General features: G+C 41.7%; 8 protein-coding genes across 8 annotated transcripts; 3 read left to right on the forward strand and 5 right to left on the reverse strand.

The window, feature by feature from the left end:
- Positions 1 to 17,917: 17,917 nt before the first annotated feature.
- On the forward strand, positions 17,918 to 25,548 carry LOC311189520 (opsin-5-like; the record flags this gene model as incomplete). The annotated part of the gene is made up of 4 exons (XM_084261183.1): positions 17,918 to 17,990; positions 22,644 to 22,937; positions 23,716 to 24,047; positions 25,204 to 25,548. The coding sequence occupies 4 exons, from the start codon at positions 17,918 to 17,920 to the stop codon at positions 25,546 to 25,548; spliced, it is 1,044 nt and encodes a 347-aa protein (XP_084117309.1).
- A 5,658-nt stretch (positions 25,549 to 31,206) lies between these two features.
- On the reverse strand, positions 31,207 to 55,894 carry MMUT (methylmalonyl-CoA mutase; the record flags this gene model as incomplete). Its single annotated transcript, XM_084261912.1, has 12 exons — positions 31,207 to 33,362; positions 34,567 to 34,734; positions 34,851 to 34,998; positions 38,455 to 38,586; positions 43,552 to 43,667; positions 44,300 to 44,415; positions 45,413 to 45,524; positions 47,178 to 47,426; positions 49,628 to 49,799; positions 51,175 to 51,332; positions 52,720 to 53,087; positions 55,516 to 55,894. 12 exons carry the CDS (start codon positions 55,892 to 55,894, stop codon positions 33,234 to 33,236), a joined length of 2,247 nt encoding a protein of 748 aa, XP_084118038.1. The 3' UTR covers positions 31,207 to 33,233.
- Positions 55,895 to 58,557: 2,663 nt separating this feature from the next.
- CENPQ (centromere protein Q) lies at positions 58,558 to 62,961 on the forward strand (the record flags this gene model as incomplete). Its single annotated transcript, XM_084261389.1, has 8 exons — positions 58,558 to 58,710; positions 59,438 to 59,492; positions 60,200 to 60,314; positions 60,568 to 60,636; positions 61,628 to 61,757; positions 62,027 to 62,146; positions 62,403 to 62,480; positions 62,833 to 62,961. The coding sequence occupies 8 exons, from the start codon at positions 58,558 to 58,560 to the stop codon at positions 62,959 to 62,961; spliced, it is 849 nt and encodes a 282-aa protein (XP_084117515.1).
- Positions 62,962 to 69,006: 6,045 nt separating this feature from the next.
- Positions 69,007 to 73,436, forward strand: GLYATL3 (glycine-N-acyltransferase like 3; the record flags this gene model as incomplete). Its single annotated transcript, XM_084261303.1, has 5 exons — positions 69,007 to 69,084; positions 69,530 to 69,637; positions 71,151 to 71,277; positions 71,593 to 71,719; positions 73,010 to 73,436. 5 exons carry the CDS (start codon positions 69,007 to 69,009, stop codon positions 73,434 to 73,436), a joined length of 867 nt encoding a protein of 288 aa, XP_084117429.1.
- A 1,612-nt stretch (positions 73,437 to 75,048) lies between these two features.
- LOC311189307 (cytochrome P450 2K6-like) lies at positions 75,049 to 83,098 on the reverse strand. The gene is made up of 8 exons (XM_084260942.1): positions 82,989 to 83,098; positions 81,645 to 81,794; positions 81,196 to 81,356; positions 79,441 to 79,614; positions 78,675 to 78,816; positions 77,426 to 77,610; positions 77,082 to 77,223; positions 75,049 to 75,348 (listed from the first exon to the last, which is right to left on the reverse strand). The coding sequence occupies exons 2-8, from the start codon at positions 81,757 to 81,759 to the stop codon at positions 75,161 to 75,163; spliced, it is 1,107 nt and encodes a 368-aa protein (XP_084117068.1). The 5' UTR covers positions 81,760 to 81,794; positions 82,989 to 83,098; the 3' UTR covers positions 75,049 to 75,160.
- Positions 83,099 to 87,853: 4,755 nt separating this feature from the next.
- Positions 87,854 to 95,453, reverse strand: LOC311189306 (cytochrome P450 2K4-like; the record flags this gene model as incomplete). The annotated part of the gene is made up of 9 exons (XM_084260941.1): positions 87,854 to 88,114; positions 88,298 to 88,439; positions 89,679 to 89,863; positions 90,034 to 90,175; positions 91,215 to 91,388; positions 92,021 to 92,181; positions 92,406 to 92,555; positions 93,869 to 94,031; positions 95,268 to 95,453. The coding sequence occupies 9 exons, from the start codon at positions 95,451 to 95,453 to the stop codon at positions 87,927 to 87,929; spliced, it is 1,491 nt and encodes a 496-aa protein (XP_084117067.1). The 3' UTR covers positions 87,854 to 87,926.
- Positions 95,454 to 101,223: 5,770 nt separating this feature from the next.
- RHAG (Rh associated glycoprotein) lies at positions 101,224 to 117,093 on the reverse strand (the record flags this gene model as incomplete). The annotated part of the gene is made up of 10 exons (XM_084262209.1): positions 101,224 to 101,304; positions 103,025 to 103,098; positions 103,703 to 103,788; positions 104,418 to 104,539; positions 105,320 to 105,457; positions 106,343 to 106,509; positions 107,276 to 107,423; positions 107,627 to 107,777; positions 109,580 to 109,763; positions 116,958 to 117,093. The coding sequence occupies 10 exons, from the start codon at positions 117,091 to 117,093 to the stop codon at positions 101,230 to 101,232; spliced, it is 1,281 nt and encodes a 426-aa protein (XP_084118335.1). The 3' UTR covers positions 101,224 to 101,229.
- Positions 117,094 to 133,365: 16,272 nt separating this feature from the next.
- On the reverse strand, positions 133,366 to 140,881 carry CRISP2 (cysteine rich secretory protein 2; the record flags this gene model as incomplete). The annotated part of the gene is made up of 7 exons (XM_084261568.1): positions 133,366 to 133,493; positions 134,168 to 134,256; positions 135,235 to 135,329; positions 135,898 to 136,043; positions 136,583 to 136,673; positions 138,998 to 139,153; positions 140,822 to 140,881. 7 exons carry the CDS (start codon positions 140,879 to 140,881, stop codon positions 133,366 to 133,368), a joined length of 765 nt encoding a protein of 254 aa, XP_084117694.1.
- Between the last annotated feature and the right edge of the window lie 3,298 nt (positions 140,882 to 144,179).

Below are 144,179 nucleotides of genomic sequence, written 5' to 3' on the forward strand. Positions count from 1 at the left end.
ACAATACAAAGTTCCTGTATTTAGGTTTGATGTACCCCCAATGGATTTAAAATAATTTAAAATAAAACATCCCACCAGATAAAATAATCCACACCTGATTTGTTTCTGGAAAAAATTCTTCAAAGGTGTAAGAATTGATGACCAACCTGAAAACATTATAAAAAGAACCTGATGGCTAAGGTCATCACTCCAAATGGAGAGTGTTCTCTTTGGGTTTATCTTGTTATTTCATTGTTAAGCTGTTCCTTGACGTGGCTTTTGCATGTGCTTTTTTGCTAATTGGAGACCTTTTGGTGTGATTTGGTCACGTCCTATTGTGACTTTCTCTTGCCCTCCAAAACTGGGTGTCTAGATCTTAGTTGCCATTTGGAAATTATCCATCCATATCTCTGTCTCTGCCAGGCTACACCAACAAATTAAACGGTGACAGATGCCTGCACAAGGCAGTAGAACTCAATCCATCTATGTTGTCAAAAAGATAGTGGCCTGGTTTGGATTCAGGCAAACTAAACCTCTCCTGAGCAATTTCCAGGGGCAGTTTAGGAGTTAGCATGGACCAGGGACAATTTCCCAGAACAGAGAAACAAACAGAGGGAATGAAGATTAATTTCCTTACTGAATCAGGTGAAGACCTCTAGCAGCAATGAAGTAATCTGGATCAGAATTGCTACAAAACCAGAGTAAAACTAGGACAGTCAGAACTGGATCCACCTTTTTCTCTCCTTTTTTGCCAATTTTTGTGCAAGGGGGTTCTAGGCTAGCTTAGATGACTCCCACCTAAATATACCTCCATATCTTCCTGAGAAGATTCTACCTGCAAACTTAGTCTGGTAACCACTAAAGTCCTCAGTGAGAGAGGCTGAACAGGGACGTGCAAGACAAGAAATCTCTGTGCTGAGAAAAGGATATTTCATCTGACTAAAAAAGAATCTTTATCTGACTATACTGCATCTTTAACTTTTTTTTTTCTCTTTTTCCCAAGAGATTTCTTTAAAATTCCCTCCAAAACCCAAACTCTGTGCTAATCAGATATGGCTTATGGAATTATAGTCAGCTCGGTTACTTTTCTGCAGTTGGGAGGAGTGTCTCACTTGAAAACAAAATGGATAAAGGTTTATTCAGCTTTTTTTTTTTAACTTAATTATGTATTCTGTAGCTGCTACATAATCAGGGCAAAAATCAGCCGGATTATTCACACTGACAAGATTGAAAATGAAAAATTACAGAAAAGGAGAAGCCAGAGCTTTTCATGGTTGCAATCTTTTCCCCAGCTAAACATGTCAGTTCCCTCCTGGTCTATTTTTGTATTTTCCTTCCAGCTTCGATTATTCCACTCTAAAAGAGCTTAGGTTCTACTTTTAATAATGGAAAAACACACAGGGCATTTTATATGATACAAAAATTCTCCCCAGAATTTATTTTCCCCTGCATGTTGTGGAGTACCAGGACTGACCTCCAGAAAATTCCATTAATGTAAGTATAAAATACTCCTTTTTCATCGTTTTGTCTTGCATAAGTGACAGTAACAGAGCACGTTAGATGTGATTGAGGCTTTCACCGAGTGGTATGGACTTCTCATCAGAGTAGGATGATTACTAGGGTGACTTATCAGTCAAAAGGCATTATATGTGCATCGGCAATGTTATAATTAAGCACAGATGAGACCCACAAGCAAGCACTGCTCTGAAAAATACAGATCACATAATGCTGAATTGAAGGAGCTTTCCGAGGAAGGGGGCTAAGGGGAGACTTATTTGGCACGCGTGATTTCTCTGAACTCTCCCAAGCCACTGTGGTGCTTTTCCAACCTGTGATGTGCTGTAGGAAGGCACTGCATTCCCTGCAGACAAAGCCAGCACCAGGAGGTTTTCCCAGAGGGCTGTTTGCTGCACCTGCATTTAGCACATGCTCCAGGACTGACATCCAGTGCATATTCCAGAACTGACAGACTTCTCCCTACCATCAAGGACAGTGTGACCAGCAAGTTGAGGGAGGTAATGCTTGCCCTCTACTCTGCTCTTATGAGACACCCACCTGGACCAGCTCTGGGGGCCACAGTACATGGAGCCATTGGAGTGAGTTCAGAGGAGGCCACGAAGATGATCAGAGGGCTGGAGCACCTCTGCTATGAAAACAGGCTGAAAGAGTTGGGCTTGTTCAGCCTGGAGAAGAGAAGGCTCTGGGGTGACCTAATTGCTGCCTATGGATACTTAAAGGGGGCCTACAGGCAAGTGGGAGAGGGACTGTTCACCAGGGAGTGCAGTGACAGGACAAGGGCCAGTGGCTTCAAGCTGAAAGAGGTCAGGGTTAGGTTAGATATTAGGAAGAAATTCTTTACTGTGAGGGTGGGGAGGCCCTGGCACAGGGTGCCCAGAGAAGCTGAGGCTGCACCTGCATCCGTGGCAAGGTTCGAGGCCAGGCTGGGTGGGGCTTTGGACACCCTGGGCTGGTGGAGGATGTCCCTGCCCATGGCAGGGGGTTGAGACTGGATGGGCTTTGGGGTCCCTTCCAACACAAAGCATTCTATGATTCTAAGCATTCTAAAATTACCTGGAACAGCTGTAGTGCACTCAAACCAGACCATATTTCTATTTGAAAAGCTTCTCATCAAAGAGAGATCTCATTTTATAGGTGGGAAAAAACCACAGAGGACTCTTGCCTAAACAAGAAACTGGAACACAGTCCTGGTGTCCCAGGTGCTCAGTGCTCCATCAATGGGGACACAAAAAGCAGTTAATGCTGGTTTTTGCACTGATGGCTCTGCAGCCCATGCTATCCTCTTGCACCAGTTCATTTGCCTGATATTGAAGTGTTTCAGAACTTTGTGCAAAAGAGAGAAATCCTACTTGCTGCCACTCATTAAAAAGAGCTCGATCTGCTCTTTCAAAGGTCAAAGTATAGTTTCTGAGCATATTCTGAGAGCAAAACTCATATTCAGCCTCCCTGCAAATCCAAATCATGCTCAATTTTAAGAAATCTGCATTCATACTTCATCTGTGTTTCTTTGTAGAATTTTTGAGAATAGAAGTCCAGTTCTTGTCCCAGAGGGAGCTGCTAACAGTTGAGCTTCCCTAGCAGACGATACAAGCTCCTACATCTCAGATAAGTCTGTTAACTTCACAAAGCTCTCTGAGATTTCGAAATACAGCTATTATGGAAATAGCCATTGTTATTCTTGTTTTTAATAGCTGCTGACAATCGTGAATATTTTGAGGAGAAGTGCCAAGTTAGAAGCTGTGTTTCTGAATAGAACTTTACAAATACACAAGGGCTCTATTATGTTTTGGGTAATTTTGTGAGAAGCTTTACGCTGGTGTGTCTGGACTCTCATCTGAGAAACAACTGGTGGAAGGGGATCAGGCTGACACAACAAAGACTGGCAGTCATACTTAACATGTCCCCTTGTCGATGGTTTTGGTTGTGCTAAAGTTGTACACTTCATCTTTGCTGGGCCTTATCAAATTCACTTGAGCTGTCTGTAACTCAGCATTTCCATTTCAGGGCAAATGTCAGAGCTTCATACTGTATTTTCATTCTCAGTGAGAACAAAACCACAAATATAAAACCTTTCCTGCCCATTTATAAAAGCATTGCTCTAAAACCCTATATATTTGTAGATGTACGTACACAGGAAACATCAAAGCTTATTTTTAACTCTTTATATTAGTTTATTAGCTCCTGGCATAACAACTGTAGTGCTCCTGGACGTGACACATCTCGTCACACTGAGTCCTGTCAGGATATGGTCCAGATAAGTATGTTATTACTGAGCAAGCAAGGGGGCAGCTTCCAATACTGTAGATGGGATAAATCTACAGTTACCTATTTCATTTTATGTATCTTCTTTCTGTAGAGACTACATTGGAGTTGGTGCACAAATTCCTGTTTTGGAGAGGGATTTCCTACAACCAACTGAGTATAGAGAGTGGTCCAGGTCAATTTAAGATAGATCCCTATATTTAGGCAGGTGAATCACTTTCCAGTCTCTATTGCCTGTATTAACTGGCCCTCTGGTGACTAGGATGGGAGTCTAGAGTCTATTGTAGACACGTACGCTTAGGTTTTAATTTTGCCCTATACTCTTCAGCAGTGGGATGAGACCTTTCTGAGACCAAAGTAATAGCAATAATTTGAAGTATTTTGTCTATTTAATATGACAATCTTCAGAATATACCTGAGACAATTTTGGACACATCATCCAGAGCATGTAAGCAGAGCAGTGCACATCAAAGGTTAACATGTCACTGAAAAATCTCAGTGTATTTTTAAGCTGTTAATATAAAATCCTAATGAGGCAATGTCCTGTAGTTAAAGCAAGACAATCAAAAAATGACTGGAATTACCTGAACCTGTTTTCACTAGGGTCTTGTGTTGACTTAGCCATTTGGTTTTGCAATCATATGAAAACATAACATTTTTGAACTTTGTCTAATGAAGATGCTTGGAGTGAAATTCCTCCAACCACATGTCAATGTCTGAATCTGAGAAAATCACCCCAGGCTCCCTTTATTGTCAATGGGAAGAAACAAGCATTTAGAGTGTGAGTCATCTGACCTATTTTAGATGTCCATTTTGGAGTGATGAGTTGCAGATGAAACGCTGACTTCTCCCCACTGAGTACCAGAGGAGCAGAGGGTGATTAGTTTAAATGTGGATGTCTAATGGGCTTAGATGAACTCCTTCCATCCCCAATTCAGAGTACAATGAGGGTATGCTTTGCCTTATCAGCACCAAATAGCTTTATCACCCAACAAACACTGATATGGGATCTGGCCCAAGGCTAATCTGTATGGAGATGAGAATAGCCACTGGTACTGGAGCTGGATTTCCACTTGAGAATGATTCACAGCCCACTGAGGTCAGTGGGAATATTTCCACTGGTTTCAGTGGGCTTTGCAAACCCTGGGGCTTTCAGCATACATTAGTTTAGCAGTTGGGTGCCACAATTTAAGATAACATCATTCTTCTGTTTTCTGTTATTAATGTTTTGCCAAAGGCCACCACTCGCACAGCAGAGCTAGCAGAACAAAGTGAGTCATAGGCTAATTTGTGGGCTTCACTCAGTCCTAAAGGCTGTGTAAATACTATCCTGATAGCATATGTTAGCCCAGCAATCCCTTCCCTTAGTACCTGAGTCTCCTCTCCTTAGGTGGTTCTAGTCCACAGGCTTCATTATCACAGCAAACAGTACTTACTCCATGTGTTCATCTATTCCAAGGCTACCACTCATCTGTAGTTTATAAAAAAGCAGCCTCTCCATCCAAGGAGTGTTATTGTCTTCTTCAAAGTCTCCCAGCAGTCCAGCCAGCTGGCTCACCAGAGGCAGGAGCAACATAGGGAGTCTTTTTTAATACAATTACTTAGGTTCTCGTTATGATATGCGAAGGGCAGGCCAACTCCAGCTGAAGGGAGATGGAATGATGTTCCATATGAAAGGGTGCATGTCTCAGTGCTGTCAGGTGTGCCAGGACTGTAACCACAATATGAACCCGTTGTTAATTGTTTCTCTGATGTAGAGTCTCTATCCTTCCATCATTTGACCAGCTTGAATTTTACATCTCAATAGCAAGTCTGGTGGATTAAACTACCCATGGCGATGAGGGCACTAAAAGCACCTTTGGTAAGAATTCAAAGTAGACAAAACTTTTGGGATCAAGCTGCATATTCTTCCTCTCTGCCAAACATATTGTTTGCATGAGAGAGAACTGGTAAGAGGAAATACATTATTCAACTCTGTTACTGAAGCCTGAATCTTCATTAATCAAGAGTGAGTAATATGAAAGGACATTGTAGCTTTTGGGGCAAGTGAAGACTTTGGAGAGAAAATGTGAGAGTTTAAGGATTTGACTTATTTTTTGTGGCATTGTGGGTGCTTTTGCAATAGTTATACTTTTACTCACCCCACTGCTCCAATCATCCTTTTCAATTTCTGGGAAAGACTATGCTTTTGTGCTTGCTGAATGCCTTGGAGGACATGCTGTTGTGGCCTTACTAACAGGTACCAGCACTTTTCTGCAACAAGAAAGTATAAAACTCATGTTCCCGCTGTTGTTCAGGACAGTGTAATCTGACTTTTGTAGGAAAACTCAGGTCATTCAAATGCTAATAACATAATTTGTCCTTACTGTGTTTCTACAGGAAGAAACTGTTCATTTAAAGCCTTTGGAAAATGATCTTGAAGTTGGATGGGTAAAATTCTTTTTCATTTTAAAGAGTAAGCAGGATTCATGGCTCTACATGGGCTGAGGAATTTCAGATTTTAGTAGTAATGGAAACAAGAATATATGCAAAGTTTAACTCAAGATTTAAGACACCATCCTTTGCTTCTTGTGTTGCCTGTCAGGACAGGATCCAGCTCAACCAAGTCTAGATCCCTCAAACCAGTTGGCTTATTTAAGAAACCTCTTTGGGCTCAGTGTAATGTCAAAAGGCACTTCCAAATGGCAACCAATCTAATTCAGATAAAGTGATGTATTTCTTCACCAAGAGTGCCTGTCTTTAACTATTGACTCTAGAAGCCTGGACGACCAGTTTAAGCTAGATCTGAAATGCTTAAATGGTTATATTTAGCTGAAATAATTTCTGTTCTAATGTTTGGATGATAAAATCCATTTAAGTACATGTGACAGATTTTAATATATTCAGTTGCAAGCTAATAAATAAATTTTGCTTCTAAAGTTAGGGTTATAAAATCTGTTTAAATACGTGTGACAGACAAATATTTTAATATATTCATTTACAGGCAAAACCAGATTAATATCATCCTGTCAACTCCACACATTAAAGTGGTCACAAGTCAGTATCATGGAAACGATGAGTGAAAAAAAGCATTGTAATTATAGCTCTTTACTTACCTCATGTTTTTTGTGCCTGTTGTGTTCATGCTGTCAAGAGTTTTTCTAAATAACCATAATGGATAGAGATGGCCTAGAATTTTCCCTTCTGCATGAATACAGAGATTCTCTCCTAATGAGGAAATGGAGCCTACAAACAATCAAACAAACATGTTTGCAACACAGATTGAATAGAAAATGCTCATGGGGAGGGGTTTTCCAAGTGACAAGCATCTCTGCTTCCAGATAAGCCAAAGTCTTTGCCCCCGTGTGCTGATGTGAGCTCAGCAAGCCCCAGACAAGCCCCATTCACCTCCAAGCTCTGTGCTTATGCAAGGAACAGGGCAGGTGGTGTAGCACAACTCAAATCTACTGCCTGAACCTTTTTCCCTCCCAACACAGGAGGGAAGCTGCCCACCAGGAATGGTCCCTGGCTCACTGGTGTCCTTTGGGCCCTGTCCAAGCATTGCCTGAGGGAATAGCAGATTAGCACAGGCCAGAACCCTGACACAGGCCCTGTGCTAGCCACTTAAAGGACATTAAAAAGAATAAAGCTTTATTAACACCTATAGTTTAATTGGGGGGGGGGGGGGGGGGCATTTAGGCACAGAAAGATTCAATTACTTGCCGAAAGGAGACAGAAGACTGTGGTGAGGCAAGGAATTGAACCCAGCACTCCCCAGGGCCCTCACCACAGGACTGGATTTTGGGTTTGGGTTTTGGAGGGTTTTGTTTGTTGGGTTGTTTTTTTTCCCAAAGCAAGGTTCCTCTCTGTTTTTTCAGAGTAATTGAGTGCAGAAAGTACTCACAATTGCTGTTGCTGTTTTTAAGCGTGGTCTACTGCAGAATAATCTGAACCAGTGTCTTAAAAGTGATACAGTTATTTTCTCTGATGTACAGCAGATTGTTTAAGCAGCAGAGGTACCTAGAGACGCAGAAAGCTGCAGTGATTCATAGCTTTTCTGAGGCCTTTTGTCATCTTACTCGTTTTTCACTGTTAGAGTGGCCCTTGGAAGGTAATCAGAGGGATAACTCAATATTAGCAAAGCATAGCTGAGCACTGGCCAAGCATGGAGGAAATATCTGAATGTTTCTCTGTGCAAAACCAGGGAAAATCCACTCATTTACCTCCTGATCCCACTTTGGTTTCCTGTCAAGATTCAAGAGCAATGGACAGTGCACCTGACAGCAAGTTAATAACACTTACCTGATCTCTCATATCTCTGTGAAGGGCAGTTCACACCACTGTGAAAAGGGAATGAAGCACCAGGAAGTAAACCCTAAAGCACCTTCACATGCAGAGGTGTTGGATAAACCCTAAAGCACCTTCACATGCAGAGGTGTTGGATATGCTTTCAGAAAGCAACATGTAGGTGCAGTTCAGCCAGCTTGGAAAACTCAAGCAGTTAAGCTGCTGGTGCCTAATATCTAATAATATTGAGACAGTGCTACTGTAGTTTCTCATCTTTGCCTCACAGTCCTACTCTGTGCCATATCTACAGCCAACTTGAAGCTTGGAAGTTTTGTTTAGTGAGGGCTAAACACTAATTGGTTTAAAGGGTCAAAAGGCTGTGGAAAGGAAGTCAAGACAGAACAGCTATGACTTTTCTCACATAAATATAATTTGAAGGCTGAAAGAGAGATCTAAGCAGGGTTTTGCAAGTTTGATAGTGACAGAGGATTTTGACATGAGGCTTCTGGTGCCATCCCTTCTGCTTCGGATTCTTAAACTCACTCAGACAAGCAATATCTTTCACATGAAGTTAGGATCCAGAGGGACCTAGACAGGCTGGAGAAATGGGCCTGGGTGAACCTCATGAGGTTCAACAAAGCCAAGTGCAGGGTCCTGCATTTGGATCAGGACAACCCCTTTTATCCGTAAAGGTTAGGAGATGATGTGCTGGAAAGCAGCCCTGAGGAAAAGGACTTGGGGGTACTCATGGATGTAGCTGAACATGAGCCACCAATGTGCATCTGCAGCCCGGAATGCCAACCACATCTTGGGCTGTATCACCAGAACTGTGGCCAGCAGATCGAGAGAAGGGATTCTGCGCCTCTGCTCTGCTCTGGGGAGACCTCACCTGCAGTGCTGGGTCCAGCTCTGGAGCCCTCAGCACAAGGAGGACATGGACCTGTTGGAGCATGTCCAGAGGAGGCCACAAAAATGATCAAAGGGCTGGAGTGCCTCTGCTATGAAGGCAGGCTGAGAGAGTTGGGCTTGTTCAGCTTGAAGCAGAGAAGGCTCTGGGAGAACCTTATAGTGGCCTTCCAGTACCTGAAAGGTGCCTATAAGAAAGCTGGGGAAGAACTGTTCACGAGGGCATGGACGATAGGACAAGGGGTAGTGGTTTTAAACTCGAAAAGGGAAAATTTAAGTTGGATATTTGGAAAAAATTCTTCACTCTGAGGGTGGTGGATCAGTGGCACAGATTGCCCAGAGAGTTGGTGGAGACCCCATCCCTGGAGACATTCAAGGTCAGGCTTGATGGTGCTCTGAGTGACCTGATCTAGTGAAGATGTCCCTGCTTATTGCAGGGGGGTTGGATTAGATGACCTTTAAAGGTCCCTTCCAGCTTAACATATTCTGTGATTCTATGATTCTCTGAGGTTGCCTTAGCAGTGTTGCAATAGTGGTTGCCAGGCAGGCAGCTATACTTAATGCTGTCCTTAACAGGTTTGTTTTCTAAGTACTGTTGGTGCCACCGCTGCAAAAAGAAGTTTGGTCTTCCCTGCTCTACCTAATAAGATCTCTGTTATCAAGTCTCTGTTGCAACTTTTTTTTCCCAAATCTTTCTGTCTTGTATCTCCATTAAGTATTGTGTTACAGACTGAACAAGGAAACCCATTCTTTTCCATCCAAGAGAAGCATCTCCATGAATTTCCACTCATATTTTCCACTATATTTTTAATAGGATCCAATCTCTTAGCTATTTTTCTCTTCCAAATCTCTCTAAATAATAAGTTGTAATCCTGGAATTTCTGAATTCCCAGCATGGGTCCATTTAGAAGTTACTCAGAGTAAAATTAGCCAAATACTAATACGAAAGAAAATTGGCCTCCTTCTTACAACTATTGTTGTATCACAATGGTGCTGAGAGGCACAAGCTGATACTGGTGCTGCATTGTTAGCAGACACTGAGCAGAAATAGTAGGAGGTCAGTCAGACCTTGAAAAATGTGCAATCTCAGTGGATAACTCAGAGGCAGAAAGAGGAAGTGACTTGGTGAGTGTCACACAACAGGCAGTAGCAAAGCCAGAGCAGTACCATCAAGTTCTTCTGTAGTGCCAGATGATTGCACCCTTGAACCTTACTCCACTGTCTGTCTGCACTGGATATTGCTTGGGTGTCACACCCCCAGTCTGCTGTATTCCTGCCTTTGTGGAGAAACTGGAAGAGGGAACAGAGGGGGTGCCCCTTGGAGCTTCAGTCTTGCAGCTAGTCTTTGCAAACTCAGTGTCCAGAGACTCCATGGTGTCAACATCACTAGGTTAAAAAGTTTGAGTAAAGAGTATTAGTATATACTTCAGCTCTTTCCCCAGAGGTAGTTAAACCTCAAAGAATCACAGAATCATAGGGGTTGGGAGAGACCTCCAGAGATCATCGAGTCCAACCCCTCTGCCAAAGCAGGGTCCCTAGGAATTTGCACAGATAGGCGTCCAGACAGGTCTTGAATATCTCGAGAGAAGGAGACTCCACAGCCCCCTGGGCAGCCTGTCCCAGGGCTCTGTCAACCCTCACTATGAAAAAGTTCTTCTGCAGATCTTCTTGATCTCTTGTGTCCCACTCTGGTAACCTCTCCTCTGACTACCTATAAATAAATTTAACAAGTTCTCTTCAAAATATGTCCCCCTTTCCCTCTAGTGAAGCAGGCAACACCAACACAAACAAGAATGCAATCAGTGCCCTCTATCAGAGGCAGCACTGGGTGAGTTTTACTGTCCTCACACCTATGTCCAAAAGATTCCTCTAGGATTTTCCATTCCATATGACCCTGTGCCCAAGACATCATCATTTGTGGCTATCACCACCACAGCTTCTTTTCTCCTGCCTCAGTTCTGCAAGATTCTAGTCCTGCTCTGAAGTGAAGGATCAAAGCAAAGGACCAGTTTCACTTGTGCTGTTGGAGTGATGCTACCTCTCAGCATGGTTCCAGATTTCCTAACTAGCTGAAGAGAGTTGAGTTTTTGACATTCAAGAGAGGAAGGAGTGAGTCCAAATCAGCATTAGGTCATATGAAAAGAGACAAAGAAGGAGCAGAGCTAGGACTAGTCTTGAAGATGGGGAGAAGAGCTCCTGAAGAGCTGGCCTTTCAGCTCCCAGTGCTGCTGGAGGGATCTGGCCAGGTATGGTCCCATCCCTACACACTGTGATCCCTTTATGATATCTCTCCCAGTGACATGAGTGCTACTTTACTACTTCCAGGACTCTTCTGAACTTACAATAACAATCAAGTCTTTGTTGCCACCATGGCACAGAGGAACCATGAGTAAGTGGGGTGCAGGACCAAAATGCAAAGGAAATTTAGTGATAGGACAAGGGGAAATGGCCTTAAGATGTGCCAGGGCAGGTTCAGATTAGACGTTGGGAATAAATTCTTCACTGAAAGAGTTGTGGGGATGTGAACAGGCTGCCCAGGGAGGGGGTTGAGTCACCATCCCTGGATGTGTTTAACAAACGGGTAGATGAGGTACTTAGATGGTAAACCATATGGTTTAGTAGAGGACAGGTGTGGTTGGACTTGATGATCTTAAAGGTCTTTTCCAATCTAGTCATTCTGTGATTCTGAACTTGTTACCAAAAACTATTGTCAATAAAAGGTTGAAAAATTACTTAAACTGCAAGCAAATGCCCACTCATGATTATTTGTGCAATGTCCAGTGTGACAGGACATTAATTTGTCTTTGAAACATTATAAATGAGAGGATTGATGTTGTTCATACTACTGTTGCACTGAGGTCTGGGAACACTGTCAGTCTAAACATGAGCAGGTTTGCACTGTCAAATCCCATACTGTGGGCGATGTATTTTCTTTCTTCTCTTTTCCTGGCAAGATACTAAGTTTCATTTTATGTTAGCACCTTTGGTGACATTTCCTTTCCACTCATAGTGTATTACTGTCTGTCTTCTCACACCTTGGAAAGGAATGGCTATAATGTGCTTTGTACTTGCATGTTGAATTAACCTTTTCATATCTCATTCCAATCTTTCCCTTCCCACCTCGTGATATGTTTCTGCTTTGTCTTGTTTTCATATTGCTTTTCAAATTAGTGCCTTTCATTTCATATTTGGGAAGTGGTGGGGGAAAAAGAATAATGTAAAAGTTTGTCCCTGAGAGGACAGCCTATTGCCCAGTTGAGAAGAGCTGGCTTGTCATGTCAGGGACACAGCACATCTTTAATCCATGTGTGAATTTCCTCACAGCTGTACATCTTGTCCTCTCCTTCTCACCAATGCTGAATGAGTATCAGTGGTTACCAGCTACAAACAAATAATGACACTGTTGTTTAACAAATACGAGCTTCTGGCTTTAGTGCCATGATACACTCACTAGTCCTAAAGGGGAGATTGTACAAGTTGTACAAGTTTTTGTTTCATCATTATCTCAATCATTGGTCATTTATTTAGTGTTAAACTACTATATACTATTACCTTAAACTGCCAGTAGCATTGAGTAACTCTTAAAAGTGAAGAATAAAAGTGATGTCAGAAAGCCTTTAAATCATCTTTCAGTCCTGCACATACATACCCTTGGGTTTGGAGTTTGTTTTCTGCCCTGAGGGCAAAGACTCACTGGAGTAACAGTTGCAACTCAGGTCTTCCTGATGAGTCACTAACGACTATGGTGGAGACCTGTCTCAGACTGAGTTAGCCAACAGCCAGATATTTTATGTACAAATGGTTTTAAAGAGCAAAATTTATTGATCTATACTGGATTCTTAAAGGGGGCAGCTACCTTGGGTTACTGTGGATGGAAGCTGGTGTCCTCAGACCAAATTTAGCCTTTGTAAATAGCCCCTCGGGCAATAACATGCAAGTCAGCCCAGAAGAAAACAATTCCCAAATTACTATGCTGAAGGTTGCAAATACCAGCTTAAACAAGATTTGGTTGTTGAAAAGATACAACTTCATGAGCAGACTCTGAGACATTAACAGAAACACTGATTCTTGTTTTCATAAATGGAGGTGGAATCTAGAAGCTCAACTACAGGTCTCAGCTCAAAGGTGATCTTCCAAATAAAGTCTTCAGAAATAGTCTAATAACTAAATGGAAGGAAGTCATAGGAATTTCTGGGGAATATGATGAAGTCATCTTCTCCAAGGAGTCTGAAAAAGGTGGCATTTGTTAATGAAAAAGATCATGGCAGGCTTGTTTTGAAGCAAGACGGCACACAGGAGAGCCTGTCCAAATAGAGTCTTTGCAGTGCTCTGCTCAACTTGAAATCTCAGTCTTCCCAGAAGAGAAGATCTGGACAGAGCAGCCAGAGATAAACAGGAATAGCAAAGCCATGCTTCTCTTCCTAATGACACACTACTGTTTCTGATAGACATGCATTCTGTGCAGATACACACATGACTTCATAGCTCTCCCCAGGCATCAGGTCATATCAACGATACTGATATATGGTACCAAACCAAATCAAACATTCTTGGCCCAAACAGCTCTAAACATGGAGACATTTTATCTCTGAGACATGAACTACCACGTACTGGCAAATTGATAATTTAGAACAATTCCCTCATTCCTACAGATTCTGAAAACTCTTTTATTTTTTTCTTCTTCTGTGCAAAGGAAGAATAAAGTTGTAAGACATTTTAACTTGGTAGCATCAACAGTGAAGACTTGATTTATATATATGTATATATTTTCATCAAATATGTATATATGCTTTCATGGTGGCTTCATTTTTGTTTGAAGTTTCACATAAGCTTTCAGAAGTGAATAGGCAGCAACTTTATTCTTTCATTTTGTCTAATTCAGGTTCAGATTAGATGTTAGGAAAAAAAACTTCCACTGAAAGAGTTGTCAGGGCCTAGAACAGGCTGCCCAAGGAGGGGGTTGAGTCACCATCCCTGGATGGGTTTAACAGCTGGGTAGATGAGGTACTTAGGGATATGGTTTAGCATAGGACAGGAACAGTTCACAGAATCACAGAATCACAGAATCACAAGGTTGGAAGAGACCTTTGAAGATCATCAAGTCCAACCATTTCCATCCTATGCTAAACCATATCCCTAAGTCCCTCATCTACCCTTTTTTTAAACACATCCAGGGAAGGTGACTCAGCCCCTCCCTGGGCAGCCTGTTCCAGGCCCTGACAACTCTTTCAGTAACAAATTTTTTTCTAATATCCAATGTAAACCTGCCCTGGCCCAGCTTCATGCCATTGCCCCTTGTCCCATCTCCTGTCACCTGGCTGAAGAGACCATCGCCCACCTCTCTACAACCTCCCTTCAGGTAGTTGTAGGTGGTGATAAGGTCTCCCCTCAGCCTTCTCTTCTCCAGGCTAAACATCCCCAGCTCCCTCAGCTGTTCCTCATATGATTTGCCCTCCAGCCCCTTCCCCAGCCTGGTTGCCCTTCTCTGCACTTGCTCAAGGACCTCAATGTCCTTTATATGGTGGGGAGCCCAGAACTGCACACAGTACTCAAGCTGTGGCCTCACCAATGCCGAGTACAGGGGCACAATTACCTCCCAATCGAGTTGGACTCGATGATCTTAAAGGTCTTTTCCAACCTTGTGATTCTGTGATTCTGTGAACTTAAAGAGTATTTTTCTTAAATTGAAGGGAAATTTCAAGAAGCAATTTTAAAACACGATCCCTCCAAATTGTGTCTGTCAAGATGCATAAACTTTAACTGTGCTTTGGTTGTAAACAGATAATCTGGATTGATCTGACGTACAAAACGATAATGCTGGACACAACTTGCTATTGTTAAACGACACATGCACTGGATTTGGGATCAGTCAACTCTTCTGGTTTTAATAGTTTATTTTCTTTTCATCCATTTCGTAACAAAACCGTTGATGTAATCCTACCGCATGTGAATGCTAAATCTGGGGTTTCACAAGAAATGAAATGCCATCTAAACCAGCATGAAGTGCCCACACAGTATAATCTAAGGTGCCCACAAAAGCTGGGCTCCTGACGTGGCCAATACCGTCTCCAGGGAGAAATTAAAATTTTCTCAGCAAAATGTTTTAATTTTGCCTCTGGTTTCTCTTTGCTTTCCTGAAGAAATTCAGTATCTTATTTCAATAGTGAGAGGGTGGATGGACCATGAAACAAGTGTGAAAGCAGAAGATCTGGCTTGGGTTGGGTGACATCAGGTTCCTTGAGCTGAGCCCCCTGTCATGTTTTCACCAAGGAAAGCCAAAAAGAAGCATTAGATGAGCTGACTATGTAGCAAAAGCCAGAAAACTCTCTAAAAACTTTCTTTATCAGAATTATAAGGTCTATCTGAGCAGTAATAAACTTTTAAAACAGTCACTTCTCATCTAATGATTGAGAACTGATTTATCAGCTAAATATTTGCACATAGCATAAGACAAAAACCCGTGGCAAACATCTGTACCAGGGAGCTAAACGGTGTCTCTTTGGCTTTGAAATCGATGACCTTACTCCCTATTGGGAATGGTCCTGGGCCCACTTCAGCTGGCCCGTGCCTGGGAATGACAGGACAGTGCTAGTCAGCCCAGCCAAAACCAGTGCTAGCGACTCTTCCGTGTGTTTAACTTCTTATAATTAATATTGTATATATCCTACCTTCCTAGATTAAACTGATACTCCCATGCTTAATGCTCAAGGCTTGAGAAGCACTGAAACAATCAACCACATTCATCTGAGTATCTGCTGCCAAGGAACACTGAGTGAAGGACATCTGCATGGGTAGGTGCTTGATTTCTTGAGTTAGGTGGTATCTTTATTCCAAAACCGTATGAGACTTTGAATGAGGTCACAAAGGGACAACAGAACAAATTGTCCACAGAGGAGCTGTATCCTTGGAGATATACAAACCCTTAGGTACAGCCTTGAGCAATCAACTGTAGCTGATCCTGTTCTGAGCAGCAGACTTGAACTAGATGATTTTCAGAGGTGACTTCCAGCCACAGTGATTCTGTGATTTTGTGATTCTGTGTGCTTTTTTCATTGGATCAAGGTTTGAAACATCAGACTGTCTCCACCCAGATAAGAGTCAAAAGTCCCTCCTGCCTATTTTTAGTTCCTTATAACCTTTCTGGCTGCCAAGTTTAAACAGGAACCTCTCAACCTTTTTTGTCTTCTCTGTTCAGATTTTTCAGGCCAGTAATTTCTGTTATTGAATTAGAATTGTACTAACTCTGGAGAAGAACCTGTGGACTGTTTATCTATGTCATAGAATAGAAGAATATCCTGAGCTGGAAGGGACCCATAGGAATCATGAAGTCCAGCTCCTGGCTCCACACAGGCCCAGCCAAGTCAGAGCATGGGACTGAGGGCATCGTCCAGATGCTCCTTGAACTCAGTCAAGCTTGAAGCTGTGACCCCTTCCCTGGGGATGTGGAGAGGGAGGCATCTCTCTGTTACATTATTTTCCTCGCCCCAAAAGCATCTACAACCTGCAGAATCAAATGCTCTTACAGGGAAAACAGGTGTTTGAGTCTCTGAAACCAGAGGAGGGAACTGGTTTCTGCATTTCATGGAGGACAGCTACACTTCTAGGACATAGGTGCTCTGAGAAGGCTCTGAATGCTACTGAGCCCTGTGTTGTATGTGTCATGTTGCACATGGTGCTGAACTAAACTCCTCTAAGCCCTCAGTGCAGGGATCCCTGGTGTGTCCATCCCAGGCAGCTTCAGCAGGGAACAAGCCCAGAGACAACGCAGCAAAGCTGAGGTGGCAGCACATCTGTACATGGCCAGTTGTGCTTTGTGGTGAAACTCAGAGCTTTTCAAGTCTTGCAGCTTCCAAAGGATTTCAGAATTTAGGCTGGTACTGCTGTACTCGGGCACCTAAACTGCAGCTAGATCACATACAAGATGCTACGTGCCCTTGGGGGATCTCAAAATTCCCAATGTCTGAGCAGGGTAAAATAAGCCAAGCAGAGAATGTTGTTAATGCAGCTTACCATATCCAGAAATATGGAATTAAATAATTTAGAATAGATCAGCTCTCTGGTGTGCTGGCAGGGCACTGCCCGGGCTAAAAGTTGACTTAAGGGCATTGCAACTACAGCTGTGTAAACTGTGTGCACCGAAACCAAGACCTGCATATGGATAGTGATAGATGAGCCTGTGACGTATTTGGAGCCTGGAGCAAAACTGATTGTTTATGAAGACCAAGAGAGCATTATGATGATTTTAGGCTCCAATATCATAAGGAGAAGGTAAAGTTTGCCATGAGGCATCATTCTCATTGCTTGCTGAGTAATAATGGTGGAGTGTCACTGGAATGAGCTCAGAGCTTGGTCCTGTGTGCAGCACACTGAGCATCCTCCAGTTCTGGCCTGGAGCAGCTCTGAAAGTCCTGCCTTCAGTGGAGGGACCTCGACTCTTCTGAACCCCTGTAGCAGCAAACAGTTTTCCTCTAATACCTCAGCACAGAGATCACTTCACATTACCCATACACAGCCATAAAGCTGGAAAACAGAACTCCCAACCCCTTCCCCTGCCCAGTTCCTCAGCCAGGATGTATTTCCCAAGGCTGCTGATGGTTGAGTGACAATTGTTTTAGCTCGGCTGTGGCAGTCAGAGGGGATTTGCATTGTGAAACTTTCTTGACAAGCCAAGGAGCAGAGCGGTGCGAGAGGAGGGGGTGGGTGGAGAGATGCTCTGCCAGCCAGGCAGGCGGGATCACTCTGGCAGTGGCTCTGCCCAGCTTTCACTCTGTCTCCCCAGGGAGGGAGAGCCTTTCTCTCACTCCAGGCTTCTCCCCCACCACAGGAGAGGGAGGGAGAGAAGAGAAAGCAGAAGGGTCCCTTCACACTGACAGCACCCAACTGCTCAGCTCACATCTGCAGCAGGCAAACCATGAGGAAGGGTCTCTTTGCTCTTATGGTCACTTTGCCTTTGATTTAAAACTTTCACCCACTTCCACAAGGGATGATGGAGGAGCAGTACATTTCCAAACTCCACCCGGTAGTGGATTATGGAGTTGGGGTCTTTCTTCTGATCATAGGTGAGTTCTGCCTTCACAGCCTGCCTCTTTGCTTCAAGCCTAGGAGTGGACACACCGGGGCTGTGCTGCCGTCAGCATCGGTGGCTCCAGAGGAAGCTAGAGGGCAAATGACAGAAAATCTGTTTCCACACAGGTCCCTGCTTATTGCCTCCGAGCCGGTGGGATGCCAGGATTAATCTCCACTCTCAGATTTGCTGTCTTTTTGTTTCGATGCTGAAGACTTGCCAGCATAAGTTTGCCTCTGCGGTGTCACGAGTATTCAAAATAAGTCGTCGGCTGCTTATCCTGGCATCTCAGCCGCCTGTTTCGTGGTCTGACCCCTGTGGGGAATGCTCATTGTGCATGAAGAGCAGCTGTGCCTCGGGAGGATAGACTGGGATAAAATAGTGAAGGGCTTCCAAACAGGACCTCTGGTTTTTATAATTGCCCTGCTGAAAGCAGATTTACCATGAAATACAAGTGGGGGATGTGTACCAGTTTGCTCCAGCATGGCTTCAGCTAAGTGTTTTCTTCTGTGCCTCTTTGCTGCATGTACCCAGGTTTGCTTACTATATGTTTACTATTGGTGTAGATTTGGAGAGGAGCTGAGTTGGTTGAGGTGTGCAGCCCAACTGAGTTCGGCTAAGGTGTGAGCACACTCCTCCCTGCAGCTCATCTGAAACCCCAGCCTGAGATGCCTTTAGGACAGACAAGCACGGTGTTGGTACGTGCTTTAACGGAGGCTCGGGGCAGCAATGCTGGGCTGTAGCATTTTGCATCTCACCCTGCTCCTGCACACTTGGTGCTGTGCTGTGCCATCCCCTCAGCTGCGCTGGCAGCAGAGAGCACAGCTCAGGGTGGGAAAAATCACTCTGCAACACAGAGAAGGGGTTTTCTTGTAACCCAGGTCAGGATGTTGGCTCCTTTCTACACAAACACGAGTAGATGCAGCTAAGGCAATGGCAGCGAAGCTCCCATTGCTGATAATTGCTCTTGTACCACCATCTCACAGTTTTCCTTGAAGGGTATTTGGGCACCTTCAGCTTCAGGCGTAGCTTCCAGCACTGGATCAAGAGTCTCATGTGTCAGCCAGGTTGTTAAATCCCATACAGGAGCTGTGAGCTTACCTGGAAACCCTGTTTGCTGTATGCACCTGTAGCTTTGCCACCTCACTGGGGGCTGCACCAAGGCCCCTGTGTCCCCTGGTTTATTTATTTATTTAGATAAGGGTTGGCAGGGACCTCTGGAGATCACCCAGTCCAACCCCCAGCTAAAGCAGGATCACCCAGAGCAGGCTGCACAGGATTGTGTGCAGGCAGGTTTGGGATCTCTCCAGAGGAGGAGATATACCATATCTCTGGGCAGCCTGTCCCAGCACTCTGCCAGTGCAGAAGTTGAGATGGACCTTCCTGTGCTCCAGTTTGTGCCCATTGCCCCTTGTCCTGTCACTGGGCACCACTGAGAACAGTCTGGCCCCATCCTCTAGACATCAACCCTTTAGATACTGATAAGTATTGATGATAAATGTTGATGATTTTCATTAGGAAACAAGGCCAGGGCATGTTCTGCATCACTCACCACAACCTCTCTGTGGTTTACTGCCTGGCACAGCTTTGTCCCATGCCCTCCAGCAGCCTCACAGGCAGTGGGATGGTGGACAGGACAGCATCTGTCAATGTAAAAGAGAGGGTGGGCCTGGATGTCTATGGTAAGTCTAAGAGCTTCGTCCTACCTCTTGCACAGTGAGTTCATTTTTGTCTTGAAGCCTGAGGATGTCCCAACCTATGACATCACTGGGCAGGAGAGTGCTCTCCCCACCAAGCCATGGGTTGCTCTGTCAGCGAGCTGTCCCGTGCCAACCCACCATGGGCATCTCTACATGTGCAGGCGTTCAGCTCTCGGGAGCTCAAGTGAGGGCGTGTGGTTAGGAGGTGAATGAATGAGGGATGTAGCATCCCAGATCTGTATCTACATTCTGTGTAAAGCTTTGAGGTGGCATCTCTTCCCCCACTTGGATTTATGCCAGCTCATTTATTCCATTTCGTTGCATGTGCCTTTATTAACTCCTCTGTGAGCACTGTCACTACGTGGCATCTGTGAGCAAGTGCAGCCTTTCTGCCTTCACAGCGACAAGGGAACAGGACAGAATCTTTCCCTGTTTCTCTATTTCCCCTCTGAATTTAGGGAACACCTCAGGAAAGCCTTTGATCACAGTGCAGCTCCAGCACAAATGCTCACTTGAAAGAAAAATGAGCCACTTGCTGTGTACTTGTGACACTGTCATCATGAACACTTTGAAGGCCCATGGGATACCTGAGTAATGTCTGTCCCACAGGTCTCATTGCAAAGCAATCTTTGCTCTGTTGCATGCCTTTCTATGGTCTGTCTCACGGCTCCCAGAGGCCACCAGAACAGGGTGGGTGTCACAGGGTGATTGTAGTCCTTGACCAATGGAGGACCCTTAGTTACCCAGTCAGCACATGTGGACTGTGGAGGCAGCTCAGAGCCCTGGAGTCTTCAGCTGGAACTCCAGAAAAGGAAGCTGAGGGGAGACCTGATCGTGGTCTGTGGCTGATGATGGGGAGTGAAGGGGCAGGTGCTGATCCTCTCTTTGGGGACAGGTGATAGAACCCAAGGGAATGGTGTGAAGCTGCGACGGGAGGTTTAGGTGGGATGTTAGGAAGAGGTTCTGTACTGAGAGGGGGATCAGGCACTGGTACAGGCTCCACAGGAAAGTGGTCACAGCTCCAAGCTTGACTGAATTCAAGAAGCACCTGGATGATGCATTCAGTCCCATGCTCTAAGCTGGCTGGCCCTGTGCAGAGCAGTGTTGGACTCAATGGTCCTTCTGGGTCCCTTCCAGCTCAGGATATTCTGTGATTCTACATTGCAAAGAGGGAAGGCTTTGGGAAGTTGAGGGCAGCAGATGAGAGGAGGGGACAAGCAGGCAGGGCAGCTGGAGTTGTTCAGTAGGAAGGAGAAGTGGGAATTATACCAGGGAAAAATGAAGGTGGGTAGGCCCATTTAACCTGACAGTGTGGGATATTCACATGAGACAACAGCCACAGGGCGACAGGTGGGATGTAGTGCATGAAGTGTGACTTGGAAGTGAAGAGCTATAGTGCAGTGATAGGAAGGGGTAAGACAAGGTCTACTATTGCTATGACAAAATTTCCTCCAGTTGGTAGGGCTACAGGAGGCTCTGAATAGGCTGCTCCAGCAGCTCTACAGTGCAAACACAGCCTGACAGGGAAATCCCTGTTGTGTGGGGAGGCAGGAACTGAAACCCAAGAGCTGGCTGAAGCAAAACAGCAGATGCTGTGGTGAGGATGCCGAGCTGTGCAGTGGCTTTCAGAAACACCATCCACGTGGCATTTCCTATCTGCTTACCTAAAAGAGCAAGTTTCCTTGCTGTGAGCTAAAAAACAAGGTTTCATAGCAGGTGTCAGGGTTTATCCTGGCTGACAGCTAACACAACCACACAGAATCATGGAATCACAGAACGTTAGGAGGTGGAAGGGACCTTGAAAGCTCACTTAGTCTTACCTCCCTGCCAGAGCAGGATCATGCAGACTAAATCACACAGGAACACATCCAGGCAGGATTTGAATGTCTCCAGAGAAGGAGACTCCACAGCCTCTCTGGGCAGCCTGTCCCAGGGCTCCATCACCCTCAAAGTGAAAAAGTTCCTCCTGACATTCCCATGGAACTTCCTGTGCTCCAGCTGCACCCAGTGCCCCTTGTCCTGTCACTGGCCATCACTGAGCAGAGCCTGGCTCCATCCTCCTGACTCTCACCTTTACATATTTATAAACATTAATGAGGACACCCCTCAGTCTCCTCTTCTCCAAGCTCAAGAGACCCAGCTGCCTCAGCCTCGTCTCATGAGGAAGGGGTTCCATTCCCTCTATCATCACGGTGTCCCTGCACTGGACTTTTCAAGGAGTTCTATGTCCTTCTTGAGCTGACGGGCCCAGAACTGGATATTCCCTCTCCTTCCCTTCCCTGTGGGATGGGGGAGAGAATTGAAAAGGAAAAAAAAAGTGGTTTGAGATAAACACAGTTGAATAGGACAGAGAAGAAGATAATGATGATGATGGCAATGATGAAGACAATGATAGCTTTAATAGAATAATATACAAAACAAATGATGCAGAGAACAATTTCACACCACCCAAAGCCAATGCTCAGCTAGCTCCAAGCTAACCTCCCAATTATATACAGCACATGACATAATTGGTATGGAATATGCCTTTAGCCAATCTGTCCCAGCTGTGTCCCCTCCCAGCTTCTTGGGTGCCGCCCACCTTCTTGCTGGCAGGGCAGTATGAGAAGCTGAAAAGTCCTTGACTGGTTGGCAACAACGAAAGTATCAGTGTGTATCAAAGTATTCTCATCTTAAGTGTATAACCCAGAACTGCATCAGCTGCTAGAAAGAAAATTAACTTAATTCCTGCCAGAATCAGGACAGCAGGTCACACACTGGTGTGTTTCCAAAGCATCAGCACAACACAGTGCTGATGAGGTGCTGAATCCTGGCCACTGTTCCAGTCTGTCCTTTCTTCTAGGACTTTAGTCCCAAACTGGTATTTTTCACATCCTTCATATAGATAAGCACTTCACAGACATGCTAATCATGTGATATTATTTTCTGTGCTGATTCTTCTCTTTCAGCCATTCTCACAATCCTTGGAAATTCAGCTGTCCTTGCTACAGCTGTGAAACGCTCTTCCCTCCTGAAGTCACCAGAGCTGCTTACAGCCAACTTGGCTGCAGCAGATATTGGGATGGCAATCAGCATGTATCCACTGGCCATTGCATCTGCCTGGAACCATGCCTGGCTGGGAGGAGATGCGTCCTGCATCTATTATGCCCTGATGGGTTTCCTTTTTGGTGTCTGCAGCATGATGACCCTGTGTGCCATGGCTGTGATTCGACTTCTTGTTACCAATTCACCCAAATCTAACAGTAAGTAATTACATCTCTGGTAACCTCATAAGGGTGCCTTTGGGCTACAATGCTCAGAGAGGTAATTGCTGAATATAGCAGGGAGTATCAGCTCAAGAACTGTAGGAATAAGCCTCAACTTTTCACCCAATATCAAACCTCTAATGCTCCAGGAAGGATCAGATTAAATTCATCATTATACAGTGAGGCTTCTCACTCTTGGTAACACCAAGTGAAACTACCTGAGAGTGCAGAGCCCCGATGTTTGGCTGGACCAGACTGCCTTATCTTCATATTTGTGTGCAAGCAGCCATACCTAAACTTGTAAGAGTGTTCTCCTGGCAATCCTGGTCTGGAAGCACAGTACATTTTGTGTCACCTTGCTTTTGTGAAGCTCCCTGACTTGCCACATTTTGGATCAGCACTGAGGGCCTCTGTGAATCACATATTTAAGAATTAACATCAAAATCTCCATCCCAACAGAACCTCCCCACAATTTCTTACACTCCCTGGCTATGTTCAGTCTGTTTTGCCCATCCCCTCTTCCAATCACATCCTTCATCTCAAATTACTCGAGCCTCATGTTGAGCACCAGTAAGGACTGTGGTGATTTGACCCTGGCTGGAGGCCAATCCATAGACACTCTCTGCTTTGTCTCTGAAGAAGCCCAAAGCTTAGGGAACTGCAGCAGCAGCCCAAAGAGCATTTGTAGCCACCATTCTGTTGGAGAAGAAGTTATGGCAAAAACCATGTGGCTGAGAGGAGATTCATATATGTTTGCTCTTCCTCTTTCTTGCAGGTAACAAAATCACCAAGAACACTGTTTGTGTCCTGATTGCTCTCATCTGGCTCTACTCCTTGCTCTGGGCCATTCTGCCCTTGGTGGGCTGGGGCTACTATGGTCCTGAGCCATTTGGCATCTCCTGCACAATAGCCTGGAGCAAGTTCCACAGCTCCTCCAATGGCTTTTCATTCATCCTGAGCATGTTCCTCCTGTGCACAGTCCTGCCTGCAGTGACCATCGTTGCCTGTTACTTGGGAATTGCCTGGAAGGTTCATAAAATGTACCAAGAGATACAGAATATTGACAGGATCCCTAATGCAGCAAAACTGGAGAAGAAGCTGACATTGGTGAGTTATGCCAGCAATGAATCTGCAGTAATCATGAGCCTGCAGAGATTTGGCTCTGCTCATGCCTGGCTCATGATGACCCTTCATTGCTTTTGCCTAGTATTGACCAAAGACAGAGTTGTGATTAGGGTCTCACCCATACTCTGTGCTTCTCAGAGGAGCAGTGGGCTTCTGGCATCCTTCTCATTTCAGTAGCTTGATCAGGATAGAATCCTGCAGGTACAATGCAGCTTGTTAAATCTTTAGGTGGTTGCATCCCAGATTTTTATAGACATACACATTTCTAGGCATGTTGGAATAGCTGCTGAATCCTTTCATGCTGTAGCTGGGGTGGAGGACTTGTTCTGTCATCCTAGGTATTTTTAATTGAGGGGCTACTCCCAGTGAGAGCTACATGGAAATCCTGTATGAAACAGGAGGGATTCATAGAACCTTTTTCAAATAAGCACTTCAGTAGCCCATTTTGATCTGTTGATAGGCTGGAGTTTCGGGTTGGGCTGTGTCCCTTGTCACATTGCAGCTAGAGTCAGGGAAGGAAATGGAGACAACTGCCTCATAGCTGAAGTCCCTGGGTTTGTTCAGCCTGAAGAAGAGGAGGCTGAGAGGAACTCATCATGGTCTGTGGCTTCCTGATGAGGGAGAAGAGAAGGGGAAGATGTCGATCTCTCTCCTCTCTTTGGCAATCAGTGATAGAACCTGAGGGAACAGCATGAAGCTGCACCAGGGGAGGTTTAGGTTGGCTGTTAGGAAGAGGTTCTGTGCTGAGAGTAGGGTCGGGCACTGGCACAGGCTCCCCAGGGAAGTGGTCACAACACTGAGCTTGGCTGAGGTCAAGAAGTGCCTGGATGATGCGCTCAGTCTGACTTGGCTCATGATGACCCATGCTCTGAGCTGGCTGGCGCTGTGTGGAGCCAGAGTTGGACTTGATGGTCCTTATGGGTCCCTCCCAGTTCAGGAGATTCTGTGATTCTGTAAGAAACCCACAGTGCAGATTAGATTAAAGTGTTTATGCACTGTGTGGCATTCCCTGAGCACGCGGCACAACACAGCAAGCAGGCAGTTCCAGGTACTTCCACTGGTTCACGTGTGGTTTCATCCACACACCACATCCCCAGCCATTTGCCAGCTGAGAACCAAAGCCCTGTTTCCCTTTCAGATGGCTGTGCTCATCTCCATTGGCTTCCTGAGCTCGTGGACTCCCTACGCAGCCGCCAGCTTCTGGTCCATATTTAACTCCAGCGATTCCCTCCAGCCCATCGTTACTCTTCTTCCCTGCCTCTTTGCCAAATCTTCAACAGCCTACAACCCTTTCATTTACTACATCTTCAGCAAAACCTTCCGCCGGGAAATCAAACAGCTGCAGTGTTGCTGTGGCTGGAGAGTTCGTTTCCTCAGCACCGAAAACTCCGCCGAACACCCCGTGTCCATGATGTGGAGTGGACGTGGCAACGCTCGTCCCTCTTCGGCTGCCAAGGAGGACCAGGGAGCTGCAGCTCGCTGAAAGGCAGCGATGGTTTCACATCACGTGGGCTCACTCAGGGGGGCCCAAACGAGGCGGAACGCAGCGTGTGGGGTTGTCACTGTCTGTCTTATGTCAGATACAGGGGTTTAAGTGTATATTTTTTAAAGCAACTCTCAAATATTGTCTTTGAGCTGCACAGCAAAAAAAAAAAAAAAAAAACCAACCAACAAACCCTGCTATATTTTTTTTCCAAGAATTTCCAGTTTAGAGGAAATAGATTTATGTACTAGACATAAAAAACATGTAAGCTAAACTTCTTTTCAGGGAAACAGCTATCATTAAAAGAGGATTTATTATTTTTGTGGGTTTTTTTTTTCCTTATGCTTCCTTTCTTAATGCCATCTATCTGCAGACTCTTGGCTCTATCAGTACAACAGCCAGCAGAGAAACCCATAGCTTGAACGCAAACTGTTACCAAATAAATACAGCTGTAGAGCGTAGCTTCCCACCAATACAGGCAGAAAACCATATGGGTAGCAAGAAATACTCACTGCCAGGGTAAGATAAAGTGGTTGCTATCAAAATGTCTTACGGAGATCCACAGCTCCTTGCTCTGCCAGAGGTACGGCGCCAGCACCACGAAACACGGGCTCCAACAGGAGTCTGAAGAGGTGAGGTGGGGATGTGGCAGTCGGCAGAGGATGTCTTGTGTGTATCACAGTGAGAAGTGAAGGAACCTCTTGGCAAGGGGAGCCATGCACTTAGGCCATTTGCTGAGGTAGAACAGATCTTCTACAGTGAAAGCTGCCAGAGCATTTATTTTCCGGAGGAGGACTCTGTGCAGCACGCCAAAAGGCATCCCCAGGATAACCAGCCCGGCAGCAAGCAATCCCACTGACATAGTTGTTGCTTTTATCACTTCAGTGGGAGCTTCTGAGATAGCGAGTTCCCCTCTGGCTGGAGCACTGACACAACTGCAGTGGAGAACAGTTTACTGACCTCGGCTTTCCAGAGTGTAAAAGGGCTACAGAAGGATGGAGGGGGACTGGTTACAAGGGCAGGGAGTGAGAGGACAAGGGGGAATAGCCTTAAGCTGAAGGAGGGAGATTTAGGTGAGATATAAGGAAAAAAAATCTTCCCTATGAAGGTGATGAAACACTGGCTCAGGTTTCCCAGAGAAGCTGTGGCTGCCCCTGGATCCCTGGCAGGGTTCAAGGCCAGGTTGGATGGGGCTTTGGGCATCCTGGGCTAGTGGAAGGTGTCCCTGCCCATGGACTGGATGGGCTTTGAGGTCCCTTCCAACCAAAACAGTTCCTCAATTCTATGATCCAAAGACCCAGTTTAAAGCATATGTAAATCCATTGACATCATCCTGCCAGGCAGTTCTAAGAAAAGAAGTGGAAATTTTTATTTCCTACAGTTTAACTATCTCTCTCTGACTTATTGCTTGTGATTTTAAAGGGCATAAACACCTGTCTAAAGGGTTTGAAATCTTGTACAGAATGTGATTAGATAGCTGCAGCCATTCTTGCTTCCCCCACTTACTCAGCTGGGGAAGAGTGGCTGGAAAGCTGCCTGGGGGAAAAGGACCTGGGGGTGTCAGTCAACTGCTGGCTGAATATGAGCCAGCAGTGTGCCCAGGTGGCCAAGAAGGCCAATGGCATCCTGGCTTCTGTCTGGAATAGTGTAGTCAGCAGGTCCAGGGAGCTGATCATCCCCCTGTACTGGGCATTGGTGAGGACACACTTCAAGTACAGGGTTCAGTTTTAGGCCCCTCACTATAAGAAAGACTTCGAGACCCTGGAGAAGGACAACAGAGCTGGTAAAGGGTCTGGAACAGAAGTCTGATGAGCGGCTGAGGAAACTGGGGTCATTCAGGCAGGAGAAGAGGAGGCTGAAGGGAGATCTTATCGCTCTCTACAACTACCCAAAAGGAGGTTGTACCCAGGTAGGTGATGACCTTAAAGGTCTTTTCCAACATAAATGATTCTATGGCTCTGTGATTTATCTTTGCTTTAGGTTTAGTGAAGACAGACAGATTTCACACAGAGATTAAACAACAACCTAAACCAATAGTGAATGGACTTTTATACTTCTACCATGCTCAGGCTGTAATAATTAGCTTAATTTTATAGCCTACAGCTAAGGCCAAGAGCAGGATTAAAAGATGGGCTGAAACACTTCTGTGGCTATGGGAATTCCAGCTCTTGTGGAGTGTGGATTACCAAAGAACCAACAAAATGAGACATGAGTTGTAACATATGCTGAGGCACAAATCAATCACTTTGGGCTAGGCAACTTTAGGGAGCTCACCTTCCCCTGAACTCCTGCCACTGGCATTGTTGCAAACTCTCTTAACTTTTCCACTAGACTGAACTCGGTTTATTTGTAAAAAAATCCTGAATTGTTATCTTCTAGGGTGGCATTTCCTTGTCTGGGGTTGTCACTCCCAGAGGCTCTATGCAGAATGAGGCTGTGCTCAATCTTCTCTCCCAGATAGCAAGAGGTGAAGCAACTGCTGGGAAATGGTCACCTCTGACAGCCCACGGCTCCAGGAAATGGGAAAAGGGAAGAGGGATGTGAGACAGAGGAAAAAACGCTGAGAAGGGAGCTTGTGAAAGCTGAAGGGAAAAAATTCTTCATTGAAACAGTTGTCAGGACATGGAACAGGCTGCCAGGGAGGGGGTTGAGTCACCATCCCTGGATGTGTTTAACAGCTGGGTAGATGAGGTACTTAGGGATGGGGTTTAGTAGAGGGCAGGAATGGTTGGACTCGATGATCTTAAAGGGAAATGGAGAGTGGAGTTGAGCCTGGGAAGAAGGGAGGGGTTGGGATTTTAAGCTTTCTTCTTATTTCTCATCATTTTTGCTTGGTAATAAATTATATTGATTTTTTTTCCTGTGTGGAGCCTGTTTTGCCTGTGACAGTAACTGGTGAGTGATCTCTCCCTGCCCTTTTCTCTCCCACAAGCCTTTCACTGCATCTCTCCTCTGCCCAGCTGAGGGGGGCAGTGATTGAGCAGCTTTGGGGGACACCCACCACAGAACAGAACAATGACACACACACAATGTACTGCAACGCCAGTATCCTCCATGAAAACTTTAGGAGCAGAACAGGTCTACACCCACTTGTAAAAGCTTATAACACCTAAGCAGTACTGAAAATGTGCCACTCAGCAATACAGGCAAAATCACTGTAAAACCACAAGATCTGTGTACTGCTGAAGTGTAACACTCAGCCTGGTTTGTTACCTGTCAATGTATTTCAGTTTTAGAGATCCAAGGCTGCAAGTGTTTGCTTATCAAATATGGCTCAAATGTCTTTGTCACTTTTCAGTCTCAGTGAGAAACAAATTGAAATGTCCCCAGCAGAGACTCAGTTTTAGATGGCTTCATGCTATGTACAGAAAATTAGCTATATACAGAAAAAAGCCGGGCAGCACTTAACCAGAGAACTAGGAATGGAGGCACAGCACACTATGCAGGGGACTAGATTTTTCTTACGTTTCATTAAGTTGATTTATGTTCAGATTATAACTCAAATTCCATGGCATTTAGAATCACAGACTGGTTTGGGCTGGAAGAGATCTTAAAGATAATCAAGTTCCAACCCCCTGCCATGGGCAGCGACACCTCTCACCAGCCCAGGCTGCTCAAGGCCCCATCCAACCCGGCCTTGAACACCTCCAGGGACGGGGCAGCCACCACTCCCTTAGGCCAGGGCCCTGCCACCCAGGTAGTGAAGAACTGCTTCCTAATATCCAAGCTAAATCTATCCCCATCCAATTTAAAATGATTCCCCCTCATCCTATCACTCCATGCCCTTCTAAAAAGTCCTTCCCCAGATTTCTTGTAGGTCCCTTCACTAACACTGTGGAGACCTGGATTCCACCCCACTACTTGGGGTGACGCTGTGCAAATGGGGAAATCCTTCACACCTCCACCAAATGAAAACCAAGGGGAGAGTTTGTTCTGTAGTGAGGGCACTGGCCTGGGATTTGGTGCTACATTCAAGTTTGTGCTCTATCAGTAGTTCCAGGACAGACAATGCATGGCAGGAAGTCAATTCCCATGTGTAAATTATCTCCAGCCCTTTGTCCTATCTTTATTCTTCGTATCTGTGCAAAACAGAGAATGTCAGAGCTACGGTTTTGGTACTTCCAAAGGGAGAGAAGTCATGTAGTAACCTGCTGCTACCTTGCTCCGTCCTACTGGAAAGACCCAAGAGTGTAGACCCGCAGTTTAGAGTTACTTTGTACTTGAATATGCCAAAAATACTCATACTGAAACCAAACGGGTTGCAACTACTTGATCCTACGCTAAGCCAAACTCTCATCAGCCTGAGGAGCAGCCAGGTTGAGAAGGAGCCTTGGCTGGCAACCACACACCGTTATCGATGAGGGCTGACAGCCTGACGCCAGCTTGTCAGCAGGCACTGCGTTCCTTTCCTTGCTGTGCTGCTCCTGCAGCACAGAACATATGGGAAAATCACGTCCTGTCGTAGCTTGTCATCCTGTAAGGGATCTCTGCTTCAGCAGCACTCAGGAGCCTGAAGGAAAGTCTGTTCACGTAAGGATTTTTGTTTCTTAAAGAGCCCAATACCAACATTAAGCTGCACCAGGGCAGGGTCAGGGTAGATGTCAGGAAAAAATTCATCACTAAAGGAGTTTTCAGGGCCTGGAACAGGCTGCCCAGGGAGGGGGTTGAGTCACCGACCCTGGAGGTATTTAAAAAAGAAGAGTAGATGTTGCACTTGGTAACATGGTCTAGTGTCAAACCTAGTAGGGCTGGATAGATGGTTAGACTCAATGATCTTGAAGGTCTTTTCCAACGAAAACCATTCTATGATTCTATGATCCTGTTTAGGAGGATCAATCACCTCCTGGCATGGGGAGATGTCAGAAAAGTTCCGAGTCTGCACAACTGGTGGAAAGTACCAGAATATTCTGCCATCCGAACTGAGCTGAAGTGACAAAATCCAGTTCTCTCAGATCCTATCAATAGTGATTCTAAGTGAGACCCTTTGAGCTCTCCCAGATCACAGTAGGCATCTCCCCTGAGCTGGGACATCTCACAAGGCACACACTTCTGCTGATGGAAGACCAGAGTGAAGTCACTCTTCCCAAGTCTCAACAAGAGCCCACTGAGGAATGACAATACGCTGTGAGGTTTTTACCCTAACCTTGAAGAGGGAAATCTTAACTCCATGCTTTCTTCATCCACCTTTCTACTTATATGAGCTACATATGAGCCTTTACGAGTGTGGGTGACGTATCACCAGGACCTACCATTTCTGTCTGTTTGCCTGTGTTTATCTTATGTTTTACATGTGTGTACATAGATCTACTTATATACTTTAATATACCTTATAGTTATCTTCAAACCTGTATTTAAGTCTCTATTTAATCAATATCCATATACATTTCTACTAAATCACTTGTAAGGCTTTAAAAATTATTCAGTCATTAAGTGCTGCTAAAGTTTAACCTTTGATTTACCTTATACTTTTAAAAAATTCTCAATCAACTAAATCGTAACTGTGTCAACACCTTTTCCTCTGTGACATGATACACATTATTGAAGAGAAATCATAGACAGAAAGGAATGAATTAAAACAGTGCCATTATAAAGTTTAGACATCACCAACCCTTTGACTGTGTGTTTTTCCAGACAAGAAGGCTCATGAAAAGATGTAAGGGAGGATTTTTATTGTTGTTACTTTCTGTATATCTGGGTCTGAACCATACTGATCTTTCTTGAAGGGAATCAGATATTTACAGGTAGTTAAGGATAAACCACCAAGGGGTTTTCAAGGCAAAGGTCTTGTTAGGGATCACTATTTTAAACCTTAATTAGAAAGAGAGAAGAAAACAGCAAGTCATTTAACCCCCTTGTTTCTGAGCAGCGTGAGACTATAGGTACAGGCCCCACCAAATGAGCTTTTATTAAAGAAAGATCTCATAGATTGCAGTCTTCAGAGTGAGGATACAATGCTATTTAATGCATGTGCAATTTCAGCTCAACTGCAGAGCATCTCATTCTGAATAAAGTATAATAGTGCTGAAGTTCTTAGAAGTGTGCAACAGCCTCTTCCACCATGACACAGCTACAAGGACTATGCCAGGAAGGCTGTCATCTCCTTTTATAGAATCACAGACTAGTTTGTGTTGGAAGGAACCTCAAAACCCATACAGTTCCAATCTCTGCCCTAGGCAGGGACACCCTCCACTAGCCCAGGGTGCCCAAAGCCCCATCCAACCAGGCCTTGAACCCTGACAGGGATCCAGGGGCAGCCCCAGCTTCTCTGGGCGACCTGTGCCAGGGCCTCACCAATCTCACAGCCCTACTATTTGATCTAAATCTACACCACTTCAGTTCAAGGCCATTCCCCCTTGTCCTGTCAATCCTTGCCCTTGTAACCAGTCCCTCCAGCTTCCCAGTAGCCCTTTCAGGTACTGGAAGGTGCTGTAAGCTGCCCCTGGAGCCTTCTCTTCTCCAGGCTGAACGAGCCCAACTCTCTTAGCCTGTCTCCACAGCAGAGGTGCTCCAGTTCTCGGATCATCCTCCTGGCTTCCTCTGGACTCACTACGACAAGATCCATGTCTGTTTTGTCCTGGGGACCTCAGAGCTGGATGCAGTACTACAGGTGGGATCTCTCCAGAGCAGAGCAGAGGGGCAGAATCCCCTCCTTTGACCTGCTGGTCATGCTGGTTTCGATGCAGTCCAGGACACAGTTGGCTTTCTAGGCTGCAAGCACACACTGCCAGCTCATGTTGAGCTTTACATCCATCAAAACTGCCAAGTCCTTCTCCTTTGGGCTGCTCCCAGTGATGGGATGCCATGAGTAGCAAGGCAAAATAAAGGGGGATAGGGCCATAATGCCAGAGACTGTCCACCAAAAGACCCTCAGAGCCCTTTTGCCCTATATGTATACAGGGCTTTTCACATCTACAAATAAAAATTCTTCCTGGAAGGGAGATGAAAATGGTGAGAATTTAGGATCAACTTACCTCAAGAAATTCCAATGGCTGAACAGACAGGGATGGCAAGAACAATACTAGACAAAACTACAGAACCCAGCCTGGGAGAAGGAGAACTGTAATGAGCTTCCCTTGAGAAAACAGTGATGTACTGGGAAAGGGCAATGATGGAGCAGAGGTGCACAGCTGCGCAGCTACCACTGTGCTGGTTACTTCCAGGCACAGGATTTGTATTTCAGTAAGCAAACCATGAACCTTGAAAAATGATGGTTTCTCTACTCATATATTTCTAAAGAGAGTTAACTCTGATTAATGTTAACATCAAAGTGCTGCTGGATTCAATCACATCTCTGCTGAACTGTACTGATTTTGCCTGAAGACTTCTTGGTCTACAATGCTTGCCAAAAAAACCCTTCAAAAGTTCCCTGTGTGCAAAAGAGATCAACCCAAGAGCTGGAAGGGATATTTAATTTATCAGGATGTCTGGGAAAAACAAACAAACTCACCTACTCAATTCCCTTCCTTCCCTTAAGTCACAGTTCTAGAGATAAAACTTTCCTGTGGGTACACATATAAATAATCCTCAAATAGAACAAGCAGAGAATCGACAACTTTCTTAGAAAGCAGAAAACACCAGGCCACAGGGCAGTGGAACTGAAGGTATGTGGCTGGCCATCCCTTGCTGATGATTACATTCTGTAAGCAATTAGAATAAGGCAGGTTGCATTGTGTGACATTTTGGCATTACATAGATTGTTGCCTCTTCTCCAGGCACTTCTCAATATCATCCAACACTTGAACTGCTGCTTTTGGAATCCGAGTCCCTGGACCAAACACATTGGTAACACCAGCATCATACAGGAAGTCATAGTCCTGTTCAGAAAGGAATTGAAGAGTTACAGTTAATAGTGCAACAGACAATTGATAGTTGGTTTATTAATTGGTGTACGCTCTATCCTGTACATTGGGCCTGAAAAAGCAAATGCAACAAGTCTCAGAAGCAGCACAGAATCAAGGGAAATGAGACAAGCTACTGTCTGATCCTTGGAAAAGATTCAAAAGCCAACTGGATGTGACCTTAATTAACCTAATCTAAATGCAATCTAACTTCTTAATTTTGAAAACACTGTTTTAAACAAGGGCTTGGACCACGTACTGCTAGTGGCCTACTGCAATCTAAGTCACTCTAATTTTATAATTATCCTGAAAGTTAAAGAAGACCCAGGAAGCAGTTACATGGTCTCTCTCACTTCTATATAGGATATACTCTACCTTTCCAACCACTGGCTAGTTACATCCTATTGAGAGACAGGACAGAACACAACATGCCTCTCAGAAAAATACTGTGAGTTTTGTTTGTTCAATGTAAAAGTCTGTCTTTCCTGAACACTAACTTAATTGTTTAGAAAATTGTCTAGGAAAAGGGAGTAGCAGGAGATTTATATGCAAAATCAGTTTGAGTCTCTCTAGACAGGAGATGACACTACAGGGCTTGGCACAGTTCATTCACAAGCACATGTGAATGAACTAAGGAAAATGCACAGACCTGACTGCAAGGGCATTCAACAAAGTGTTCAGCAGTATAGGAGAGGCAACACTGAGGCCTGACAAAGGGGAACGTGAGGAGAAGTGAAATGATGAATAAGATCCTTAGCCTATAGGTGCCAGGACCTGCCACATGTCTTAGTCACTAGCTGTGCCTCTTCCAAACTACCACTGGAAGTCATAAAGTCTTTTAATAGAGGAGCTAGCCTTTATCAGTAATATGTAAGGTACTGGCAATGTGAGACAACAAAGCATAAAGAACATCTCCCTGAGGTTAGTCTTTTCCCAACATGACTTAACATTCCATCTGAGAAAGGCTGTAAGTTGAACCAGGACACAGTGTACAGAAAACCAGATCAATGAGACCTGACAGCACTCTGCGACCCTGGTGCTGACCCTGGTGACTGAACACAGTAGCCTTCAGCGCTGTAAATCACCTCTGGCCCTAACAGAATATAGGAAACAGCTAAAACCAGCACACACAGAAACAAAGCAGTCTCCTGGTCTTGATGGAAATGATGCTGACCCGTACCTGAGGTGGGATGACACCTCCACATATGACAAGAATGTCTGGGCGGCCAAGGGCATTGAGTTCTTTGATGAGTTCAGGCACAAGTGTTTTATGGCCTGCTGCAAGTGTACTCACACCAACACAGTGCACATCTGCATCAACCGCCTGCTGGGCCACTTCTCGAGGTGTCTGTGTGGGAAGAGGAGTAGGTGACAAGTACCAGCCCCAGCCTGGCTGCTGAGCAAGGGGTAGAGGGAGAAATCGCTGCATGTGAAATACATCGGGCACAGCTCGATCACTCATACCTGGAAGAGGGGACCTATGTCCACATCAAACCCAATGTCTGCAAATCCTGTAGCAATGACTTTAGCTCCTCTGTCATGGCCATCTTGACCCATCTTTGCAACGAGTATACGAGGCCTGCGCCCCTCGCGATCCGTGAACTTGTTAACCCTGATTGAGGACACATATTGTAACTGTAAGTCACTGGCATCCAGCAGAGGTATTTACACAAATAAAATACAATACAATACAATACAACACAAAACAATACAAAACAATAAAATACAATACAACACAATAAAATACAATACAATACAACACAATACAATACAACACAATAAAATAAAATAAAATAAAATACAATAAAATAAAATTAAAATAAAATAAAACATAACAGTGGCTGCAACTGTAGCAACATTTCTGTACATCAAAGCAAAAGATCTTCTAAGTCACAACTTGTCTATGTAGTCAGTGTATTGCGATAATGCTCTTGTCTACTGACCAATTTCTTGCTGTTACCATCCTAAAAGAACAAAACATTCCTTTTTAAAGAAAACCACGCCTCTACTTTTGTGTTTTGTAACAGACAAAAACCCTGAATTCTCTGTGGGCTGAATGAGCTGAATGATAACTAAAAGACAATTTTTAGATTTTAAGGATAATTAGGACCAATTACTTCAAAGGTATTTGCATGGCACACAGGTTATAGAGGAGCTCCAGGCATCATGCTGAGCATCATCAGCCAACTGGGCACAAGCCTGTGCAGAAATTATTACTGTATCCCCCATTCTCTGCACTCATCCCAGTGCCTCCCATTTTCAGATCAGCAGCAGTTCAGATTTCTGTTGAGTAAAAGTGACTGTGAAGCCACAGCCTTGGGGACTCATCTTTCATCTCACTTCATAGAATCCCAGACTGGTTTGGGATGGAAGGGACATCAAGGATCACTATGATTGACATCTCTTACTGGTTACTAACAAGTAATTTGTACTATGTTAATTCAGCCTTTAACTTTTTAGGCTATGATTAATAATAGAATCACAGACTCATTTGGGTTGGAAGGCACCTCAAAGCCAATCTAGTTCCATCACCTGCCACAAGCAGAGACACCCTCCACTAGCCCAGGGTGCCCAAAGCCCAATCCAACCTGGCCTTGAACCCTGACAGGGATCCAGGGGCAGCCACAGCTTCTCTGGGCAACCTGTGCCAGGGTCTCACCACTCTCACAGGGAAGAATTTCTTCCTTTAATCTGAATCTCCCCTCCTTCAGTTTAAGACCATTCCCCCCTGTCCTGTCAGTACACTCCCTCACAAAGACAGTTTTCGTTATCCATGTACCTTCCAGTATGTGTCCTTGAGTGGGACACTAAGACTAGCACTTCTCAGAAATAAAACAGTTTTTTTGTTGGTTGGGGGAAGGATGATGGGGGGAGGGTGGGTGTTTAATACTGTTCTGAGCATTCTGTTAAGGATGGAGTTGCATGTATTGGTGTGCCTTGAAACCATGAGCTGACCTGCCTGGGATGTAGCATAATTTGGGGAAAAGTATTAACTCTAGAGAATCTAAAGTGTTTATCAGGACAGATTTGCACAGTCTCAGGAGATGATTTTGAAACAGGAAAACTCATCATATATGAGAGAAAAAAATAAGAACTCGGGCTGCTTAGAAAGGAATTCAGTCAAAAGAGCCTGAAGAAGCAGACTGACAAAGCTTTCTGTTGGATGATGTATAGGAGTTGCACCAGCCTTCTCTATCTATAAGGACTGCTGAGAATATCAATGAAGTACCTGAATTGCTTTGTGGAATCTTAAAATCCATTTCTCTGTATTCTGTTTCCATATTCCTGTTTCCATAGGGTCCCCCACAACAAGAACAGGTCTAGTTGCTCCAAGCCTGCCAGGTTAAGGCCACCTGAGTCACTGCAACTCAAGGCTTGGTTCAAGTGTGCAGCAAGTGTGAAATCACACTTCTGAAGCCCTGTGCAAAGGTGACCATAGCAAATCCAGTTTCTTTACCGTGTTTATTAACTGGTACATGCAACCTTGGACATAAAAGTAGGTTTGTAAAAAAGGAAGCTACATCTTGCTTCTCAAGGAATAAGTTCAGTTCAGTTTCATGTAAATGCATCATTACCAATATTTAAATCCAAAATAAATACTTAAAATAAAAAATGATGGTGACATCGCCCAGCACAACTTCAAGTCAGGCTAAACATCACCATTGTGAAGCCATCAAGTAATTCCCTTTCAAGAGAGCCTGTTACTCCTTAATGTGTAAGCCTCAACACAATAGGGACTTGTGAGCATCGATTCATATTACATCACCACCCACTACAGCAACCCAGTCTCTTTACCCAAGGGGACAGCAGCAAAAGCAGAAGCTGATAAAAGGCACAAATAGGAAACTGTTTTCACACATACTACCACCTTCTGATGTTTTCTCCCTTGTGATATGAATAAGTGACAGCCACAGACTGTGAATTGTATGTGGATATCTGGATTCTAGCCTTAGAATTTTAGTAACAGTAAGAGTGAAGTTGTAGGGACAATTTACAGGCAGATCAAAATCAGGTTTTTTTAATATAAATTGCTTGAAATATTTTAGAGATCAAGTATAGGGTTCTGCACCTGGGGAGGAATAACCCCATGTACCAGTACAGGTTAGGGGCTGACCTGCTGGGAAGCAATGCTGCAGAGAAGCACCTGGGAATTCTGGTGGACAAGAAGATCTCCACGACCTGCACTGTGCCCTCATGGCCAAGAAGGCAAATGGTGTCCTGGGGGATATTAAAAAGAGCGTGGCCAGCAGGTCAAAGGAGGTTCTCCTCCCCCTCTACTCTGCACTGCTGAGGCCACATCATTGTGTCCAGCTCCTCTGTCCAAGGAAGACAAGGAGCTAATGGAGATATTTCAGTGGCAGGCTATAAAGATAATGAGGGGCCTGGAGCATGTCTTGTATAAGGAAAGGCTCAAAGAGCTGGGGCTGGTTAGCCTGGAGAAGACAAGAGAGGGGATCTGAGGGCACTGAGTAGTGCCCAGTTACAGGACAAGGGGCAATGGGCACAAAGTGGAACATAGGAAGGTTCACCTCAACATGAGGAAAAACATCTTCACTCTGAGGGTGTCCGAGCCCTGGAACAGGCTTCCCAGAGAGGCTGAGGAGTCTCCTTCTCTGGAGACATCCAAAATCCACTTGGACATGTTCCTATGCAGCCTGCTGTGGGTGATTCTGCTTTAGCAGGGGGTTGGACTGGGTGATCTCCAGAGATGCCTTCTGACTCCAAGCGTTCTGTGATTCCACAGTCTTCAAATGAAGAAATCTGGTGTATGAGGATTTAAGGCAATGTTTCTGAGCTTCTTAATCCTACAGTGCAAAATCCTTGAATCCTAACATCACCTCAGTGGATTTTGTTTGCAAGAAATGATAAGTTGAGTTTTGACTATTCCCTTATTGCACTTATTTCTTCTTACTCATCTCACTTGCTTACAGACAGAAGAGTGCCTATGCAGGTCACTGTTTTGTTCTGGGGATGTCATTCACATTTGGGAAACATGTTTTTAGGGCACAGTGAGTAGCACATGTATCTCATGGATGCTGTGTCTGGCTTCTTAGGAAGCTATTCTCACCTATTGATGGCATGAAGAATTTCATCACTCTCTCCAAACTCCTGGCGATAAGCTCCGCTCACCATTCGGTCACTGGCTTTATGTTCTCCAAACACCTTCTTCATTGCATCTGTTATTTCTCCAACTGTGCACCTAAGATACAGAAACAAGTATGTTTTCAGAACAATGTTTTCAGAAGGTTTATATGAAAACACTCCTAATTTCAGGAAATTAAATCAAACTTTCTTAACTGGAACTGGGGGGGTTGGCGGGTGACTGCAGGACCTTTAAATTATACTAAAATTCAAAATACAAATCAAGATAAATGAAAAAAAAAGGAGGAGACACAGAAAAGACTTCACTGGAAATTGACTTTCCCTTGATATTTGTATTTTACTATTTATTAATCTTCTCTACTCCTGATGTAGTTCCTTTATCCACTGACATGCAGAAGAATCCAGGAAATAAATTTACATGCAAGTTACAAGCTGTATTTGCTGCTGGGGGGACTGGGCTTGTTAGAAATTATACACATTTTACTGCTCTAGCACAAACACTACAAGCCAACTAGGCTGTGCTGTCTTCTTGTACAAACATAACAGCCCCTGTCCCAAAGCATTTAAAACTCTCATATTAACAGATTCTACCTTTCTGGTTAAATTCTAGAATGCAGACTGTACCAAAAAAGACAAGAGCAGTTCAGCTAGCAGCTCCACCACAGCAAGCTTCATATTTCTGGTAAGAAATTAACTGGGAGTCAGTACTGGGTAATGATTTTGAAGACATGCTACCAAGCTCTTGATGAAATCTTTCAAAAATATTTTAGCTTCTACTTGAATAGGAAAAAACACAAGAATTTGTGTGTATTGAGAAATGAATATAACTTGCTGCAAACTTCATCAAAGAAAAATACTACTCCATAAAATGCTTTAGAAATATGCATACAAATACAGAGATCAAACCCCATCCATTCTGGTACTGCTCAGCACATTTCTAACCCCTGGAATTCACATTTTCTCCTGCCAGCTACTGCAAGGCAAAACTAGGTAAAGCATCCTCCAAAGCTTTTATATAAAATGCTCAACAGATGTTTGGAGAAGATGCAACTTCTTGTCCACACACTTTTAGAAGGGTATGGCCAAATGAATTGTTCTTGGTTTTCCTTCTGCTGGTGACAGTTTCAGCAGATATTACCTGATTCCTACCTTGTGCAATCTGCCAGGCATCCAATATAACATAAAATGGATTTCTGCTGGATTAAGTGCATCTATGCTAATGTAAAATGTGAGAATATAGGCATATATGAGCATATAGACAGTATCTGTACAATGCATATGCCTGAAGCCAGCCTCTTATCTGAAGGTATCACTCTTCACAGTTGACCTGCTTTGTCTAGAAGACTGTATCATGCTGAAACACAGATTTTTAACTCATATCACTGACAATCTTGGCCACTTTTTGTCATCTCCCCTTTCCTGGCTCTCTGGAATTATATTCTCTGCTTTTATCCATTTTTATCCTCAGTGCACTAAGGAGCTTATATCTGGATTTATAAAAATCATTGTCTAGAAAAAAAGCTAATGTAAAGTAATACCAAATATCTGGTATCTGTTTCGCTCTGAGTGAATGTGTCTTAGTCTGATACTTTCTCTGAATTTATTTATTAACAATGATTTAAACAACATTATTTACAAAGCAACCTGTCCACGATTGCATCAGAACCCACTGACATGGATATGCAATACACTTCATTCTTACAGGAACTGTGGGATCTCAGAAAGTGTAGCAACCACTACCTGAGTTACAGCAGTTCTCATATCTTACTCACTGCTGTCATCAGGCTTTGTCTTTCAGGGTATGTAAATAATCTCATTAATATTACTGCTCACTGACATTGCTGACAAAGAATTGAAAAGCAAGCTGCATTAAGTGCTAGATTAAGTGACTTAGCCAAGGTTAAAAAGCAAGTTAGCAGCAGACTTAAAAATAGTATCAAGAAATACTGGCTCCCTCTCAGAGTGCTAGACATCACAGATTGCAGCCTGATATAAATACAGCCCATGCATAAACACTGACGACTTACTCCTGTGTAAACACTGGCAGTTTGGTGAAGGCTGACAGTGACACAATGTGCATCTTTTCTTCTAGAGGAAACCATCAATTTAGATAAATCCTCCTCTTCTGCTGAAGCAGCAGCTGACCACATAACCTCAGTATTAAAGTGCAGCACTTTGTACAGTTGTAAAAGGCCTCCAAGATCATCTAATCCAACTGTCCCCCTACCACCTATATCACTTACCAAACCATGTCCTTAAGTACCTCATCCAACCTTTCCTTGAACACCCCGAGGGACAGTGACTCCACCACCTCCCTTCCCAGGGCAGCCCATTCCAATGCCCAACCACTCTTTCTGAGAAGAAATTTCTCCTCATTTCTAACCTGAGCCTCCCCTGGCACAACTTGCAGCCATTCCCTCTTGTCCTATCACTAGTTATCTGAAAGAAGAGGCTGACCCCCAGCTCACTACAACTTCCTTTCAAGTAGTTGTAGAGAGCAGTAAGGTCTCCCCTGAACCTCCTCTTGTCCAGACTAAACTGTCCCAGCTGCCTCAGTGTCCTTACAGTGTGTCTTGTAGCAAGGACAACATGTCTGTACATAAACTGCTGCCTGCATTGTATGAACTTCTGCGCTGCTCACAATTCCTGTTGACCAACTGTGCTACATCAGAGCCCTCAATTGTTCAAAGAATCCCTGACCCTCCTCAAAAGCAAGGGATTTCCAAATAAGAGGAGCTTGGCTCTTTGCTAAGCATCTAGGCAGTTCAACAAGGTCAAAGGGATGGAATGCAATCACAGGTGTGATGGCCAGAGAGGCTACTGTTTGATTCAGTGTGTCCTATCAGGCATGGTAGCTATCTCCTTTAGCAATTAGTGCTAGGACTCACTCCCAGTGGTTCACAACCAGCTGCAGAGACTGTGCAGCACAAGTATGAATTTGAAGAAGGTCAATGACTGTAACATGCCTGTTAGGACACCTTCTGTCTGCTCAGTCTCACACTACTGCCACTGCCTCTCTGCATTTCCACAGTAACAAGAGGTCGCACTGTGTAAGCAGGTGACAGAAGTACCACAAGGACACGACACAGAGCAGGCAGACAAAGGAACAGCACTTTGTGCTACTCTGCACTTGATGCCTCTTTTTTCTGTTACTGATAGTTGGCACTGCAAGTCTGGAGAGGGCCAGAAAGACAGCACCTCAGATGAAGGAGGTGAGAAAGAACTTAGCATAATTTGTCTCTCAGCCCTACCCAAGCACACCCATTTTCCTGTAGTGTCACTTCTGAGAAGTGACATTCCGTATCACCTTTGGCTGCTCTATTACTCTGGTTACAATGCTAAAATTATTTTTCTACTTCTCCGTATTAGTCCATAGGTCAGTGCTGAAAACTCTGAGCTAATCCTTTTATTTCAATTGAATTACATTATTTGTCTTCCTGATCAAAACTGAACATTTTCCATTCAGTAGGAGGCAGGTATCTGTCACTAGTCTACTTGTCTACTGCTCGTAGAAGATGAACATGATCACTTAAAAATCTTTTCCTATGTTGTCCCTAACAGAAGTGCTCCCTATAAATCATAAAATCATACACCAGGTTGGAAGGGACCCCAAGGATCATCTGGCCCAGCCTTTCTTGGCAAAAGCATGGTCTGGATAAGATGTCCCAGTACTCTGTCCAGATGAATCTTAAAAGTGTCCAGTGTTGGGGAATACACCACTTCCCTGGGGAGATTATTCCAATGCCTGGTTGTTCTGGTGAAAAATGTTCCTCTTGTGTCCAACTGGAATCATCCAGCAGTAACTTGCACCCGTTACCCCTTGTCTTTTCCATGTAACTGCTAAAAAGGGACTCTTCATCTTCTTTGTAGCCACCCTCTCAGTAGTGGAACAGGGTGATGAGGTCTCCTCTCAGTCTTCAACACTGAACAAACCCAATTCTCTCAGCCTTTCTTGTATGGAAGGTTTCCCAGTCCTTTGATCACTTTTGTATGTTCAAAGAGATCACAATCCTCCTTCAGACACTCTTCATCAAATACCATGACAGCTGCCTTCTGTGGTCATGGCCCACATATAGTTTTGGTGCAGAGCTTTGTGTTTGCAACTTAAAAGAGGATCTGTAGTCCATCAATGCTTTTGCAAACAATCAAAACAAGATCACCAAGGACAGAAATTAGCAGTTAACTGGTCCATTTTGGTACAGAAGCTATGAATCCCTTGTAAATCCAACATTAATCTCCTGTGACCTTTATAGTTCAAAGACATGTATAGACATGCTGCTGGAGAATTGTGATAAGCTCTTTGTGGGAAAAATGTATTTGAAGTACAGTTATTAAGTGTTCAAGGAAAGGGAATGAAGGAATTTGAGACATGAAAGTGAAAAGAAGACAGCATCCCAAGAAGGAGTGGCTTCCTCACTGCTTTGGGCGAACAGTCAGAAAGGATCAGTTCTGGAGACCGATGCTGAAGCAGGAATGTAAAGAGTCGTAAAAGCATCTTAGGTGGGAAAAAAGTGAATGTTTCACTGGTCTCCAAAGGATGCCTCACTGCTCTTCTCAAGAGCATCTTTTACAGCTTTGTCTGACTAAAGCAAACTTCTTTCTTTCAAGCAAAAAATATTTTCACACCAATCTGTGGTGCAAGGAAGGATGAAGCACCAGACCATGACAAGATTTTGAATATCCATTTTCACATCTCATACACTTCTTAAACTCCCTGACCTATGAAACAGCAGGGTGACAGAGAAACCTAGTTACATACTGAAACTGGTAAGGGTTTGAGTTGTAAACAACACAATGTGTATGAAGAACATCATTTCATAGGAGATTCTTTGTATCCGTACTCTTTGTGAGAAATTAAAGCACAATCTTAAGAGGCTGTAAAATGTAATATTCTATCTTACAATGTCAAACTGCAGCCATCTTTTACTTCCACCTCTGAGGAAAACCCCAAAACACCTCAAGACATCAACCTCACTGAGACCATACCCAAAACAGATTAGAAGGTGAAGATGAACAATTGATTTTTGAACCGCAGTTGGATATTCACCCCCAACCCCAATACCTTGCACGTGCTGCTTCCACTGCAAGCGCAAGTAAGTTGCCCTCTCCAGTAGCAGCACACTGTGTTAAAGCAGCAAGACACTGCTGGGCTGCTGCTTGATCTCTACTAGCCTTCACCTAAAGTGGAGGAGAAAAATTATTAAGTTAAACTAAATTGGGAAGTTGAGTATATAAGACTTTTTGATTTCACATATTATTTCTGGAGGCATGGCATTGTCAACTGTCAATATATATATTAACAAAATTAAAAATAAAAAGGTGTCTCAGATTTAGAACGTCCACAGCTCCATAAAATAACTCTAAAAGCATTTTTATCTATGTTTTTACTAATTATGAAAGTGGATGTTGATTTCTGGTTCCATAACCCCATCCCTTAATAGCACTTGGATGAGCTGCACCAAATAACCTGAGTGATTAAATAACGTTACAGACTTCTAGAGCAAAACACTGCACAGATATTTTCTATCTCATTTTCAGAAAATGTGAAGCTCTCAATTTTGAAAGGTTAGACATGAGACTACCCGAAATACAATGACTAAAATCAAATGAATATGGCAAGAACATTTTTGCTTGGATTCTAATTGTTTTTTGGATAAGCCTCCACTGAAACTAAACAGAAATCTAGCCTCTCTGCTAAAGACTAGAGTGGATTCTCAGAAATGTGAGGGTCAAATATCTGGCAAGCCACCTTTACTCAAGTTCTATCTGCAACTGCAGAAACTTCTGATTTTTAAGAACATGGTTCCCACCTTATTAATCTTCTCGATCTGCTTGCTGCGGACTGAAGTATTATCAATAGCCAGAACTTCGACTGTCTCCTCTTTTTCTAGCTGATGCTTGTTTACTCCAACAATTACTTCTGCCCCTATTTCCAGTGGAAACACCAGAAACTCAGAATACATTTGCAAACTATTGTGAAAAGACACAATATTAATAGGACAAGAAAATTTTGAGCATTATGATGCAGTGCTTAGCTTTGTAACTATACGCATTCCAAAACCGTGTAATTTCTTCTTATAAGAAAGACTTAAGTCTATATTTTCCATATTTTATGATGAGCTATGCATGAAAGTGAAGTTCCTACAATAATTTATCATGTTGGAGAACTGTATTTCAGCTTTCAGCCAGTATAAAATTACCACACTTTTCAAAGCAACATAATTTACCTCGGTAGAGAAGGTAAATTGGTCTTAATTAAAGACCTGCTTCAAATTTATCCTCCAAACAGAACAGTTCATACAACTTCTTTCATGTTTGAATTATGCCTAGTTACTGTTAAAATTTCTACTGGAATGCAGACTACAAAAAGCAGAATAGAGCTATAAGCACACACACAAACACATCTCCACATACACTTACTATATATGCACATATGAATACACATATATACATATCTCACAAAGAGCTGCATCATCCTCTGATCTGACAGCTTTATTTCTGGTCTTCAGGAAAAATGAAGCAAGCAAGCACACCCAGGAATTTGGCCAGCTCATTCAATATTGCCATCTGCTGGCAGTCATGCTTTCAAGTGCAGGAATCACAGTTTAAGGATGCTATCAGAAATTACGCAATTAACTACTGAAGATTCAAAATACTCCTTTAAGATAATCTTGCCAGTGCTTTGTCTAATCTAGTCTTAAATATGTCAAGCAAGACTGTTTTCATGCTGGTACTATACTTCAGACACACTGCTATCTCTTTCCAGAAGCTTTTACTGATATAAAACTAAAAAGAAATAATCATTTTATCACTCACAATCTACTACTGCAAAACTAAGCGCTGGGAGGAATAGTGTGTAAAAAACCTTTATACAAAAGTATTCTAGCAGCAGTTTTCCATTCTTCCTTCTCTCTGTTCCCTACCAGAGTCAATCCTGGCTTGCCTTCTTGCTGCACACTCTTCAATACGAAGTTTGGGAATTCCCTCAGCAACAGCTTTGGCCATTCCACCCATTTCTTCAATCTCCTCAACCAGCTGATAAATGAAGAGGATTGAGAAAGTGAGCAATAGCAAGGGTCACAAAACAAGCTTTGCATTCGTGCTACCATCCAAATTTTTATTACACATATACATACAGTCCTGTGCTCTAAAAGTGTGTTTCCTATCCCCGTCAGAGACACGGAGATAGCACTGGGAGACTGCCCAGAGAGTTTGTGGAGTCTCCTTCTCCAGAGACATTCAAACCCGCCTGGATGCTTTTCTGTGGGATTTAGTCTGGGTGATCCTGCTCTGGCAGAGGGGTTGGACTAGATGATCTTTTGAGGTCCCTTTCAACTCCTAATGTTCTGGTGTGGAGGATCTGGTGCAGAGCTGGCTATTAGAGAAGGGACACAGCTGCACAGACCTGCTCGAGATGGCATAAGTAGGGTAAAGGTTAGTCCAAAGTCAGTGTGCCCTTGGGGCCAGCTGAAGACAGTTACTGTTGTCTTAGAAGGATGTGTTTACCATAACAATGTGCAACAGAATGTAAGCAAAGGCAGGACTGCAACTTATCAGCTGGACCAATGATGAGCTCGGCTTTTGCAATATGTATGAGCTAATTAACTAGCATACTTAAGCCATGCTTGTGTGAATAAAGTTTGAGACGTCTGATGAACCATATGGTGTCCGCGTCTTCCTTCTCCGACATTCTGGTATTCTGTGACTACATGTTTTGGTATAAATTAAGAGACATCTCAAACAAAAGAACATTTTTAGTCCCAAAACTCTATTCATTAATAAAAGTGCATGGCATATTGTTCAACTAGTAACACCCATGCATGAAAAAGCTCGAGACCTTGACTCTGCACTGCCTTCTGTGTGCCAACCAGCTCTGATGGTTACATGTACAAAAAAACAAAATCAAAAAAGCCCAGGTCAGTTCTCTGATCTTGAAGACAAATTGTATGGCATGGTTCAGCTCTCACACAGCAGAAGTCTATGCAGCTCCAAAACAGCAACTACCTTCTAATTGCCAACTGAAATGATCATCAGGCCATGCCTGGCACTGTCTAGAAGACTCCTAGTTGACAAGGACCTAAAAAAACTGTGCTAACAGTGTTTGCACAGTTCTAAGCTAGTGTTTGGGTCTGTATTAGCTTATTAGTTTGGGACTTGCATAAGAGCAAGTATTTGGAGAATCGCTGGGTTTAGCTGTAGGCTTGACACGTAGGCATGTATCTTTATGCAGGATTGCCACGGGTCAGACTACTCCTGCACATTATTTAAAGAATATATATTCCAATCCTACATGCCTGGCTATAAACCCTTGGTTTCAACAACCCCTAGTTTCAAATCCTCAAGCAAATCACCACCATGTAACTCAGTTGGTTTGACTCTTTCTTCTGTCAAACTCTTTTTATTTTTAACACATAAACAAGAGATCCCAGCAAACCGGGAGTCTTCAGCATACAAGGGAGTTTGTAGGACTTGATTATATGTTCCACACTCAGATATTTCCATTTCAAATGTAGTCTACCAGAAGGCTGAAGTCTCTCTAAATATACACTGTTATTTTTGTAAATCACTGAAGCAGAAGTGTAAGTGTAAGAAGTTGCCACCTTATCGAAGAGCCCCTTAAAGGACATTGCTCAAAACTCCTCTACCTAAAAATTTCCCACAAAACATAAAAAGGTTATGCAAACCTACCTTTAAAGCAGCATCATAGACATCATTGGTGAGGCACTCCATGAGGTAAGATCCCCCCCAGGGGTCTGCCACTTTAGGAATACCTGACTCCTCTTGAATTATGATCTGCGTGTTCCGAGCAATGCGAGCACTCTTCACTGTAGGCAAACCCAAGGCTTCATCAAAGGAATTTGTATGCAAAGACTGTGTACCCCCAAACACTGCAGCCATTGCTTCTATTGTAGTACGGATAACATTGTTAAAGGGATCCTGGAAGGACAAGGAGAGCTCTGGAGTTCAACAGTTCTGTGACAGGGCTGAGGCAGGTTAGTCACACACATACTACTGCAATGAAATGAATGCAAGATTACCCACTGAAACACTGTAATTGTAACAAAAAAGCTGAAAAACAGTCAGTAAGAAACATCCAATCAAACTAATATATCACTGATTGGTACCTTGGACAAAATGATTAATCCATAAAGCAAGCTGAAAGTATCAGTGTATAAGCAACAAAGCACAGTCTGACTTATATTTAGTGGTGTTTCAAAGCACTTAATGAATCCAAGTTGGAGCAGATTGAACAGGTAGCCCCATGTCCTCCACCCTGGGATCCCATGTCTCAGAGAACTGAAGAGCACATCTGGCAAACAGGTGACCAGCTCAGATGCGTTTTGGAACTAAATGTGCTTAGTATTTCCACTAACAGCATTACATAAAGGTAGGAATTCCTGGTGAAAGCTGCTGGTGCTATAAAATTGAAAGATATCAATGGGAGAACTGGGGTATTAACCAAAACAAACAGACAATCCAGAGTAGAAGGGACAGAAATAGAGCTAATAGAGCCAATATAGAGACCTTAAAGTCAAAATTTTTATCTGCTCCTTTCATACATCCAGATAGTTGAGTTGTATGTGCCTTTACAGTCAAAGAAGAGTAATCATGATCTCCAGGTCTGACTTGTGTTTTGAGAGAGTGAAGATTCACCCACTGCATTTGATTATTGGGGGAACATAGCAGTCGCTCAGATTGCATACCTTATTCTTGAGGTGCTTAGTTGGAATGAAATGTATCCAAAATAATTAAGAGCTACCAATGTAGTGGGACTTTCAAGAAGGCAAAATGGATCATGAGATCCGTGAATTAATTATTTTTCATAAAGAAACTGAATTAATAACACTATTTTACAAGTAGACAAGACACAGAATATATTTCTGGTTCAAATATTCCATTTAAAGAACTACAGAAATGTGATTTGGATGAGCAAGAATGTAAAACCTAATTTATGAGTGGATACCTATCTAAAGGAAGGCCAGAGGAAAACATATTTGCCCTCTGAAACCTATAAGGAACAAAGACTTGACACTGAGAAGCTATATTAAGATACATAATATTTAGACAGGAAAAAAGGGTTTTGATCCATACATAAATATATTTATACTGGGCACTGGATGATGGTTGATCATATTTTTGGTAACATTTACGTTTTGCACTCATACAATACTTTTTTTAATTGGAGGACCTACAAAGGCTACTGTTCAAAAAATCCCACTGTTTTAGCATTACCACATTCCTGCAATGTAAGTAAATATTCCATCTGCTCTGAAAACAAGAATAAACCCCAGGTACAGAAACAAAGTAACAATGGTTGCAATAACAACCCAAAAATCATTCAAACTACATGAAACTGATTGCAGGCCTTGGAATAAGAGCTACAACTCAGCTCCAACTCACCTGGGAAACTATACCTACAGTCAAATGATTTATTTCCTTGTTGTGAAGTGATGTAACTAAAAGGAAAAGCAAAGAGTGCACCAGGTTTCAAAAGAGAGATGAACTGTAACAATTATTTCACTTTCAGCAGTGAGAGACAGGGGCATGAATGATTTCCTTGAATGCTCAAATGAATTCTCAAGCCAGTGATGTTAAGAAAACAGGTGCCTCTACTTCCATATTCAGCTGCATTCTGATAGGATAACTCTGAGGACAAATCCTCTGAGTCCTGAATTAATACAAGCACCTCTCTGCAAGTCTCTCTCTCTCTAATTAGCAGGTTTAGATCCTATTCTCAGGTCAGCAGCCACCAGACTAGAAGAATACACTTAAGATGGTGATTGCAGAATGAAAATGAAGCCAGACAATGAAAAGTTAGTCCCAGAGACTCTGCCTATCACCATACTGGAATTCTTTTGTAAATAAGAGTCCCAAGTGCTAAGTTTCTGGCCTTTTACCTGGTTGCTACAGAGCAGAATGAGGTACTTCATAAACCAGCATTTTGGGAAATAATGCTGCTGGCACTCAAAAAGACTTTTATGTTACACAAGCAAAAAGATGCTAGTGTGCTTTAGTCAGGCTGAGAGTAAGACAGGCTGTGTCCTTCAGAAAGCAGGTAAAAAAAGCAGCCCTCTTTAAAATACAGACCATGAGAACATGTTTAAATGAGGGAGTTGATAAAGAGTCCAATTTCTAACCTGCTCAGTGAGTGACCAGCCCGAAGTCTGACAATGAGCTCTCAGCAGAAGAGATTTGGGATCCTTGGGCTTAAACATTTTCTCTATTAAGTGAGCCCACAGCCGTCTCCCAGCTCTCAGCTTAGCTATTTCCATATAGAAGTTCATGCCAATTCCCCAGAAGAAGGACAGCCTGTAAAAAAAAGAGCACAGAAACAGGGTAAAATGTTAAACCACTCTAATAACCCTGTCTCAGTAAAGACATCCTGCAGCTATGGCTCTGATTAATTCACTTTTACAGATACAACCCAGGCATAAGATGAAGGGAATGTTCCTGGAGACACTGATGCTAACTACTACAGAATCACACATATTTATGCCATTAAACTGTCTCAGCCTCCAAACAAGGTGACTGCAGGCAAACTCCCAGCAACGACGGTCCCCTGGAAGTGCTAAACTGTCCACAGGGATTGTTTTGGGGGAGGCCCTGGGTCAAGCAGCATTCTAGCAAGTCACTAATACAGGAAGTGACACCCTAGTGCCAGGGAATGCTCCTGGACACAATCTACTAGTGCAGTTAATGCTCATGAATTTCTTAAAATGAGAAGACATTACAGACTGTAAGTATGTTTTCATCCTTTTCCTTACTATTTTATCCATAATCCAAATCAAACATCAGTTCAACACTGGATAGCATATGAGGGAAGGGACTGATTGGTCTACTTTTTCCTTTTTAAAGCTTCCATGATTTAGAAATGTGATCATGCATAATTAAAGCCAGTAAAGCTCATTACACTAAAGATGCATTTTTTTAACAGTGAATCAGGTACTGAAACAACTTGCCAAGAGATCTTAGATTCTCCAGCACTAGGAAGTCTGAAAATAAGGCCGGATCTTCTATATGCTCTACTTTGATTTTGCCACAGATCTTGGGAACAGGTTAATTCAGCTGACTCTCACATTTTGAATGTGCAACAGGCTATGTGAACCATGCCTTTGTTTTTTTACTCACCATATAGTTAGGCAATCTGTAAATCAACTAGACCATTGAAACCGTGGTTCTGCTTAGCTTGGCAGTAACTACACCAAAATGCAATATTCTGCTTTAAATTAAATTTTATTTTTAGGAAAATTCCAACTGAAAATTGAACTAACTGAGCCCCTTCTCCTTATTAGGCATTTTTTCCTTAAATATTTCAAAGTAATATTAATTTTAAAAATTCAATGATACTACAGTATAAAAACCATGAGAGCTCTTGCTGCATTCTGCAGTCCTAAAGCTACAACTGTATCAGATACAACAGTTTATGGATCTTCTTTACAAGCCAGAGACAGACCTTGACAATGCTTGGGCTTGAATGTGAGTTTTAATCCATTTATTACCGTAGGTCTAGTCTAAGTATCTGTTGGACAAGGTATTTTCCTATCACTGAAACTGTAACAAAACCAAAACTAGCAATCTGAGCATCACTAATACTGCTTCTATGTGTAAAAATACTGAATTTGGTATTAAATTCTAGAGGTTTTACCAACAGTGAGTTTTATACTTGCAAATGTCTTTAGCTCACCTTGGTGCAAATTCATCAATGGTAAGTCCAGCTTTAAGTCCAGTTCTGCAGTACTCCAAGCCATCTGCTATAGTATAAGCTAATTCCAGGATGGTATCAGCTCCTGCCTCTTGCATGTGGTATCCACTGATTGAAATGGAATTAAATTTTGGCATATACTGCAAAAAATAAAAGACAAGACAGTACAACACTGTATGGGGCTTGGACTAGATGATCTTTAATGGTCCCATCCAACACAAACCATGATTCTATGATTCTATGACAGCAGAATGGGAGGATCAGATCATTAGTTCTACCAACATTCACAATCAATCCATTCTTGGTAGAATCCAACCCACCTCTATTATACAGATTTTGCAGACATACACTTGACATGCTTTTACCTTTTTTCACTATTTGTTGTACTTAAACTATGATCTAGCTTAAGTTTCTTTCTCAATCAGAGGCTGTGTTCTACCTCTCCAAAGAAAACAACTAGCAGTACTGAACTTCTCATCAGTTGAGGACTTTACTCCTTTCACTACTGGCTTCTCATGCTCATTTTCACAGCAGAGTCCTTCAAAATTTCTTACCTCTTCACTCCTGCTTACAGCTGTATCATGATTCTTAAATATGTGGTTTCTTGCTTTCTATGCAAAGAAAAACCTGTCTGTTTCTTGTCTCCAAGCTTCCTGCCATCCTTTCAGTTTAGGTTCATCTTAATCTAACTTTGATTTGGGATGACTCAAAAAATCTTAAAATTTATGCTGTGATTTGGGATCTTAATTTCTCCTCCCAGCCCTCTCCACAACATTCTTCACCACAACAGGTCTTCCTGTCTTCTGCTTTGCTCTCTGTCGTGGTTTTACGCCGGCTGAGAACCGAGATCCACGCAGCTCCCTGCTCCTTAAAGGAAAAGAGCAGGGGAAGAGGGAAGGGAGTGGGGGGTGGGGGTGTGAAAGGCAAGGGAAGGGAAAAGGAAGGGGCAAATAACACCAAACCCAAGAAACTAAAAGGCCCGTGGGTTGGGATAAGGATAGTTTACTAAGATAAAATAAAGAAAAGATAAAATATAACAATGCCAACAGGACTTTAGAGCAAAAATATATGAAGCTGTTGATACACAATGCAGTTTCTCACCAAACCACACAACTCAGGCCGTGCCACCCAGAGCCGTCCCGGAACCCGACCGTCCCCCAAGAACCGCGTGTCCCGGAGCCGTCCCTGCTCTTCCTCCCTATAGCCCCCCGATATCCTGGGCAGGATGTAATTGGCATGGAATACTCTCTTCGGCCAGTTTGGGTCACCTGTCCTGGCTTCGCCCCTCCTTTCTAATGAATAGAGAAATACAAAGAGCTGAGAAAGTCCTTGACTGTCTGACAGCAACTAAAAACATCAGGGTGTTATCAGCACTGTTTTCATTTTAACTCTCAAACACAGCATTCCAGCCGCTGCTACAGATGAAGTTAACTCCATCCTGACCAAAACCAGGACACTCTCCAAAGTGCCTCACAAATAGTTAACTAGACATAATAAGAGAAGTAAATAGATTTAAAGAATCAATACCTTTGAGGTGTACTGGAAGATGTCAGCAATAATCCTCATGGATGGTTCTGGGGGGAAAATGTACGTATTTCGGACCATGAACTCCTTCAAGATGTCATTTTGGATTGTGCCTGTCAGCTTGGCCTGAGGCACTCCCTGTTCTTCTCCAGTGACAATGAATGTGGCTAACACTGGAATGACTGCCCCGTTCATTGTCATAGAAACTGACATTTTCTCCAAAGGAATTCCATCAAAAAGGATTTTGGTGTCTTCCACTGTATCAATGGCAACTCCAGCCATTCCAACGTCTCCTCGAACTCGTGGATTGTCTGAATCATAACCACGGTGGGTGGCTAAATCAAAAGCAACAGATAATCCCTGCTGGCCAGCTAAGTGAAAGAAAAAAGGACCAACAAACCAAACAAACAAAAAAATAAGAAGAGAGAGTGTTAAAACAGATCTGCATTAGGACTGGATCTCTATTTATTAATTTTATTTTACATCATCCAGGCTTGGACAACAAACCAATTTTTGATGTTAAACGCTGTTCCCTCCCTAAACTTGTGCAAAGTCTATTAGTCTTTAACTTTGAAGGAAAAAGCTTTTAACTGAGAAAAAAAATAGCACAGTTATTCTAGTTCAGCCACACAACCAGCTTACAATGCTTAACAAATTACTGCACAATAGTTTAGTCACAATTTAACAAAGTATCAGAACTTACATATAGAAACTCTCTTAGATTAGCTAGAAGCAAGTGTGATAAACTACATCACATTAATTTGTGATAAAGAGAAGGTAAACACACACAGGCTGATTGTTATCCCGGCTCTATTGACATGCCTTGTGTATTCCTAAAGTGTGATGCATTACTAAACCTGCAGGAGGAGAAAATTACTCATACACAGCAGGGAAAAGGACAGAGCTCTTGGCAGACTTGCCACTCTGACCTGAAAGCAGTACCTGAAACTCTAACCCCAGGTATTTACCAGCTGATCAGCACTGCTGTTCTTACAAGTAACTAGATTTACTGCGTTTGCAAATCTGTTTTTCAACATCAGCAGAGGTCTTAATCATCAGCTATTGTCTTTGATATAAACCACTACATGTTAGTTCTGAAACACAGTGACAAAAAATTAAATATTTGACTTGTGTCAAGCAACACAAATTTCAGCAATTATGAGAACTTAGAATTAGCTCTTTTTCAGTATTCTTCTAATTACAATGAGATTTTAATTGTATTATTATAAATGCTTTGCAAACAGGTCAGCTTCAGAAGCTATGCAAAAATATTCAATATTAATACAATCTTTAACACAACAACAGACCCAAAATTACAATATCACCATGTCAAAACCTGAATAGATGAAAACGTCCTGGCAGCAAACATTCTCGAATAACTCAGCTGTGCTACTAACCCAAGTGTTAGTGCTTCTGCTACAGCAGCAAAGTTCAGCAGGAAGGCAGAGTATATTCAGAACAATCTTTACATTGAAAAGTTTGTTTGCAAGCTTCTAACACCTTGTATTTTTAAGTTCTTTATTTACTGAGAATTTTATATATGGAAAGAAGCAAGAATACTCGCAAGAATACTGCAGCAGCTAATATTGCTTCATATTAGCTAATCATGATAAGGCAAGAAGTAAAAATCCCCTCTCCTGTCCTGAACAGTGAGCATAGAATCATAGAATGATTTGGGTTGGAAAGGACCTCAAAGCCCATCTAGTTCCAACCCCTTGCCATGAGCAGGGACACCCTCCGCTAGCCCAGGGTGCCCAAAGCCCCATCCAACCTGACCTTCAACACTGCCAGGGATCCAGAGGCAGTCACAGCTTCTCTGGGCAACCTGTGCAAAAGTCTCACCACCCTCAATCTGAAAAATTTCTTCCTTATATCTAGTTGTATATCCTTTATCTATTTATCTATATCCTACTCATGTTTTGAGCAGGAAGGTCTGTCAAGTAGGAAATGAAAAGATCACAGACACATTACTCTGAAGGCCAATGTCAGTGGTCTTTTTTGATTGTTAAGGTTATAATTAGCTTCAAACAATAGTTAAAATGTACGGATGGTGTAAAACTAATACCTCAGTCTGTAAAGCACAGCTTTTTAGTAGTGGTTTCACAATGACTAACTCAGTGGTATATTATGATGACATTCTGGCAGTTAGCTAAACATGTTGCAGCAAAGCATGATGCTCTGCTGGAACATCAGGAAAATCACTCTCAAACAGGGAAAACAGCAGTACTTTTATAAAGCCATCTTTACTAGTACACCATGAGTGACACCATTCATATTGAAGGTGGGGGGTTGGAATAGATGACCTTTAAGGTCCCTTCCAATCTAACACATTCTGTGATTCTACATTTTATATGAGTTCGTTTAAAATTTACAATGTGAGATGGAAACCCAAAATGTCAGAATGCACTAAAACTCAGAAGTTTATCTAAGTGACAAAGTTCAATAGATTTTTTTTCCACTACAATCTTCTCTCCTGGTCACAAAATGAGTGTAAAGTGCTCCATAATCTCTGCTAGCTGGGGACTGGGATGAAGCCAAATTTTATCTCTGCCAACACAGAATAACTAAAAATAGCATTTAACTCATTCATTTTTCCACCTCAAAAGCAAAATGAAGCAAGAACAGCTTCAGAAATTATCCAGTTTCCCAGTAGTAAAGAAATACAGTACCACTGGGAAAAGCCTATCAGATATAAAAAAATTCATGAGGCCCAACAGTCACATTTTTGATGTAAAATCACCATATGAATATTCATTCCCCAGTGCTTTGGGATGTTGTTTCCCAAATCAGCTGCCTTACCTTTAATGTTGTCCTTGTAGAACTTGTTGCTCTCTTCTACTGTACTGAAGCCAGCATATTGGCGGATAGTCCAGGGCCTGTATGTGTACATGGTTGGGTAGGGTCCTCGAGTGAAAGGTTTCACCCCTGGCAGCTCCTCAGGGAGCTCTTTTGTGTCCCTTTTGGAGTACAAGGGCTTGATGTCGATCCCCTCTGGGGTGTGCCAAATTAAATCCTTTGGATTCTTGCCCTTCAGCTGCTTTTCAGCAAGGGCAGCCCACTCAGGGTGCAGCGGCTGCCCATGCAGTGAACGCCCCACAAGCCTGCGGGGTGGAAGTTGTGCCAGGCATGAGCAGCAGTGGGGCTGCAGGCGCAGGAGAGCATCCTTGGCTCTTAGCATGTCTGCTCCACTGGTTGGCAAGCACAGGGTAAGCTGAAGAAGATAAAACCAAGTATTATTCATTCTCGTACACATCCGACATGGGAGAAGTGAGCATGGAGAGATAAAGCAGTTTGATAAAGCTAAAACACCCAGAAGGAAACTAGAGTGTATTTATCCACTTATCTGACAGACATCATTCCTTGCCTTTCAACCAGGCCACACGTAACACAGTTCAAGACAAAATCCTACATTTGCCTCTAGCTAAGGAAAATGTTCCTGCAACTCCTCTACATCCACATATGAAATATGTAGCTTATTTCAATCCCTAAGCAGCACCATCATTTATCTGCCCCTGAAAAGTCACTGTTATGCATGAAGATGGCATGTCTAGCTACCTTCTCACCTTCCCATCTCTCTTTCATCTACAAACCCCTTTATGTCAAAGAGGAAGCTTCTATGCCAAAGAGACACTGGAGGAAGTAGACTGTCAGAAAACTGCTGACACATCATATACTTTGTAAAAGGTGTCTTGGCCAGGATAGAAATTGGTGCTGTACTAAGAAAAAAAGGAGTAAAAACCAAAGAATGCAAGAACACAGGAATAATACAAGTAGCAGAGGTCATCTCATCATGCAGAAGACTGACATGGTGGATATATTCAGTAACTCCTGAAAGCGCTAAACTCCTCTGCTTTTGCTGTCTGTATCTTACTCCTGCACTTGTTCCTCACACTAAAACCTTTACAGCTTGGCTCCAAGGGCCAGACACTTCTTCTCTGCCTTATGTCCTTCACAGCTCCCTGGAAACACACATTTGCCTGCCAGCTTGACCACAGAATCACAAGGTTGGAAAAGACCTTTAAGATCATCAAGTCCAACCACTCCTGTCCTGTGCTAAACCATATCCCTAAGTACCTCATCTACCCATCTGTTAAACACCCTCAGGGGTGGGGACTCAGCCCCCTCCCTGGGCAGCCTGTGCCACAGCCCCACAACTCTTTTTAGGGAAGAATTTCAGTTTTGGGGTTTTTTTAATGAGAAAGTCTAGGCAAAACTGGAAACCTCTCTCAGTGTTATGGTGCTGGAACCACGCATTCCACACAAGTGCTTTAGCAATGTACATACTCCATATGGAATACGCATCTGATGAGCGCGCAAGGGAGCACCGGGGGGTGCGCTCAGTTCCTTGCAGAGACGATCTCCTGCAGCCAGGGTGGAAGGCAAACTGTGCCTCCGCTGCTGCACGGGTCCTGCCGCGATCCCCCGGCCCCGCGCCCCGAAGGAACCACAAAGCTGCCCTGTCACCCCCGTCCCTCCACCCCTCACACCACAGCACCCGCTGCGGGACAGGCCTCGGGAAGCGCCGCTCGCCGCCCTGACAGGCCCGCCTGTGTGCGCCGCCGAGCGTCCTCCACCGCCCCCGGCACCGCAGCCCGCCCCCAACACACCCCCTCGGCGACCAATAGGGACGGGGGCCTTTAACGCGGGCTGCCTCGGGGTCTCACAGCCCTGCCCGCCTGAGGGACATGAGCACCGGGTGAGCCGCGGGCTCACGACAGGACCCAACCGTCCCCCCGGTACCTGCTGCCAGCCCCTCCGCCGATACCCGCTGCCCGCGCGGCAGTTGCGCATGCGCGCAGAGCCGCCCTGCGCTCCGCCCTCCTCCTGGGGGAAGTAGCCGTGCGCATGCGTTTGGGTGCGCGGGGAAAGTTAACGGCTGGGAGAGCTGAGGCGGGCTTGGTGGTCAGCGCTGAGAAGGAGCTGGGGTGGTGAGTTTCGGGCGGGATGGGCTGGTGGGGCGGTACTGGGAGGTTCCCGCGGCGGTGTGTTGTTATCCGGCAGCAACGGGGAGCGGGGCTTTGGGAGTGTGGGGCTGCGGGTAGTGGAGACTACATCTCCCAGCATGCCGTTCGCTCGGCGGCTTTGTGCCGCTGCGGTGGCGGGCAGCGTGGCATGCTGGGAGCTGTAGTCCGCGCCTCACGCTGAGGCACGCTGCGAAGGCTGCCTTACAGCATCGGCAGTTAACCTGGGGGAGAAGGAGGCAGAGCTTATTTACCTGGTGTGGGTCGCGGTTGTCGCCTGTCGAGCCGTGACGAGGCCTCTGCCTGAGGGAGGGAGCTGCCTGAGGCCGTGATAAAAGTTCGGTGCACCTGAGCCGCGGTGCTGGGAAAAGAGAGGGCTGCCGGGGTGTACCGATTGCTCTCTTCTGCTGGAATCCTTTTCCCTCTTCCTCCAGAGTGAGTAAGAAAAGAAGCTGTAGGTTTAAAATGCAGCAAGGAGCGTTGTGGTCAGGTAAGAGCATGACCGCACTGATTTGTGTTAGGAAGATAAAGAGTTTCTGTTGTTGGAAGCCTTTAATAACAAATTGGGCTGTTCTTAGTGTAGTTGCCATTGCACTGTTGCTCTTTAGCATACAGATGTACGGGTTTTTAAACTCAGAAAGAAACGTTGAACATGTAAGAGCTGTGTGAAAGGCCAACTGGGGTGCACTTTAGTGGACCTGGTCTTAGATAAGTATGCAAGATTTAGGCTTTTTGTTAGCAAGTACGAGTGCGTTTGGGCTCTTTCAGCACAGGCTATTTCCGTCTTTTCGTTTGTTAAGTGTGTGCTTTGTACTGTATGGATTGTAGCCTGGGTTAAGTGTTTATTTTGTTTCTTCATGTTTTGTTCAGTTTACAGGTAATGAAACACCATCCTTCATCTTCCTGTAAAATGGGAAAGGCTGCTGGTGGGGCATCAGCAAAAAAGACCTTTAAATCACAAAATCGAGAAGGACCTTCCAGAAAAAAAAAGGGCACAGATGGAGAAGAAAGGCAGCAAGATCAAAAAAGAAAGGTAATTGTTATTTTGGATCAAACAAGTTAGAAAAATAACCGGGGGGGGGGAGAGGGGAAAATGCCGTTTTCTACTGGAATTTATAGTAAATATTTTACTAAGTAAACCTAGTCCTCTTGAGGGATTGTCCAGCACTAAGTTTTTTTGAAGCCCACTGGTGTAGTTGCTTCCCGGTTTCCAGAATTTCTAGTTGGGTGCCACTATACTTGTGACAAGTAGAGTGAAGCATTGCCTGCTGATTAATAGAAAGACAAGTTGTCTGTGTAGTGTCGAAGAGCTGTGTAGTGTCTGTTTGAACAGAGTGATAAAATCAAGAGTTTGTGCAGCTCGGGTGATGCTTATTCAGTTCTGGAAAATATTGTCTGTATGTCTCCAGGTTCACTCTGGCAGCTTTCTGTTGGAGAGAGCTTGCTTAACCGCTTAAGAACCTCATGATCTGAAGATGCAGCTGGATAGCCAGATGTTTTGTGCGTTTGTTTCATGACTTCATTCTTGGAATGGAGGAAAGTAAAAGCTGTGCTTTCTTTATCCTGCTTGAGATGAATTACTGTTTTGCAATTCTATCAAAAAGTGTGTTCTGCTGTCAACAGCAACACACCCCAGTCAAGCACTGAAGTGTTTTGACAGTCTTTTTATAGCAGGTTGCTAGTAGTAAATGAATGGTTGGTTGCACAACAGAAGTTGTTTCAAAATTCCCATATTGGCTGTAAATTTTTCTTTTCTTCAGGTCACTCAGGCAGTCAAAAGGAAAGCTAAGGAACATGGGGGCTATTCCCCAGCAGGTAGGACGATATTCTTTCCTTATGTTTGCCATGTTCAAATTCAGTGTTTTGAAAAAAACACCGAGACAGAAAGTAGTAATTGTGCTGTTGAAGTCAAGGGTGTCTGAGATGTCAGTTTTCTCTCTGAACAGTAACAGTGAGTATTCCCAGCACAGTCTTAGCCAGTGTGCATTTGTATTGCAGGTGTTGCATATGCACATATTAATCATGCTTATGTTTGCAAGTAGTGTTCTTCTCTTGCAAGACTCCCACAAGCACACAGAACGTTTTTCTTTCTCTTCACAGGTCATTGTATTCTCTGTTAACTTTCTGCCTTAAGCTTGGCATGTCCTGTGTTAAACACACAAATGAGGTGATGCCCCTGCTGCATCGAGTTTCTTGCTAATGTGTATTCCCACTCTCTTTATTTCTTTTTATTCTGGCTTTTCTCATTTGTACTGCCAATAATTTTGGGATTGTAGCTGTTTAGAATAAAACTGCTGTAATATAAAACCTTCATCCATTTTGTGCTTTTTGAACAACTTGTGACTTGCTGATAATAAGTATCTTCTATTACATGGATAGATCTGTCCTAATAGTTTTGTGACATGGAAAAACATGTTACACCTCTGATGACGATCTGACTGAATTGAGTCACAAAGCTCTTGAACCAGATTTGACACATCTTATCTTCCTCCCCCCCCCTTTTTTTTTCTTTCTGTTAACAGGAGAAAAAGGTTCTTCAAAAAAAGTGAAGGTAACCAGTGCTAAAATGAGATCTTGGCAGACTCTCTCAGAGAGCAGTACACGGTTTCTGGAAACTCTAATGGATTCAGTAATACTGTAAGTTGCAAATATTCCTATGGTTGTTCTTTGTCCCTATAAATAATAAAATAAAACTCATAACATTATTTAAATAGAAAAGCTTTGGAGCTTTTCTAGGAGATGTGGCTGGCTGGGTATGTTTAACACTCTCTATCTGAAGTTGAAGTTGAAAATTTTTAGCCAGAGAAGTTCTGACTGTTTACTTCACTTGATGCGTTCTCTGTACTTGCAGGCTTTGTGATTAAAGTTCTGACTTTATTTTTCCTCCCAGATCTGTTTTGTACCAACAAAGAGAGAGAAAAGATAATGTTCAGAAGCACCTCAATTTACTGAAAGGAAGGTAAGAAATTATAATTTCAAAATTAAACCAAAACCAAACTCAAAACCCCTTACCCCCCCCAAAAAAAAAGCCAGGAGAAGAGATTTAGTTTACCCAGTTGCTTTGTACTGTGCTTATAGAATTCCTCCTGGGAGCAATCGCATTTAGGAATTCTGGAAGGGAGAGTTGGTGCAAAATCATGGAGACAAATATCTTGTCATAGATTGAAGTGGCCCAGCAACAGTTGAAAGACCCACTTTAACTACTATATGAGTACCAGAACCTAGGAGCTGTTCTTTGAATCAGCTTTGTGCTCTGTATACAAGGTTTAAATTTGTGGGCAACTATTTATTTTGTTATATTATGATGTCAGCAAGAGCAGTTAGAGATAAATTTTCTGAACAGCAAGTTAATTTTCTGATTGCTTAAGTTACTTCAAAGAGTGGTGAAATTTTGTCTTAGAGTAATTTATGTCTTTGTAGGAGTAAATGGGTATGCTTGAGCATCTGAGAATTATTGTGTGCATGTGTGCTGATACGCCAGGCTCTTAACATATGACCTGAGCATCTGCGTTGCTTTCTTTGTCCTTGGAGTCCCTCAGGATTCAAAAATGAGGAGCTGTTTTTTCATAAATGGTTTTCTTTTTTTTTAAATGTTTAATTTGTTACATGTTGGGTCTGATTTCTGAGTTGCCAGACTCCTGCAGTCTCATCTGAGATGCATGGAAAACTTGTGGTGGTTTGGTGTTGGATCGAAGAGGCAGATCCAACTTGGACGAATTCAGGTCTTCCTCAGTAAGACCTTTGAGAGCAACCTAAAGTTCTTCCTCTGTCATAAAGCTATATATCACATTCACAAAAGCATTTACAGATTTAACTAAAATGCTTTACTTAACTGGCAGCAATTGGTTTAAATCAAGTTTAGTTTTTCCCCAGATATGTCATTAGCCAGTCGTCTTTTTGCTTTGCAAAGAACTCCAAGCAAATCATGCTTTCCTTTTCCTATAATAAAGGGTGCTGAGAGTCTTCAAGAGGTTAAAGGTGCCTTCAGGGAGGCTGGACCATCTGAAGAACGTTGCCAGGCTTCGTATGGCAGAGAAACAAATGCTTGAGACAAATGAAGAGTCTTTGACACAATTGCAGGTATGAAGGAAAGAAAATATCTTACCTGGCTGCTGCTGCTCAGTGTTTTGTAACTTGTAGCAGGACTGATAGCTAGGCCTGTGCAGCTGTAGAAGAGTTGCCTGCTGTTCATCACTGTCACTCACCTTTGCTATGAAGCAGTGTATCTTTTTCAAGTTTTTTTTTTTTCCCAGTGACTCAGATGATGCTTATTATCACTATTTTCTACATGAAAAATTCACCATCTCTAAAGTAAATTTTATTCTGGTTTTCTGTCTATTTTGTCTTAGGAAGAAATAAATGAAGCTGAGCGATCAGCAGAATGCATTGAAGAAACTTTGCAGCAACTGCAGTGTAAAATCCAGGTGCTCAAGGACCAGTTAGAAGAAGATGAAAAAAAGGCCAGGAAGGTATTTCCAATAGATGCTTGTGCCTTCCTCCACAGAATTCCAGAACTAGCTGATACAAGCTGTTCTCTGCAGTGTGTTGTATGAGGAAGGCCTTTTCTGTCTTTGGGAATCTAACTTTGATCTTCCCAACCCGAGCTGCAAAATGAAGACGTTTTAGTTTTCAGAAGTTGGATGATGACAGCAAGTTTATTTTCCTACTTCTGTGCTTGATGTTTGGTTCTGCAGTGTTTTGTCTGTCTTTTTTTTCCCCTTTTAGGTCTTGCAGGAAAACAGCAGTGGAACACTCCACCTTCCAGAACTCCCCAAGCAGAGTTTCCAGGCACCTACTTTGCAGGTAAGCATGCAATATATGAGAAGAAAAGCAGAAGAACATACTGCTGTCATTTAACCTCTGTCAGAGGGCACAATTCTGAAGTATCTGGAGTTGTTGTGTGGTTTTTGTGTGGAGAACCTGCCATTTAAAAGATCAAGTGTCTTTTCTGAGGAGCCCTACAGTACTAGGGAACCTGTAATCATACATCTCTCTAACTGATGGAAGGAAGACTTTAGTTTTGTGTCTTTGAATCCTTTTTGTCTTAGCTGTATTTGGGTACAGCTAGGCTGCATAAAAGTGAAATTTTTCATTTTCCTCCATCAAAACTGGGTTTTACTTGTTTATTTGTTATGTGTTACTCTTCTTTCTTCAGGAAGAAATTTTGAAGATAAAAGACCAGAAGGGTCTTTTAAAGGATATGAACACTATTCAGCAGTCAGCTGACATGAAGAACATGTTAACCCTCATTGAAAAGACCTATGAGAAGGTGGATTTACTTTAAGAAACCCAAATAATACAGAGTATCCTTTGAAGAAGATAACCTGTGCCAGCATGTTGTTAACATAGAGCAGCAGGATTCTGGTTGTGGAAATGGCACTTTCTTCCTAATGGCTTTAATGTTGTGACTGCTGACTTTTTCCTTAAAACATTTTCCTGTGAATATTCATATATAAATCCTTAGATATGTTCTGGGACTTCACTCGTTCAGGTGTTGAGTCACAGGGTTGTTGTGGTGGTTATTTTTTCTTTTGGACCTGTGATGACTCCTAATGATGATTTATACTGTCGTAGGAGAAGAGAGATGGAACCCTGGTTCATTTGGGCTTTTTATAGAACAAGGCAGCCTTGTCCGTTGCATTTGGAGTTGTGTGTATCATATCTGTAAATATGTGAAGGTAGAATCTCTGGCCAAAAAACAACCATTTTGGTTTGGAGTTAATTCCTCTTTAGGCATGAAACATGTAGTAGAAATACTTCCCTGTGATTAGTTGTAAATCTTTTGTTGAACTTTTATTAAAAAAGTTGAAGTCCTCCGTGGCAGAAAATTATTGATTTTTATCAAAATCCAGGATTTTTTTACATTCACCACTTTAAAAAAAAAAAAAAAAAAAACACCCCACCCATAAGTTTTGTGGTCACCTTAATTCTTTGTCAGAGAAAGAAAATTTAGTCAAAACTAATGCACTTTGGGTGTATTTTTTCCATGCCAGACCTTCTGCCTTAAAGAGATTCAGTTGTTACAATGTTCTTTCTCCTGTAGAATTATTTGCTGGAAAACAGCAGTGTTCCTGTTTTGGGTTTGCAGGGCAGGGTTTTGGTAGCAGTGGGGCTGCAGGGGTGGCTTCTGCAAGAAGCTGCTAGAAGCTTCCATGTCCAACAAGGCCAAAGCTGAGCCCATCACTGATGGTGGTAGTGCCTCTGGGATAGTTCATTTAACTGGAGCAGGCTTGCCCAGGGGACTTGTGACCTTGCAGAGGACTAACACTGAAGCAGTCTGGTTCTGAAGGTCACTCTGTGGAAGGCACTCACACTGGAGCAGTTAATGAAGAACTGATGTGGGATGGACTCCTGTTGGAGAAGTTACTGGAGGATTATCTGCTGTGGGAGGGGTCCCATGCTGGAGCAGGGGCAGAGTGTGAGGAGTTCTCTCCTGAACAGGAAGGAGTAGTGGACATGAGCTATGCGCTGATCCCAACCCCCATTCCCCATCCCCCTGTGCTGCTGGGGGAGGAGGGAGGGAAATGGGATGTGGTGTGGAGCCTGGGAAGAAGAGAGGGGTGAGGGAAGGTGTGGTAAGGTTTGGGGTTTCTTTCTCCATTACTCAGTTTTGCTTGATAATAAGTTAGATTAATTTTATTCCTCATTGAATCTGTTTTGCCTGTGACAGTAACTGGTGAGTGAGACAGTATCTCTCTTTGCCCTTAGCTCACAAGAGCCTTTCACTGTTTCTCTCCCCTGCCCAGCTGAGAAGGGCAGCAACAGTGCAGCTTATGTGGGCACTTCACATCCACTCACACATCTACAATGACTTACTGTACAAATGCTTGTTCTTTTGGTTACAGGCTGCTGCTACTTGTCATGAAACTTGAGCTAATGATGTGTTCTCACATGAAAGATCAAAAGCCTCCTCAGTTGCTGTGTTTATTATAATTAAAAGCAGGCTCAGTTTGTATGTGCTTTTTATTGAATCACATGAAAATGTATAAAAATACTTGAAATATTTCTTTGTTACTCTTAAAACGTTTTTTCCAGTTCTTTTTGTGGGTGAGTTCGTTGTAGCTTGAAGGGTCTTCTGGGCTGAGACTCTTTTCATACCATCCTCATTGCACTTTACTGTCACATCACTTACCACCCCCTACCTGTACTTCCCTGCACCACATCCTGTATCAACTTTTCTCAAGGCATCTGCTGTCAAACTCTGCCTGTATTTCTCTATACTGTGTCGTTCTATGAGTCATATCTCATTTGAGAGACAATTAACTGCTTGTTGCTGTTGGCTGTTTAAAACTGGTTGTACCATGCAAAGATAACTAGATTAGTTATTCATAGACACCTGGTCAAGGGGGAGCACCTGCCCTATGAAGAGAGGCTGGGGAAGCTGGGCTTGTTCAGCCTGGAGAAGAGAAGGCTGTGGGGGGACCTCATTGCAGCCTTCCAGTACCTGAAGGGAGCTTACAAGCAGGAGGGGATTCCACTTTTTAAAAGGATAGACAATGGCAGGACAAGGGGAATGGATTGAAACTAAAGGAAGGAAGGTTTAGATTAGATATTAGGGGGAAGTTCTTTACAGAAAGAGTGGTGAGGTGCTGGAACAGGCTCCCCAGAGAGGTAGTGGATGGCCCGTCCCTGGAAGTGTTCAAGGCCAGGTTGGATGGGGCCCTGGGCAACCTTGTGTAGATCCAGGCCTGAGGTTGGTAGCCCTGCCTGGCAGGGGCATTGGAGCATTATGATCCTTGGGGTCCCTTCCAACCCCTGCCATTCTATGATAATGCAGGGAAATGCTGAATAACATTCACCTGCTGAGCCTTAGACTCACAGAATCCCCTGAGCTGGCAGGGACCCATAAGGACCACTGAGTCCAACTCCTGGCTCCACCCAGGGCCAGCCAAGTCAGAGCCTGCCACAGCTCCAGTGCTGTGGCCACTTCCCTAGCGAGCCTGTTCCAGTGCCTGACCCTCATCTCAGTACAGAACCTCTTCCTAACATCCAACCTGAACTTCCCCTGGCGCAGCTTCACATTGTTCCCTTGGGTTCTATCCCTGGTCACTAAAGAGAGGAGACTGGCACCTGCCCTTTTACCCCCCATCAGGAAGCCACAGACCACATTGAGGTCTCTGCTCAGCCTCCTCCAGGCTGAACAAGCTAAGGGATTTCAGCTTCCTCGTAAGACTTCCCTTCCAGACCCTTTCCCATCCTTGTTACCCTCCTCTGGACATTCTCCAATTGTTCTGCCTCCCTCTTGTACTGTGGTCCTCAAAGCTGCACACAGTAATCCTGACACTGTGTAAACGCAGCACAAAGCCATCATGGCCTGCAGAAGTACTGCACTTCAGGGATGGATGCTGACCAAAGCAAGCCATCATCCATGGGTTTTTTCCCCTGACACTGTGTGATTGATGATAGGCTGGCTGTGGCTGCTGTTACTTTGGCATTGACATATATACATAAACAGGACAAGATAAAAAAGGAGTGTAAACCCAGTCTCTTCGGCGATGGGCTTAGCTTGATTTATTTGGTGGTGGATGCCCTTGGGTAGAGTTGCAGAATGATGGATTTGTGGGTTTTGGTGAGATTAGAGAGGTTTCACTGTTCAGTGTACCTGGAGCTGGGAACTTGTGAGATTGGACCTGGGAGCATCTGAAACTTCAATTCCACAAACCTTGGCCTAAAGTAGGTAAGTTACAAGCCACGGATTTCTTAAGGCATAGCAGGAATATCAATCTGTCCTCCATCAACCCTTACATTCAAATAAAGCATCTTTCTGCATGTGCTTAACTGCACCACTTCAGTGTTCCTTCTATGTTGACTCTTGTGTCTGGTGCTATCAGTTATCAAGTCCAAATCAAGAGGACAATATGGGTTAGCATCCTCAAACTGGATTGACAGGAACAGCTGAAAAACTAGGGTTAACAGGGCTGAAACCTCAAAATGATGTTTGGGTCTGCTTTGCTGGGCAGGTTTTCTTTTTGGCAGAATGTGTCTCTGTTTATCTCAGGCTCTGAGGTTCCTCATGGTAAGTGGCTTGGCACTGAGAATGAGAACTCCTTTAATTTCACTGCCACTGAGAAGGAAAAGGATAATTATGCGCAAAGCAGATCATTCACCGGTATGAATGCAAAGAGATTAAATGTCCTAATGAAAAAAGGAAAGGTTCCTGGTAGAGCCTATACTCTTGACAGCAAGCCTTGTGATACTTTACTAACTATGCTTGCAGAGTCCCTCCTCTTCTGAAGGTGTGGCTGGCTCTGAATTTTATTTCCAGCATCACCCCACTCCCCTCCCCCCCAAAAAAAATCCACCTAAAAGCAGCTTTCAGGCACAGCATACCAGTTTAGAACAATTTGCATTATAAATTTCTAGCTTTTGGGTTCTGGACAAGGACTCCTGTCATTCCCCATGCAGCAGCAGCTGCAAAATAGATGCCTTTTATTGTTTCCTAACTTCAAGTTTGCCATTGTACTTTGGAAGGACGAGCTACAACACTTGAAACTAGGTAAGTGATCAAGTAGTTTATCAATTTAATATTTGTTTTCAGTCTGAAAACACTTCCAAGTGTAAGTACAGTCCTTAAGTAAAAGTAGTTGTATATGCAAACACCTATCACTGCTGCCTTTAGCATTGATATACGTGTTAGTTTAGGTATAGTTGTGTGTATAGTGTGACACAGAGGCATTTTTCCCCTTGAAAACGGTGAGAAAATGCAGTATAAGCTTCCAGAAAGGTAAATATGCCACGTGATTGTAGAATGGGCAAGTTTATTTTAAAAAAATGTTTGGTGAAGCAAGACAAGGAACAAGGGGATGGCTTGAGACTGTTGGTCGTTCACTTGGATGCTAGAAAGATATTTACTTGTCTAAGAAAGGTGTCTTAGTGGGACAGCCTGAGCTTTGCTACCTTGTTGTGTTCACATCTCTAACCCAACCTGGGAAGCAGATTGTGTAAATGTGCTAATGTTTATTCAACCCTTAATCTGTCTGCTGGGGATAACAGTAAGAGAGATTTAGTGCCCATTGTTGTGTGATTACTCTGTTAAACAAAGCTTTGTCGCTTGGAAACTGGACTAACTCTTTGAGATCCAAACATAGCCTGGAAGGAAGGTTGGAGTTAGGAGACGAAAAAGCCTTTAGAAAAAACAATACAATATATACAATCTGAATTAAATTAAGAAAATGGCCAGACTGGCACAGTGCATTAGGTGATTAGAAGCCTTTTTCCATGGATAACATCAGCCACAGCAATCATCTTGGAGAGACTCCTTGACAAACTTGCAGTAAATCAACTATAGAGTTAATATTTAGCACTGACAAGATAAGTCATCAATGCTAAGACCAACATCTGTAGTACCCAGGTGCTCTTTATTCCCTTTCAAAACATAGGAAAATCAGAATAACTCCTGATTGTTGTTGCCTTGTGATAGATTTGTTGTGCCAGTACCTCTGCAGTAGGTATATAGTGTCTAAGCAAACATGGGAGCTGAGGTTGGATGACCACCAAGCCCCTGCTACAGGATTTATTGCTTCATCGGTGGTCCTGAGAGGTGGCTGCTTAAAAGATGTTCATTAGTAGTAAGGTGGATACTTGATTGCTGCAATAATTTCTAAGGTATATTAAGATTTATAATGAACTGCAGCAAAGGGAAATGCTTTTAAGATTAATTGGTGCACATTGAACAGGCAAAAGAGAGGTTGAAAGATGTGATGCATCTGAGAAAATTTAGGATTTTAATTATTTCCTTGGACTTCTTAAGTGAAGACACATTTTTATTGCTTCTCAGGGGTTTTTTTGGGGATTGGGTTTTAGGTTCTTTCTTTGCCTGGGACCATAACTCTGCTGCTTTCAATGGGTTACTTAGGTTTTAGAGCAAAAGGTGAAAGAAAAATACACTGCAATGGCAAGGCAGCTGTTTCACTAATCAGACTTGTGGCTGTCATTCTTGCAGTAACTCCTTTGTTGAAGAAGTTACTCTGGGAGATAAACTGCCCCAAATTGGGCTTGTTCAGCCTGGAGAACAGAAGGCTCCAGAGAGACCCTTCCACATCCTTCCAGCACCTACAGGGGCTATGGGAAAGATGGGGAGGGACTGAATGCAAGGGCAGGGAGTGACAGGACAAGGGAGGTGGCTTTGAACTGTAGGAAGAGAGATTTAGATGAGATTAGATATGGTAGATTTAGATTGATATGAGGTAGAAATTTTTTATGATGAGGATGGTGAAACACTATACAGGGTGCCCAGAGAAGCTGTGGCTCCCCCTGGATCCCTGTCAGGGTTCAAGACCAGGTTTTCTGAGTGATTCTTTAAACTTTGTGTGTCTTTCCAGCAAGGAAGATGCTGGTGCTCAAATGCTCCATGAAGCTGCAGATGCTGGAGAAAATGCTAAGGTGGAGTTTCCCTGAGTCCCTCAAGGTAACGCAGCGCTAACCTGTTGTTTTCTGTGGTATTTCCGTCAGTGAACCAAGACATTTGTCAGGGCATCTAAACCGTGGGGAGAGAGTTGTGCTTCCTCTGGACTGACCAATATTTGCTGTTAAGAGGACTGCAGATATCTGTTTGGCCCTGCTTGCTAACCCAAATCCATGTACTTCAGAAAAGAAAGAAGCAAACCAGTCCACTTGTTATCCAAAGTAATTAGGGCTGGCATAATTAGACAATGGTTTAACGTCATGATAATATGCCTTACCAGTGAGTGTGTAGGTGTCAATCTATCTGAGAGAGGTGTGTGTGTGGTGGGGTGAAAATCTAAATGTGTACTCTCAGGTCCATGTCACTGGTTCAGCCTCTTCTTTATAACTCTGGTGTCATGTTAGTGTGTCTCAAACTGTCTGTCTTTTCTTGGTTGTTCTTCCTGAAGGTTTATGGAGCTGTGATGAACATCAACAGAGGTAACCCCTTCAGGAAGGAAGTGGTGGTGGACTCATGGCCAGACTTCAAAGCTGTTATCACCCGTCCACAAAGAGAGGTAGATTGACATGGGTTGTTATCTTTCTGAGAGGTGGATCCAACATGACTGGGGTCTCCTCTCCAGCGTTCCAAGAGCTTTGTGGATGGGCCTCATTGGGGCATGTGGGAACCATAATGTTCAATAGGGCATCCTGGTGGGTGCCAGCACAAAGCCCACGATAGGGAGGGCTGCTCTTTCCAGAAACATTCTGCCTAGCAATTACAGCCTAACCAAGCTTACCTATGAACTACATACTCTACTTGATTGTACCAACTGAAGAATAACTTTCATAGCTTATGGAGACACATTTTACCTGTGCTCATGCCACTTGGCTGAACTTTCCAAGGATTCTTCGGCCTCTCTAGTCTTTGTGCAGACAGAAAAAGAGCTTCAGTGAGCTTGTGATGTGGCAGATGTGGCTACAAGGTGAAAGAAGTGTCCTTCTGCAGTCTTATTCCATAACAGACAGTGCTAAAGAGATGCTGGAAGGGGGCACTGTCTCAGTCCTCCTCTCCACCATGATACAGCAATCTCTGGGTTGCATGGATTTGTGTCTCCAGGCTGGGCGACAGGCTCTTGTTGGTGTAAGTCTTATATGGGGTACTCCAAGGAGTACTGTCTGTGCAATTTAATCCTTGGTATGTTCTCTGGGACAACCAGCAATGCAGGAATCAGGACAAGGACAATGCCTAATTGGCAGTTTGAATGTTTCCAACCTGTCTTGAAGACTATGAGAGTATAATAGTATTGAGGAAGCCAGACTCTGCTATTTCAGCTCAGGGCAGAGAGCAAGCACAGGCACTCTTTTGTGTAGCAAAAGAAAAGTGTTCTAAACATGTTGACATTGGCAAACAAATAACACAGCGAGGTTTTTGGGACAAATGATGGTAGAGGTGAGCTATGAATTAGACAAGAACTTCAAAAAGCTGCCACCAGGTTTGGGTTACCATGCCTTAGGTACACAAGGACTTGATACCATGGCTGCTTTCTGCTAATATGCTAATTTGCTTGAGATTCTCAACCAAAGATCTCAGAAGTACAAGGTTGGAAAAGACCTTTAATATCATGAAGTCCAATCATTCCCATCCTGTGCTAAAGCATATTCCTAAGTATCTGATCTAAACACATACATGTCCTAAAGGAAACCACTCTGAAGCTTTTAATATTTGTTAAATCTTTGAGATGCAAGATGGAGCTTATGATGTTCCATGTGAACACAAGGAAAAAACTTTTTCACTGTGAGACTGGCAGAGCCCTGGGACAGGCTGCCAGAGAGGTTGTGGAGTCTCCTTCTCTGGAGACATTCAAACCCACCTGGATATGTTCCTATGTGCTTTAGTCTGGGTGATCCTTCTCTGGCAGTGGGGTTGAACTAGATAATCTTTCAAGGTCCCTTCCATCCCTGATGTTCTGTGTGAGGTTGGCTTTCACTGAGTTTTGATTCCAGTGTGAAAGGTGTGTGTGTGTGTGTGTGTGTGCGTGCAAAGGGGGAGAATATTTAATTATTCCAGATTGATTGTTTTCTCCCCAGAACGCGATGGATGACCATGACCATTATACCAATGCTCATGCAGTTTTCTACAAGGAGCTACAAGCTTACCAGGAGCTACTGGAAAATACAAATGCTGTCAACTGGGGACAAATTTTTCAGATACAAGGTACAGTGCAGCCTTACTTGGTTTAGAGGAAACAAATAGATAAACTTGGTTTAAAAGGCTTAATGGAGTGCAGATCCTGTCATTCTGCCTTAAAGAAAGGTTTCTTGTCCTTCTGTAAGAATACAAGATGAGGATATGGCTTCTCTATCTTTTGGATTTCAACCATTATCATAGTCATTGTGGGGGGACAATCTCATGATAATTTTGAAGATTTCAAATGCCTGACTGGTTCCATTGAAAGTGCACAATTGGACTTTAATAATAAATAACACCTTTCTTTTTAAAGTGCCTTGGTATTTATCTTTGTATACACAGGGCTTCAGGATGGAATATGTGAAATATCCAGAATGATGGCTTTATCTAAGCAGGTAGATGTGAAAATCTCCTTGTTCCAGATGGTTATCCTTTCGGACCCGAACACGCTGCCAGATGTCAGAATTCAGTATGTCTATGCACACCATGTTCATTTGCTGATGTCCTTAATATAGCAATTTCCTGAATGTACATTTGTATCAAAAATATCAGGAAGAGTGCCAGGCTTTCTCTGTGACTAGGTCAAAAACCTGACAGGATTACTTGATAGGGAAGGAACTATTCCCTTAAATACTTACTGAGATTTTTCTTTATTCCGTCTATCACCTTTGAAGTTTTATATTCCAGAATAGTCATCACCCCTTCCTCTCTTTGTCTGTACATGGAATCCACAGGTCTGCTTTCTGTCTCCTTTGACCTTCCTTTGTCAAAGCTCCTTAGCTTTCATATTTGGACTCGAGACTGCTGCAAAGTTTGTTTTTCACAAGGGAGCTTTACCCAACTGCTTCGAGCCTTCTAACATCACTCTGCTGGCCAGGTTATCAGTCTGACATCAAAGTAGTAGAGTAGAGAAACCAGAGGCTCCATTTTTCCTGGAATAAATTTCTCAGCAGTGGATTCAAAACCCAGAGACAATCTATCAGTCTTGGAGGATGAGAGACTATAAATCAAATCCTTTCCATTCTCCTGTGCCTCCTAATGTGTCACTGGGGCTCCTTGCCTTTCTTAACATATTCTCTACTCTTTCTGCAAGGAGAAATCATAGAATCATAGAATGATTTCTTTTGGAAAAGACCTTCAAGATTGAGTCCAAACATGTATCCAGCCCCGCTAGGCCCAGCACTAGACCATGTCACCAAGTACAACATCTACTCTTCTTTTAAACACCTGCGGGAATGGTGATTCAACCACCTCTTTGGGCAGCCTGTTCCAATATCTAACAACCCTTTCAGTAAATATTTTTTTCCTAATACCCAACCTAAATTTCCCCTGATGCAATTTCAGATTGTGTCCCCTTGTCCTGTCATTAGCTACCAGGGAGAAGAGACCAACCCTCACCTCACTGCAACCACCTTCTAGGCAGTTGTAGAGACCATTGAGGCTTCCCCTCAGTCTCTTTATCTCGAGACTAAACAACCCCAGCTCCCTCAGCTGGTCCTCATAAGGAATAAGAGATCTCTGGAGTGTGTTGAGTGAATTCAGGAGTTTATATAAACACAGACCTAAACTGAAGATGCACTTCCTTCTATGATTATTCCCAAACCTCCAGCCTAAGGAACTCAGCTCTCTTTGATTCCTCTTTATGATATAGACTTGGAAATCTATTTCCCTGGAGAAAACAGCCTTAAATCTAGTACAGTTTCTTGGAGAATATGAGGTACAGCTTTCTGCCTAATATACTTTCTGTACTGTCTTTTAGGATGGACCCTAAAGTAACATTGACTTACCTGGACATGTCCCATGCCAGCCTGCTGAGCAAAACCTGGTCACGAGGAGGCAACCCAAGGAGCCTGAAGTACCTTGCTAACCTCATCTGCTGCTTCCCCAGTGTCTGTGTCTTGGATGACAAGGGGTATCCCCTCTCCTGGAGCCTGACAGACCAGTTTGCCACCATGATTCATAGTTATACTCTTCCAGAGCATCGGAGGAAGGGTTATAGCAGGCTTGTGGCTACCACTTTAGCTAAGAAATTACATAGCTGTGGTTTTCCAGCACAGGGTAATGTCCTGGAAACAAATATGCCATCAGTAACTTTGCTGAAAAGCATGAATGCCCAGTTTCTTCCCTGCTCATTTTTCAGAGTGATTCATACACCTTTTCAGTTTTTAGCCAAATCTCACTTATAGCCAAACCTCACAGACCCCTACATTCAGATCAACTTTTGCATACTGCAGGAGCATTTGGGTAGAATTTAACAACTTGGGTGAGATCAGAAAGGACAAAGGAGACTGGGCTGCTACTTACTTGTCTAGATATGGGTGTCTAGGCCAGCTTCAGGGATATGAGATATTTGATGTTGAAAGGCCAAGTGGGATACCAACAGTCTCTTGGGCTACTCTTTGGACATCGACTGTCGTAACGATACAGGGGGCTTGCTAACAAGATGCTTGCAAAGGGTTAAAGGGTGCTTGCTAACAAGATGTTTTAAAAGTCTCTGCCTCCTGAGATTTGGAACAAATAAAACCCTTAGGCTAAATTCTCTTTCTAATACCTTTGTCAGTCCAGAAACTAAAATAAACAGATCTAGATGGGAAGTTTACTACTCCTTTGTAAATTTTTTTTTCCTTAAAATTAAAAGGAAATTATTAGAAGAAGCCAAGAGGAGAGCAAAACTGTTTCTGGAAATAAAGATGATGCAACCAATCCTGTAATTTTTGCATTTTCACTTTCAGTTTTGTGTCTAATCATTAGTGTCTGTCTAGCAGTTTGCAGTTGAGGACTCGCTGATGTTTGTTGCATCTACATTATCTGAAACATGCACGTGGGGCTTATATGGCACAGGACCTGTTCCTGCAGCCTGGCAGCTCAAGGCCAAGCAAAATGCCTGAGGTACTAGGGGTCTGGGGTTAAAGCAATTTAATTATGCATATCAACTTTAAAGTAAATTGAATCTCCTTGTAATTATTTATTTACAGCCTAATGATCAGCACCTGGCTTGGGGAAGAAGACCCAAAAGTTTTGCTCCAATACCTGCTGTCAGGAGAAATGGCAAGACAGGGGATACTGTGGGAAGACCCAAGGGGAGATGCCTCAATGAGGTATTTGGGAAAATGGCTATATCCAAGCCAGCTTCAAACCCACCTGCCTGTCAAGCTGGAGCAATCCTTCTATTTTGAAGACCTGAAACTCCAAACATGCCACATTCACCACAGGGGCTCTGCAGTGCTTATCTTTAAGCAGGATAGTGCAACTTAGGCATAGCTTCATGGTCCACATATCTCTTTGGAGAAACCTGGATTTGGGAGCATTTCTGGGGGATATGCTTTCAAAAAACACACTTTACCAAGTGAAAATTGAAGTAGCAATGGGAAAGTTTGGTGGCTTTTTTGGTGGCTTCAAGTTTTTGGTGGCTTCAAGTTGGAACATAGGAAGTTCCGTACCAATATGAGGAAGAACTTCTTCCCAGTGAGGGTGACAGAGCCCTGGGATAGGCTGCCCAGAGGGGTGTGGAGCTCTCCTTCTCTGGAGATATTCAAGACCCATCTGGACACTTACCTGTCCGATATGTCCTAAGGAACCTGCTTTGGCAGAGGGGTTGGACTTGATGATCTCTGGAGGTCCCTTCCAACCCCTACAATTCTGTGATTCTGTAAAAGCTGAGGGTCTGTATTATTTAGCCCAGATCAGGTGATCTAATAGGTTCATCCACGACTCATCAATTAGACCACGCTTCTGGTCCACTTCTGCTGTCCCCCAGTAAATAAATAAACAAGAGAGCACCACTTTGTTCTAGAAGTACTGGAAACTTTCATTAAGATGTAATGTTGTGAATTGTTTTGGCCAAAGAATTAAGAAGGCAGATACCATGAAAAAATGATTTAAACATTTTTGAAACCAACAGATTAGAGCTCTAGGAACGTGTTACTGCACACATTTTATAGGGTTTGGGGATGACGTTAAATGAAATAGCAGGGCTGAGGTCCAGGTCTGAGATGGAAACTCCAGGGGGAGGCTGGAAGGTGAACCTCTGCAGGAGGCTGGTGAAGAAGAGGAAGAGCTCCATTTTGGCAAGAGTCTCTCCAGCACAGATCCTCCGCCCTGGAACAAAATGCAGAATGGCCATAAGAGAGTAATACAACAGCAATAGTTGGAAGAAATAAAAAAATACTGAGCAGCTCTTATTCTGAGAAAGAACAGTGGGAATCCAGAACACTTAAAATATGCTAGCTCTGGATAAAGAACATAGTAGCTCTTAAAAGACTACTGAGTACAAGAATCATCTGAAAGAGAGGATACTTGGTCTTCAAAGGTATGATAGCAAAGTCTGGTCATGATTACTTTTCTCTAAATGCTTGCATTTGGGGAGAACTGTATCTAAATGCAATCTGAACTCCTTAGTTCCAGTTTTCAATAATATCGGTATTTTTCATTTCCAGTTTTCCTCTATTTGGTTCAATTTTTGGATCCCAGACCAACTTTGACTGGTTTAGTCTAGACTTTGGCTCTATTAGTCTGGTCACAGACATTTTTTTCTATCACATTTTATTATGAAAAACTTTGGAGACTCACAAATGCTGGCTAGAGTGGGACTGAGGAAGGTGGTGGAGATGATAGTCTATGGAGCCCCTCATAGAAGTCTTTCTTCAAAAGTGCTCTGAATATAATTTTTTCTCAATCCTGGCCAAATTCAGCATCTTGTAAACTGATTTAACCAGAACATAGTGATTCAGTGCCAGAACTAGCGAAGACCTGAACTAAGATTTGATTTTAACTCCCTTGTATGACAGAAAGAGAATGGAAGAGCATGGCTGTGCTATGAAATAAGCCCTCCAGGAAGTGCCCAGACCTGAAAATGTCTTTTCATCTAGGATATCTAGACTTAAGCCTGAAAAAGGAGGCTTGTGAATTGGAAGTATCATAAGCCTTTTTATGAAAAAACAAAAAAAGACTATACTTTGGATGGTGAGTATGCAAAAAACCCAACCCCTTATTCAAATATCACACAGAATTACAAATACACAAATAGGGTCTCTAAAAATGCAAAGTGCTCTGGATATAATAGACAAGTTAGCCACAGGCTGATGTATAGGAGCATAATTGAGCAGTGATAGAGCCTGCAAAGCAGGAGAAATTCTAGAGAAAGAGCAGGTATCATGTGAGTTGGAATCCCTCAAGCTTTGGCAAACAGTGCAGGTGTGTAAGCTTAGGGGAACATCATGATCTCTGCAAGCCCCAAAAGGCAACCCCTTTCTGTCCTTTGAAGTTAAGCAGAATTTTGTTTCTATATAAGGCAACTCCTCTTTGTTGGCACAGTATGTGAAGTCTTGAGCCCAGCCAACATTATTTGTGACTTTTTTAAAAGGGATGTGCAAAAATGAAACGTGGTTCCCCAGGAAAGACACAGAAGCCACCTTCCCTGTGTGCTTTTGTGTGTGGTCATAGACCATGGAGTGGCTCAGAGACAAGGAAGCCTGGCATATAGAGCAGTTGTGGGCTACAGATTATAATACAGAAATACGTTACCCAAACCACTGCGTAATTTGCTGAAAACCTCCCTCACATTAAAGAAGTTACTACGAATAAGGCGGGTTTTATCATTGAATACTGGAAAGCAATAACATCTGTAGGCTGGAAGAATTATCAGACATTTGTCAGTACTATCTCTTATAAGAGATGTGTCCTGAGAAACCCATAAAATATGAATTGTTAAATGGACCCATGAAAAAGACAGTGTGGAGAGCAGTCTTCAGCTGACAAAAAAGTCACTGGTACAAATAGTTCTTGACAAAGATTTGTAATTGCAATAGCAGTAAATGGAAAAGAGAAAGCACCTGCTGAAAAAGGCATGAAGGCATCTTTCTTCACAAATTTTCCATTGTTGTCAAGAAAGTGCTCAGGATAGAACATGTCTGGCTTCTCCCACTGTGATTTGTCTTGCAGGACAGAGGCCAATAAGGGGATGATGTACGTTCCCTGAAAAAGGAGACAGTGGAATGAATCCATTGGCAAACATTGTAGTGGCAGTAACTGTAATAAGACTTCAAGATTGTCAGCTTGGAGAAAGAGATTATGCTGACTGCTGTTATGTGACATCATTAGAGTGTTCATTTTTATTACATTAACCAGGTCTGAGGAAGAAGAAATGCTAAAAGAAGCAATCCTGTAGGCATCTCACCTTGGGAATGAAATAGCCTTTGAGAGTGACATCTGCAGCAGTCTCATGAGGCAAATCCAATGGCAGGATATTTGCAAACCTCTGAATTTCATGGATGACAGCATCTGTATATGGCATCTGAGTTCGATGCTCGATCCGTGGGGGGTTTGACCCTATCACTCGCTCTATCTCTTCTTGGACCTTTCCTGAAGAAAGAAAAAACTATAAGAAAGAGACAAGAGCTCATTCATCCCTGAGACATCCTATGCTTTATTGATGTAAAATATAAAGACCTTGAGTGAAAACCATAAATTCTCCAGGGAGGTGGACAGAACAACAATGTTTGATTATTTCTTTATCAATAGGAAATCTAAAGACATGTATTTTTCTGCCCTCTCTTATGCCTAAAGTTTCTTGCTTTGACCAAGACGTGTCTCAAAAACCCCACTTGAGTCTAACAACCATGTACCATAAGCTGGAATGCAGATGTCAGACAAAGAGAAATTCCATGAATCTTCTCAGGCATTTAAAGTCTTGGTAGACTCTATTTCACATCTACATAGATGTTTGGATGATTGACATCTTGTTTGTGAGGGAAACCTGGAACAATTTCATTGACTATTTGTCAGGCTGAGGGAGTTGGAGTTGTTCAGCCTGGGGACCTTGTAGCAGCCTTCCAGCACCTGAAGGGGACCTACAGAAAAGCTTGGGAAAGACTGTAAGGTCATGTAGTGATAAGACAAAGGGAAATGGTTTTAAACTAGAGCAAGGTAGGTTTAGATTAGGCATTAGGTATAACTTCTTTGCTGTGAGCATGATGAGGCACTGGAACAGGTTGCGCAGAGAGGTGGAAAAGGCTCCATCCCTGGAGTCATTCAAGGTCATGCTTGTTGAAGCTCTGTGCAACCTGATCTAGTGAAGATGTCCCTGCTTACTGCAGGGGGGTTGGACTAGGTGACCTTTAAAGGTCCCTTCCAACCTAACTTATTCTATGATTATATCACCAACACAAGACTGCTTTCTTATTTTTAATTAATGAGGTTTTTTTTTACTGAGCAAAGGACCTGGCCCATATGAAGTCTGTTTATAATATACTGGTAGGCTGACTAGTGTACCCCTCGCCTGGTCTGAACCACAGGGCACAGTGAAACCTAAACAATAATTACCTAGAAATCTTGGCATTTTGTAACTTAGTGTATTAATGTGTTAACCCTCCAGGTTCCTATTCAGTTCCTAAGTCACTGAGTGTGTCTGCCACAAAACCACTTACTCTGAATTTCAGGGTACTTTAGCATCAGCAGAAAGCTCCAGTTTAGTGTGGTGGTAATTGTCTCAACACCAGCAGTAAACAAATTGCTGACCAAGCTTAGCAAGTTGCCATTATGGAAATACCCATTGGTAGTGGATTTCTCCTGAAAGAAGTGATTGAGATAAAAGGATGAAAACTTAGCGCTTTCCAAGAATTGGAAATGCAATTTATGTGGCTAAGCATTTACCAAGAAACAAATCCTATATTTAAAAAAAAATGTGAAAGACAAAGAAGAGCTTTGGGCTTGTAGCTGGAGAAGACTGTTGACATTGGTTTTATGTTATGCGTGATCCTTGTGGTTACTGGGGCTAGCTGCAAAGACACCTGCTTTCTCTATGAAAAAGGTATCATAGATATATCAGAGACCCCAAATAAGGATCCCAATAAAGCCCAGGTATTGTTTTTGTTCTTTAATGCACTATGGATTTGAAAGAGATAGAAGGGGTAGGACAATGGAGAGAGCACATAAAAAGATTCAGACTCTGTAAATATATTGTTATACTCTGAAAAAAGCATAAATAAGAATAAATATTTGCTGATTTTAAGGGGTTGAACTGCAACAGAGTGAAGTATCTGTTCAGTTCTACTAGTTTGTTATTTGTGTTTTTTCAAAGATAGAGATAGATTCCCTGAAGAAATACAGCTATTATTATAAAGACTGAAAGGAAATTCTAACTAACTCCATATCACCATAAAAGTTGGAATAAATGAGAAAAGATTCAGTTACCTCCTGCTGTTTAACCAGGAATGCATCAATAAAACTTCTTAGATCATTTTTGTCCAGGGTTTTGAGATGTTCTATAAAGGTAACTCGTATGTAAGCATGGAATTCATCTCTGTTTTTGAGAAGAGTCTTGTTAGCCCTTAGGAGGAATCCAAGGTGTGGAAAGATGTTGTACATCTACAAGAGTGAAAGATTTCATAGAGAATTTACTAGCCAGGGGTCTGAAAAGACCGCAGAAACAATAATACTGTACCTATTTTGCAAACATAAAGACTTAACATTAATCATTTGCTCTTTAGAATACGAAAAAGTGACTGGATTAATTCAAAGCAGATTCCTCAAGGACCTCCAAATACAAAAAATCCTCTCGGCTCCAAATCACTGTAAGGAGAGACTGTTTTACAGGACCAATGTAGATGTCAAATTCAAACACCTGCAACCTACTACCAGGGAGATGGAAAAGTTGGCCAGCAGCATTTTATTGTTTTGGACAGCTCTTCTGCTTAGTCTTTTTTCTTTTTTGAAGTCTAAAGGAGCAGAAGTTTTACCTGTGGGTATCAGAGAGTATTTATTGCTCATTAAGATGTACTAGAAGCATGGGAAAATAGATTTTGTGTGAGAGAACCTCATGCAGGTAGAGCACATATTCTATAGCTCTTCTCTCCTCATGTTCTGAGAGGCTGTTTTGCCCCATCACTTTATACATGTGGGACATATTTTTTGGGAATGCTGTACTTGCTCTTCACACATTACATGGTGTATGTGTGTACAGATAATTTCTGCTTTCTCAGAAATGAATGCCTGGCAGAAGGCTGTGGTGGGAGAATTAATTCATGTGGTATGGTCCTGACCCTCCATGGTCCTTGGGACTGGGCCAGGGGTGAGTAATTGCTTTAGCAACATCAAGCCTCTTCCCACTATCATCTCTAAGGAGCCTCATACCTCTTTTCTGGTATATAATTATCTTTGAGGGGGTTTTGGCCACTGGGAAAGAAATTGCTGCTGCATTCATACTGGTTCTTCTAGTCTACCTCTGTCTAGAAAATTTGCCCTGGCAGTCAATTCATGGTCCATAAGCTGGAAGTATAGATCTGCCTTATACTGTATCATGGAAGTGTTTACCAAGTGGAGTAGGAAGAGGAGGGAGGATATTCATCACTGTCCCTTCCCTGACAGGCATCAGCTTAGGAGGCTCCATTGCTTTGAGTGGGCATCTCAGCAAAGATTGCTGCCAGAAAAAACAAGCTGCTTTGTACTCTTTTCTCAGGTGCTCTTTTCCTTATATGAGGCTTTGCTGTGCCAACACAAACATCTGTGTGCTTGAACAATACATTTGATTATTGGAAAAGTTATCTCACAGAAAATTAAGTTCTCTAAAATATCTTTACACACACACATATATATAATTTTTAAATTTTAAATATTTTCTACATTCAGTTCACCTTAGAATGTTGCAAACAAATCAGTCACAAGGGAGAGAATAGCTTAGAGCAAGGTAGAGCGGGGAATTAGGGTCTGATCTTTTTTGGTCCAGCTTTAGCACTCTTCAAGCTACAACTCAAGTATGTATTTAAGATATCAGGAGTTTGGTTGTTGACCTCAAGATTCCCAGAACTTTGTTTTGCCCCAGGAAGTGTTTACAAACCTAACATCTCTCAAAGTCTCATGTTTTCCTGTGTAACAGAAAAAATTGATACCAGTATTACTCTGTTCTTATGGCATCCAGAGGAACAGCAACATGAAAATGTTCATTATTACCGTGACCAGAGGTTTCCCAGCAAGCCTCATGCTTTCATTGGTCAAATGTAGAAGTCTCACAAATCTGGAGTCTTTGTAGTCAAATCGCTTTCCAAGTAATATTGACACAATTATGTTAGCAACTGCTGCATTAATTATTTTACTAGCATCAAAGGGCTTTCCTACATAATGAACAAAATAATACATTACATTGTGGCAAGATAAGATGTGAATTTAATACTAATTACAGTGATTTATTGTTTTTAATTATTGATTGCTCTTATTGATGATTATTTAATGTTAGAACACCATGTCAAGACCCAAAAAGGACAGAGGAGTCAAATTCATCCCATTGATTCAGCCTGAGGCAGCACGTCTCTTAAAAAGGGCTGAACTTGAGAAGGTTACTGACAAGTCTCTGGGCACTCAATCAAAACATTAGAGACTTGAGGAATTAATCCTCTACCCACCTCCTTGTGACTCAATGGTGTCTGCCAGGTACCCGTACTCCTCCACAATGCGGTCCTCGATGGCCCTTTTCCCCATGCCAAAGTCTCGTAAGGTTGTGAGAGTGAATCTTCTCATTACTTTCCAGTTTGCCCCATGAGCAAAAACAACGCCTGACACAAAGAGTACATTTCAAGGTGGCAGAAGGTTTGAAATAACTAACTTACAGATAAATGATATTTAGTTGCAGTCACTTTTAAAACAAGCTAAATTACATCTGGCAGAGGAAAACCACAAACCTGCCCTTAAGTATTTTCATTAAAGCCTCAACGTTACAGAATCACAGAATAACAAGGTAGGAAGAGACCTTTCAAGATCATCGAGTCCAACCATTCCCATCCTAAGCTAAACCATATCCCTAAGTACCTCATCTACCCTTTTTTTTTGAACACATCCAACATTTCAACATAAACCATTTCAGAGGTATTTAGTAAAATCTCAAGAATAATATGTATCTCCTTATATTTTAGTGACGCTGCTGAAAGAAAGAGGTCAAGTTCAAACTGCTGATCATCATACTTTGGAAGTGGAATTGAACTGAGATCTCATGGCTCTGATTATTGCATGAGAGATCTGACTAGGCACATTTAGGTAGCATCTTAAAACCTCTTCAATCCATTTTTTTCACTGAAATTGTTTCACCATGTAATTAATGACTTGAGTCGTATTTTTTAAAGGAAAAAAATAAGGTATAAAGAAAGTTTACATGCAACAATGTGATCAAAAAATGTAACAGTTAAAATGAATTATTCCTGAATTTGTCCCACGGTCTTCAGAGTTATGAGTATGAAACTCTAAGGAAATATTAGAATAAAGTTGGGGTGTGAAGTTCTTCTTTGGAAACCCAGTTCACTATAACATATTTCCCTTATTAAAATAAATCCCCCATTCTGTACGTGTTCCCTTATATTGTAACATTCAGATTTTAAAAGCACTGTTCACCACTTGAAGTGAGGAGCAGCTGTATAACAATTTAGGGAAAGGAGGTTCTATGATCACCTCAAAAGAACAGAAATCCAGAAAAATACTGTAAGAGCTAGAAATGCCTTCCCTGGCATGCGTGCCTCTGTTCTAGATCCTAAAAGTGTGACATTATCCATTATCTGTTCCTGTGGTTGTTATAATTATTGTTTTGTTGTCACTGGCAGTAGTTTCAAACTGGAACTTTTCTTTCAAAGTCAATGAAATTGCTCCCTATTTCCAATGTCTTATATGGTCTCTTATCCAAAGTGATGTGCTGGCCTCTACTTCTTATGTAGGAAAAAATTCATTGATTTATGTCAAACTGATGAAGAAAAACAACTCACCGTTTCCTCTAGTCAAATCTTCAAAGATGGGGATTTTAGGTCTCTCTGCAAAGGCGTCTGCCTGGTTTACCAGAGCTTCCTTCACTGTCTCATATCCAGAAATTACTACGATTTTCCTTAGCCCCATCTGGACACTGAAGACTGGACCATATATTTTTGACAGCTGTAAGAAGAAGATAACGGTGATTCGCACATTTTACAGCTTACAAAAAATTCACCAAGATTTCAGTGTTGTTTATTTCCTGGTCCTGCCTCTAAGTTAATAAAATGTTTTCCGAAGTACATAGAAAGAGAATTTATCTAAATAATGTGAATGTGCCAGACCTTGTGATTGCTAATCACTAAATAAGAGAGTCAGGAGTGGAGTCCCACTGTACTAAACTGAACAGAAGTATTAACAGCTGAAACCCAAAGTCAGTCTTCCCTTGGGAACCCCAGTAAATTGAATTTTTGACTGATGTATTCACACTAATCTCTATGTTATTCTATTTCTTTTGTTTAAGGTCTAAACCTATTCAAACCTTTGCCACTACTATTGTGTAAAAAAAGCCCATGTTTTTCTGGGTCAGGACCTAGCATTAAGCAAATTCTCATTTTTTATATCTGACTGCATCCACCATAAATCTGTTTCAGACACAATGTTTTGCCTCTGCTAGTACCTTTCTAGCTTGTACAAGCAGATTTATTTTCATATAACTCAATATTGCTGATTGTCCTGACAGTACAAGGCCTTTTTTCCTGGCTGCATTTATTTTCCAGTGTGTTTGTACACTAGAAACAGAATACAGCTATATGTAGCATCAATAGGTGAAATGTACAACAAATGGTAGCAAGTCCAGACAGCTATATGAAATAGCAGCAGCAGCTATATTCAACTACTCTGAATTAAGAGTAGATTCTTGATGGTGATACTGTTATCAGAGATAATAGCTGTGGCAGAATGTAATCTTTTCAAATCATATTCTTCAGCAATGCCTTCCCAGTGCTCGCAGTGGTGATGGGCAGGGTGAACATATGGTCTCTGGTTGCATTTGCACGCTAAATACGTGTGAATTTGAAATGCTGAGCTAAGCTCAAGTCAGAGAACCAATCTTCTCCATTAGAATCACAGAATCACAGAATTGTAGGGGTTGGAAGGGACCTCCAGAGATCATTGAGCCCAAGCCCCCTGCCAAAGCAGATTCCTTAGGACAGATCGCACAGGTCAGCATCCAGATGGGTCTTGAATATCTCCAGAGAAGGAGACTCCACAACTCCCCTGGGCAGCCTGTCCCAGGGCTCTGTCACCCTCACTGTGAAGTTTTGATGTGGAACTTCTGTGCTCCAACTTGTGGCCATTACCCCTTGTCCTGTCCCCACAGACCACTGAAAAGAGGTTGTTTTTTCCCTGTGTCTCCCACACTTCAGTTATTTATAATGGATTCACAGGCATTACAGCAGAGATATGTTGGCTTTGTTGGACTGAAAAGAGATGGAGCTTGCTTTTGACAGCACAGTTAAGCAGTGTTGGATAGCTACAGATGACTTCCTAGATACTGCATCTGATCAATCTTTTAATTTGTGAATCTAACATGCATACAGATACATAGATGCCAATATCCCTTTAAAAATAATCAGGAATTACATATGTAACCTCTAAGAAAGGACCAGTTTCATAGAAGTCTTCTGACTCCAGATCAGCAAAGTCCTACAATAAACTAGGTAAACACTAGAAAAAAAACAAAAGGTTCATTACTTTGATTTGCTTACAGATTTGTTGTATATTCCGGCAATTCTTTGCCTTGAATATTAAAAATATATCATCACCTTGAGCCTTTGGGAAAGAAAGGAGGGAAGGGCAGTGAGAAGGACTGCTAAATCAATGAAGGCAGGAGCCTGTGGTCACAGCTCCAGACATGTCCCTCTGTGGAAGGTGGAGGGACCTATATCATGTATCAAAATCACTCCTTATTCAGTTACCTTTTCAACAAAATTGCCACAAAAATAAGGTGATTAATTTGAGAACTCTTTAAGGCTGAAATGATGCATGAAATTGCAGTGAATGGAGAAAGTATTAAAGAACAAATCTTGCTGCATTCTGAGTTTTCTGCTCAAATAACTCTCTATGGAGACTATGGAAATGATCTTGAACTATGGAGCTTGGTGATATGTGCAATTATGGAACCAACAGAAAAGTTAATGGTTACCTGTAGGTAAGTCCTGTAGGGTCTCTTCAAATCAAACAAAAGCAGATTTCCAATGATAGGTAATGTTCTTGGTCCTGGGGGAAAATTCTTTGTCCGGTGATTATTCCAGAAACCTCCCATTTTCAAAATGGACAGAAGACTCAGGATGAACACTAAGCCGATGGAAATGCAGCTGTTCCAGTCCATATCTATTCAGCCAAGTATTTGCTATGGAAGAAGAAATGTGGACTCTGGATCTGTCTTCCTGCAAAAATTTCCCTCTAAAGACACTTGGAGTAGACCACAGACCTCTTTCCCAGTGAAGAGTATATTATTCTTGCAATTGGTGACTGTTTTTGTTCTCTTCCTTTGTGCTTGTTGACAAATCCTCAGTGTGGCACAGGGGCAGGTAAATGTTTACTAGCCGAGTGTGTGTGACTGGATGACCGTGTAGCACACTGCCCAAGCATAAAAGTCCAAGAACATGGAGAACCACAGGTCATCAACCCAGTGTTTGGTATAAAAGTCATAAATTCTGCACGCTCTTCAGGTTACTGATTAGTTATATTTTCGTCATTAGTACTGGCACAGCCCTGATAACCTGAAAACTGGAATCAAAATACCAATGCCTAAGGGCAGAAAGGGATTTAATTTTTTAAAAACACTTGGGAATTGGTATAACTTTGCTCCCTTTTAGTTCATTCAGAATTTCAAATCACAGAATGGTTGAGGTTGGAAAGGACTCTGGAAGTCATCTGTTGTAACCCCTCTGCTCAGAAAGGGCCACCAAGATGCTGAAGGAGCTGGGCTTGTTCAGCCTACATAAGAGAAGGCTGCGGGGGGACCTCATTGCAGCCTTCCCATCCCTGAAGGGAGCAGAGAAACAGGAGGGGAATTGGCTTGTTCAAAGGGTAGACAATGTCAGAACAAGGGGGAATGGATTGGAACATTTTGTTATCTGCAAGGAGGGGGATATCACAATTTCCTAGACAACCTGTGCCCATGCTTGGTCACTCTCACAGTGAGACAGTGTTTCCTGATGTTCTGAGGTACCTCCTGTCTTTCAGTGTGTGCCCATGGCCTCTGGTCCTGACACTGGGTATTACTGGAAAGAGCCTGTCTGTCTCCTTTGTACCCTTCCCCCAGGTGTTTATCCATACTGGTAAGATCCCTCTGAGCCCTCTCTTGTCTAGGCCAAACAGGCCCAGCTCTTTAAGTGTTTCCTCATATAAGAGATGCTCCAGTTCCGTCAGCATCTTCATGGCCCTTCATTGGACTGTCTCCAGTAAGTCCATATGTCTTTTGTACTGGGGATGCCAGAACTGGGTACAGCACTTCAGGTGTGGCCTCACCAGTGCTGCGTAGAGGGAAAGGATCACTTCCCTCAGCTTTCTGACAACACTCCCCCTAATGCAGTCCAGGAGACTGATGATCTTCTTTGCAGCAAATGCAATTGGTGCCTCATGTTCAACTTGGTGTCCACCAGGACCCCCAGGTCATTTTCTGTCAAGCTGGTTACCATGTTTGTGGCCCTGGTACTGGTGCCTGAAATTGCTCCTCCTCAGGTGCAGGATTTTGCATTTCTGCCTGTTGAACTTCATTAAGTTCCTGTCAGTCCATTTCTCCAGCCTACTCAGGCACTCCTGGCATAACCTTCTGGTGTATCAGCCATTCCTCCACCAGACTCATCATCTAGATCATTAAACAGGATTGGACCCAGTATTGACCCTGGGGTTCCCTACTACTTACTGACCTCCAGCAGGACTTCACACCACTGATCACTAGCCTCTGGGCCTGGCTTTTCAGCAAATTTTCATCCCACCTCACTGCTCATCCAGTCCATACATGAACAACTTGTCTATGAGGATGTTATGGTAGATAGTGTCAAAAGTCTAAGAAGACTTGTTGTGACTAAGATGATTAGTTCTTGTGACTAAAAACTACAGCATGGATGTTTGGGAAGGAAGTTTGAGAGGCCTAAGAGATGCCACAGAAGGATTTGTTTGCTTAGTACCCGGTTGTTCCAGGCAAGAGTGCATTCCCAGAAGGCATTTCAGATGTGAAAGATCTTTCCAACTTTGAAAACAGCATTGGCAACAGTTTGATTTGAAATGGAGAAGGACATTTATTTTCCCGTGCTTTTTACCTTTATCATTAATATGAACATTATTCTCTACTAAACAAAATAAATTTTAGCTTCTAGATAGTGTGTAACCACATGGCATCACCTGAGAGCCCTCCATGCATCTGCACTGCAGTTCTGCATCAGGCCAACATCTTCTGTTTCCTTGTCTCAGGCTAAGCTGTTCAGTTACATTTCTGTGTGTGCAGGGCACAGTGCAGTGATAAATTGTGTAATGGACCATTTTGCTTAGGCAGTTTGGATATAGCTGTGCTGGAGATGTGGAAGGTGAAAGTCCTTGTTTGTTTTTGTGTGTGTGTTTAGATCAGTGCAAGTCTAGACCAGAGACTGTCCCCGGCTTCTTTTATCAAAGGGAACATGAAGAGGTGTGGGGAAGGATGGAATGAAATGGAATTTAGTATCTCACTCGTGAGATACATCCTTAAAATGATCATCACCTTCCCTTTCAAGGAGTGGCTGGAAGTCAGGACTGCTGTAGTGGTGGGCGAGACACCTCCAGCTATCAGCCAAGGTGCACTTGTGCTAAACAATCTCCAGCTGGATTAAGAAGTGCCAAACTTCTCACTTGGGACTAGAGACATTGATATTTCATCTGGGTGTTTCAGGAAAAGGAAACAACTAAGAAAAGCCCTAGGAACGTGGCACTGCGCAGACCTCATGAGTCACTGGGGGGACAGTGATCCCAACGGAGGGAGAAATGTCCAGATCTGAGATGGAAACTCCAGGGGGAGGCTGGAAGGTGAACCTCTGCAGGAGGCTGGTGAAGAAGAGGAAGAGCTCCATTTTGGCAAGAGTCTCTCCAGCACAGATCCTCCGCCCTGGAACAAAATGCAGAATGGCCATAAGAGAGTCAGTGAGAGCTGCTTCTTGAGCTGTAGTCAGGGGAGAGGAGAGGGTAGGAGAGGAGAGCTCTGGACAGAGTTTGTGAGGCCAACACTAATGAGAAAGGAGTATTAGATGTCCAATTTCCCTCGGACCCCTAAATCCAAAATGCAAGATACCTGCTGAAAAAGGCATGAAAGCTTCTTTCTTTACAAACTTCCCCTCAGAGTCGAGGAAATTCTCAGGGTAGAAGATGTCTGGTTTCTCCCACTGGGATTTGTCTCGCAAGACAGAGGCAAGCAAGGGGATGATGTAGGTTCCCTGCAAATGAAGGCAGAGCAGTTATTGCACTGAGGATGGTTTTGCTGTCACCATCAGAGTGACGGTAAGTGTTGGGGTTCAAATCAGAATCACAGAATCACAGAATCACTAGGTTGGAAAAGACCTTTGAGATCATCAAGTCCAACCCTTCCCATCCTCTACTAAACCATATCTTTGAGCTCATCTACCTGTCTTAAATACATCCAGGGTTGGTGACTCAACCACCTCCCTGGGCAGCCTGTTCCAATGCCTGATAACCCTTTCAGTGAAGAACTTCTTCCTAATGTCTGATCTGAACCGGCCCTGGTGCAGCTTAAGGCCATTCCCCCTCATCCTATCACCTGTCACTTGGGAAGAGTGACCAACACCCATCTTTCTACACCTTACTTTCAGGTAATTGTAGGCCTCCCCTCAGCCTTATCTTCTCCAGGCTAAAGAACTCCAGTTCCCTCAGCTGCTCCTTGTTTGCTCTCCAGCCCCTTCACCAGCCTGGTTGCCCTTCTCTGAACATGCTCCAAGACCTTGATGTCTTTCTTGTGGTGAGGGGTCCAGAACTGAACCCAGTACTTGAGGTGCAGCCTCACCAATGGCGAGTACAGGGGCACAATCACTTCCCTGGACCTGCTGGACATGTTATTTTTGATACAAGCCAAGATGCCATTGGCCTTCCTAGCCACCTGGGCACACTGCTGGCTCATATTCAGTCAGCAGTCAACCAACAACCTCAGGTCCTTCCCCTCCAGGCAGCTCTCTAGCCACTCTTCTCCAAGCCTATAGCGCTGCATGGGGATGTTATGTCCCAAGTGCAGGACTCTGCCCTTGGCCTTGTTGAATCTGATCACATTGGTCTCAGCCCATCGATCCAGCCTGTTCAGATCCCTTTGAAGACTTTTTCCCTACCCTCAGGCAGATCGACGCTTCCTCCCAGTTTAGTGTCATCTGCAAACTCACTGAGGGAGCATTCAATTTCTTCATCCAGGTCATTGATAAGGACATTGAACAGAATTGGACCCAGGACTGAGGCATGGGGAACACCACTTGTGACCGGCCTCCACCTGGATTTATCTCCATTTACCACAACTCTTTGGACCCACCATTCAACCCACTTTAGTAGGGGAGTTCCTATCAAATTAGCTGTGAGAACTCCAGTGTGAACAAGTAGCCTCAGACAGAAGCATGACTTGAAAGTAAGACATGTTACATTGGGGGTGGAGGGAAGAAAAGTAGAAGATGCCTCACCTTGGGAATGAAATAGCCTTTGAGGATCACGTCTGCAGTAGTCTCATGAGGCAAGCTTAATGGAAGGATATTTGCAAACCTTTGAATTTCATGGACAACAGCATCTGTATATGGCATTTGAGTTCGATGCTCGATTCGTGGGGGGTTTGACCCTATTACTTGCTCTATCTCTTCTTGGACTTTCTCTGTGAAAAGAACAGGGATCATAGAATCTTAGACCACCCAATGTCTCTTTCTCCTGCTAGGAATGGGGGGATGTGGAGAAGTCACTTTTTGTTCAGTGTTGCTCAATGTGAAGCCATATTTGAGGTGACCTGATGAGAAGGAAGCTGCTGATTGCCTACTTTCCACTTACTCTGAATTTCAGGGTATTTCATCATGAGCAGAAGGCCCCAGCGCAAAGTGGTGGATGTGGTCTCCATGCCAGCTACAAACAGATTTCTTACAACCTCAACTAAGTTTTCATTATCGAAATATCCATTGGCCTTTCCATTCTCCTGGAAACACGAAACGACATCAGCTGATTAAAGATTCAGGATGACATTTTTTCATTGGAGAACAGGGTAATAATTTATATATGCAGCCCTCATGGAGGAGTATCATCTAAAGGCTAAGAAGGTTTTGAGGGGATGCTTTGAGAAACTTATTCTAAGATAAGTCTTCAGATGGCTTGTGCTGCTCACAAAAATACTCACTCAAATCAACAAAGGTTTTCAGCTTGGATAATGTCAATGATTACAAGAATATTTTGGAAAAAATCGAGTAGTCATAGGGGCTCCCCATGTAATTCAATCGTTTGCTTTAGAGATTTTCTCACACTGGGTCATGGAGCAGAGTATCTTGCAGGAATTTTGTTAGGAAGAAAAGTGAATTTTTTGTCAGACCTGATATGAACTCAAGAGGTATTGGAGACTTGGCCCATGATGATATTGCTTTTGCCTGCTACTAGCATCAAAAGAGAGCCTAGAAAGGTGGTTTGTGTTCCCCGGCAATACAGAGACCAACATGTACTCTTGCTATAGCAGACTTGGGATGAAACTTTGTGAGTCGATACCACATAGATGTGAGGGCTGGGTACAAACACTGATGCATTTTTAAAAGAACTGTAAAACTAGAATTTCTTTGAAGCAGGTAAGTGAAACCCTGTGTGAGCTGGCAGCTGAAACCAAGAAATATGTACTAAAGAGTCTTGGGCCTAGAACTTTCCCTGGGTGTTTCTTCATAAAGGGTGATGTAAGTTTAAAAGAAGTCAGAAATGTTGGAGTACAGGAAGTGGTTTTAAACTAGAGGTAAATACAGGTTCTCATGTTTTGCTTGTTGAAACAGTGCATTGGATTTTCCTGATAAATCACTGGGGATACATTAAAGGTGATTAATTTATCTTCTAGCTGAAATGACTGCACAGTCTTTTAACCTGACCACAAGTTTTGGTAGAACCTTTGCACATAGTAGATCTCTGCTGAAGAATGTTTATCTATCAATCAATCCTTCAAAGGAAAGTGAGGAGATTTGAACAAGCTTCTAGGATTCAATTACCTCTTGTTGTCTCACAAGGAAAGTGTCAATGAAGCTCCTCTGGTCATTTCTGTCCAGGGCTTTGAGATGTTCTACGAATGTAACCTTGATAAAAGCATTGATTTCTTTCATATTCTGAATAAAAATTTTGTAGTTCTTCAGGAAGAATCCAAAGGCTGGGAACGTGTTGTATATCTGCAAGATGCAGAGATGGTTAAGAGGAAAAAACAATTGCTAAGTAAGTGCACCACAGTTCAATAGTGTATATTAAGAAAAGCCCTTAGAGAAAATGGTACATAGCCTTATATTCATTTGTCCTCCTTCGCTGACCATCTGTGTAAAATGGTTAAAATTTATTCCTTCTTACACTGAGTATTAATCACACTAATTGATGATGGCCTAGAAATCCCTTCATTTTTCATAGCTCCTTGACACTATTTCCTACCTCTCCACTCCTAGAGAACTTAGTCTTCCCTCTCCACACTGGTTGGAATTGGGAGTCTCAAGACGAAGTGGCAGTTACAGGCTTTTCCACCCTGATTTTTACCTTGTTGTTTGTAATGCGTGATGGGGAACAATGACCAACCTCTATTACTAGGGGATAGAATTCTTCTATTATATTACATGTTCAGTTCTTCATGAAAGGAGGAAATTATAACTTCCCAGATTGTGCTGCTAAGAGAAGAGTCCATAAATTGCATCAGTGGTCCACTCTCTGCTACTTCAGGTCATGCAACGATCAATGTTGGAGTGCTGTGTGTACCACTCTGCTGGTACCTCTGTATACCAGTGCTTTTGAAGAGTAATATTCAAACAGTGGGAATTACCGAAACGGATGGAGATCCAAAAATCCTGATGTTTTGGTTCACCAATGAGACAAGCCTTTTGAATGTGGGATCTTCATAGTCAAAACGCTTTCCAAACAATATGGATACAATGACATTAGCAACAGCGGCATTCATCATCAGAGTCAGCTCAAGTGGCTTCCCTAGGTTAGGAAAAGGTGGTGCAAACAACAAAGTCAATAGTTACCAAAATTAATTAAGGTAACATGCAGAGGCTCAGTGGAGTTTGACATATGATTGACACAGAGCATGAATGCTGGAGAAAGGTAGATCTCTGAAAGAATTCAGAGACACTTCCTTGAGCCTTAGCATTTTTGTAGGAGGCTTGAGGAAAATCAGAGTGTTACGAAGGGAAGATTCCCCTTACCTTTCTGTGCCTCAATGGTGTTTGCCAGGCACCCATACTCTTCTACAACACGATCCTCTATGGCCTTCTTGCCCATTCCAAAGTCTCGTAAGGTTGTAAGAGTAAACCTTCGCATCACTTTCCAGTTTTCTCCATGTGAAAATATAACTCCTGAAATAGAAATTTCAGCATAAGAGCAAAGATTCCTCATCTATCCTGAATCCTGGTAAAGATGGGTGCTAGCAGGAAACCTGTTAAGCTCTCAAGCAAGACAGGTTATGTCCCTTCATAGAATGAAATAAGACAGAAATGATGCATCAGGAGAAAGCTCTGAGTGTGTGAGGTGTCTGATGTGGATTTTGTTTAAATTTGGTTAGAATAGAGAGTTGGATTTGTGCCTCTGGGACATCACCTGGAATGATTAGTGTGCTCATTAATCTTAGATGTCTCCTTCCTGTGAGATGCATGCTTGCTCAAGAGCACCTGTGTTATATAGACTGTAGAAAGTAAATGAAACCTCAAGTATGGGCATCTGGAAAATCTCCCCACTTTGATGGGGCTAATCCCATCCCCCTACACACTAGACAAGATGCAGAGAATTCTCAGTACCATCTACAGATAAATTTCAGTCAAGGTGATGCTGCTATTTACTCTCCTAGTACCTGTCATGCTCTCTTATTCCTGCTTAGACTCTTGTTTAAATATCTGTCCTTAATGAGGAAATAAAATATTTGCAGGTGGGTTGGCATTTAACAATATATCGGTTACTCAGAGCTGGTCACAAGATACAAGTGGACTCACCCTTGCTTTCCTGTCAGAAGACTACAATCTCTCATGTCCCTACTTCCATGTATCCCATGACTATTTATAGTTATCAGAAGACTGGGATCTGGATCTGTGGAAGGTGAAATCTGCACCAGAACTCAGAGCAAGAGTGAACTCTCTCTGAGGAAGCAAACTGAAGGCCTAATATAAACTGAAGGCCTAAACTAAAATATTTTTTATTCTCTCTTAGAAAGAGATTTATTCTCAGGTGTAAAATGAACTGGAAATTTTAAAGTAAGCATTCAATAGTACCAGTCTCACAAGGAGTTTTTGGATATAGGGCTGATGATGTAGCAGACACTTCTCAGCTTGAATTTGGTTTATGTGGCAAAGCTTTTGTTGCTGGTGGTAGCTGTATGGCTACAGGGGTGGCTTTTGTGAGATCAGGAGATGCCCCCATGTCATCTCTTCAACACGTCACTTCTAAGGGAAGATTCAGCTGCAGACTCAGACCTCTAAAGTGCATGTGTAAATTAGGACTTTCATCTCTCATTATCCCCAGTGAATATCACCACACATTGTTCATTTTTCTCCTCATTTCCATTGTCTCACATGCCTAGCAAAGCAAAATGAGACATTCTGCATTCTTCTCTCCATAGAGAAAGTCTCATTCTTCTTTGCAGAAGACAGGCTTATGGGGAACAGAACAGCACACTCACCTTTTCCTTTTGTTGTTTCTTCAATGAGTGGTATTTTAGGTCTCCCTGAAAATGCATCTGCCTGGTTCACCAGAGCTTCCTTCACTGCATCATATCCTGATAGCACCACTATTTTCCTTTGGCCCATCTGAATGCTGAAGACTGGGCCATAGGTTTTGGATAGCTGGTAGAATGAAAGGAGACAATAAATTAAGGTGATCTTTAAGGTCCCTTCCAACTCAAACCATTCCATGCTTCTGTGATTTTCAGCAAGCTGAAAATAATTGTTATTTCAAGAGGTTTAATGTCTTTCCTGCATGGCAGTGGCTTTTCCTTCACTCTCCAAAATGTGGTCAATTTGTCATACAAATGTTGGAGCTTCTATGAAAAAAAGAATCACAATGGGGTCAGTAATCCTTTTTTAGGTATTTGAGTCACAGACTTTTAGAGGGGCTAAAGGAAGAGCAGACCAGGCTTGGCCCTGTGTTCCTTTGAAGAGACAAATGGAAAGTTTCTCAGTAATCATAGCAAAACTTGTTCAGGTCCTGGTATACAAGTCTGTGGAGGTACAAATCAGCTGGAATAATGAGTAACAACTCTGAAATAGTCTGGAATTATGCCTTTAGTGATGACATGCAAAAGCTGCATCCACAACCAGGCAGGGATAGACTACATGGCTCACATGGGAATGAAATCCAGGTAAGCAGGTAAAGAATGGCTTAATTTTACATTATGAGGTAACTGTGTCCACTACATAGACTCTGTAGGTAGTGAGAACTAACAGGGAACAGGTAGTAACTGTTCCCCAACTCAGAAGGGGACCAGTTTTCAAGGTGGTAGTACATCAGGGCACAAGACCTGTCTGAAACTCTTAATTCTGCTGTTCATGGCTTTAAGGAGTAACACAGTGAGAGGACCCCCCAAAATCACACACTGACTGTCACACATCATCCTGAAGTCCTGGAGCTTACTGCCACCAGATACAAAAGAATAAACAGAGTTTCTTTGTTCTCTGCTTTGGGAAACCAGGGAAGTTCCTCCTTCATGATAAGGATGAAAGGAGAGGATCAAGAACATCTTCACTGTCACCACACCTCCAGAAAGTTCTGGTCTCCTCCTTAAATATTTCAGCAGTTCCTGGTGGAAGTTCCTGTAGGAACTATGGGGACCCTTTCTTCTAGTTACTTTTGTCTGAGGAACCTCAGCATCGCCTTTGTTCCACAGAAACAGGTCAATACTCTTGATGCAGCAGGAAGTCAATTCCCCTGCACTGAACAGGATCACGTGATAGGAAGAGCAGTTACTGCAGATAATGAATTCTGCTGCATTTTCATCTGCCTGTCCTAAGAAAAGTTTGTGCTCCTTTTGGAGGTCAATGACTGCCTTGGAGAGCTTTAAGGAAAGGAACAACATAAGTTACCTCTAGCATTGTCAGGAAAGGTCTCTTCAAATCCATGATGTGCAGATTTCCAACGATGGGTAAAGGTCTGGGTCCTGGTGGGAAGTTTTCTTTTGCATGGCTCTTCCAGACATGTTGTCTCTTCAGAACCAGCAGGACAATAAGTATAAACAGTAACCCTGCAGGAACAAGGATGGCCCAATCCATTGTCTTTCAGAAAAGGCTTAGCTAGGAAGATGAAAAGTGTGCAATGTCCTGTCAGAAGTTAAGAGTTTCAAGCAGTAATGGAAATTCTACACATGCACAGATGCACACTTCACCTCTAAGAAGTGGTAGAGATCCCTGTCTGGAGTTTTACCCTTGGACAATTCCTTCCAGGCACTTTAACCATTGAATTCACTCGTTTTATCCTATGCTGGTTACTGTTTAACAAGCATGTCTAAACTAGTCTTGTGCACTGGCAGAGATGTCTGTGGGCATAAGTCCAATTTAAAAACAGTAACTCAAACATTACCTTGAACTGTGAGACTGGAAGGAGGTAGGGCAAGAAAGAAGAGATTTCACTGGTTGCTCACACATTCCCTTCTCGCCTTATGGAAGATGCTGTGGATGCCAGATCTTGAAAAGAGCAAAAGCTCTGCTGACTGGAAATCTGAGACAGTTGTGAAGATTCCTTTTGAGTAACTGGAATGTGGGTTTATAGCCTTGATGTACTGTGGGTCCTATAGTGGAAAGCTGCATTGATCAGAAGTACTAAGAGAAGAAGAACTGGGTGTTAACCTCCTCTGAGCTAGCTGAATAATTTGTCATGGCACACACATCTTTGTTACAGCAGGAGTTCAAACAGAGGGAAATGCAGGGTCAGATTTATCTGGCCAATTTATGAGGTCTGTTCAGATTTGATAGCCTCAACTACCTTTAAAGTGAATATGGAATCACTGAATCATAGAATGGTCTGGGTTGGAAGGGACCCCAAGGATCATAATGTTCCAACTCCACTGCCACTGGCAGGCCCACCAGCCTCCAGGCCTGGATCTACACAAGGTCAAGGAGTAACTGCTCTTCCAAAACCAGAAGCTGAAACTGGTCAGATAATGTATGTCTTACATGTTCCTGGTTTTCATGTAATGATTGAGGCTGCAAGGGAATTCTGGAAGTCATTTGACACAGTAGTGCTGCTCAAACAGGACAACCTAAAGCCAGTTGGACAGTAGCGACTGTATCTTCATCTGTGGCAGTTGCCTTTGATATCCAGCTGTACACCATTTCAGGAAGAAAGGTGGAGAGAAGAGCTTCTATGATTATCTCTGAATAGGAACCAAAGCTCAGGGGAAAGTTGAGAAATGATGGACTCGGTCGAGGAAAGAGGGCTGAGGTACAGTTTAACTCATATGTTTTACAGTCTTAGAGAGTGAACAGTGGAGAAAGAAGAGTTAAAAGAAGCACCCATTGAGTAGAAACCATCCAGGACTTTCACTGAGACTGACCACAGAAGTTGGGCTGCAACATTTAGAACAGTGTTTGGAATCTTTATATAGGTGTAGACAACTAACTGCACATTACCTTGAGGCAAGAATGTGAACGCTGTGTGATGTCCAGGCTGAGCCCTGTGTTCTTGACTCTTTAAAGGGTCAAGATCCCTGCAGAAGATGTCACCAAAGGCATAGGAGAGGAGTCAGACCCCTGGGGGATGGGGGTGTGGAGATCTAGAGGAAAAGACCATAGTCACCTGGCTGGAAGCCTGGAAGAGGAGCTAGAGCATGCCTGCCCTTGTATCAGCTTGCCCTCAGTCTGCTGCTGCCCCTGGGGTCTCTGGAGGAAAGACCAGGACATTTCACCTACTTGAAAGGTGTCCTGGAAAAAGTCCAGGCACTATGTCTAGCTGTGTACCAGTTGGCCTGTTTCTACTCCACCTCCCCAAAGGAGGTAAAAAGTCACTGAGAATGTCATTCTTTCCACATATATCTATGATTTAACTATTAACAAATAATGAGTCAGATACTGACTCCTGATTTATGAAAGGAAGCAGCAATTCCAAGTTGTTTCCCAAGAAACAGGCTCTGTTTTAACTCTGTGCAGAGTTTCAGAACAAGCACAGCGTTTACCTTCCTGTACAAGACTGGGTTATTGGAAGGACACTGGGAACTAGGGGTGTCTTTTGAAATGCAGTGGGAGAAGGAGGTGATCCTTCTCATACCATTGTCCTTGCCTTCTCAGTCCCACTGATTTCAACCAGATCTCTGGTTCCTGCAGTGCTGGCAGGTAGTGATTGAGCTGACTAGAGTGAAATTGTCACAGGCATCAGTGACAGGCTGTGAGTGTTTCTCTCCTGCTTGGGAACAATTTTCCTGGGCGTTATTTTGAAGTGGAGATTCAAGCTCCTGCTTTGGGCAAATATTTGTGTCTCCTCCAAGTTCTGACAGGCAGGTTTTAAACCAGATGTGTTGTTTCTACAGTGTTTGTTAAGTTTATGATAGTCAAATGCTTTGCTGCTCTATGGTGTTTTACATGATGCATGAGGAGAACTTGGCCAGATCCTTTCAGGAACAGGAGATAATTCTTGTGGTATTTAGTCATATCAGTAAGCAAGACTCAGCAGAGCAAGAGTAAATCTTTACACCGACCCAATTCTCCTCATCTAACATGACCTCAAGAAAAAAATACCCAAAGCAGGTGCAGACATCTTGATGGAAAATTAGGGGATCTGGTCACATTAGCTATGGCACCCATAATAAAGAAAACATCTTTGTGTCTTTGATGATGCTAGAGACAGTGTGATTCTAAAATGGGAAATTTTGGGTTGTTTTAAGAGTTTAATGGATATCATTGATATATAAGTTATTCTGAAGTAAATTAGTTCTTAGTTCCAAGTATAGGATTTCCTCTGGTACTCTTCAACATGCTTGCACTGTAGTTCTTAGTTGAGATGCTACCTATTATTTTCTTGCAGTAGGTTGTACTAGTATTTGTGTGTATCTTTGTGTGTGTCTGTCTGTATTTGGAGGTCTGCCTTGGAGGTCAGGGAAGAAAAAGTGTCTTTGTATGGGTGTGTGATCAGTGCAGCACCACAGACTGAACCCTGACCTGTTTGCTTTGTGACAAGATGTGGCAGTGGACTATTAATATATTTTGTACTGAATGTAAGAATTTTGTGTTTTGGCATCAGAAATACAACTGAGAAAAGCTCTAGGAATCATAGAATCATAGAATGTGTAAGGTTGGAAGGGACCTTTAGAGGTCAGCTAGTCGGGCCCCACTGCAGTAAGCAGGGACATCTTCACTAGGAAGGTGGTATAGTGTAGACATTGTAAGGCTTTGGGTGGATGGAAAACCCAGTGGAGGGGAAGAGGTCTGAGATGGAAACCCCTAAGGGAGGATGAAAGGTGAACTTCTGCAGGAGGCTTGTCAAGAAGAGGAAGAGCTTTCTTTTGGCAAGAGCCACACCATACACACTTAGTTAACAGATTGGTACCAGTGGGAGAGAAAGAAGGATGTGTGTCCCCAAGAAATATCAAATACAGCTGACCATCTGATCATTTAATTCACACTTTTAATCAGCAACAGATTCGAATACATATAATAAAATAAATTTTATAGGCAAATGTCAGGTAAATAGCTTTAAAAGAAATTTAAATTACACAAATTACATTTCAGTAATGATATACAAAGATGTTACTCTAAAAAAGGTAGCACTGAATATCTGTAAGACTGTCTTTGAAGTTATAATCATCTACTGATGTTTTGGAAAAGGGCTGAGTGTCAATAAACTTGACCTTTGGATAATTTAAATAAGAGATAATTGCAAATAAGAGGAAATAATAAGAAGATTAAACTTTTTTCTTTGTCTGACTCCTTTTTTTCACTTCATTAAAATTTAAACTGTCTGTATTTAATCTAAACAAAATAAAAATCTCACTGCATTAAAACCATTAAACTTGAAATTTTTAGTTAGAAAACCACCAATCCCAGTGACTTCTGTCAGTTTGACCCTAACAGAGATGTAGATTGGTTTTCTGATTAAGACTGGCTACGAGGAACTTTTTGTAAAGGATGGCTGACCTAACCTCCAAAATGCCAGGAGTTTGAAAAATATGAACAATCTGCTAAGATTTCTTTCAATAATGACAGAAACGTAAGAAAGAGCTTACAGCATCCTGATGGTGGAGTTTAAGTTCAAATTGAAATTTACACACAGTTGCTATTTAAGTCTTTCAGATCTTTTATGCACAGCTTAATAAATGTTGATATTGAATGTGTTTTCACTTACTTAAAAAAAACCCTAACCCTTATTTAAGCTTTTTTTTAATATAAAAACAAGACAAGGTGAAAACAAGGGTAAGACAAAAGGAGTGTTCAGCATTTGTTGGAGTGGATAAAACTTCGACGGTCTTTTTTGAAGAAGAAAAGAAATGCTGGTCATTGTGAGCTTCAAATTTGGAGTAGTTGTACTTTAACTTTGAGTTACTTTTCAGTCCCATCCTCAAAGTTCATCCTCCACTCTGTGTCTCATTTAACTTCTTGCTTTCCTTCCCTGTTAGTATCTGGCTCCCTCCCTTACAAATAAACGGGTTCTCCACAAAACTTTTTAAGCTTCTCTAAGTCTACCTCTATATAATGTCCAGTAACATATTCCACAGAAGTTTTAACTATGTACAAAAGAAGCTATACTGACTTTATGTATTCAAAGATTTGTCTAATTTGGAGATAACCAACCAAAGAGAATAATCTAAAAAAAATTGAAAGTTCATCCACTGTTGCTTGTCCTTCTGAGACATAAGTGGTATCTTTCTGTGCCTGTATATTGCCTTAGAAGCACTGTGATCCTTCTGATTTTCATCTCACATCCATTGCCTTTCAATTGGTTACCTCATATAAGAAGGCACAGAGATGTGAGTGCTCCGAGCTGCTGTCATCTCATAGAGTTTCTTCAGCTATCTCAATTTTTGCTTCTCTTGATTGAGCAGCCATTATTATCACTTCTCAGATGGAGTTAATTTACCATAATTTAGCTTCAATTTTCTTCTTTATTCTTTCTCTTGTTTTAGGAGGCAGTGACTTCAGAGGCAGCAACTCATCGCACAGAAATTCTTCACTGAGTCTTCTGTGGGTTGAACATAGTTGTTTTCTGACCAATTCCTAAACGCTTTTTCTTGGAGCTAACATTTAGTACAGTTTATATCTACTTGCATTATCAGTGCTACTATCCACTTAGTGCTGTTGGACATAATAAGACATTAGGTAATGACCTGTTTTTCATAACTCCAACTCAATTCCCTTGTGTCCTTGAAACAGTCTAAATAAATCTATGCCAATAATAAAATTTTTCACCATTTCACTTTCTTCTCTCTTTCAATAAACATATTAACAAAGATTCCTGATACTCATATTGCCACTTAGTTTAATCCTAAATCACTATATTCTGTGCTTTGCTATGAAAATGATTTCAACACACTGCTTCCTGTCATAACCAATCTTCAAAACACAGCACATTTTCTCCTCTATCCAAAACCAGGACAACTCTAAAAAATGTTAACCTGGGATGTGCTGGTTAAAAGCTTCTTAGAATCCAAATAAAGAATATCAAGCCATTTCTTCTTGGTTATCCCTGTTGAAGGATGTGACTAAGTCAGAAATCGTGCTTATCAGCCTAACCCGTAATAGGCTTGAAACACAAAGGGTGTTTCAATGGCTATTTTTTGACTAAGTGATGACAAAAGGTAAAATACAGGTAGTTTTGTAGATGAGTTTCTGGCGGGTTTTTTGGATGAATAAGTATATTGGAAAGATCTAAGTAATTCACCTGAGCTTAGCAAAATGTCTATGTATTCTAAAACCAAGTTTGGTTTACATCACAAAAACATACCTATCTGTAGCCCCTTCTTGAAAACCTAATGTGGTTAGAACAATACTTGGACGGGTTTTTTTTAGCATTGCAAACTGAAAAGAGCATCATTAGGACAAATATTACAGATTAATTATTTTTCTACATAGTGGCTTCATGTCTGCTGGGCTGATGGGTGTTGGGCTGAATTTCAGGTAGTTTCTCCTCTTCTGGAACCTGCCATAAAATTCAGAATGGAGTCAGTTGACAAGATAAAGACTTCCTTTTGCCATAAAAGGAGACTAAAGTGCACTGAGAATATAATTCTGTTCATTTATATTGTGTATGTATTTAGTAATATTCACCCACCCTGACACAAACCACCAGTTCTGAATTCTGAGAGACAAAATCAGGGTTTTCTTAATAGAAGACTTCTTTAAGACTGATGTTAGATACAAAAGCACAAAATTAATACCTGGGATTTTCAAGGAGCTCTAAAGAAACAAGGTGACCACCTCTAACGAAATGCAAACAATGTTGTTCACCAAATACCAATGTCCCTTCCCACTACCTGATAGAGCTCAGTTAGAATAGAGTATTTCTGAGCAGTACTATGGATAATTCAGGACCTTCAATTGAACAGTTATTATCACTGGTCAACACAGGCTGTGATTTCTTCTGGCACAATTTAAATATGACATTTTTTGTCATTTACTTATGACAGTCTATTTCAGGTCTTGCTGAAAACCAGTGCTTTTACTTTCCAAAGGTCAAAGACTTAATGAGTCACAGAGCTGTTATTAAAAGTTGGGGTTTTTTTCTAATTACCATTGCTACAGATGATTTTTAGCTCAAACTTTTCCCTCACACCACAAAATTTATCTCACCAAAAGCCAGATTGTGTACTTCATACTGGAGTTTAATTGATAAAAAACCCAATAGTATCTCTTTTTGGGTTCAACACACTTTATTTCCAAGACATGTATGTCATATATTTCTTCTTGTCTTGGCTTTTTGTTTTTGTTGTGGCATAAAGGATAAAATTTAGATTGCCTAAATTAAGAATCTGTCATCAATGTCTAATGAAGTGAGACACAGAAAGTCCACAAACAGTACAGGTTCAAGAGAGAAGTTGCAGAGAATGGTCTGTGTTTCTGCTCTGCTTCCCTTGATTGTAGACATTCAACTCAGAGGTGTATCTGGCACTCAACTTATCAGATATATATCTCTAAAGTATAAGCTCTACATTTGATATAGGCAATGAAAAGTCATTATCAGTGGTGAATATAGAGTCTTTCAAGGTTTTAATTCATATAACCTAACATAGATCTGGAAGGATTCAAATGAACTTCAATCTAGAACTCTTTCTTCATTGGGCATAAAGGGATTTAGCAGAGCTATTTCAGATACCCTTGTTTCTCAGCCCCATTGTTTGTGTTTTCATGCATAAAACAATAGTGCCAGGAGTCCCATCTTCTTCTGGCAATCTCAGTGGTCAGATCATTCAACCAGGAAGCAGAGATTCTGCTCAGCCTAAGGGACACTCATGAGTAGTGAAGATGTGCTCTAAGATTCCATTCAATATGGAATTCCAGATGACACTAGGAAATCAGCAGCATCTAGTCAAAAATGCAAATATCATGTGTCTACACTGCAAGAAGGAAGAGGATACCTGATATAAAGAGCGCTTAAATAAGAGTTAAAGAGCTCCCCTAGGGTCTCAATTTGTTAGTGCTATTTCTGGTTTTTGTTCAAGGTTAGAACAATGTAAATGGCATAACTAGCTACCAGATCCGAAAAAGATCCTGAGGTGGTGTAGATAAATTCATAGTCTGAGGCAGAGTAAAGTTTTTGAAAGCTGACATTTTTTGTGCAAGCCACAAACCCCAGGAGAGCAGGACTGCAGTGTGCTGCACATCTTCCCACATAATGAAAATCAAAGGAAGTTGTATCTTACCTCCCAATAAACAGAGTCATCAAAGCAGTTCTGATCAGATGCTTGTCCCAAGAAGGGCAGCTTTAGAATAATACCTGCAGGAAAAACAGCATCAGAGGTCAAAAACTGGATGAAATAATTAGGATGTGCCCTGGGGAGTCACCTACGTTTTATGACTCATTTCCTAATCTAATGCACAACCACCTTGGGACATCAGGTCACTCATTATGAGAGGTGGTGCAGGCTTTTTCATGTCAACACGAATAAAAGTTTGTTTGCAATTTCCAAAACCTTTCCCAGATTTCAGACTGGAATTTTCTACTTCTGCCTGAGTTTTTATTTGCAAAGAATCCACAGTCACATGGTGACATGTGACACCTAAATGAATATATCTTAATCTCAAACTAGTTTCTGTTTCTAATTTTAAGTGCCTGAATCTAGAGAATTCCACCCAGAATACCACCTTACTATTCCTATATATACAATGCAGTGTGTTTGAAGCACATCTCCAGTAAGTTATCTATGCTTCATTTAAAGACATAATTATTGGAAATCTGCTTTTTCATATTTAAGCTTCTGCTGGTGTGCCATCATGCACTGTTTCTATTTTTCTATTTTGCATTATTCACATAAATTTGTTGATACATTGAAAACCTATAAATTCACATATATTTCAATCGCTGTATGCATCATACTGACCTGTCACTGCTCCACCTGCCAGCGCAATTGCAAGTGTGCTGCCCAGGGCAGCAGCCTGCTTGCCAGGACTAATTGAAACACCTCCCCTGAAAAAGCAGAAAAACAATTTATTGACAGTTAAAGCATTCTTACACTTTGAGGCTGATAATTGGTCTTACAACATTGTACTTGCTGTCTGCTAGACAGGATGGCTCACAGGAGAATATCCTGCTGTGTACAAGACAGAATTAATTTTATTTGGGGGCTTTTTGAGGGTTTTTTTTTATAAGGCTGCAGATGAAAAGAAGTTCTTTGAAATGTTATCAGTATTTTGTAAGCTTTTGTCAAAAAGACCAGCTTTTCATCTTCTTGGAGTCTGTAAGACAGTAGAAGTTGCCAATTTTCTTGGAAATCTTATCATTACAAGCAGTGTGATTGTAAAATGATAATGATTATTTTATGTTTGAATGGCTCTGTATGCTGTTTTTATGATGTTTTAAATTTGTTTATTTTTACTTGATCATTTAATTTGGAACGAGCTTGGCATATAAACAGTATGGTAAGGCAGGATATCAAGAAGAGTCTTATTTAAACCAGAACACAATGTCTGACACCAAATCAGAGATGCATTTTCTGTAAAAAAGAAAGTATCGTAATTAGATCCAACAAAGGTGGAAAGTTAAGACAGACCTTTAAAGTTCAATAAACTCCATTCACTCCTCTCTCTCTAGCTCACCTAGGTTCCGGTTTTAGCGCAGCTACTACGATGCCAGCGATACCTCCCAGTATCCCAGGTAAACCATGCAAATTATGAACTCCACATGTGTCTTGAATGTTCAGCTTGGATGCCATCAAAGGCTGAAATGAGGGGAAATACATAGTTCATAGTGAATTTCTATTATCTCCAGAAATTAGTGCAGAAGTACAAGAAACAATTTAACTTATTTCACATTTGCAAAGTTCAGCTATAAATCCTGCTATCTTTCCCTTCACTGTGAAATTGTTTATAAGCAGAGAAAAACAATTATCTACATACAATGCTACAAATGTCCAAGCTACCATCGTAAATATAAAGGTACCAAACATGATGGTACACTGGTATTCCTAATCTTTTCAGTCACTTCAGCAAATGCTGAAAGAGGTGGATAAGTAACACATGCATGACCATTCTCAGTCTGCTAGACAAGTATTTTCTTCCAGGATGTCTCTCCATCAGAAAATGCCAGTTTAAACAGATACAGTCAGAATATCTTGTTTCTATGTTTTCCACATGAAACAGTTCCAGTTTATATTTCAAAATTATTTTGATCACAGATCTACTTAGAAAATTTAAGATGTAAATGTAATTGATCCTATTTCACTGAAGCTTGGGCTTGGAGCAACATTCTGGTGGCTCCTTGTGCAGTTATCCAGACTTTAATGAACATAATGTCTTTGTAGTTATTCTCTGTTGTTAACTAGGTGATGAACTGAAATTGGCTTGTAAGCATATATGTAAGTCACACTGATTTAAAAATAACCATTGTCTAGAGCTCACTTTTTATACTGTACCAGCCCTCTCTGTCAAACCAAGGGAGCTGCAGTTAAGCCAAAGGAGCAATAAGTAAATGAGAGCAGAGGTGGGTCCTCACTACTTACAGTCAGGAAGTGGAACCCACAGACAGAGATGATTCCAGCAATGGTCCCAATGCACATAGCACCAAAAGGGGAGATTGGCAGGTCAGCACAGGTACCCACTGCTACTCCTCCTGCCAGGGTGGCATTTTGAATGAGAACCTGAAAAGAGTATACAGAGGTGGAGATGAACTACGTGGAACAGAGCCTTGTTTTAGGGTTGAGTGACATTTTTCTTTTTTTGGCATACAGATGTATTCCTGTCCTTTAGGTGAACTTTTTCCAGTGAAGAATGAACAGGAATTTAAAACAGGGTGTCCCTGTTACATGTTCAAGGTGTTGGTTCAAAGCTACTCTAAGTCAGTTTAACTGAGGCCAGTTTAATGAAATCCAATTTCTGCAGTCACTAAAACTTTCCTGACCTCTTGAGAAGCCAGGCTGAACCAGTGAGAACTGCCTCCTACAACAGCAGTAAATTCTGCGAGCCCGTTGAACTGCGTCTACTCATGCTGCAACTGATGGAAAGAAGTGGGTGAACACACAGGGCTGGGGTTTTAGGGCAAGGAGATGAAAGGTTGGCAACTTGTCAACCCCAACCTGGTTTGGTTTTGCCTGTTGTGTACCTGCACTGAGAGATTGCCAGGGAGCAGGATGTTGCCTCGAGAGATGTATTTTGGTTATTGCAATACAGTAACTCACATAGGATTCTTTTTGGAACAAGACCCAAAAGTCCACCCAAGTGTTGGACTAATGTCTCTGTGGGCCAGCAGGTTCTATGAATAAGAAAGAACAAGGGACCAGGACCATCGCTGTAATGTCTAAGAGCTTTCCACTCTCCAGATGCACAGATCCCACTGAGGAATCACCACCCTCAGCAGGCTGCGTTGCCTCAGGGCCTAATCTTACATGATAGTTTTTAAAAGTGTAAAAGTTCTAATTTTGCTCACAGTATGAGCAAGGGCTCCAGATAGTTCACAGACATTGGGAATCTACCTAATCATTCTTATTATAGAGGGATGACTTGATTCAACAGATTGTGACTCTTACCATACTGAATTTTCCTCTTTTATCCACCATGCTGGAGAGGGCAAATGTTATGACAGCGCATGCAGCCAAGGCAAAGTAAGTGTTGACAATGGCTTTACTCTGTGAATTTGCTTCAGATGCAATGGCAGAGTTAAAACTGGGCCAAAAAAGCCAAAGGAACAGGGTACCTGGATGAACGTAAGTTGAAAGAAGAGTATTCAGTCACAAGGAATATTTCAAGGTGAACAATCCAACACAACAGAACTAACTACAAGAAATGAGGAAGATAATCAATAAGAAACTTGAAATAGCCAAAATGCTGGAAGAAATAATAGATTATGCAGAAGCTTTTGACACTGACAATTGGGATTTTGACATGTGGTCTCTGTGATATGTTATTGGAAGACCTTAACACATTGTGAATCCTTTGTCATGGCCCACTCACTGCCAGAGCTCACCACCACTCTGAAAACCATACCAGAAAATGATACATTAGCAAGACAATTCACATGCATATTCTTTATCATCTAGTGATGTAATTGATCATTTTAGCTTGTAAATCGATCTATGACTAGATGTCACAGACAGATAGACATAAGATTTCTAACATTCATTAGTGGGACAGGCAGAGTTCAATACTTTTAATTATGGCAAATTTATGTGGAAATGCTGCTTAAAACAGAAGATTTAATAAGAAGGGACACACCACTAATGCACAGTGAAAAAACACCTAAACATCTTTAATTTAATTTTTCCTTTTTTTAATCAAGGGAAAGCTGTAAAAACATGTGTGTCACTGAAAGTGCTATGCATACATCAGATGAAAAAGAATATGTACTTGAGAAAATGGATGCAGAGTAACAACAGGCAATCATTAAAACATAGGGATAAAAGAGGGAAAACATAGGGATAAAAGAGGGATCAATGATCAGCACTCACTATTACATCACTTACCAATCATGGCAAATAAGTCCGATTGATAGGTAGATTCATCATTTTCATGTTTGTTTTTCAAACCAGGACGATACAGTACTAGGGCTACAGCCAAACCAAAATAAGCTCCAAAAGTATGGATAGTCATTGAGGCTCCAACATCTGTGGCCTGTAATAGGGACCCAAAATAATGTTGCGGATTTTATATGGAATAGAGACAAGGATCTGATGAAGAAGTCTGGATGACTTTAGTGGCTTATTTTTTTGATAGAAACTAGAACCTAAAATATGTAAACTGGAAGTAATACAAAGTGAAAGCACTTTTTATAAAGAGAAAATTGTTTATAAACAATTACTGTTAAATAGTTGTACCTTAAGTACATCTGTAACTACATGTTCATTGCATGCAAAGAGTGAGATCTCCAGAATTGCCAAGATCAGCATCTGAACAGGACTTGTTTTCCCCAGGACTGCTCCAAATGAAATCAAAGCAGCTGCTGTACTGAAGTCTGCGTTTATCATGCTGAAGTTAAAAAAAAAAAACAAATAAAAACAAAAAAAAGGAAAAACAAAGGAAAAAAGCATCAGTTTAGAGAGACCTGAAATAAAGCTGTAATATCAAACCTGTCATATCATCAAGATGCTAAAGCTTTAACATTTCTGCTCTAAAATTTTCAAGATTATATTTGTAGATGAAAATTAAGTCAAACCCTTCCAGACAGGTTTTGTAGGGATCTTACCAGGTACTGAGGAAAATGTGTGGGAACACTTGCTTATGCCGTATGTGTGCTTATGTTGTTGAAATTATAGTGAAAAGTCAGATGAAATGTGTATTGTGGATGTGCAGGGATATTTCCAGCACCAACTGTCACTTGAGCTCCAAAGATGACAGGAAGCTGTTTGCTTTGGTGGGATGTTTTATCTAATTTCAGCAGCCTTGCATGACTTTCTGTCACTGTACATCATATTAGCTTTACTTGTCAGGAGGGACTGGTGTTAAGAGGGTACAGGGAATGGCAAAGATAAATAAAACCACAAATGGGGAAAAAAACTTGCAGCACAGAGAGGCACTAACTTAGGTTCCCTCTACAAATGCCTGTCTGTAAGCATTAAGGAGCTATTTACATTATTTCTGCTTGTTCCTCAGTAATGTTTGGATGACATTCCTTTCAAAATTGTCTACAAATTGTCTCAGAAAACAGAGCTGCAGATGTGAAAAACATTCTGAGACCTTGGTAGAAGCAGGAGATGATGAATGGGAGAGGGATTAAAAGTATCTAAGGACATCACTCATGAGGTTTCTTATTCCATGACTTGGGTCCAAAACTTACTGCAGTATGGTGCTCATGCAAATCACTCCTTGAGAAGTGGGAGAAAACCTCACAGACACACTGTTTTAGCCTTTCTTCTGTGGGATTGTTACAGCACAATCAAATGCAGCCTATAATTTACACCAAAACTTGCTGCTAAAGATGCCCATTGTATAGCTCTACCTCTGTGTTACTGTTCATCCACATGATGTGTGTGGCTGTCAAAAAGTAGAAGCATATCTCATATGTTGTTAATTTGACTAACAAACTCTGGAGAATCACTGAGGATTGTCAAAGAAGAAGGAAATTAGGGGAGAAGTAATTCCAACAGGGTAACACCTCAACCACCAACTCATGGGCCACCCACCCTAATTATACCACCAACTCGAAAGAAACAACTACTAGGCATGTGCACTAATTTACATAGGAGGTGAAGAGTTTTTAACCAATCATGTAATGATAAATAATATATGTGTAGTATAGACATGAATATGTTAATATTAAGTGCATAAATAACCACTGGTTTGGAGATTTGGTGTGCTACCTTGGGACAGGGACCCTTATCTGCACAAATATGCAATAAAATAATTGCTCCATGTGTATATTGACATATTATGCACTGGGTAAATGAACCCCCAGATTTGGGACACCACCACCATCTGTCATGGAAGGACAGATCCTTTCATGCCCGCTGGATGCAGGAGGAGCTGTGCTACTGCCAGAAATCTTGCAGCTTCCATAGCTGCAGAGATTTAAAGCAGTGTCTCTACATGACCTATTGCCCAAATGTAATGTAGCACCTCAAATTTCATCACACCCTTTGATTTCCTTGGCCCAGAGCACTAGGTGTTTCCCCTTGAGAAGTGAAGAGCAGATGTATGTTGAGAGGTAGACAGTAAAGTTTAATCAAATGTCAGTGAATTTAGAAGTCTGATCCCACAGGTGTGGTAGTTTACAGCTTCTCCTAATATCTTAAGGGATATAGAAACATCAGTTTTGTTAACTTCACATGTACCTTTTGATATCAACCCGAATTTTCCTTTCATGCATGTGCCAAAATCCTTGCACCAGGGTTCCCCACTGGAGACCGAAGGCAGCAATGAGCATGTTGATACCAACACTGCTGAATCCATATTTCTTCAAAAAGGTCATCAGGAAACCAAATCCAACAAATATCATCACATGGACATCCTGAAAGGCTGAAGGGAAAACATATCTGTGGAGTGACTACAAAGAGTGACTATGTAGGAAGGGACAAATGAGGTTTAAATAGAAAAGTGTTCCCAACTAATTTCATCAGTGTGATCCACCCTTCCTCACTTCATGACCAGGTTACTAATTGAAGACTGAGTGTCTGGAAAACGCAGCAGCAAATTATTGATTTTATTTTTTGCTAAATAAGCACTGAAAGAACACCAGATCTCTATAATAGGAAATTTGATGTGTCTGGGACTGTTTGTGGGTGAAGCTACCTGGAACATCATGGCTTTATGAACAGAAAAGTTCTCTTCCTCTTCAAATAAAGGTTGTCAAATCCAGCGTGTTCTGGCTAACGCCAAAACTGTACATGGGATTTATTTGGTAGAGTACTAGTAGGCCCAGTGCAAAGATATGCTTGCAATCCTTAAAAATTACTGTACAAGAGATTCATTTCTTTGACTGGGTAAAAGAAAAAGGTACTTAAGGTCATGTCTAAACTAGCAATATTTTTTTCTCCAAACATGAATTACATTAAAATATGGCTAGTTATTTTTCTCCTTTTAAATATTTTTTTAATTTCCTTTTTTAGGATTTTTGATACAAACTGTTTTTCACCACAGCACAAATATTTTTTATTTTGAAAATATGTTGTTCATAGAATCATAGAATGCTTTGGGTTGGAAGAGACCTTAGAGATCACCTTGTTCCCAGCTTCTGCTATAGGCAAGGATACCTTCCACTAGACCAGGGTGCCCAAAGCCCCATCCAACCTGTCCATGAACTCTGCCAGGGATCCAGGGGCAGCCACAGCTTCTCTGGACAACCCGTTCCAGGGCCTCACCACCCTCACAGTGAAAAAATTCTTCTTTATATCTAACCTAAATCTACTCTCTTCCATCTTATAGCCATTACCCCTCATCCTTCCCCAACTTTCCTATAGACCACCTTCAGGTATTGGAAGGGGCTCTAAGGTGTCCCTAGAGCCTTCTTTTCTCCAGGCTGAACAAGCCCAAGTCTCTCAACCTGTCCTGGTGGGGGAAACATTTGTTACTCAAGAGTTCTATGTGATTTAATGGACTCTACACCAAACAGGTTTGTCCCCTGGAATTAAAGCTTTTTCTCTGATGTTATTGCTAGTAAAAACCTCAGTATAGAGAAAATATTTTTAAAAATATTTAAATATTTAAAATATTTTCCTCTTACATGCAAATATGCAGGAAAAGCTTGAACGTTGACCTGGCTGGTATCATATGTGGCTTGAAGTTACATTTCCCAGTTCTGTACTTTAAGCATTCCTATAGTTTTGCTATATGCACTACCATGTGTAGCCAAAAGAGGGCCCAGAAGGATAAGTTACTGTAGATTCCTAATAAGCTTTTAATACTTTGCACTGTCATATCCCAGTCCTAACCTAGCACTGAAACACAAACAAGCATGTAGTAAGATCCTTTACACTGGGTTACACACATCTAAGAAACAGGTGGTTCCCAGGCATTCCCAACCCTTCTGATTCCTCTTTAGGCTGCATTTATTGTCTGACTTCAGTAATAGCCAGTGATGGGACTTTTGAGACCCCTGCAGTCCTTTGGAAGCTTCCAATTTTCCTCCCTGCTACTCAATTTCCAGAAGTACTATCCAGACTCTTGTGTTGTACTTAGTACTTATTTTAAAAGACACACAATTGACTTCCCCATCTGGGCTTTTGATACACTTCTATATTTTGTATTGCAAAGCTGTGTGAAAATGACTGTCTTTCTTAGAACTCAAGAGGTCCTGACATGAAAAAGATACATCTGGGGACAGTGCAAACTGTGCTCATACAACCTTCCTGATCTTGTCAGCAGCAAAGCTTCTAGTATCTTATTGATTTCAGAACCCCAAACACGGCTTAATTTGCCCATATTCATATGTCAGAGGGAGTCAGTGAGAGATGGTTATGAAAAGGATATTAAAGTACAGGATCATTTGTTGGGTACATTTGTCTATGCACCTTGTGTACCTTGCCTGTACCACAGGAATGCCTAGATGTGGCTTTGTGCCTGACCTAACTGTGGTGGTGGACATATAGAGCACATGGAGAGCAGCTCTCCTTCCAGTGTCTTGGAAAACATGTAATGGTGCTTAGTGCCCATAAGACTGAGAGTGGAGACTCTTCACAGTGTTCTCTAACACTACCCTGATGATCTCAGGTACCGGTGAACACCTGTTTTGTTTCTTTTTTAACTGGAACAAAATATATTGGCAGGTCACATAAGAAAGCTCTTCTCAGATAAGGGAAGGAGTAACCCAAGAACTCTTACTATCTTTCCTGAAGATAAGTGGAAACATTGCCAAACAAGCCTGTTTTTTCAGCTTTTAAAAATAATTTGCTACTAGTGACCATTCACCCAGTAACCTGTGGGATCAGGAGTTTTGCATCTGAAAAGTGGCCTGGGTTATTTGTCTGACTCTTGTACAAGTACTTTATTAAAAGCTTGTTAATGATTTAAAAATGCAACAAAAGAAAACAAAACCAGAACTAGAGGTCAAATCCATAAAAGCTGTTCAGTAATATCTACAAAAGTAGCCATTTTATTTGATTTTAACAGAAGAAAATGGAAATATATGAACTGAATTTAATATGACACATCACAGTGCAATATGACTTCAACAGTTTTCAGTTTATGTCACACCTGAGTTTTATGAACAATATGAGAGGCACATTTGAAAATTACCCATTTTCACTTTTTTTGATATTTAATGAGCCTGTGCCATGGACTTTTCAATAAAGTTTTAGCTTTGCACATTCAGGGTGGTCAGCTCCAGGTAAGAAAGTTTTCCCAGTCTCCCAGAGGAGATTATCGTGTGTTGGCATTCAGGATATTACCCACTCTTGTTTGCAATTTCCTGTTAAATCATTACAGACAAAGCAAGTAAATTGTTCTCATCAAAACAATCCCATTCATGTTTACCATGTCTTGGGAAATCATGCCTAGATTAGTAAAAGACAGTTTACTATTTAAGTAACCTGACCCCACACATGAGCAACAGAACAGGTTTCAAAAGCATGTTAATAACTGAGGAGTTTAATACTTGGTGCCCATCAACAGAGCTTCTGCCTCATCAACAGAGCTTCTACATGTTCAGGTGTCTTTTGAAAGGTGCTTTTAGAAATCTTACCCCAGCCCTGAAAATTAAAAGCAGTTCTGTTTGAAACAAGCAGCTGGTTGACATGTGATCCTGGGTACTCCTGAGAGCTACCCAGGATTCTTATAAATGTTTTAAAGCTGTATAGACTTATTTACACAAAAGATTAAAAGTCCTGGTTAAATTTAGGTTAATTCATGGATGTTGAGGAGAAAGTTCCAGGGAGACCAAAGTACAGCCTACCAATACTTAAAGGGGTTCTACAGGAAAGTGGGAGAGGGAATGTTCATCCAGGAGCATAGTGGTAGGACAAGTGGTAATGGCTTCAAAGTGAAAGAGGGGAGGTTTAGATTAGATGTTAGGAAGAAATTAATTACTATGAGGGTGGTGAGGCCCTGGCATAGGGTGCCCAGAGAGGTGGTGGAAGCCCTGTCCCTGGAAGTGTCTAAGGACAGGTGAGATGAGGCTTTGGGCAACCTGGTTTACTGCAAGGTGTCTCTGCCCATGGCAGGGGAGTTGGAACTAGATGATCTTTGACGTCCCTTCCAATCCAAAGCATTCTATCATTCTATGATTCTACAATTTCAATTAGCTTAGCCTATACCTTGGGATTTCACTACCACTTACGCATCCTTTTGTGGAAAATTAGGAGTGGAATGATTTGAAATGATGGAGAAACCAGCATGATTGAAATAAATTGTTTCAGTAACTAGCTGTGTTTAAGTATACATAGTATTTCTATTCTGTGAGACAGGAAAATAAAGATTGGTAGAAATACTCCAGCAGATCCTGAACAAAACCACTGCACATAATTCTGCAAGGCTGAGAAAGACCAACATAGTAATTTCACTGTGAAGGCTCTGCATGGTGGTCAGTCTCAATGCAAAGATGCTTGTGGCATCTAAGTTTGTACTAAAAATATGATTTTGCTTTGCCTAACGGAGTAAAACTTAGAACCCTGAAGAAGGAGGGTACATAAGTTTTCCTGAGCCATAAGTAATGGATCAAGCACGGGGCATTACATACAGGATACCAGTACTAAAGAAACTCTCTAGGACTGTTTGCAAAACCATCACATGTCCTTGTTCTCTAATTCTGAAGCTGCACTCCTGAAGCTGTCCATCCAACTTGCCATGCCTGTACTTGCATCCACCAGAAGTAACTAGTGGATGCAACAAACATAACATAATACAAAAGTATGTTTTGGGAAAGATCAGCTCAGACCCCCTTACTTGACTGCAAAACTGTGGTGATACTCATTATTTTCACCTGTCTTCTGTCCAAAAATACTGTAACAGTTTGGTTTATGGTACTGAGGTACTTAATAATGTTAAAGCATGCCCTGCACTGCAATTCTGAAAATGTAAATTGGCCCCTAGGTGAAACAACTACATCTATAAGGTGCAGATGGGTTGGCATCCCTAGAGATAGCATGGGAAGCAGTTTGAAACCATCATTTTGTGAACCTGGGATAAGTCCTGACTCAGAATATGTCCTAATACATCGATACAACCAAAGCATCAGCTTTCTGCCAGGTCCTTGGGCAGACTGTGCTCTTGTGTATACTTGGTAGACAGGAAAATTTGAAAGAGAGTTTTAAAGTGAAAATGCAGGTGTCAGGAAATCCTACTTTTATTCCACTACTTTATTGTGAATAAGATCCATCCACTTTTAGGTCAACATCTAAAAGTCCAACATGTTTGCTTAGTTTGTGTCTCTACTGGTAAACTGTACAGCTAGGCCAGAAGATGCATGGCTTGGGTTGACTTGCATCTGTGCAGCTGTATGAACTTATTTCCCAAAATACCATCCCCACCTGTACTACTTATTAAGAGTACCCCCTTATCTATGCTATGCCTAAAGCCAGAGTTCAAGGAGGAGGACCAAGGTGCTGGTTTGCATGAGCCAAAATCATGCCAGAAGTTCACCAAAGAGTTAATAGCATGGGCAGCCAGGGGACCGTGTGCAGGGATAACGTAGTCATATGTTGCCTGTCAGAAGGCATGGGAGGCAGCAGGCAATTTCTCCCAGGTATTTTAGACACTGGCATTAGAGAAGAAATAACTATGGGTGATTTCTAATTGCATAGACTACATTTAAAGGCCTGTGCTGTAGTATTAATACTTGGTGAGAAGAATAAATTTCTCTGTGATGTTGATGAGGGTCCTGCCCTCTATTTTTTAAAACAGAGATAGTCAATTAAAAAAAAAAAAACAACAAACAGGGCTCTACAAAAGGGCTGGGAAAGTGTTTTTTAAGCGTGAGAACAACCTATCCCAGGAGCTCCCTAGGGAGCATAGTGCCCATGGCACAGGCAGCTGCCAGCCAGAAGGCTTGAGGTTTACTAAGAAATGCACCAGAGTACTGTAAGGGGCCACTGATGACCATTAAATTACTGGCACAAGCACAAAGATCCCATGCACATTTCTTCATTCTGCTTGGTAAGGGGGACTCGAAGAAAATGCAGGTCAGTTTAGTACCAGCACCAGCAGGTATGAAATTCAGACTGGAGAAAGTAATTTTCTCTGTTCTTGCGGGGCAAACAGATATTAATCTGAGTCTGAAGAAACCACTCCCTAGACAACACACGTCTGGTTTAGCAAATTGTAGAAAGATGTGTCCCAAACTATTTTTCCCTGGCTATATATGTTGTTGCCATGTTGTTTTGAGGTAGAGTCAGAGAAAAGGCAAGTGAACAGGTTTAGGCAATAGCCATGTTAATAAAATAATAGTGCCATATTAGAATTATCTGTGTTGTTAAATATCTGTGTGGTCTCTGGCACAGTTCTTGTCTAAGACAGCTGACACCTCCTGGGTGACAGTGGAACAAGGGTCATTGCCAATACACCATCTAGATAAGGCCACCTAATTTAGGAGCTGGGATAGTTCAGTATCACAGGTATGGTATTTTTGTGTCTCAGAAAGAGGACAAGCTTGGGCATAGCTAAGTTATTATCTCTTGGGGATACTGCTGCATCTCAGTAACCCAAATATGAGTAATTAGCCCCTGATGTACATCAGCTAACTTGCATCTAGAACTGAATAATGCCATGCATTCACTGCTCTCTCAAGTGGACAATGCTCTCTGTAAGAATACAGACCACAAGACTCCTAGGGAGTGCATGACCTGAGATCACATTCCCCTGTAACCGTCACTGAAAGACCAGTTAGAACGAGACAGAAAGGGGTAAGTTCAAAATTACATGAGTACTACACACAGGCAAGGAGTTCTCTAGCATCATGACCATCATCGAGAGGACAGCAATCAGGGCTACAAGTTGTTAAGACAGCAGAGCCAAGAAAACAAACAACAAACAAACCTTCAGTACTGCCAGTGTGACACACACTGCTCCTCTGCAGACTTATTTTTCTACTTATTTACAACAGTCTGATCCTTGCATTAGGCGGAGGAGTGTGGGAGATGTCAGCAACCACCTCTTGAGGCCAAAAGCTTTCTCCCTGAACTTCATCAAGCGTTTGCAAAGCATCAAATGAGCAGAAATGTTTTCAGGCTGAACCATTACTGCCTACAACTGAGCCACAGCTTTGAAAGATAGGAAGGAGTTATCCACTTTGTGACAGGAGCTACGGCCCCTTCGTGGAGTCCAGTTTCTGCAAAAATATTTTATAACAAAGATGAATATCCTCCATGTTCTCATAAGACAACTTTCTGTAACCTGGATGATAATTATGAAATGTTATATTCCCTTTCGTTATTTGATACAGTTATCAGGATAGAAGGTCCAGCAAGAAGCACTTCCATCCAGTCTGCTAGAATTGTTCAAAATAATTCATATTTCTGCAGGTTTAAACCTGCTATGCAAACGCTAGAACTGTTTTCAGGACTCCTCTCCCCCAAACAGCTGAATTTTAGTCTCAGAATTTTATATGTGCTCAACTTTAGTTTGTGTTTGTAACCTGGTTCTTTCATATCTTGGAAAAAGTTTACTTGCCCCAAAGCATGCTTTTCTTCTCTAGCTCTATTGGTAAGTCTTATAAATTATTAAGAAATATTGCTTAGGATTAGTTTAAAGAAACTTCCATAAAGCTTAGGCAGCAACACTTACATGGGTATAAAGTTGACAGATCATCACTGTTGCCATATTCCACAAATACCCCAAACAGAGCGATGATGACCAATTCCAGAAAAAGGGCCAGGAGCGAGAACCTCAACCTCATGTTGGTGTTGAAGGCAGGAGGCATTGCAGGAGGGCAGGTGGCTGTCAGAGCTTGATAAAAGATGATTACATTCAGCAGAGCTGTCGAATTCAGTGGATGTGGGTGATATAGCAGACCAAACCAAGAAAAAAAAAAAAAAAAAAGAAACAGAGAGATAGGCAAACACACCCACTATGGGAGGGAAACTGTGTGAGTCAATATAGCAATTTCTATTTCTGAGAAATAGGAAATTTCTGAGCTTGAAATGCTGGCTTACGTATTTTTCTTCAATATGTAGGGCAAACCAGCTCCTTTAGCCACAGATGTGCTCCTCACTGCCTTACATACATTTGAATAAAAGGAAATAACCCAGAAGAAAATATCACAGAACCTGGTTTGCTGTACACAGTAAGGAGAACAGCAACAGTTAATTGTGTTTCCTGTAGTTAATAACTTGTTGTGGCTTTCATCTTATAAGGTAAATAATTTTTCACCTTATATGACCATGGATAATCTATCTCTTCCTATAGGACATCATAAGCAAAGAGAGCCGTTTTCAGCAGGATGAAGAAATGCTTGTTCTTATTTCACAGTGAATGAAGCACTCAGAGCACAAGTTCTTATTGTGAACTCTTATTATAAAATCAAATAATTGTACTTCATAGGAAAAAAGGATATTCCTAGTTGTTAAAAAGTAAAGCTGTAGATCATTAAAAAGATGAATTTGAAAAAAAAGCTCATTTTTCAATTTTAATTAGTGCTTTTTGCATTTCCCTTTGCTCAGACAATGAAAATAGATCAGAGACTAAATATCTTAAATGGTTTTAAAAAGCTCAGTTTGTAAAGTTTCTTCTAAACAAAGGCGCAAATGAAATTTCATTTAGATTCTTGTTGGATAATCACTTTTTCTTGAGATTCACATTGCTTATCAACTTTGTTTTAATGGCTTTTAAAACTTTTATGGATAAAATATGTTATTGATGTGATACTGAGTAACTTGGCCTACCGTCTAAGCTAATTTACATATTTTTCAACCCTTATGCTGCTGAGTAGGGAGGCTGACACTAGGCTCCTTTAAGGAATGGTGTCCTGGTCATAGTAACATCTGGGCTAAATCTGCTTGATGCTGCTGTTGTAATCTTAGGGAGGATAAAACCCCTGGCACTCTCCAGTTTTCTGGTATAAAGATAAGACTAAATAAAATTCCAAACTAAGTTTAAAATAATCTCAGGGTTTTTTCTCCTTGAAAATGTGTCTGTGGATTGGGAAATGAAACCAAACAATTTAGCAAGAAGAATGGATCAGTCTGTCATGGAACCAAACTGGCAAGTGGCAGGGCTAAAATAAGCATATACGTATTCTTCCTTTGTAGCGACTGTATTTCATTTGAACAGCTCAAAGAGAGGAAGCAGAGCTACATGAAAAACCTATTGCTCATCCTTGCTGTACCACAGGATAAGACTGATGGCAAGGTTTGATTGTGAGGACCTGTGAGCTCCTTCATCTGGACAGGAAACGATTCTAAAAAGAACAAAATCACAAGTAAAGTTCATTGGATTTTACCCACAGCTCAGCAAAGAATATCTTGACTATTCGTTACGTCGTGTTTTCCCTAGTGAATATGTCATATCACATCTGTGAAATCCTTACATTAAATCCTTTCAGGGGTCCAGAAAAGGCTCCATATTGAAATCTTACTGGGGAAAGTGCAGCATATCATTTCAAATACCTGCAGTCTTTTACTTGTGTATCCAACTGCTGCATAGGACTTTTTGCTGCTGGTCTTCAGTGCCTAGGATATTCCCTTGTGTCTCTTTATTTAAACAACTATAACTATGGTCTTTTAAATGACCATTGTGTTTTTCATCCTACCTTCCATCTGATGGAGAAATATGGTGTTTAAGTTAACGCAGCATTTATGTAATTAAATGTGAAAACTTCTGGCAGACTCTCATTTTTCCAGAGAAACAGAAACAAGAGATAAAAAGGTAGTTTGACCTGTGCTCTTACCTAATTAAAAAGAAGCTGTAATATTAATAAATTTAATAATCTTCTTACAGAATACTCTCCAATGTCATTAGAAGTGGTATTCACCTGACCATATATATGCTATACATTTTTGCATCTCCTCTAAGAGTAATGCTTCCTTTTTAAGACAGAAGAGAGAAATAGAAACCTCCAAGATCAATTTTTTTCATCTTAAAGGAAGATATCTAAAATAGTCTAAATAAGTCATGTGGATGTCTATGACATTTGGCTGGCACAAGAACATATCAGCTTCAGGATGCCTCCTAGAAGAGAAAAAGTGTGGTCTGTTGAAGAGGCTGATGTTATTTAAGATTCTGAGTTCAGTTCATTGAAGTCAGAGCTATGACATTCCTCAGCCAATGTTGTGGATTTATGGAGCATGACTTGAGTGCAGGCCAATCTTTAGCTACTTCTTGGTGTGTGCTCTTATTGTGGACATAGCTACAGAGAACAGAAAGGTAGCAGAAGGTGCAGCTTGCCTGCACACTGTGACAGAAATATTTCTTACATCTCCTGAACCTTGAGCTGAATAACTTTTTTTGGAGAACATTGACATTTATCCCATTTCTATGGTGTCACGGTAGAAGACTTATTTCATTAAATATTAACTTTCATGCTTTGAGTCAGCAGACACCCACCTCACCTCAACTTGAAAGCTCACCCAAGTAAATGCAGTTTCTTCATGTAGCCCTTAAGTAGGCTCTTTCACCTTGAAATGAAGCAACAAGAGTGTTTTCTGACTCTTCGGATACATCAGTGAGATTGTCTTGACTGGATCCGTATCACCCCCAGGAGCCTCGTACTTATTTCTTACAAATGCTGGGGAAATAAGGTCACGAACAGACCACTAAAAATTTATCAGAGGAAATAATAAGATGTCTGTCAGAAAAGGGAGGAAACACAATGGACAGATGAGATGTCAATCACAGCTTAATAGATAGATGATGCTTTAGTTTACTGTATCACAAGATCTCTTGCTGAAAAAACTGTGTATTATTTTTCCATTTGAATTAACACAGACATTCTTCCCTATGGAAGACTGTGCTTGATTACTATACAATGCTCTTTGTCTCTCCAATACACAAATAAGTGATAGAGGTTAAGACCAGAAGGAATTACTCAGTCCTTTTGTTCCCCCCTCTAAATAAAATAAACCAGAGGATTACATCCAGTTAAACAGTGTTTGGCTAAAACAAACCTTGCTGAAGAGCAGCAAGGTGGGCTTGAAAATGTCACCCTTTCATGTTCTGCTTTTATTTCATGAGTGTTGCAAAGAAGGAATAAAATGCAAAAATGGAAGCTTTTGGTTGAGGTGTATCCCAATGTTGCAGGAAAGGTGTTAACAGGAGATAACAGAGTTTGTTCTCCCTTACACAAGGGCCAGTTTGTGCTGCTCTTGTAATGAAAAAGGGACTACCACAGGGATGTTTTACATACAGCTTAAAGCTCTGCCTATTATCTTGAGAAAACAATAAGAAATAGTATAAGGTGCCTATAAGAAAGCTGGGCAATAACTGGTCACAACAGCATGTAGCAATAGGATGAAAGGCAATGGTTTAAAACTGGAAAGGGTAGATTTAGGTTAGATATTAGGAAAAAGTTCTTCAATATGAAGGTGGCAGATCACTAGAATAGGTTGCCCAGAGATGTAGTGGAGGCACTATCTCTGGAGATATTTAAGGTCGGTTTGACGGGGCTCTGAGCAACCTGATCTAGTGAAGATGCCCCTGCTTATTGCAGGGAGGTTGGACTAGATGGCCTTTGAAGGTCAATGATTCTATGATTCTATGAAATGAGATGTATGCTGTAAGTCTCACACGCTACTTCCAAAAGCTATTATTAGTGATAAATCATGTATGTCTACTGTCCTTTCTTGTGATAACATTAGTGTATCTCTTGCTCCTCATCAGTCCTGTGTTTAATCGTATCTGGGCACTTGAGATCACTCTTACAGAGATGCTATTCCTGCCGGTGTGAAGTCCCTTTTTCAAGTCTTGCTCTAAAGGCAAGCAGGTATTAAGTTTCTCAAAAAGCACAAGGAGATGACTTCACACATGACAATGTATCATCTCAATTGTCTTTCCTTACTGAGGACTGTCTCTAGGTTTCAAAATGCCACCTGGAACTGTGGGACCCGTGAATACACCTATATTTATGTTCACTCTACTATCTGCATCTTGCCAGAAGAGTACTGGGAAATGGCACTTGTCAGGGACATTGAGAAGTCTTTTGTTCTCACTGACTTCCATGATACAGCTTTCCTTACTGGCATCAGCAAATGCAAGTGTATGCCAGTCAGCAAACTCCAAGTATCTCTTGGGTTGCAGGCACTCTACAGTATCACTTGATTAAGGTTTGTTGCCTTCAATGTGTCCTTGATACATTCATGTGAATCAAAACAAAAATTTCCTGAGACATTGGACAAAATATAAATGGAAACAGGGAGTTTTATTCTACCAATGCAAAGACTTTGGTAGAAGCTCACTAGTGGGGATGCTGTTAAAAGAGAAAACTGGAAAGATGCACATAAAAATAATTATATTTCAATACTGATTACAGGATTTCATAGCTGTGCTAGCGATAGTGTTATTAGCAACATGGAGTTTCATCATAGAATCATAGAATGGCATGGGTTGGAAGGGACCCCAAGGATCATAGAATTCCACCCCCCCTGCCATAGGCAGGGCCACCAACCTCCAGGCCTGGATCTACACAAGGTTGCCCAGGACCCCATTCAACCTGGCCTTGAACGCCTCCAGGGATGGGGCATCCACCACGTCTCTGGGCAGCCTGTTCCAGCACCTCACCAGTCTCTCTGTAAAAAACTTCCCCCTAATATCCAATTTAAACTTTCCTTCATTTAGCTTTAACCCATTCCCCCTTGTCTTGCCATTATCTACCTTTTTAAAAAGTTGATTCCCCTCCTGTTCCTCTGCTCCCTTCAGGTACTGGAAGGCTGCAACGAGGTCCCCCCACAGCCTTCTCTTCTCTAGGCTGAACAAGCCCAGCTCCCCCAGCCTCTCTTTGTAGGGGAGGTGCTCCAGCCCTCTAATCATCTTCCTGTCCCTCCTCTGAGTTTGGAGGGCTGTTTTCCACTGACAAAGCAGCTATATATTCTTCTGAATTACCTTTTACCTGAATATTGCATGATGCACAAAGGAGTCCTCAAAACAGTTTCTAGCTACCTCTTGTATCTTAACCCCAGCTGGCAGCTAAGTACCAGGTAGCTGCTTGCTCACTCCCCTCTGAGGGAAATGAGGGAGAGAATCGAAAGAGTGAAAGCAAGAAAACCTGTGGGCTGAGATAAAGGCAAAAAAAAAAAAAAAAGCAAAGCAAAAGCTGCATGAGAACAGAGCACAACAAGGAATTCATTCCTCACTTCCTATTGGAAGGAATTCTTCTGGGTCTATGCACAGATCACATGTACCACTTTAAGAAATTAAGTGATCAACTTAGGTGCCTCAGTTTGCACATGGCTGGGGATCTGTTTCCTTGGGAGGAATAATGGCAAAAACCCAAGTGTTTTTGAGAAACAGTGACTCCAGACAGCTATGACATTAGGAGATGTAACTGCGAGGATAACCATTGATCTCTACCTTGTCTGTGACAAGTTGATATACAATCCCTGTCTTGTTGCCCAGGAACTTTTGTTCCTCATATCAACTTTGATGATGTCTGTTCCACTGCCTGCAAATGTTGTGTGTGATTTCCATTTCCCTGCTTGCTGAAAACTACATAAAACCCTTTGAACTTTGTAAATCCTCCTTTTTTTCCTCCCGACAGTCTTTTAGGGTTACAGTTTTGCTCTGTACTGAGTATGTCGCTGTGCTATTTCTGCAAAGGTCCTGCATGCTCTGTTTGCTGTAAAGGCCACATCACTGTAGTGATAGCTACAGGAAAACTGGCATTCTTTCTGTTTCAGGAAGAGGGCCTGTTCCCATCTCTTCCACTTCATCGTGCCCTCCTATTGAGAAGGTTAAGCACTTCTCTCTACGCTAAATCTTGCAGAGTACACAAATAGAACAGAAATCTTAAGCAAGCTACACAATGCTGTTTGCCACAGTGATTACAATGCATGCATGAAGAGTCAATGAGGGCAGTGAGGGAATATTCCTCAATGAAAAGATGCGTTAACTTCGATTTCCTGAACTAATATAGCTCCCAGTGCTACTTTTGTACAACCCAGTCAGATTGAAGAGGGTATCTGTAGACTGAGACTGTAGGAAACAGGCTCCAGGGAGCTGATCCAGGAAGACCTCCTGCTATCTGTGTCACTTTCATCTTTTATATAAACATCAGCCTCTCAGAGACCGAGCTGTAATGGCACAGCAGCAAGGTGCCGTTTAGTGTCAATGCATGAAAAACCTGGTCTGACCTACATTAGGATTTGCCAAGACAGAGAGATAGTACGTGTCTAATTCAGATGACTCAATGAGTGCTGTAGACTCTAAGCGACACAACAAACTAAAACCCAACATAAGCTGTGCGTTTTGTACATATGTTAACACCATTCAACAAGTTTTAATCAGAATGACCTTGGCACAAGTCACAAATGTTGGGAGAACAATTGGTACATAAAAGAAATCCTACAAGAAACTCCCATGTTGTTTGTTTTTCCTATGTACAGCTAACATCTCCTTCAGTTGTCTTGAGTATTAGACAAGTAGGGACTTTGTTTATAGCTTGAATGCTGAACAAATGGAAGACGTGATTTGTGACCTTCATAATTAATTTACATGACTGCTTTTTAGTTACCAGGAAGTAGGTACTAAATCACTGAATACCCAGAAGTAGTCCTGTGCTATTGAACTGACAAGATGAATTTATTATTTCCTTGCAACGGACCAAGCACAAATTCAATGAACAACTGCAACCCAACTTACTATCTAAAATACAACACCCCTTCCGGGACAAGCCAAGACTAGAGGTACTACAATGAACTGAGAGCAAAGAAATAATGGGCACATAAGGGAAAAAATAATTTCAGTGGAAAAATCCAGCCTCTGAAATGTTCATACCAATCTGCAAATGATGCAAGTTCTCATGGCATAACTCATTAGGTGCTATGTTCATCCTAGACATTTTCCAGGTACATCTAAAACATATGCTTAACACCATTAAATAGCTCATACAGGGACGGATGAAAATCTTTTATACTGGTTTGTTCGACTGGTCTTTCTAGCTAGATTTGCAATGACTGTTACTGTGACTTAATCCAGGTGATCCTGCTCTGGCAGAGGGGATGGACTAGATGATCTTTCAAGGTCCAACTCCTAAAATGCTGTGATTCTGTGCGTGTGGTTCTGTGAGGCTACTGGAATAATGTAAGCTCCAAAGATTTAAGGTCAGTTTATGACATTATGGTCAATATTATGTCAAAATTATCCTGATTGCTGTGTTTCAAAAGTGCCCATCCTTATGTTTATTGACTACATAAAGGATGGTCCAAGGCCCATTCAGGAGACAGGAAGAAAACAAGGTACAGTGTGATAAGACAGATTGAACCAACATGGGGCACCTGGTACAATGGGCAGGTAGTGGGAGAGGCTTCAAGGGAGGCTGCTCAGGGCTATTAAAGTCTCTGAGTGCTCTCAGTGCCCTAAAACCTCCTCAATGCCTGTAATTAAATACTAAGCTTTGATGGTCATTCCAATTTCTGGTGATTTTTGCCTGTCCAGTAAACTTTCTACATTTTTGGACAGCACCTCCCTTATCTCATGGTTTGTCTCTCTACCTTCACATTCTACTGCTTGCTTTCGTTTCAGTTTTTCCTCCTGGTTCTTTACACATTTTTCTCCCTGTTGACTTCTCTGTCCTTCTCTCTTATAAGATTATTTTCTTATGAACACTCAGTTGCTACAATCTGTGGAAGAAACATGATGACTGCTTCCAACATGTTATTTATTGCGACTGACATTTTCTACCTCTTCAATCACCCAGCATTTGTCTGTTTAGGAAGATAGGGAATTTTTAGGTCATCGAAGACTTTTCCTGGAATTGTAGGTAGCTTATCTCATAATCCCCCTTCCATAAGAGTTTTGCACTCTATCTGTAACATTTTTTTGTCCTCCTTCATTCAGTCAGAATGCTGCTGCCCTCCTTTGCAGTTTTAATGCTTATAAACTGAATTGTTCACTAAATTTATTAATACAGCGTATAATATTGTAGAAATCTTGTTCTTGTGATGAAAATATCTGGTAGCTCAAAGTTCTATTATATTTTTTTAAGTCTTCTGATGTTTGTAGGGAGTAATCATATTCCTTTTCAGCTTTGACTCTTTCTAAGCTAGTGGGCTCTTTAGTTTTCTCTGATATTGCAGACTGACTGTTTTCCTAAATATTTAAATCTCTCTCCCTCTGGAGCTTAACTTGAGCTCATTTTATCACAAATAACTAGAGCTGTAAACAAAATTTCAAATAAATTCTCACCAATATAATGTAGGATAGCATTAGCTCTTCTGTTCTCTGAAGTATGTGTTACATCCTAAAGTGACTTTTGATTACAACTTCACTTTTATAGTTAATAGTCATCCTGCAATTCATATACTCAGGTTTTCCCCTGTAGAGTTGGTTCATGTTGACTACCTCCCACACTATCACAGAAAACTGAGTAAACATTAAGCATCTGGTCTCAACTAACCATCATGACTCCTTTTATGGACTGAGGCTTTTCCAGGTCTGCACTTCATCCTATTAGTTTTGGACTATTTTTGACTCCTCCCCTCCACTGATCACAAACAAGCTCCAGATTGAGCTGCTTAGAGCTGGAGAAATAATTTATCATAATTTAAAGAAGGTGCATTACCTACCTGCAGCATATTTTCCTTCTACACAATGACCCAGAAAAAACAGCTGAAATTTTTTGGTTTATTTAGAATAAAAGACAGGGTGGACACATAATAGCACCTTTCAAATGTCTTTAAGGTTGCTGCGATAATGCACTTACTGTTAGAAGGGGGAGTTCCCAGCTTTTAATTTCATGTGGCATCTTCAGAAATGAACGTCTATGTGTCTATATTTATCTCAGAGGCCTGGTGGTCGCTTTATTAGAGATAAGGGAAATAGCTACTTAAGGATTGTAATTAAACATATGCTAATACTGATATTCAAAGTGGGTAAAATTGGCTTATTTCTCTCTCACTCTTTGATTCTCCCTCTGTTTCTCTCTCACATATATAAAGGACTAACTCCACAGGCCTTTAAATTTACATGAGTTGAATCTCACCTGAAATTCTCACAGGCTTTAACTAGTTTAGCTGCATAGCTGGTTATTAATTTGGGAAAACATAATTTCTGTTTCAGAGATGAGGAATTGAAGCAAATAATCCCTCACAGCCTGAGGATCAGGTCTTGACCTATGCCAGGATCCTCTCCAGAGGACACACTAGATGTTTGGCACCAGGACTCCTATCTTGTGATCCAGGACCAGTGTCTTACCTGCATATATAGTCCTCAACTAGTTGAGATGTGGGTGATATGAAGAGATGTCAAAACATCAATCTGTCTTCTACAAAGTCTCTTTTGGGACAGCAGGACAAGTGGTCAGGTTTCTCTTATGCTTTCATTTCAGTGTACCATTCTTAAAATAGCAAGGAGACATCAGAAAATTCATGGAAAATGGCAGCAAGGAGTTTGACTGTATGTATGACTGAAACATGTCCTACCCTTTATGTCACTGAAAGGTGTCAATCAGTCCCACTCATTCCATGGCCTCCAATGGGCATTGGAAAAAGCTTTTTTTAGGTACAACTACTCCTAGCACATCCTGAAGATAACCACATTAACTTGTATCTGTTATTTACAGCTAAAATAATAGGTATCTTAAAAAAGGGCTGCTTTAATTTCTCCAGCCAAGACAACAACGTACAAGAAAGTATCATTTCTGCATGCAAATAATCCACTCAGTACAGGGACCTCGGGAAAGGGAGACGGTAAAGATTTTAGCTCCCTCCTTTGTGCATGTGAAGTAGTGAATAAAACTCCTTAACCTGCAACAATAGCTTTCCAAATGGTCACGAAACCACAGAATTCCAGGAAAGTCTGCCAGACAACCACCAAGTCACAACAATAGTGCCTTCCTTGGAAAAAATAGCAGGCAGGAGACTCAAAACCTAACTTTGATCTGGAAAGGCTCGTGAGTAAAATGCCTCCAGATTTACAAAACTCTCATTTCCTGCTGTTGTCTCAGATTCCCAGATTTTGCCTAAACCAAACAAAAGAATGCTGTCCTTAGACTTCCAGAACAGTTAATGTGAAAACTAGGTGCTTCCAGATATTCACCTAGTTCTTGCCAGATATTAATAGACTCGCACTAACACACGCTGTTGCCACAACCAATTAGCAGGCTCTTCTAATTACTGGAAGTATTTATGGGTAAAATCTTGTCTCAATAGACTTTCATTGCCTTATGGATCAAAGTGCTGAAAACAGAACTCAACTTTGAGTTGGTCTACCTGTAGATTAGAAATTTGTACTCACATACCAATGGAGCATCCTGTCAACTCCTTCCTAGTTGGACACACAACTTTAGGTAACAAAAGAGCTTTTTTGATATTTTAATATTGATGTTTCCAATATTAAAAAAGAATCTCTGATGAAGGACAGGTTTTGCAGCTATAAGCTTCTGTGCAATAGACCTTCTGTCAGCACAAAAATGTTGGAAGACGAGAGTTTTTCACACCTCTGAGTTGACAAAAACATTCCTATAAATCATTCTAACATTCAGACTGAGCTTGAACAGTATTATATTTTGTGCTTTCCATCAGGCTGAGTCAAGTATAGGAGTGAAAAAATATTCAAGTGTGTTGGCAAGTTGGAGCCAAATGCAAAGGACAACTAGAACTTGTGGTTAAACTGAATGATTAAACTGTTCCATGTGGTAGATTTCCAGACTATTGAATGTTCAAGAAAAAGCTAAATTCTCTTCTGGATTTATTCCTTTAAATCAAAGACAATTTAGTATTACTAATGCATTACCACCTGTAAAAGAAAAGAGAAAAAACCCCAGTTTTGTCATCTACAGTAACCAATGTATTGAGAAACATCTTCTGACATAAGAAATAGTGACACCCACACAGGAATCACTCTTAAAAAGAAAGCACTAACTTAGGAGGCTACTTCAAAAGAACCAGGAGGCATTTTAATGCTTTTTAATGCATTGTTGCAAGGGAGGAAAGTCTTCTGCATCATGTGGCTGGGGATGCACAGGCACATTGAACAAGTGATGAAACCATTCTGCCTTTGAAACAACTGGCTTTGTATAATTTCTGTGCCTCAGAAGCAGTAGTGCTTGGATGTTCCCCTTCACTACTAATTGTTTTACTCCTGTGCAAACATCACCAGGGCCACATTTCAACTTTTGCCAAAATAAACAGCTTTTGACTGTTTGGGAATGACTTTGTGGGAAACCTGAGTTATCATATGTGCCTACACAAAGAATGCTGTATATCACTAAATAAAAATAACATATTTTAATATATGTTCCCTTTTTTATCTTCAGCATAGGTCTAGAATATGTTTACATCAGGATATATCAGGAAAGGATTTTTAAAAGAAGGTAGGTGAATGGTTATGAAAACCCTAAAATAAAATTAGTTATTTAAAATACATTAATAAAATAATAATAATAATAATAATAATAATAATAATAATAATAATAATAATAATAATAATAATAATAATAATGTAAGTAAAGATATGTCAATGAAACAAATACAAGACAATCTGATATTAATTTAGATGCTTGGTGTTTCCCTCCTTTACTTCCATCACTTTATGTGGAAATGGGAGAAGAGAAGAAAGCAGAGGAGTGTTAATGATATAAAACAGAAAGAGAAAAATGTAATTTGATTTGAAATCATCATTTCTGTTACTGTGGCAAAGACCCAATATTTGACAATAAGCATTTTAAAGAGCCATTCTCAGTTATATATGCGTTGAGCATTGGGTTGCCCATCAGTAGCAATAAATAATTAACATGTGCCACATCCTTAATCTACATGAGAGTATTTCCATGCCAATCTGTTTCCTCCACTTTTCCTAAAAATTGCCTTTCTTCGAGACTTGATATTGATGTGTGTGTCGGAATGTCTCTCAGCCCTAGGGAGCAGCCCCATGGCTGCATTGCTCAGACCCAATACCAGACGACTGAGCCCAGTGACTGGTCGGTGAACCTTCAGAAATCATTGGTGGGTCAACATGGGAGGGAGTGTTATTTCTTCACTTGTATCTCCTGGCTCCCCATGTCCCCTTGACATGTTGTTAAACTGAGATATAATTATACTGGAGGTGTGGCTACTAAATGAGATATTACATTTTAACAGGTCTTAGCACTTCATAGGCTCTTACTTAGCATTTGCTAATTAATCTTTGTTGTCCCGACTATGCCAGTTTATCTCTGTGTTGCAGTTGGTGAGACTGAAGCCTGGAGGTTAAATGTCTTCCTTGCAGCCTGGAGCAGAGAGTAGCTAGCAAGTAGTTCCTTAATGAGAAAGTCCATCTCCTGTTTTTCACAGTTTAATTGCAACCCTTGCACTTAATCCAATTTTTGGCAGCCTGGCCCAGAAGAGCTGGGAGCAGCCCAGGGGTGGGGAACATCCTCGTCTTGTCCGTGCTCTGATGGCCCTTTGCTGCTTGGTCTTGCTCAGGTATCTTGCTAGAGTTTTGCTTCTTGGCTGCTAATCAGATATTCTGACAACACAACTTTCTAATGGCATGTTAAGGTTTCCAAGCCTTGCTTTGCATTTAGGATAAGCTCTCAGCTTTGGTGCTTAACCTGTTGTTACTACAGGCGTGATATAAGGACACAAGTGAGGCAAAATATATAGAAGACCTTTTCTCTCTGTTGTACCAATAGATGGAGGAAAACTGGGGAGATACAGGCCCAAGATTTTCAGCCAGACTTTGTGATACTGAAGGGAAAGACCTTCCCTTTTGCGTAGCACAGAGGCCGATTCTCAGGCAGCCAAATGGGATAATGTGGTTATTGCAGTTGGCACATTTTAAACATTAAAAAAAATGTTCTTTCTTCACAAGCTGTAAGTGTTAGTTACTTCATAACATTTGTTCAAAACTCCACATTTGAAGCATGTAAGTTAGCTTCTGAAGAGCTCTTACATCATTCTCCACAGATAAGATTTAGACTTGTGCCACAGTAGTTGCTCTTATCACCTTCCAGCATATGTGCTTCTTTTGACTACAGTTGGAACCAGAATAGAAATTAAAAGAAAATTTTGATGTTATGAGCTTCTTACCAGAACTACACCTTAGAAGTAGTGCAATTCTGTAGAAGTAACTTCAGCACACACCAAAAACACATTTGCTAGTATGACAAAGGAAACAATTCTCAGGGCATCAGTATAAAAAATGAATTTGTGAAAATTCAGTCAGAGAATGGGAAAAAATATTATTTGACATGCTGGATCTCTGTGAATGGTATATTGCTTTTACTGAACCTGTATATGGGACATTCATATTCAGAAGCACCTCACCCTTTCCAGGGACATGGACAGCTAAGTGGACTGACTCAAGCTCTCACTGAAGTTTGTACTGAGAAACAGAATTGTCTGGGTAGAATTTAATCTCACCTGCTCTTACATCTATTCCACATCAGTAAGCAAGCAGAATCTTTTGAAAGCCTTTATGAATATAAAAACCTTAATGCTTGGATACTTTGCAGTGGTCTAGCTGGATGTATGATGCTCCAGGGTGGTACTTCATGAGGCAGATATCTTCCAGCTCCATGCTCAGGCTTCATAACTGAATATTCAGAGCACAAAAGCTGGCTCTCTGAGGAGAGAGCTCTCTCAGAAATCTCTAATAATAAATAATTCCTCTTTATATATTCATTGGACCAGAGAGAGAGAGGGAGGGACTAATTCCAGTATAGAATCTCCTGAGTTGGAAGGGACCCATAAGGATCATCAAGTCCAACTCCTGGCTCCACACAGGCCCAGCCAAGTCAGAGATGGCACTGAGGGCATCGTCCAGATGCTTCTCAACCTCAGCCCAGCTCAGTGCTCAGTGCTCACTTCCCTGGGGAGCCTGTGCCAGTGCTCGACCACCCTCTCAGTACAGAACCTCTTCCTAACGTCCAGTCTAAACTTCCCCTGTTGCAGCTTCATGCTGTTCCCTCAGGAACTATCCCTGGTGAGTAAAGAGAGGAGATTGATGCCTGCCTATTTACTATCCTTCTGCAGGAAGCCACAGACTGTGATGAGGTCTGTCAGCCTCCTCTTTTCCAGGCTGAACAAACCAAGGGACTTCAGCCTCTCCTTGTAAGACTTCTTCTCCAGACACTTCCCCATCCTAGCTGTCCTAACAATAAAGTGCATGGAAGGAGTTTTAACACTCATCTCCTTGGCTGTTAAGCAGAAATTAAACCTTGGAAAATATCACAGAAGCCAGCTGAGAGTTTTGCCAAAATTTTGTATCTTCTTGTAAGAGAACTGGGGTTATATAGAATAGTATTTTTTGAGGAAAACCGATTTCTCAGGAAATTTTCACCCATCTTTAGTTTGAATTACACTTTCTACAAATATCACTGTGTTTGTAGGAGACTTGAAGAGTGGCACACAGTCATGATGTTGAAGCTCAGCTTTGGGCAAGTAGGAAATCAAGACTACTGGAATTACTCGATGATCTAAAGGGTCTCTTCCAACCCAGGCACTTCAATACTGGAATTAGTCATTGATATACTGGAACCCATATATTGCCTTAATTTGATGATATAAATTGCTTTAATTGATAGTAATTTGATCAACAGAGACAGGATGAAAGGATGGGGGAGAAGAAAGTGTTACCAAATTCTTTCTGTTTGTAATGATTATTTATTCATCCAGCATTAGCTATGAAATTCTGTGCAAGCAACTGTTAAAATCAGGCCAGGGTTAGCTGAGAGCTTTTAATTTCTAATAAAAGTAGGAGCCCCTTACACAAGTACAAAATGGAAAACTAGGGCAGCTGAATGTCTGGGTATGGTTCACCCTCTTGTGTTTTTAACAAGAATTGCAGGTCAATGGAGGAAATTATTTTTACTGGTCTAAACCAGGAGGAGTTGGGAAGTGAGATCAATCCTGCTCAGGGCTGGTACCTGTGACTCAAGAAGTATGGGAGACCAGTACTCATCTTGAGGAGCAGCTGGAGGTCTGTTGGGACACCCTAATGCATCTTGCACGTCACCACGATGTGTCACTTGGGAGAAGTGTCAGAAGGAAGGTTAGCAGGAAGGAGCTTCTCTGTTCAATGAGAACTTCTCCCTAGGCAGGAACTGGTGACCTGCCTCTAAAGTCAGGTGGGAGAAGAGACATCTAAGGCCTTCACCTGAACCTAATCCTCTTGGTGACATCCTAAAGGTGTGACCTGCTAGGAATTGGCACTAAGAGGGTTCTTGTAAAGTTCTGGAGAAAATCATATATTTTGAAGGTGATTTTGGGTGACTTGGTTCTGCTGCCTTTTTCTTTTTCTTTTTTTTAAGGAGCTTTTTTTCCTGCATGCTGCAATAAGAATCCTAAGCAAGTGTGGGACTTAGTTAAGGGATATATATACATCTTTCTCTGCATGAATGCTTTAAAAAACTTTCACATTTCTTCACTGTTGGTGCCATAATATAAATATTTTCAATTATCACATGAATACACAGATGTGTCTGCCAGAAGCCTTGTGTGTAGGTGACAGAGTAAAAAATGGCAGATTGTGTGTGCACCTCCTATGTTGGCTGTACAAAAAACCCGACATCACTTTATATTTCTCTCCCTTTTCCAGTCTCATCCCCACTCACATGATGGTCCAAAGAGCCTTAAAATACCCATAAGGAATTTTCCAAATGTAAATATTTGTTTATAAATAATTTCAGTGAAAAGCTCTGTGAACTGGTGGTAAATCATGTGTTTATTCAGCAGGACTACATTCCATTGATAATCAAAGAAAAGGTAACAGAAGAAAGTTAAGTGGCATTTAACATACTTTGCAAAAAAAACATAAAGTGTTTTAAAAGTGTATTTTCCCTTAAAAAGAAACGAGTCAGTGGAAGATCCACTGCCAGGAAAACCACGAAGTAACGTAGTAGTAGCTTAAGCACAATACCTACAAAGTCTAAAATAACATCAGAGGTTATTTTGAGCTACCAGACTTACTTAGGACTGAAGTAAAGGTGAGATTTCGGAAAAAAACCCAATGTTACCTATAGGTCAATCTGAGCTGATGCACAGAGGAATGAACACACTTCACAGTGAGTTCTACACTTTCCTAATAAGTAAGTCTCACAGCAGCTATGATGACCTCCATCAGAACATTACATGATTTGTCTGGAGCATTTGCAGGTACCAGAGCACTTCGACTTCACCAGTGAATGGTTACAGCTAAACAAGGTTCTCAGGTTTTTGCAGTTTCCAAAGTCATCACGGAACTTGCAAGGATTGGCTAAAATGCAAGAGGTAGAAACAAAACCATGAGAAAATGAATTGAATAAACAAGCCCTGGTCTGATACTTCCACCTTTCCTAAAGATTAAAAAATATTCGTGTCTGCATCGTCTTGGTACTTTTGTTCTGTCGCTTAAAATATGGATTGAATACTCTAGAAAAGGGAATACAGGTAGAAAGGTGATCTGTTAGAGTTCCCATCTATTTGTTTGCCTTGCCTTGCCCCACATGGAAGTCTGCCGAACCCAGGGGCCTGTGCAGATCTTCACCTACAGAGGGATATGTGAAGCCTCTCTATTCTGCCCTTAGATACAGATGCACATTGAGATATTTTTGACCTGAGCTTTCCAGAAGAGGGCAGCAGCAGATTGACGGTCTGATAATGCAATTACTTAACAGCAACACAATTTATCCATTATTACAGGATGCCAGAGGTTAGAAGGAACCTCTGGAGATCATCTGGTCCAATCCTCCAACTCAAGATTGTGCCTTTTCAGGTGGGATATTTAACTACTGCTTTCTGTTTTGAGAGGGGGAATGAAAGGGGAGGTTTTAGGATTTTCATCCAGATTAGCAAGAAGTAACTATGCAAAAGTAAAATGCTACAAAGGGACAAGATTATTATCTGAGGTAATGTAATGTTTGTTGTAAGGAGGAGAATGGATTAACTTACTGCAAAGCCCTCTGTCACAGTGGCCGGGACAGTCTGCACATTTTGGTCCACTTTTGTAAGGTGTAGCTACTTGCACTGCATTATTTCCTCTAAAATTTGAAAGAAAAAGAACACAAAACAAGATCAAAGTGCAGCTCTGAGCCATTACCGGAGTTACTTATTACACTGAAAGGCATCCAGAAGTTTTGGTATTAATTTATTTTCTTAGATATTCATGTTTTAGTTTCATATAGTCATAAAAGAACTTTAAGTAGAATCATCACGGAATAACAGACTGGTTTGGGTGGGAAGGGACTTCAAAGCCCATCTAGTCCTAGCCCCTGCCATATGCAGGGACACCCTCCTGTAGCCCAGGGTGTTTAAAGTCCCATTCAACACTGCCAGAGAGGGATTCAGGGGCATCCACAGCCTCTCCGGGAAACCTGTGCCAGTGCCTTGTTCTCATTGTAAATATTTGTTTTCCTTAACATAAACCTGCCCTCTTTATATGTAAAGCCATTATCCCTTCCCTATCACTACCTGCCCTTTTAAAAAATTCTAGGAGGGCCAATAAAGTTTAGAGAAAGAAAACCGAGAATTTATTTGCATTTGGATTGCCTTATCTGTTAAAAATGTTTTCACATGCTTCCTAGATCCGGTTTTCTAATGGCTTTCAGGTGATTGTGGCTTAAAAGGAAATCACCTCAGTAGATGCCTTCTGACACGCAGCTCTTTCAGATGCTCTCTTTACCTCTGTGAATATTCATTTGCTGTTGGCTTTCACTTTGCATATGACTGACTTGTTCGTGGTCAGAAGTTACAGGATGATTTGTGCATGATGCCTGACTCTGACAGTGACAGACCTAAAATTGACAGACTTCCCTAAAATCTGCTTAACTGTGAAATAAGATAAATATTACAATTTAACCTGACATTAAACCCAGAATTCCCATGGCTGTTTTCAAGCCTATAAATGGTCAAAATAAACTGTAATAATGTTGTCCTACATATGACCAATGGGCCACAGGAGGTTTTGCAAACATATCCATAATTCTTACATACTAAATGAGTAAATAGGCAATACGTACGGAGGGCAATATTGGCAAACATAGAAGTAGCTGAACTGGCTCCTAGGACAGTAGGCAACTGCACATCCAACCTGATAACTGTTGTACCAGATTAGCTGTAGAATAAAAGGTAAATGCATTATGTCAGAGTCATGTTTTATTGAGTTCTCAACAAGAAGCTCACAATATAACTGAACCAGAAAATGATTTGTTTCATTTTCTCTATTTAGCTTTTAAGTTTACAGATTAGCTGTCAGGAAGTATAAATAGAAAAATGAGTTAACCGTGTCCTCCAGCTTCCAAATTTTTTTTAAAACAGTTTGTCAGGACATGAGAGTTTAAATTCAAATATTTTCATCAGAAATACTTGGCTTTGACAATTCGTAATCATGTATTTAAATTCCTATATAGAAAATATTTATTTCTAAATTAAAGGTATTTGTTTTCTTTTCTCTACAGAACAGTGTTTTGGACAGTTCTGCTAAAATACTGGTTCCATTTTCTCAGAATTAGATGAGAAAGACCTTTAATTTATCATTCACTTTTGGTTCAGAGTGTGAAAGATAGATAAAGGTTTCATGACAGCAATATTTTTTTCCCCAAGGATAAATATCTCCCAGCTCCCATAATTGCAGGCCTGTAATTATAGCATATCATATTCCACTTTCTTTCAATTTTCCATACCTGAGTATAGCTTTCAATATTGACATTTTTCGAAGTTGCTCCATATCCATACTTGAAATTGGAGGACTGACTGTACCAGACTTGAATGGCATCAGCCCATGTCCTTGGGTAAGTTGATAGCAATACATTCTCACCACAGGTGGCACCTGAAGCAGATATAAAATCTTATTTATTACTTAGGACAGAAGCGAGCTGTGGGGTGGGAAGTAGGACAGAGGGGTTGTAGCTACATCCTGAAAGTGCTCTGCTACACCAACATATTCACCCTGTGTTTTTAAGAAGAGGATGGTAAACATGATTGCATGAAAGCTGCAAGTAATACTACTCTGATTTTTGTGAGCTTGCAGTCACAGATACTTGGCTACAAAATGTTACACTGAAATGCCTGTAGTTAGTCACACCAACAGTCATCTATTGCGCTGTCACATCTCCAGCAGGAGCCAAAGGTGGACATTTCAAGAAAGGTACAAATATAGGGCTGGCATATAACATCCCTTCCTCTCAGGTTCCAACAATTTGTCTTTGAGGGTATTTATCTAGCAAAAATGATGGTGATGTGTTTAATAATCCTCAAAAGGTATTCCACAGCAGATGAAAAGTTAACCTTATTTCTAGCTGACATGTACAGGGGTCGTATGCAAGTCATCATCAACCCTTCATCTTAGGCTCCCAATCTGTCACATACCATTAATGACTCTCTGATCTCTTGGACTGATTTTCATCCCACACTGATTTGCCCATTTCTGAGCGTTTTTGGCAGCTTTGTCACTCCACACCTGAAAGACACAGAATAAGGATTATCCAGGTCAGTGTAGTCCATGAGAAGAAGGAAAAATGCAGAGTGATTTAGGCTTTGTGTACTGAATGCTGCCCCAGTCCTCAACAGAAAGCAGAGGAATTGTGCCAGTTTATGCTACTGGGATATGGGCACCACATTTCTTCAGCTCTTCAAGGCTGTAGAGCAGGTTATTCTTCATGGTATCACACAGTCCTGATCTCCAGATGGTCCTTATTAATAGGAATTTTATGACATACTGGTACTTTCTTGTGGCTTTGTGTCTGAATTAACTCTGCAGGGTGTGTTGTGCCAAGTGGTATAAATCCAGGTGGAGCTGAGATGTACTGACAGACACCAGCTGGACTTTGAACCTGGGGAATGTTTGCAAGTCTTACTGTGCAGACTTTGTAAAACACTCACCAGCTCATCTGCTGATGGGATAGGGATAACAGAGAATATCAAGGGTGACAGGGATGAGAGCAGTGATGGGCAAAGCAAGCTCAACTGATGACAAATGCCTATTGCAAATCTAGGTCTTTTTTGACCCCTTAACCATGTGATTCAGAAGCATGTTAATGCTTGTGATCCTGCTCTGTCTTTACACACTCTTCCCTTCATGCAGGGCAGTATTTTCTGTTCCTCTAAGGCAGCTGCTTATCCCACAAGACAAAAGATCCATAATCCAAGAGCCACATTTTATACCCTATTCCCAGTTTAAATGCTTCCCTATAAGGCTTCCAGTTGCTATATATTGCAATGAACAAACATAAGGCAAGAACTTGTGATTCACTGTGCCGAGTACGTTAACATAGGTTTGAAAGCAATAAATGCATTTGGTGGGGCAAACCTGCATTCATGGTCTTACAGACAAATAGCCCCAGGCACAGGGAAGTTTCTATGTTGCTTAACTAAGTTTTTCTAGGTGGAGAAACTAACATGTTAGTTTGGAGATAGGTTTTGAGAAGCACTTATGTCCCTTTCTGAGACCTTCCCAATGATTTTACAACTGTTTGTAGTGTCAAGGAGAGCAAAACCTACAGAAGCAAAGGAATAGAATCATAGAATCATAGAATTGTAGGGGTTGGAAGGGACCTCCAGAGATCATCGGGTCCAACCCCCCTGCCAAAGCAGCTCCCTAGGACATATCACAAAGATAAGCATCCAGGCGGGTCTTGAATATCTCCAGAGATGGAGACTCCACCACCTCCCTGGGCAGCCTGTCCCAGGGCTCTGTCACACTCACTGTGAAAAAGTTCTTCCGCATGTTGGTGCAGAACTTCCTGTGCTCCAACTTGCAGCCATTGCCCCTTGTCCTGTCTCCACAGACCACTGAAAAGGGGCTGGCTGATTCCCCCTGCATCCCCTGCTTCAGATAATTATAAACTTTAATTAGGTCCCCCCTTAGTCTTCTCTTCTCCAGGCTGAACAGCCCCAACTTACTCAGCCTTTCCTCATAGGGGAGATGCTCCAGGCCCTTAATCATCTTCGTAGCCCTTCTTTGGACTCTCTCCAGGAGATCCCTGTCCTTTTTATACCAAGGAGCCCAGAACTGGACACAATACTCCAGGTGGGGCCTGACCAGGCAGTTTGACCTGCTGACTACACTCCTCCGGATGCACCCCAGGATCCCATTGGCTCTCTTAGCCACCGAGGCACACTGCTGGCTCATGGCCAACCTGTCATCAACAATAAAATAAAATTCTGACGACTTCATCTCAATCCCAGATCAACTTTCCTGCCCTCTCTGTCCACCCACTCTGTGAGTTGTTCAGAAGGCTACAATTTTCTGCTAATGACTGTTGTGGTTTTACCTCGGCTGAGAGCCGAGATCCATGCAGCTAAGATAACAGGAAAAATAAAATATAACAATGCTAACAGGACTTTAGAGCAAAAATATATGAAGCTGTTGATACCCAATGCAGTTTCTCACCAAACCCACAACTCAGGCCGTGCCACCCAGAGCCATACTGGAACCCAACCGTTCCCCAAGAACCGCGTGTCCTGGAGCTGCCCCTGCTCTTCCTCCCGTCAGCCCCCCGATATCCTGGGCAGGACGTAATTGGCATGGAATACTCTCTTTGGTCAGTTAGGTCACCTGTCCTGGCTTCGCCCCTCCTTTCTCATGAACAGAGAAATACGAAGAGCTGAGAAAGTCCTTGACTGTCTGACAGCAACTAAAACCATCAGAGTGTTATCAGCACTGCTTTCATTTTAACTCTCAAACACAGCATTCCATCCGCTGCTACAAATGAAGTTAACTCCATCCTGACCAAAACCAGGACAATGACATAGAAAGCAGGCTAGTTGCAATGCATAGCTTACCATCTTCAGCATGTTCGTGGCTGTGGGAACTACAGATCTCCGTATTTCATTGTGGTGCTCAAGGATCATTTGTTGGTTTTGAACCTTATAAACTTGTTGGTTTTGAAACTTAATTGGAGGAAACGAGGGGATGCCAACTTGTTTATACTGAAAACCCTGGAAAACAATAACAATGAAGGTTTCAGTTATCACAAGTTTAGTAAGCAAGATAAATTATGAGCTTCTTGTGAAAGTAAAACTTCTTGGTAATTCCCAACTTCTTTATTGGTTCTTCTATTCTTATAATTGCTGGTTGTTTTGTTTGGGTTCTCTCCCCCCCCACCCCGCCCCCCTTCTTGATTTCAATTGCACTTTTCATTAGGGGATGTGATTCTAATGAAATTTATAGATAGAAATTCTACCTTCAGATGTGTCCACACCAAACATGGAAAAAGTTTTGCTCTAGAACCACGTCTCAAGACTGTCATTGACCTCTTGTGCGCACTAAAAAAGTCCCTAGCTCTTGTCTGTCGTAAGCTTTGGAAGTTTGTGAAGATGGATCAGAACTTAGAACTGTTTGCAGACCATCTTTTGAAATATCTGAGATCAAGAAAGCTATTATTAATTTAGATTGTCTCTTACATAGTGTAATCATTGCAGAAAAAAATAGTTGCAATGCTTATGTTGAAGTTTTTGGACTAGAACGTCCTTCAGGAAAAGATTCTTCCCACTTAATATTTAAAAATGAGACACTTTAGCCTAAGCTAGACACGTTGTCATTACTGGAGAGGGCAGAAGTAGCTCATCCCGCAAAATCTGAGCTCTCCTTCAGGACTTGAAAAAACATTCTTTACAAGTACCTCTTTCTCCTTCCTTTGTTTGTAGCAGAACCTGACAGAGACCGGGACAACAACTACTTTGAGGTTTAAGTCAGTGAGATGAGTTCCACCACTGGTGTGATGGTCTCATTTGTAGGCAGTGGTTCATCTTATTTAATTTTAATTAACTTTACCATAGATGTAAATTTTTAAAAGACATCCCAGTTTGCATTTATGGTCAAGTAGAAAAGTGTAAAATGACAGGGACTAAATTCTGAAATGTCCAGGTAATATCAATCACTCTGCTTTGCCTTCAAAGCTCAATTACAGGTTTTAAAGGCTGTAGTCAGTGGCTTAAAATGGTGGCACCTAATGTTATTTGAAATGCCTAGAAAGCCACACCTTGTCTCAGACTGTTGCTCCAAAGAGGTATAGATGTCTGTACAGATGGCCATGAATGTCTCAGATACTCTGCAGAGTCTCAAGTTGCACTAAGACTCTTTTGTTTGGGCAACTGAACCTACCCCAAGACGTGCTATATATCCTGTTTAGCTTAAGACCTTTACAGTGGTAGAAATAACATCTCAGTCAGTTATTTTAGGCTGCTGCTATACTCAGATAAAGGGAACAAGCAACTTAGGACATAGTTAACCTAAAATTTACTGAAAAAGAGATGTTTGGTATCCCCAAAAGTACTTATTTCTTTTCATTCATTAATAAGCAGATTGTGATAAATATCATAGAATCATAGAAAGTGTTAGGTTGGAAGCGACTTTTAAGAGGCCATCTAGTCCAATTCCCCTGCAGTGGGCAAGGACATCTTCAGTAGATCAGGACACTCAGAGCCACATCAAGCCTGGCCTTGAATGTCTCCAGGGATGGGGCCTCACTGCTTCTCTGGGCAACCTGTTCCAGTGATCAAGCACCCCCATATTGAAGAATTTTTTTCCTAGTATTTAACTTAAATGTCCCCTTTTCTGTACAATGTGGTCAGACATGGATCTTTTACATAGATGAATGTTCCTACCTGTCCATCGGATTGGTGCAGCAAAGCAGCCAGGAAAACGATTGCAGGTAGCAGATACATTTCTATAAATAAAAACCAAAAGCCAAAAATGTCAAATCCATTAATCTCTTTTGTGGAAAGCTTGTGATGTATTTTGTGTAAGCAAGATACAAAGTCAAGCCTGCAACACAGAAGATTATTTTGGTTGATACCTAAAACAATTGAATGTTCTGAAACTGTGCAAATGAATATATATGATGGTGCATGGGCACCACTATCTTGTACAGAGACATGACTCCACCTTGCATTGAAGCAGGGACTGTAATGAAGTTGCATAAAATTGCATCCTTTCTCTGTCAGATGGATCAACCCCTCTTGACTTGATTATTCAGTATTTCCTTCATCTTTGACTCCTTGCATAAAAGAAAGCCCCATTCATTTGTTCATTAGGAATAAATCAGTGTCCTGATGAAGCAAGCATCATCCATATTGGGAAGTGGTATTTTGGAGTGGAGCACTGAACATCAACAGTTCCTTTCCTTCCTCTTCCTTGTTTCCTCATTAAATTAGCACCATAATAATAGAATCCCAGACTGGTTTGGATTGGAAAGGACCTTAAAAGATCATCTAGTTCCAAATCCCTGTCATGCCAGGGACACCCTCCACTAGACCAGGATGACAAAGCCCCATCAAAAGTGTCCTTGAACACTGTCAGGTAGGGGGCATCCCCAAACACTTTAGGTAACCTGTCCCACTGCCTCACCACCCTCATAATTAAGAATATTTTCCTTATATCTAAATCTAAATCTCTCCTCTTTTAATTTAAACTCATTACCCCTTGTCCTGTCAGTACACTCCCTTATAAACTGTCCCTCCTCATCTTTCCTGTAGCGCCTTTAGGTACTGAAAGGTGCTGTAAGGTCTCCCTGCAGCCTTCTCTTCTACCAGCTGAAGAAGCCCAACTCTCAGCCTGTCTTCATAGGAGAGGTGCTCCAGCCCTCTCATCATCTTTGTGTCCCTCCTACGATTCACTCCAACAATATGATGTCTTTCTTATGTTGGGGGCACCAGAACTGAAAGCAGTACAGTTAGGTGAGAAGAATTGAGTTAAGAAATGCTACAGAGGTATTTTCCTTCTGTCAGGATCTTCAGGATGGATTCACATCTCAAAGAATTAACAGGTTATCAGAGTCCTGGAAAAACAATTTCATTCTATTCTTTTTTCACTGACTATAATGAGTATTTCTTCCTCCTAGAATGACTTGGAAGAGATGGCATTAATAGTAATATCCATTGCTTAACACCTGAAATTGCCTCTAGATGTTTTATCTGATCTCCTTTTATTTGGTTGCATTTATGTTACTGAGGTCAGTGGATTTACTTGCTCTCTAGTACTGTGTGAGTCAGCCTACAACTGTGGATTGCTGTTAAGAAATTGCTGTTAAGGAAAATAATTATAATAATAAAAAGAATCATGATGGTGGTTCAGAAAGGGTGCTAGTTTTCTTCTCAGATGCTTTGGCGTGACTCTTTCATACCTTCGTGCTCACTGAGGAGCAAGTTGTATACATTGTGGTCTCTAGTAGAGGGCACAAGCAGGTCCACTTTTAACCCTCATCTGGGGCTAAATTTCCAACTAAAATTTAATACTGGACAGAGGCCCTGCCAGAAAACTTGAAACCATGAAGCTTTTCAAACACCTTTCCTATGTGTGAGGCCCTTCCTAGGCTCACATTTTATGAGTATTCCACACTAGTTGGAGTATCCCAACACACAAATCATGCATAGTAAAGGGTTTGGTGTGGAGACTGGCTTCCTCTGAATTTAAATACTAATAACTACAGGCACAGTTAGAAACAGTCATTATTTTTACAGCACAGAAAAGGCTTTCCACTAAGATAGGAAGTCAATCAACCAGAGATTATGAATGTGTGACACTTGCACTTGGAAAAAAGATCTTAACGGTAATATTCACAGCAAAGTGTTCATGAATATGGCATGGCTCCATATATCAGAAGGTGGCAATCAAGAAAAGAAAATAAGAAAATAAGTTCTTTTTTCTTTTAGATGCCCAGTTACACAAAGTTTCAACCTTCCTTTAAGGAAATTGAACAATAGAAGAAAAATGAAAACTGATACTAACAAAAATGGTAGCACAGCACATCCATGCAGAGATATGAGTTTGAATCTAATGGGCCTCATAGTTACATTATGATGACATCGTGCTTCAGCTAACAAATCTTAATTAGATGTAGCCAGCCTATGAAAACACCAAGAGAATATTATCTGGTGACTATAATGGTCCTGGTACCAGATAGGTTGCAGCTAGATTGATCATTGGTTTCAATACTGTACTCCGTTGCATTATATAAATCAATAGCACATATCACACCAAAGACCTCATGTCATTCGGATATTCAGTCTTTAGCTTGTTTCCCATGATAGCATAAGGAAATCACTTGCATGAGGTAGATGTGGGGATCTCACTCATATTAATGAAGGATAAATTCATGAGCTGAAGGGATATCAGCAGCCACTGAGGAATTGCCTTGTCCTTACATGCAGAAACAAGATCTTTGTGAGACTCTCCATACAAGTACTGCGACTGGAAACACAAAACGCTTCTACCACCAGAATTAAACACTGGTACACATCTTCAGTTCCTAGACTGTACAATCAAATTGGTCCCTTGGAGTAAATGTACTATGTTCAAAGTCAAAAGATGACAGTTCCCAGATACGATTATCCTTCCATGTCAATAGTATTTAGTCCACTAAACTACTCCTCTGAAAAGACAAATGTTAGCAATACACTTTTAGGTAGGTAGCTCTGCTTGAAACTGGAAATTCCACGCAAATTTGACTGAATGTAAAAGAGAATAAATCTACAGCTAAAAAGCTAGAAACAAAGTTCTATTTGAAAAATACAGTCCAGGCTTTTTGTGTTTAGTCCTCAGCAGTGACTTTTTCTTGCCAGCTGATGAAGCTTTCAGGGCATGGCAGGTTTGAAAGTTAGTAAGATTAGAAATACTTGTCTTTTCACTTACTTTCATTTAAGGGCTTTTTTTACCTTTTCTGATTTTACATCTTTAACTTTTATTTTTTAAAAGCATTTTCACTCTGCATTAAGAAAATGCAATCGGCTTCTGCATAGTATAAGATATAACAGATATTTTAATAGTACGCGTATCTCAATTCTCGGAGAGATGGGTAATATTTCTAGATAGCAAAATTCTGAGTTCAGCTGTGCTGGTATATCCCAATACTCAAGTGAAAGAAATTAAACATGAAAATAATCCAAAGGACATTAGAAAAGCATTTCCTATGATTGACCACCCTCTGCAAAATGGATTACTTTATGTTCAGATTGGAAGAATTAA

Source organism: Gallinula chloropus, assembly GCF_964237585.1.
Source record: "Gallinula chloropus genome assembly, chromosome: 3".
NCBI lineage: Eukaryota > Metazoa > Chordata > Aves > Gruiformes > Rallidae > Gallinula > Gallinula chloropus.

What these genes read in the sequence shown, in the direction of transcription:
- LOC311189307 (XM_084260942.1), bottom strand. Translation starts at nt 81,759, where the DNA reads ATGAGAAGATTCACTCTCACAACCTTACGAGACTTTGGCATGGGGAAA. An exon ending in AAGGCTATTTCATTCCCAAG is followed by an intron (nt 77,224 to 77,425) that starts GTGAGATGCCTA and finishes CTCCTTTTTCAG; the next exon opens with GGAACGTACATCATCCCCTT. An exon ending in CTTCATGCCTTTTTCAGCAG is followed by an intron (nt 75,349 to 77,081) that starts GTGCTTTCTCTT and finishes ATTTTGTTCCAG; the next exon opens with GGCGGAGGATCTGTGCTGGA.